At 32.9% G+C, this 143,032-nt stretch overlaps 17 protein-coding genes and 1 pseudogene across 36 annotated transcripts in view; 12 read left to right on the forward strand and 6 right to left on the reverse strand.

The window, feature by feature from the left end:
- The window catches only part of LOC109360355 (MADS-box protein AGL24-like), a 5,706-nt gene extending 1,439 nt beyond the window's left edge, over positions 1-4,267 (reverse strand). For 3 of the 6 annotated variants that reach the window (XM_019605178.1, XM_019605177.1, XM_019605173.1), the window contains exons 1-6: positions 4,160-4,267; positions 3,466-3,672; positions 1,408-1,486; positions 980-1,044; positions 776-875; positions 641-682 (exon numbers count right to left, since the gene is read on the reverse strand). In XM_019605178.1, coding sequence (XP_019460723.1) covers positions 641-682; positions 776-875; positions 980-1,044; positions 1,408-1,486; positions 3,466-3,647 — 468 coding nt within the window. In that variant the 5' untranslated portion in view covers positions 3,648-3,672; positions 4,160-4,267. The other 3 variants (XM_019605176.1, XM_019605175.1, XM_019605174.1) reach the window with 3 other exon arrangements.
- Positions 14,996-16,232, forward strand: LOC109360035 (transcription factor bHLH30-like). Its single transcript, XM_019604778.1, has 2 exons — positions 14,996-15,276; positions 15,429-16,232. Exons 1-2 carry the CDS (start codon positions 15,049-15,051, stop codon positions 15,927-15,929), a joined length of 729 nt encoding a protein of 242 aa, XP_019460323.1. The 5' UTR covers positions 14,996-15,048; the 3' UTR covers positions 15,930-16,232.
- On the forward strand, positions 18,041-18,783 carry LOC109360069 (beta carbonic anhydrase 5, chloroplastic-like). The gene is made up of 3 exons (XM_019604807.1): positions 18,041-18,120; positions 18,195-18,300; positions 18,499-18,783. The coding sequence occupies exons 1-3, from the start codon at positions 18,092-18,094 to the stop codon at positions 18,688-18,690; spliced, it is 327 nt and encodes a 108-aa protein (XP_019460352.1). The 5' UTR covers positions 18,041-18,091; the 3' UTR covers positions 18,691-18,783.
- Positions 27,255-28,452, forward strand: LOC109359241 (AT-hook motif nuclear-localized protein 28-like). Its single transcript, XM_019603828.1, has one exon. It carries the CDS (start codon positions 27,460-27,462, stop codon positions 28,315-28,317), a length of 858 nt encoding a protein of 285 aa, XP_019459373.1. The 5' UTR covers positions 27,255-27,459; the 3' UTR covers positions 28,318-28,452.
- LOC109360773 (ubiquitin carboxyl-terminal hydrolase 16-like) lies at positions 31,195-37,205 on the reverse strand. Its single transcript, XM_019605879.1, has 11 exons — positions 36,568-37,205; positions 35,183-36,335; positions 35,015-35,103; positions 34,682-34,767; positions 34,413-34,575; positions 34,201-34,321; positions 33,860-34,014; positions 33,421-33,505; positions 33,119-33,331; positions 31,960-32,021; positions 31,195-31,852 (listed from the first exon to the last, which is right to left on the reverse strand). Exons 1-11 carry the CDS (start codon positions 36,852-36,854, stop codon positions 31,516-31,518), a joined length of 2,751 nt encoding a protein of 916 aa, XP_019461424.1. The 5' UTR covers positions 36,855-37,205; the 3' UTR covers positions 31,195-31,515.
- Positions 39,799-41,459, reverse strand: LOC109359328. The gene is made up of 2 exons (XM_019603948.1): positions 40,483-41,459; positions 39,799-40,367 (listed from the first exon to the last, which is right to left on the reverse strand). The coding sequence occupies exons 1-2, from the start codon at positions 41,291-41,293 to the stop codon at positions 39,859-39,861; spliced, it is 1,320 nt and encodes a 439-aa protein (XP_019459493.1). The 5' UTR covers positions 41,294-41,459; the 3' UTR covers positions 39,799-39,858.
- LOC109361328 (rho GTPase-activating protein REN1-like) lies at positions 45,278-57,260 on the reverse strand. Of its 3 annotated transcripts, none has more exons than XM_019606777.1 (24): positions 57,178-57,260; positions 56,981-57,031; positions 56,676-56,774; positions 56,262-56,298; positions 55,762-55,838; positions 54,802-54,872; positions 54,605-54,683; positions 54,247-54,391; positions 53,686-53,817; positions 53,169-53,246; positions 52,681-52,739; positions 52,524-52,593; positions 51,357-51,441; positions 50,265-50,511; positions 49,555-49,761; positions 48,720-49,040; positions 48,499-48,548; positions 47,606-47,666; positions 47,435-47,518; positions 47,241-47,354; positions 46,992-47,161; positions 46,655-46,715; positions 46,237-46,350; positions 45,278-45,875 (listed from the first exon to the last, which is right to left on the reverse strand). In XM_019606777.1, the coding sequence occupies exons 1-24, from the start codon at positions 57,184-57,186 to the stop codon at positions 45,459-45,461; spliced, it is 2,838 nt and encodes a 945-aa protein (XP_019462322.1). In that variant the 5' UTR covers positions 57,187-57,260; the 3' UTR covers positions 45,278-45,458. The 3 variants fall into 3 exon arrangements, with proteins under 3 accessions (XP_019462322.1, XP_019462320.1, XP_019462323.1); XM_019606775.1 differs by having other exon boundaries at positions 46,237-46,353; XM_019606778.1 differs by having other exon boundaries at positions 46,237-46,353; positions 56,981-57,068; positions 57,178-57,257.
- Positions 59,265-64,036, forward strand: LOC109360348. The gene is made up of 6 exons (XM_019605161.1): positions 59,265-59,598; positions 60,706-60,796; positions 60,972-61,132; positions 63,098-63,125; positions 63,306-63,414; positions 63,742-64,036. The coding sequence occupies exons 1-6, from the start codon at positions 59,383-59,385 to the stop codon at positions 63,821-63,823; spliced, it is 687 nt and encodes a 228-aa protein (XP_019460706.1). The 5' UTR covers positions 59,265-59,382; the 3' UTR covers positions 63,824-64,036.
- On the forward strand, positions 64,802-67,946 carry LOC109360350 (chaperone protein DnaJ-like). The gene is made up of 5 exons (XM_019605166.1): positions 64,802-65,062; positions 65,186-65,263; positions 65,371-65,446; positions 67,457-67,530; positions 67,635-67,946. The coding sequence occupies exons 1-5, from the start codon at positions 64,955-64,957 to the stop codon at positions 67,704-67,706; spliced, it is 408 nt and encodes a 135-aa protein (XP_019460711.1). The 5' UTR covers positions 64,802-64,954; the 3' UTR covers positions 67,707-67,946.
- LOC109360347 lies at positions 69,184-70,924 on the forward strand (annotated as a pseudogene).
- LOC109360349 lies at positions 72,920-73,949 on the forward strand. 3 transcript variants are annotated; one of them, XM_019605164.1, is made up of 3 exons: positions 72,921-73,177; positions 73,358-73,690; positions 73,742-73,864. In XM_019605164.1, exons 1-3 carry the CDS (start codon positions 73,053-73,055, stop codon positions 73,785-73,787), a joined length of 504 nt encoding a protein of 167 aa, XP_019460709.1. In that variant the 5' UTR covers positions 72,921-73,052; the 3' UTR covers positions 73,788-73,864. The 3 variants fall into 3 exon arrangements, with proteins under 3 accessions (XP_019460708.1, XP_019460707.1, XP_019460709.1); XM_019605163.1 differs by having other exon boundaries at positions 72,920-73,177; positions 73,367-73,949; XM_019605162.1 differs by having other exon boundaries at positions 72,920-73,177; positions 73,358-73,864.
- Positions 82,475-85,950, forward strand: LOC109360346 (transport inhibitor response 1-like protein). Of its 2 annotated transcripts, XR_002109163.1 has the most exons (4): positions 82,475-83,274; positions 83,806-84,319; positions 84,394-85,442; positions 85,521-85,950. XR_002109163.1 is itself a non-coding variant. In XM_019605160.1 (3 exons), exons 1-3 carry the CDS (start codon positions 82,802-82,804, stop codon positions 85,147-85,149), a joined length of 1,743 nt encoding a protein of 580 aa, XP_019460705.1. In that variant the 5' UTR covers positions 82,475-82,801; the 3' UTR covers positions 85,150-85,950. The 2 variants fall into 2 exon arrangements, 1 of the variants encoding a protein (XP_019460705.1); XM_019605160.1 differs by having other exon boundaries at positions 84,394-85,950.
- LOC109359060 (bet1-like protein At4g14600) lies at positions 93,829-97,019 on the forward strand. Its single transcript, XM_019603572.1, has 4 exons — positions 93,829-94,083; positions 94,168-94,285; positions 96,226-96,282; positions 96,704-97,019. The coding sequence occupies exons 1-4, from the start codon at positions 94,028-94,030 to the stop codon at positions 96,863-96,865; spliced, it is 393 nt and encodes a 130-aa protein (XP_019459117.1). The 5' UTR covers positions 93,829-94,027; the 3' UTR covers positions 96,866-97,019.
- On the forward strand, positions 97,857-103,527 carry LOC109359021 (phosphoribosylaminoimidazole-succinocarboxamide synthase, chloroplastic-like). Of its 2 annotated transcripts, XM_019603520.1 has the most exons (14): positions 97,857-98,303; positions 98,419-98,520; positions 99,056-99,185; positions 99,281-99,373; positions 99,446-99,534; positions 100,124-100,204; positions 101,007-101,096; positions 101,182-101,271; positions 101,437-101,487; positions 101,566-101,612; positions 102,255-102,312; positions 103,005-103,166; positions 103,283-103,380; positions 103,422-103,527. In XM_019603520.1, the coding sequence occupies exons 1-12, from the start codon at positions 98,001-98,003 to the stop codon at positions 103,062-103,064; spliced, it is 1,194 nt and encodes a 397-aa protein (XP_019459065.1). In that variant the 5' UTR covers positions 97,857-98,000; the 3' UTR covers positions 103,065-103,166; positions 103,283-103,380; positions 103,422-103,527. The 2 variants fall into 2 exon arrangements, with proteins under 2 accessions (XP_019459065.1, XP_019459064.1); XM_019603519.1 differs by lacking the exon at positions 103,422-103,527 and having other exon boundaries at positions 103,283-103,393.
- On the forward strand, positions 104,518-115,331 carry LOC109358994 (chaperone protein dnaJ 1, mitochondrial). 6 transcript variants are annotated; one of them, XR_002109019.1, is made up of 20 exons: positions 104,518-104,675; positions 104,770-104,875; positions 104,972-105,058; positions 105,156-105,247; positions 106,373-106,456; positions 106,605-106,643; positions 106,839-106,949; positions 107,061-107,102; positions 107,189-107,276; positions 109,448-109,512; positions 109,630-109,692; positions 109,779-109,851; positions 110,322-110,413; positions 110,734-110,805; positions 111,397-111,453; positions 112,989-113,037; positions 113,145-113,214; positions 113,764-113,853; positions 114,456-114,642; positions 114,951-115,331. XR_002109019.1 is itself a non-coding variant. In XM_019603478.1 (19 exons), exons 1-19 carry the CDS (start codon positions 104,649-104,651, stop codon positions 114,445-114,447), a joined length of 1,335 nt encoding a protein of 444 aa, XP_019459023.1. In that variant the 5' UTR covers positions 104,518-104,648; the 3' UTR covers positions 114,448-114,643. The 6 variants fall into 6 exon arrangements, 2 of the variants coding, with proteins under 2 accessions (XP_019459023.1, XP_019459022.1); XR_002109018.1 differs by having other exon boundaries at positions 115,002-115,331; XR_002109020.1 differs by having other exon boundaries at positions 115,008-115,331.
- LOC109359148 (protein DMR6-LIKE OXYGENASE 2-like) lies at positions 122,593-126,839 on the reverse strand. The gene is made up of 4 exons (XM_019603703.1): positions 126,344-126,839; positions 125,734-125,969; positions 123,139-123,466; positions 122,593-122,870 (listed from the first exon to the last, which is right to left on the reverse strand). The coding sequence occupies exons 1-4, from the start codon at positions 126,554-126,556 to the stop codon at positions 122,628-122,630; spliced, it is 1,020 nt and encodes a 339-aa protein (XP_019459248.1). The 5' UTR covers positions 126,557-126,839; the 3' UTR covers positions 122,593-122,627.
- On the forward strand, positions 136,497-141,664 carry LOC109359584. Of its 4 annotated transcripts, XM_019604287.1 has the most exons (8): positions 136,497-136,678; positions 137,478-137,596; positions 137,684-137,790; positions 137,873-138,022; positions 138,204-138,289; positions 138,664-138,758; positions 140,299-140,386; positions 141,185-141,664. In XM_019604287.1, the coding sequence occupies exons 5-8, from the start codon at positions 138,269-138,271 to the stop codon at positions 141,578-141,580; spliced, it is 600 nt and encodes a 199-aa protein (XP_019459832.1). In that variant the 5' UTR covers positions 136,497-136,678; positions 137,478-137,596; positions 137,684-137,790; positions 137,873-138,022; positions 138,204-138,268; the 3' UTR covers positions 141,581-141,664. The 4 variants fall into 4 exon arrangements, 3 of the variants coding, with proteins under 3 accessions (XP_019459832.1, XP_019459829.1, XP_019459830.1); XR_002109080.1 differs by having other exon boundaries at positions 138,204-139,967; XM_019604284.1 differs by having other exon boundaries at positions 137,873-138,289.
- LOC109359641 (RING-H2 finger protein ATL38-like) overlaps positions 142,205-143,032 on the reverse strand; it is a 1,143-nt gene continuing 315 nt past the window's right edge. The window contains exon 1 of the mRNA XM_019604340.1: positions 142,205-143,032. This exon is cut by the window's right edge and continues 315 nt beyond it. Within this exon, the coding sequence (XP_019459885.1) occupies positions 142,205-143,032 (828 nt within the window).

Genomic DNA, 143,032 nt, shown 5'->3' on the forward strand with positions numbered 1-143,032 from the left:
AAAATCTTCGTTATTATCAAATAGCCTATAATTATAAGCTTGCTTAAAAACTTTTGGAAGAAAAAAATCCACAATTAATCAAAACATATAATTAGAAGCATGTAAGTACTACTAAATATTTAGCTGAATGCCATCGTTTCACTAAGCATAGGCTTTACTGACTACTGAGTGGAGCTATAACTGGGATTAAAATCAAATAATTTGACCACATGTGCATCTTCAATCATGATAATATTCATAAAAAGAATAATTAAAATCAGTTTATTTTATGAAACACTATCTTGATATATATATATGATGGTTGGGAATTTCAGGTTTAAGTAAGACATAGGTAAAAATAATCATATTGGATAAGAATTGATAGGTTAAAGGGTAGCATATAGGTGGAAAGAGTTCAAAACATAATGCTTCAACGTTTGTCAAGACATACTGTCAAAGTCACTTATATGTTACACTACCGTTTTAGATGTGTTGTTTAGAATTAAAGTGCGAGTGAGGTGTGGTTAAAAGAAACCTCATTTCCAATATAAAGACAAAGTTAATGTTTTAAGGTTTTGAATTAAGATGTTAGCCTATCCATCATGTGGTTCTTAGCCTTAAAAGGCAAAAAAACTCATCCTTTGTAGGTTCAAGAACAAACCCTTTTCTGAAGTGCAACAATCTCATCCGTAATCAGCTTTTCCTGAATAATGTAAAGGTTGCTTGAGTTAGTTAAAAATCAACATGCATAAACCAGGGATTTGTGTACAAATTAATCAAATGACCTTGTTTTTACCTTTGTCTTAATCACGCGCTTGAGTCCTGCTTCAAGTCTTTTCTCCAGTTGCTGCAACTCATCTAGGTTTAGCCCTTCAAAATCCTCACCTTTCATTCGCCTGATCAAAATATATAAACATTGGATTTTATATATGCACAAACTTAAAGGCATTTTACATTTTCCTTATATTGTAACTCTTTCACTTTAAGAAAATTGAGAAACCTTAGTAGCTGAGTTTTATCTGCCACTTCCTTACTCAACTCAGCGTGATTAATGCTATTCTCTAGCTGAAATGAACGACAGAACAACCAATTATAAGTGAAGTTGCACCAACAATTTATAAAACAGTAAGGGAGATTTGATTGATAGCATCACTTTCTGATAAAAACAAAAAAAATATAGAGATGTACTAGTGCATAGATAATAATAGAGATCACAAAGAAACCTGAAAAAAATAATCATGTTAATGCACCCCTTGTGCATTTATTAATAAATATTTTGCTTATAAAAAAAATGAACATGTAACCACATCAACTTTCACAAAAAGTCCATGTTAAACAAAAAACCCTACTGAAGGCACAATCATAATTAACCAATTAATATATATACAGAAAGAAAAATAATAATAATAGAAACCTGTTTTTTAATACTACCTGCAGTTCTAGAGGTCTTTCCCTTTGGTTGATGTCATGAAAATGCTGATTATACCTTGTAAGTACGTCCTTCATACTTCACCAAACCAAACAATATGTATGGGGAATTAAAAAAAATGATAAACTCAAAAGGAATAAAAATGATACTTTCTAGGAATAAAATTATCTCTTGTATTATAAGTTTGCACCTCAAACTTTCTAGAATTTTCATATCTTCTGTGTATTTTCATGAACATGTTTTCATTTAAGAAGGCTATTCTTCAAGATTTTAAAATCCAATAAATTATCTTTTAATTATAAAAATAATATTGCTAAAAATGAATCGAACTAATTCGATATTTATTTGAAATTTGACTTATTATTTAAGTCCATAGATTTGGTTCATGAAATAGACAAATTGAACTTCAACTAGATTGTTATATAAATACATCAAACTTAAAGACCAATACAACTTGACTTATTATATTTTTGACTTGGTTCAATTATAAATTATATATATATATGTGTGCAAAATTCATATCTCAAATATTTTTTAGCTACTATGTATACATGTATATACTTTTTTAAATCAGAATATCAAATATATTATATATTCTCAAATTATTTTTTATAAAATTTGATTTAAAAGTCCCTTGCTAAATAGTTCCATAAATTTAAGCTTGTTAACCCACTCATAAATTTTAAATAAATTGAAAAAATAATTTACATTAAACTTGACTCAATACTCTACTTGAACTAAGGAGTATAAATGATCTAAACTAAACTCCACCTACTAGTCTTTCACTACTAAAAAAAGGGTTTGTAGGTCAAATATCTATAATTTCCTTCTTAAAAAAGAAAGAAGGCCCATAAATGCATGGATTTAGGCATATGTAAGTACTATTACTCTTTTTAAAACTGGTTGTAATAACATCTTCCGAAGTAAATAGCAGGAAATGGTCATTTCCCCATAGAAATAGTCAATGTAGAAATCTAGGAGCTTCCCTGTTTTCCTTTCAACTTCGCACAAGTCATAACTCAGTCACAGCTGACAAATTATTTACCAATAGTTTAAAAGTGTTTATTCCACTTTTTTCTTGTATTTGGTGTCATTTTTATTTTTTATTAAATGAACTAATTTAAATTATTATATTTAATAAATTTAATTGAATAAAAGTGACCATTATAAAAAAATTGAAGATAAACAATTTTGAATTTTATCAAACAACTTCAGCTATACGACTTTACTAAATATATAGTATATACAAGAGTATTTTAAGATATACATTTTAAAGAATGTTTTTATATATCAACAAAAAATTACCTAGTAGTGTAAGATTTGGTTGATATATTATATAAAATTAAATGCTAATGTTCTATCATTAAACATTATTTATTGGAAAATGAATCTCACAACTCAAAAAACATTAATTTTTTATTCATAGATGAAAGACGTATGAATACAAATGAAAAACAATGTTTTTATATGTATATGTCAATTAGTAATGTGTTTTGTCTCGTTTTCAGAGAAGTTCCCCTTTTCTCCCCAATTTTAAAGTCTCCAATATATTCCCATGAAAAAGAAAAGGTAATCTATTTTTTTTCACATGTAGAAATGAACAGCTTAGGTAAACACCATATATCATATATGATATGACTATTTGAAATATTTAATTGATGTGAATAGAACAAATAATCAACAGCAGTGTGAGTATAGAATATAAGATGTTGATATAAATCTGGTTGTGCACAAATTAAAAGATAGCTCTAATCTATGTCAATGAAGAAAGAGGTGATACACTAAGTAATGCCTAACCAAGAATTTATCAGCTTAAATAAATAAACTATTAAAATTAATAGAAAGAATATTGTTTGTGTGGTGATATAGAAGGTGCTGTTCATTGATTACACATTACATCCAAGCTTCCCCTCGTTTTCTCTCTCTCACAGACAGATATAGAAGGAAACACATAAAATCATAAATATATAATCAGATAAACACACATAAGAATATATATGCTAGCTCAGTTCTTCTAATACTAAAAAGGAAAAATCAAAAGAGTTCAACAATTATACCTTGAACTGGCGTATTCATAGAGTTTCCCAGTAGCTGAGAAAACAAGGAGACCAACCTTAGCATCACACAACACAGAAAGTTCTTGAGCTTTCTTGAAGATCCCTCTTCTCCTCTTAGAGAAAGTCACTTGCCTAGCCGTTAGGTTGTCAATTTTCTTTATCTTGATCTTCTGCCTCACCATTTTTGGAAACTTCTAAACTCTACTTCTGTGGTACAAAAGGGTTTTTCACTATTTTGTTTTACTCTCAGATTTCTCATAATATATACAAACTATATATGCACATAAATTACGTACTAAGGAAATAGCATGTATAATATTATTATTTTTATTTTTAGCTTTTAAAAGCATGTCAACAACTATCATAAGTGGACAACAAAGACTGAATTTCTACCAGTCAACTGAAAGTCACAAAACAAAAGTGAAAATCCAGTTTCAGATCTAACCAACAAGAAATCCAGGATAAGAAAAACCTAAACTAAATAAGAGATAAGACTATAAAATCTTTAGGATGATGGGTTTTAATTTTGTAGATTTGACCATAAGTGAATAGTGGTTCTACATTCCAACAATACTCGTCCTAGAAAAGTGAAAGCCATTTTTTAAAGAAAAATATGTTACCAATAATAGCAAGAAAACATTAACTTAGCTTCATTTGGGTTAGGACACAAGAGGAAGAGAAAGGAAAGAGTGACCTTGATTTGAACGCTGCCCAGATCTCAAGAAAGGAAAAAAGAGTTTCTCCCTTATATTATAGCTAAAACGACCGAAACTTGATACTTTATTCCTAGAATATATTTTCAGTTTTTCGGACATTTTGTTAGCTAAAAATGATTAATTCTACCATTAATGTGCAACAGTCAAAACCCAGATTAGGCAAAGTGTACGGAAATCAAAACGTCAAAACCCAAGGAAGAAAAAACCTAAACTAAATAAGAGATAAGACTATAAAATCTTTAGAATGATGGGTTTTAATTTTGTTGATTTGACCATAAGTGAATGGTGGTCTTATTTAGTTTAAGTTTTATACATTCTAACCATATCATTTATCTCTTTCATCTTTAATTATTATTGATTCTTCAAAAAATTAATTAATGATAAATGATTAGTGATTATGTATAAATCTTTACACCTAAATATTATACTCATTTTTTAACAAAAGATGATTTTTGAATTATCACACTTGGTTAAATATTATCTTAGAACAATGGTTAAAAAACAAATCATTTGTGCAATGAACAATCATTTGCCATTACTTCTATTAATTATAAGGGCATCCTAAGTTCCTAACCCCTAGTCTTAAGTGAGTTTTAGAGAAAGACTTACCTTAATAGTTGAGTCTTGAATATAATTTGTGGCTGAGTTTAAATGGAGTATTAGGCTTGAATCATTCATTTTCAAGACTCTTAAGACTTTAGTAATTTTGTCATAATTGATTTCCACGCACATTTTGATACATCCCATAGTTATTTTAAAATACTTTATTAGAAAAGTTTATATGATATCATATTAATTATTCAACTAATTAAAGTCTTAGACGTATTAAGTTGAGTCTTAACAATCTAAACGTTGATGCTGTAAAATTCTACAAATCTTAAAATAATTGTTTTCTCACTCCCTTTTTGACATGTCATTAATTGATATTAATATTTCATATATATATTTTTAATGAAATTCTTATATACAATGTTATGTTAATTATATAAAATTTCTAACTATGCGAACTAAAGTCTTAAGGATCTTAAATGGTGTGTTAATGGTTTGAATGTTGAGGTAGAAAACTAGTAAGTCTTAAGATAAAGATTCTCTTCTAAAAAACATATCAAGAGGAGCAATACATGCATCCAAAGTTATCCTTAAAGACAATTATGTTGGAGTTCAAAAGATTGTTATAAACCATAAAAAAATCGACAAAAAACTTTTGTATATTCATTTTCATAAATTCTCCAGTAAAATTAGAATACCCTGCTGCTTTACCCACTTGAAGGTGAATAAATAAATAAAGTTTACAAATCGTTGAATTATAAATGTGGATGGATAGATTTGTATATATGTGTGGACTAAAACTTTCCGAAGATATTAGCCATATGTGTCCTTAGACTGCAGTGAAATGATCACATCGATCGTACATGTACGGCATGGACTTAATTTTGAACAATTATGTTTAGTAACTCCGTTTGTTTATATTATAGATGAAGTTTCTTCATATAAAAAATTGTCATATTTAATTATCACTTTAATACTCACTTTTTTTATCGATAATATTTTTATTATTATAGAGAGTAAAAAAAGAATAGAATAAAACTGAGAAGAGTATAATAGCTAGGATAATAGTAATAAAATTTTTATTAAAAACTAATTTTTTTATTGATAATGTTTTTTATTAAAAATTAATGTTTTTTATCTGTATGATAATATTTTATCAGTCCAATTTATATTTAAGACCAATTTGTTGATTATTGATGTTAAGTTTTATTGGATCATAATAAAATAAATAAACACACATTTTTATAATATTTATATCTAAATCATACATGTCACATATAATATAATATATATATATATATATATAATATAATAACCTATACATTTATTACGTGCAAAGCATAATGACCATTAAAAAGTGAACTGACATTTCATTACTTGTTTGATAAACTTAATTTATAAACTCAACAAGTTGTTAAGTTCATTAAACTTTAATGAAATATTATTTGAATTTATAAGTTAACTCAATTATATATATATATATATATATATATGAATTTGTGATAATACTTAATTGAAAATAATTTTTATATACAAGAACCTGATATAATTATGCATAAATGGTGGTCACATGATTATAAAAAAGTAATATGTAATTACTTTTAATATTAAAAATTCAAATAAGATTCAATAATATTTATTACTCATATTAACAATTGTTCTCAAGTAATTTTCTATAGTCTTTAATATGTTACTTAACATTTATGATTAAAATTTACAACATTTCTGTACATATATATTTATAATTCATTAACACCTTATAGTCTTTTAAATTATATGTTGATGAGTAGTTCATTTACCAATTAAAATGTACTTGAACCTTGAATGAATTGAAGTGGTACCTTGTAAATAATTTTTTTTTGCCAAAAAAAGAAGAACTTGCATCATTCATTAACGAGCCGAGTGGAGTTGACTCAAATCATTACCACCATTAATGAAAAGAATGTTAATGGTTTTGAAGTTTCTTCATCCACAAATATCTAATTCATGACTGTGATTATGTCTTTATGCCAATATGTAATCTATTTTCATATCATATCACATAAAAGAACCCCTTTAGTAACATAATCTAGACATGGGTAATGTATTGCCATGCTATTTCTAGAAGCAGGACAAGGGATAAACTCTCAGAGCATAGTATGAACTTGATCAAACAAATTCCATTAAAAATATTTTTTCCCCATTTTACACGATTGATATCTAATAGGTACCCTGAAGCTGAATTGTCTACTGAATGAGCCACACCTCAAATCATGCATGACTCATTCACTGACAGCAAATTATGTGTCTTGATCCCGGAACAATGGTCCTCATGGGTTTGACTTCGATCCGCGGAACAACAATGCTTCTGCCTCGGCCGTGAGGAATGAGATTGCGGCGGAGGAGAGTTCACGGCGAAATTCAGCACGTTCTGGGTTGCATGCCCGTACTTACCGGCTGTACGAGTATCCTAGGGTTTATGAGGGTTGTGTCTTAATGTGTCAGAATTGCGAAGGATTGATCCATGGAATTGAAATTAAGTCTCTGCCACCGCTTGTACCGGGGAAGGATGCGTATTACTGCTGCTGAAGATTTTGCCCAATGGGCTATGTTATCGGAAACATTGATTCCGGTGAGAAAGGGAAAAATACTGAACCTGTGCCTGAGTCTAGGTCTCTGCAATTGCAACAGCAGCTGTTGGCGACAGTGCTGCTGAATTGGATGCCTCCGCGAACGACTCAGCTGGCTGACGTGGAATGGTGGAAATAATGCTGTCTCGAAAGTATGCTTCTTGATCGAGTCTCAGATTCTGAGTTTCTGGTGGTAACTGCAAAGCTGGATTGAATTGTGGCTGAAAGTGAATTTTTGTTGGATATGTAGTTTGTAGTTACTGTTGTGTTGTTTATCTATTGTTTGTAGATAGTGTTAGCTTATTGTCTCTGTGATTGGTATATTTAACTCTCTAGTGTAGTATCTGCTATATAGTTGATTCAACTGATTATTGAGTAGGAGAACAATGTTAGCTATTAGCTAGTTGAGATTCATATCCCTTTTACTTATTCCTTTTCTCCCTCATCGACTCATTGTCACTCATGCCTCCACTCCTTCTGGTAGTCTTCACTGCCGCCGACTACCTTGGATGCTGCCTCCAAGCTTCTATCCACAATGCGCCCAACCGTAGCAGCTTCCAGCGACCTCCATGACAGATCAAGTCAATGTGGTCGTGAACCTAGGGCCTCTGATGATTATGGTCCAGCCACTGTCCAGACCCCTGGGGCTGCCAACGATTTGGTCTGCCTTTTCGTCGTTGTTCATGAACCTCTCCCTCCCATTTTTTGTCCTCACGAGTGAGAGTTCCGCTTGGTATTCTCTGTCAAAAAGGTTCATCATTGATCTTTTGGTTATTGATGGTTTTGACTCTCATGTAAGCTTTATTTTATTTTTTTGAATCAGGAGTTGCTAGATTCCTCACAAGCAACACTTTGTATTCTTTGATGATTGATGGTTTTGGTTCTGATTTGTGTGAAATGGAGCTGTTGTTAAATTTTCACAACTTCACAAGTGTATCAATCAGTTCAAACATGAAATAATCAGCAAAATATAAATTGGTACAGGGGCGCTCAGTAGATTATCTTTTACAAAATTGTTAAATATTTCTTTTATTAAGAAAAAAGATGATCTATTATGAGGCTTTATCAAAACCCAACTTATTGTAGTTTGATTGATTAGTGTTCTTGGTGAGATATATAGAATACCCTGTGTTTCTTTATTCTCTAATTCTCTTACTAGGCTATGAACAAATTAGACTATTACAAATATCTCATCTGGAGATAAGTACTTGACTGCATCAAGTTCAAATGCAAAGAAGCTGTGATCAAAATGAATAAAATCTCATGTTCTCTTATTGACTCAAGTCATATCACAATTGTAAGGTTGATTCTGTAGTTTCCACATTACTTGGGAGAGAAGAGAGTGTAGATGTTTCTTGTGGGATGTAGCATGCATGACAGGGTTCTTTATTCTAGGTTCTTGTATGATAGGCTTCTTTATTCTGGGTTCATGTGCCTACTGATTTTTCTTTGCACTCTAATCTTTTAGGCTTTCATTGTGGGGAATTCTTAGTGGCAGGCAATTGCTAAGAGCGATAGATTGCTGAATCAATAATAAGTAGTGAAGGAGAAATTGGCAATTGGCTATAACTTCGATTCTGAACTGCTACATTTTTATTGACTTTGCATTCTCTTTTTTAAATTCGCATTTTCCCTCAAACATCATATCTTGGAGATGTACACTTGAATGAATGAATCTAGAGATTGGCTAATAATTTTGCCCATGAAGAGAGCTATGAGTCCATCATTGATTACAATTTATGAATCCAAAATTTATTCAATGACAAATATTATGACTTATACCTTTGTGTAGTGAAAAACAGACGATTTAAGGCTGGGAACGCTGACTTGGTGGGACACTGATCTCATGATATGAATCTTAAGAGCATGGTGGTTGGTCCAAAGTGAAAGTAGGTCTCTTATATTGGCTATGATGTTTTTTCTTTCCGTCATTCGCCTCCAAAATTTAACTCGCAAATGAACTTTTAATGAAGTTCTGGATTCTTGAGGTGGGAGTATACTATCATAAAAAAGGACCATATGACTTGGCTAGTTAAATACTTTTTTGGGTTGCTAATAATTGAAACGGGCTTGCTATTTTGAATGGATCAGCACTCAATGGGCATAAGAAAATTAATATAAAGCCAGACAACAATAACATTTATCCTGCTACTTCTTGCATGAGTATAACTTTAAAAGTTTAATCTCTCTAGTGAATTGCAGCGTGCGGTGTATGTGCAGTTAAAATAACAAACTAATTAACACAGTTAAACCTCTGAACTACAATGTATTCCCTCGTTAGAACAGAAGAGGATACATGTACATAATAAGAAAAAGAAAGATATGCAGTGAAAACTGAATATATATATATATATATATATATATATATACACGTTTGGACGTCAACGATGGGTTTCAACTTTCAAGTGTATATGTGTGATATAATTAAATATATTATAAATAGATAAACCATGAAAATATAGATAAAATTGGCCAGATCCCTTTGTCTCTGCTGCTCTACCATGGTCACCATTCCATAACGCCTATTCAAAGACTTCTTCTATATCACTTGTTCTGACTGATTAAATAGTTAAATAAAAAAGTTAATAGCTAAGAATTTTTTTAATCAATTACAACAAACAAATAACATACTATTATCAGACAACAAGTGTCATTCCTACCAGCAAGGTGTTGGTCTAGTAGTATAAAATTCTATTAGATGTCAAATGTTCGATTCACATAAATAATACATGTTAAGAGGGATAATCACATACCTAAAAAAATAATTCTTTACCTAAAGAATGAGAATATATATTTGGTAGTACAAAAAATAAATGTCATTCCAATGCCAAACAGATGTAGGGATGGGCAAGAATATGTACCTTGATTTTGTTTTTTCAAATGAGAATGGGCTATTCAATTGTTGCACTTTAACCATCTTGGTCCAATTAAGACAAACATAAAGTGTCTACTTTATTTCATTCCTTTCCAACAACGTGCTCTGCTACAAAACATTAATTGTTTCCCCTATTCCATTCCTTTCCAACTTATACAAAAATTAATAATAATAATAATGTACACAGGGACATAGGTAACACATTATTAACATTTTACTTGCAACATTCACCTTTCCCTGCAGGGCATAAATATCGTGCTTTAAAATGTACTTTATATATTCCCTTTTCTCTTTAATTATATTCCCTGATGTTAACAAAAATCACCCAAAAACATTTTTCTTTTCCCTGTGCTAATTATTGATTCTCTTTATATTTTGCTCTTTCCCTAGTGAAGCATCACATACATGATAGGGGAACATAGGGTAGAATGAAGTGTTCACATAGAGACAATGGGGTTATATACCCATGCAGCTTTTTTGTGACAAGTACACAGACTATCTGTATGGTTTGTTACTGTGACAAATTCCTTTTTGCCCTTAACAGTCCAATCCAGTGTGCTGGATCAGTACCCTTTTCTCTTAACTTCTTACCCTTCTTCCTTCTTTTCTCCTTTTCTTTACCCCTTTTTCTTTATAAAATTTTGAAACCTAAACATTGGAATTTGGAAGCAAAAACTTTGGGGGTCAGTACAGTAAAAAGAAAAGGTACTTATGAAGCTCATTATCAAGAAGGCTTATGTGCTTCCCTATGACTGAATCCTTTCTACCTAACTCTACTCAAATTCAAAGGCACATCTTCTTTACAAAGAAGAAAGGAGGTCTCCTATATGAAGTTTTCCTTTGAGGTTCGTGGCTATCCCTCTCAAAAGTGTCGCTCCTAGGAATCGAACATTCAACTTTTGAAATCTAGTGAAGCCTTACATCACTAGACCAACACATTGTTGGTTCTCCTATATGAAGTTAATTAAACTTAACACTCCTATGAGAAAATCTTTAGGCATCATATATACATACCCTTTACTATAATTCTGGTTGAATTTGGTAAGAATTCTTAGAATAAGTCATTTCAAGATATTTGTATGGAAATCTATTATTTATATATGTATAGGATAGAAAATGCAAATGAATAGAAGAATCTTAACCTTTTGGAAAACAATGGTTGGATGCTATTTGTGGATATTTTTCCAAAGAGAATATACAACATTAACATTGAAATATAATGTCCTATATGACAATGCATCTACATTCCCCACAACATTTGGAGGCCTAGGTGGAAAAAATACCAATACCATTGGCTTAAATATATTTTGTTTATTGTAACTATGCGTAGGGTGTGGATCAATAATAGGTGGGGGGGCTCACCTGAAAGCACAGTGCATTAAGGTTTGATGTCTGATTAATTCGCATCAGACATTAGGATAGTGATGAGCCTTGGGAGACATGCTCATTATAAGTGGATACAAAATCATTTGCATTATAAGTGGAATATTAGGAGCAGAAAATAAGAGGGACATACAGTAATTGAAATATCATTTGCATTATAAGTGGATACAAAATCTAATTTTTGTATTCACTTGAAAGGATTGTTCTTGAACTTTTTCATTTCTTAATAACTTCCCTTTTGCTTTGGAAAAACAAGATTGAATAACATGGTATATATTATTTATAGTGTCACATCTTTATTTTATTTTTTAACACTATCTTCCTTTCACTTAATTCAACCACAAATCAATTGCTCCCTCCTATGGTGTCCATGCTACTGTGTTGGCTAGAATAGATGACAAGCACCAAATATTGTTCTACAAAAGAAAGAAAACGTTTTATGTGAAATATAATAAATATAGAAATTTTATATCATTTGTCATTTTCAAGACCTGTTTAAAAAAAGATAAAATGGAAACAAAGACATAAGTAAATATATAGTATCCATTGTTAAAAAATTGACATACAAAATAATAGAACTTAAGAAAATAAAAATTAAAACAAATTGTTTGTACTTCATCCAGTACTCCGCTTTCTTTTATAAACGAATTAAACTATTTTTACACATAATAAAGAAATTAGTTAAATAACAATTAATTGCTTTAATTTAATAAAAAACATAGAATGAATATTTATGTGAACTAATTAAAGAAATGTTTCAATTAAAAGTAATACTAGAAAGTGTAGATATGATTAAAATGTTTGTGCCTTGTGTCTTGTGGTGGGTGGGTGGTTGATACCATCTGAAGTTTCATCTGCTCTTGCTGCAGTGGATGTTGATCTTTCCTTATTCCTTCATTGCCCTTGTGGGGGTCCACCCGACATATATGACATGCATAATAATTCTCACTTTGATTTATTTCTTCTTTACAAGAGTAACCCACACTGGAACATTGAACCAATACGATGGGGAATAAATAATATGTCAGTAAATAACTGTGTGAGTGATCAATTAGAATAATGCTAATGAAAAAAAATGCATTATTCTATTTGAGTTTGATGCAATTCCTTCAAAATGCCTATGGGTTTGTGAGATGGATGAGATGTGAATAAATAACATTCAAATTAAAATTGGAAGAAAATGGGTTGTGTGAAAGTGATACATAGAGTGCAAAAAGAGATTGTTGGGTCAGCACTATATATATATATATATCAATCACTACTTGTCTTGTTTTGATTCCCTCTACTACAAAGTTGTCGGCGGTGGCCGCAGAAGTGAGTAATAGTGGTTTTGTCAAATTGAAAATGATTGCATCCCCATCTTTCCTTTTTGCACCAAACACAACCATTATCTGTTTCTCCATAAACCCATTAGCATTCACCATCTCTCACTATCTCTTTCCCACTCAGACTCACTAAATATTAATAATATTATCAACTACTACTACTACTTATCCATTTTGCCTTCTCATCAATAAGGATTTCTATTATTTTATATATCCATCAACTTTTCAACATTGTTTTTTATATTATAAATATTTGTTTCTATGTGTCTTACTTTAAATTTTCTATATATAAATATAGAGTAAATTACACTGACACCCTTGAGTTTTAGCGAAATTACATAAACCACCATTCATTTTTTTTACACTTACACGAACCCCTTATTTTTTATATTTTTATTACACTGACCACCCATACATGAGAAATAAGTATAATATCTTAAACAAAAAATGTGATAAATGTAATTAAGTTAAACAAAAAATGATATATTATGGAGACAAATCCAAATAATATACAAATCAATATATCTTTATTATTTTTTGTTACAGAATGCATCAAAAATTCTAAAGAGATATTGTTTAAATCGCTCTTGTAATATATATCATAACGAACCAAAAATAACAAAATACATTGATTTGTATATTATTTAGACTTGTGTCCATAATATATCATGTTTTATTTAATTTAATTGCATTTGTCATATTTTGTGTTTAAGATATTACACTTATTTCTCATATAGGAGTGATCAATGTAAGGAAAGTATAAAAAATAGGGGTTTATGTAGGTGTAAAAAAGTGAAAGACGATTCATGTAATTTCACTAAAACTCGGAAAATGTAAGTGTAATTTACTCATAAATATATCAGACAAATCAAAGGCAAATACCTCATGGCTATCACCCAAGTTTCATTTGTGTAGTGTGAGAAAATATAGACAAATATATATATAAATAAATGTGTTGTATAATTGATGTTGAAAATAGGTGTGTATATAAATAATGTTAGTGCTTGTACATGAAAAATCACCATGTGGAGTCTAAAACCATTTCATCTTGATTATTAATTTCATTTTGTTTAAATAATTAAATTTTGTAATTACAAGTCATTACTAATTTATGGAGCATATTTTTTTATATAATACCTTTTCTTTTGTTTGGATTTGAAAAAATAATTACAAGTCATTACTAATATTGACATCAAATAATACGTTTTGTTTGGATTAAAAAAAGAAGAAGGAAGGTACAAACATAAAATCTTATCAATTTATATTTTCTCTCTTTAAAAAATGTTAATATTTGTTACAACTGAATGTATAAATTGGTCATAAGATTAATCCCTGGCCTAGAAACGAAACTACATTAAAATTAATCCGAAATCCAAAAGGTTAAACATAGATTAAAAAAGCAATAACGTTAATTTGATGATGAATTGTCTGCAAATAAAAAGTAAAAAATAATAATGAGATGTGTATTTGTCATTGTTGGCTACATCACTGTCTCACTCGTAGACACATGTACAGGTACTACTAATTTATTCTCTGGCCTCTCAGAGGTCACACAAGTTTCACCTTCTTACTTACCTTCACTCACATAATTACTTCCTTCAATTCACCTCTGCCAATGCTAATTTTCATTACTATTACTTACATAATAGTAACATCTCAATCAAATTTATAGAGAAATGATATCACTTTTATTCAATGTTATATTATTTGTCATTCATATCTTATATAATTATTATTTAATTCTTCAAAATAAATAATCCAAATAAGTAATAAGAAATTAATTTTTTTCAAATACATGATTATCATTTACACTAAATAAAGTATTACTCCCGAAAATTGAATTCTTAATTTACACCATACAACTAAACTAATGATTTGATTATTCTCCTTTCTTTGTTGAGCAGTAAAATACTAAAATGAAACAAATAAAAGTGATGAGTCTTGCAAATATGCATCACGTTCACGTCCTTCCATTTAAGACTTGAAAGTTCAAAGTTTGGTTCTTCATATTCATATATTCTCTACAAACCTACCTCCCATGTAATACGTACTCTTCTTCTACCTAAACCACCACAACACACGCACACGCACACTTCAAACCATATATATAACTATTATCAAGAAAGATGCTTCCTTTTGGGAGATTCTATGGGTTGGAGAGCTGGGTAGATATCAATCCAGAACCATCTCGTTCGTTGATGAAGGGAATGGAAATGAACGATAGCAGATCAAAATCAGAGAGGAAATCAATGGAAGCATGCAAGAGTCACAGAGACGCTGAAAGGAGACGCAGACAGCGAATCAATGACCACCTCACTACCTTACGCTCTCTCCTTCCTAACAACACCCTCAAGGTCTATTCAATTCTCTCTTCTCTCTTTCCCCTTATTAAAAGAATACACTCGTCGTTCCATTCATGTAGCCGATAAAAGTAATGAGATTAATACATGTTGCAGAGGACAACATTGTAAATTCAACAGTTTGTTGTTTATGTTACTTGTTACAGTCTGATAAGGCGTCGTTACTGGCGGAAGTGGTTCAACACGTGAAGCAGTTGAGGAAACAGGCTGATGACGTGGCGCACGGAGACTCATACTGCAGCGGCAACAGCGAACCCTGTTCGGTTAGTTCTCCGGCGGAGGACGTTGAGCCGTGGCCGTTTCCCGGAGTGTTCGATGAGGCGACGGTGAGCTATTGCGACGGGGAACCAAATCGGATGAAGGTCACGTTGTGCTGTGAAGACCGGCCTGGGCTGAACCAGGATCTGATTCAGGCCATTCGGTCGGTTCGGGCAAAGGCGGTTCATGCGGAGATGACAACGATCGGGGGCAGGACCAAGAATGTTGTGGTGATTCAATGGGATACGAAGGAAGAGGTTGGGGCTTTAGAACGGGCTTTGAAAGCGGTGATAGAGAATCGGGCTTTTATGGACCCTTGGATGGGCCGGGTTGTGGTGGGCCAGAAACGGGCTCGGGATTGTTATGGTTCGTTTGTGGAGGTTGACTGAGCCTTCTTCTTAGGAATAGAACTGCTGCTAACAGTTAACACGATATTAAAGTTTTTTATTTTCCCTTTAATCAGAAAACGTGACCAAAGTTAGATTGGAGATCAGTAGTTGTGAACTTAGTTTATAGAGTATTGTCTGGCAAGTATACTTAATTAATAAAGGGTGTTTTAGTGCATTGTATTAAAATTACCTGATGATATTAATGGTATATGTTTTATAAGGTTTTTGTGCTTTGTAAACTTAGCTAACAATGCAGTGAATTAGGTCAAGCATTTTTATCTTTTTAACATTACTGTAACTTAATATACTCTTGTACTCGTGGGCCTAATCCATTTCAGGCCCACTGTTCTTGTAGAACTTCATGACCAATACATTCTTCATTTTGTTTTATGAAGTTACAAAGAAGGGTATAATGTAGTTGACCTACCAGCCTTTCAAGGTATCCTTGTGCTCAACTCCATGAATTAGCACCTTTTCATTTCATCAAAGCAACTGAAGGTAGAGGGCACAAGTCAAGTTATCCCAAGATATACACCTCCCATTTGAAGTTATCAAACTCTTGTTTATTAAAAATTGTATAAAAACAACAATATTCTTTATCATAATTGATTATAAAGGATAATTCATATATAATTGGTTATTGAAATGTTTTGTTTCCAAATCTACTAAAAAATGACAGTAACACCCATAACAAAGAAACAAACAACGTCACATGATAGATCTCTTTAATAATTAATAAGGAGATAGCATTGCCAACAGCGAAAGTGACTTAAAAGACAATAAAAGATATAGTTGATGTTTGGCTGCAGGTGAGTCCTACAAAATGGGATAACAAAACATGGCACGTATAAAAACCGGATCGATAACTCTACATAATTGAGTGTCTTCTTTGTCACCCTCCTCATACTTGTCGTCCAATGAATAACCACCACACTCTAGTGTTATCTCACTACATAAACAATAAAATATACACATGTACATTACTTTAGTTTAATGATTGATAAAGATAAGGATAAATATGGCATGCGTTGCAAATATGAAAGATTGTTCTGTACTTTGTAATTTTGAATTATATTATTAGTATATTATAGATCAATATTATTTCAGTGTTATAAAAAGCTACATGTGACTGACTAAGGTGTCCACCTGCTCATACTTAAAAAAACCATCACTAACATATCAAGGTGATACCCTAGCAGTGAATAATTCTAATATACTAAGAATGATAAAAAGATGTATTTTTATTTATGCCCTTTGAATGAGAGTTAGCAGTACTTGAAATTTAATCTATGAATTGATGAAATATAATCTTAATCTAGTTGTTTGGAAATTAAATCTAAAATTAACAAAATATAATCTTATCATAATCTTCTCCTCATTACATAAGATAATCTTTAAATTTATGAGGTAATTTTGTATATCTCTTAGGCCTTTTTGTGATACTGGACTCAGAGTGAGATCCAGGCAGTCTATCACTTTGTAATCAACAATTGTATTGGTGTGTAACACAATAATATTGCTACACCTTCTAGCATTATTCAATTCTCCTTGAAATGTTGTTGTTTTATTTTAATATAGTTAAATCAATGATAATGATGCAATGTTATTACTTGGTGATGCATTACAGGGTCCAGAATGCGTTCACTTCTCCAATCAAAGGCACAGTTTGTGAGTCTTTTACACTGTTGTTGTTAATCAAACGTTGCTTTCTTCATAATTGTCTGGTTCTGAATCCTGTATTGTTTTAGATGAATTGGACAAAAACCTATGGTGGCCGTGCAGCTACTCCTTTCAACTGAGTTGGACTTTGTCATAACAGAACTGAAGTTTATATGTAAATTTTGTTGAAATTTTTAGGTCAATTTTGCATAATTTAGTTTTTTGCTAGGTCTCACTTGTAATTGTAACTAATTTGTTATACAAAAGACTATATAAGATGAATTCTTTTCTTGATGGTGAATAAATATGTATATTTGGGCACTCCCTTGTGAATATGCTAGAGAAGTTTGATGAACTCATCCATCCTTTTACTACTACTTCACCACATAATAAGTGTCTTCATTAACTGTAGGGAGCAACAACCACCACAGGATTCAAACTGTGCTGGAATTGAAAATATATTAGTCATTGGTCATAGTAACTGTGCTGGAATTGAAACTCTGATGAATATGCAAGAAGATGTAAAATCAAGGTATCTCTTGCTATTTTAAAGGTGGTAATGTTATAGCTCTAGTTCTCATAAGAGTTCATACATTCTTTCACCAGAAACTTCATACACAAGTGGGTTTCCAATGGGGAAGTTGCCAAATTGAGGGCAAAAGCTGCCACAGCTCATCTTAGCTTTGATCAGCAATGCAGATTCTGTGAGAAGGTATCTTCATAATTCATTATACCCTGCCAAATAATGTGAAGTTGCCACTAGGAACTCTTAGAAGACTTGAATATACTCTTCATGCTGCTAAAACTTAATCAAATGTAGTTAAAAATAGTTCTGCTCTAGGTAAATTGTTGTTAAGGCATAGTTTGTGGAGCCAATTAATTAAAGTGATGTTCATGCAATTTGTAACAGGAATCTATTGACCAATCATTATTGAACATGCTCACCTATCCTTGGATAGAAGATAGAGTGAAAAGAGAGTTGCTTTATCTTCATGGAGGATACTATAATTTCTTGAATTGCTCCTTTGAGAATTGGACTCTTGATTTTAAAGCATGCAATGTTAAAGAAGGAAGAAGTTATGCAGCAGTTAAGGAACAATAATTCTGGGACTGACTCTGCTGAAGAATGGAACTTGGAAGCTATACTTCATCAATCATCATATAATACTTCACATTAAATGAAAGATTTATGCTGAACGTGTCAGCTTTGTTAGGATTGCAATATTTAAACACAATCATAATTTCTACATACTTACTTGATCAGAAGAACTTTTTTTAATACATTAGAGTGTAACTAAACCTATATCAAGATTATTTATTTTAATAAAAAAGACTATAAATCACTAAATATTTGAGTAGACATATTTTAGTATCTTATTTACTCAAGCTATTCAAGAGTAGGTTATTTTTTACCTCAAACAAAGTGTTTTGCAATGGGTTGTGGGAATACAAAAAGGTTGAGGGCTTATGTGAAAGAAGAAGAGGGAGGGAAAATAAAGGTTGGGGTATCATCTGTTTTTTCATGAGGTCCAAATTTAAAAATATTGGGGTTGTCCAAAAAATTTAAACACGTCTCCCTTTTAAAAATTTTGCATCATGTTTCTCTAAAATGAAAAAAACGGCTTTTGTAGCTAAAATAATAAAAGATTTATTTCAATGTGCTAAGTGCTTAATGCATTTCCTAAAGGAGAGGGAGTATAACCTGATAAGCCAATTTATGTCTTTGAATAGATAACCCAAAGGAACCTCCCACACCGTCATGGATAAGGTTTGAAAGGAGGTCGCTCCTTTTGTCTTATTTAGGATGAGTAGCGAAAATGATCACATGTGCCCAACCGTGTCTCAGTCCCCATCCCAAGCCTATCATATTTTGCTACATGAAAAAATGAAAAAAATTAAAAACAAAAAGCAACAAAAGTCACATTTTAATTGGCTTGGGACATGAAATGAGACACCGTTCAGGACAGGTGATCCTGGTTCGGGTGAGTAGGACCCGATCCTAGTCATTCACTCAGTATGGCCTGATCATGATTGGGTCCGAATAGGATTGAGTGTCATCAGGCCTAGGACTGGGTTTGGGTTCAAAAGTTATATCCATATAATATTTAGGCTAGGTAGGGGACAAACATGACCTGACCTGACTCGTTTTATGGTCACTCTTTGATTGAAAGTATCATTGATTATCTAGTTTGTTCATGATTAACAATATATATATACATACCATTTTATATATTAAATTATATATTAATTATTCAATCCAGGTTAAACTGGGTGGATACTCTCTCAAAATATCCCCTCCCTTGGCAAAGCTAGATCCGAGGAGCTACTTGGGGAAGAAACAACCCTACTGCAAGCACCATTAATGCAACCCTGGCATCTCATTAATGCACATCTTACTTGTCATTAATGCGCCCATGCCAATGCCGCTTGCAAATTCTATCTGCCCCTCTAACAGATTGACAAGAGCAAACCTACAAGGTGGCTAGAACGGGTTTAACTTACGCCTCATCTACTCTATCATACCTGCTACATCACAAACAACCAATATTCACGCACCATGTCACTCATCCCAAACATTATAAATCCCCATAGAGGAAGTATCATTAATATTTCATTCTCTCATTTATTACTCTTTACTCTCATATTTACTCCCAATCATTCAAAATAACTTTCATTCTGACTTGATCATCGGAGAATATTTTCAGGTACCTCTTCCTGCGGATCCAAGCTCCGTTCCTACCAATCTCTAGAAGCAAGCTACTCTACTGGTTCCTAATTCTAACCATACCCGATCAACACTAAAGAATATTAATATTTAAAATATTTTATCTAAAATAAGTCTACATTATATTTAATTAAAAATAGTTCTGCTCTAGGTAAATTGTTGTTAAGGCATAGTTTGTGGAGCCAATTAATTAAAGTGATGTTCATGCAATTTGTAACAGGAATCTATTGACCAATCATTATTGAACATGCTCACCTATCCTTGGATAGAAGATAGAGTGAAAAGAGAGTTGCTTTATCTTCATGGAGGATACTATAATTTCTTGAATTGCTCCTTTGAGAATTGGACTCTTGATTTTAAAGCATGCAATGTTAAAGAAGGAAGAAGTTATGCAGCAGTTAAGGAACAATAATTCTGGGACTGACTCTGCTGAAGAATGGAACTTGGAAGCTATACTTCATCAATCATCATATAATACTTCACATTAAATGAAAGATTTATGCTGAACGTGTCAGCTTTGTTAGGATTGCAATATTTAAACACAATCATAATTTCTACATACTTACTTGATCAGAAGAACTTTTTTTAATACATTAGAGTGTAACTAAACCTATATCAAGATTATTTATTTTAATAAAAAAGACTATAAATCACTAAATATTTGAGTAGACATATTTTAGTATCTTATTTACTCAAGCTATTCAAGAGTAGGTTATTTTTTACCTCAAACAAAGTGTTTTGCAATGGGTTGTGGGAATACAAAAAGGTTGAGGGCTTATGTGAAAGAAGAAGAGGGAGGGAAAATAAAGGTTGGGGTATCATCTGTTTTTTCATGAGGTCCAAATTTAAAAATATTGGGGTTGTCCAAAAAATTTAAACACGTCTCCCTTTTAAAAATTTTGCATCATGTTTCTCTAAAATGAAAAAAACGGCTTTTGTAGCTAAAATAATAAAAGATTTATTTCAATGTGCTAAGTGCTTAATGCATTTCCTAAAGGAGAGGGAGTATAACCTGATAAGCCAATTTATGTCTTTGAATAGATAACCCAAAGGAACCTCCCACACCGTCATGGATAAGGTTTGAAAGGAGGTCGCTCCTTTTGTCTTATTTAGGATGAGTAGCGAAAATGATCACATGTGCCCAACCGTGTCTCAGTCCCCATCCCAAGCCTATCATATTTTGCTACATGAAAAAATGAAAAAAATTAAAAACAAAAAGCAACAAAAGTCACATTTTAATTGGCTTGGGACATGAAATGAGACACCGTTCAGGACAGGTGATCCTGGTTCGGGTGAGTAGGACCCGATCCTAGTCATTCACTCAGTATGGCCTGATCATGATTGGGTCCGAATAGGATTGAGTGTCATCAGGCCTAGGACTGGGTTTGGGTTCAAAAGTTATATCCATATAATATTTAGGCTAGGTAGGGGACAAACATGACCTGACCTGACTCGTTTTATGGTCACTCTTTGATTGAAAGTATCATTGATTATCTAGTTTGTTCATGATTAACAATATATATATACATACCATTTTATATATTAAATTATATATTAATTATTCAATCCAGGTTAAACTGGGTGGATACTCTCTCAAAATATCCCCTCCCTTGGCAAAGCTAGATCCGAGGAGCTACTTGGGGAAGAAACAACCCTACTGCAAGCACCATTAATGCAACCCTGGCATCTCATTAATGCACATCTTACTTGTCATTAATGCGCCCATGCCAATGCCGCTTGCAAATTCTATCTGCCCCTCTAACAGATTGACAAGAGCAAACCTACAAGGTGGCTAGAACGGGTTTAACTTACGCCTCATCTACTCTATCATACCTGCTACATCACAAACAACCAATATTCACGCACCATGTCACTCATCCCAAACATTATAAATCCCCATAGAGGAAGTATCATTAATATTTCATTCTCTCATTTATTACTCTTTACTCTCATATTTACTCCCAATCATTCAAAATAACTTTCATTCTGACTTGATCATCGGAGAATATTTTCAGGTACCTCTTCCTGCGGATCCAAGCTCCGTTCCTACCAATCTCTAGAAGCAAGCTACTCTACTGGTTCCTAATTCTAACCATACCCGATCAACACTAAAGAATATTAATATTTAAAATATTTTATCTAAAATAAGTCTACATTATATTTAATTAAAAATAGTTCTGCTCTAGGTAAATTGTTGTTAAGGCATAGTTTGTGGAGCCAATTAATTAAAGTGATGTTCATGCAATTTGTAACAGGAATCTATTGACCAATCATTATTGAACATGCTCACCTATCCTTGGATAGAAGATAGAGTGAAAAGAGAGTTGCTTTATCTTCATGGAGGATACTATAATTTCTTGAATTGCTCCTTTGAGAATTGGACTCTTGATTTTAAAGCATGCAATGTTAAAGAAGGAAGAAGTTATGCAGCAGTTAAGGAACAATAATTCTGGGACTGACTCTGCTGAAGAATGGAACTTGGAAGCTATACTTCATCAATCATCATATAATACTTCACATTAAATGAAAGATTTATGCTGAACGTGTCAGCTTTGTTAGGATTGCAATATTTAAACACAATCATAATTTCTACATACTTACTTGATCAGAAGAACTTTTTTTAATACATTAGAGTGTAACTAAACCTATATCAAGATTATTTATTTTAATAAAAAAGACTATAAATCACTAAATATTTGAGTAGACATATTTTAGTATCTTATTTACTCAAGCTATTCAAGAGTAGGTTATTTTTTACCTCAAACAAAGTGTTTTGCAATGGGTTGTGGGAATACAAAAAGGTTGAGGGCTTATGTGAAAGAAGAAGAGGGAGGGAAAATAAAGGTTGGGGTATCATCTGTTTTTTCATGAGGTCCAAATTTAAAAATATTGGGGTTGTCCAAAAAATTTAAACACGTCTCCCTTTTAAAAATTTTGCATCATGTTTCTCTAAAATGAAAAAAACGGCTTTTGTAGCTAAAATAATAAAAGATTTATTTCAATGTGCTAAGTGCTTAATGCATTTCCTAAAGGAGAGGGAGTATAACCTGATAAGCCAATTTATGTCTTTGAATAGATAACCCAAAGGAACCTCCCACACCGTCATGGATAAGGTTTGAAAGGAGGTCGCTCCTTTTGTCTTATTTAGGATGAGTAGCGAAAATGATCACATGTGCCCAACCGTGTCTCAGTCCCCATCCCAAGCCTATCATATTTTGCTACATGAAAAAATGAAAAAAATTAAAAACAAAAAGCAACAAAAGTCACATTTTAATTGGCTTGGGACATGAAATGAGACACCGTTCAGGACAGGTGATCCTGGTTCGGGTGAGTAGGACCCGATCCTAGTCATTCACTCAGTATGGCCTGATCATGATTGGGTCCGAATAGGATTGAGTGTCATCAGGCCTAGGACTGGGTTTGGGTTCAAAAGTTATATCCATATAATATTTAGGCTAGGTAGGGGACAAACATGACCTGACCTGACTCGTTTTATGGTCACTCTTTGATTGAAAGTATCATTGATTATCTAGTTTGTTCATGATTAACAATATATATATACATACCATTTTATATATTAAATTATATATTAATTATTCAATCCAGGTTAAACTGGGTGGATACTCTCTCAAAATATCCCCTCCCTTGGCAAAGCTAGATCCGAGGAGCTACTTGGGGAAGAAACAACCCTACTGCAAGCACCATTAATGCAACCCTGGCATCTCATTAATGCACATCTTACTTGTCATTAATGCGCCCATGCCAATGCCGCTTGCAAATTCTATCTGCCCCTCTAACAGATTGACAAGAGCAAACCTACAAGGTGGCTAGAACGGGTTTAACTTACGCCTCATCTACTCTATCATACCTGCTACATCACAAACAACCAATATTCACGCACCATGTCACTCATCCCAAACATTATAAATCCCCATAGAGGAAGTATCATTAATATTTCATTCTCTCATTTATTACTCTTTACTCTCATATTTACTCCCAATCATTCAAAATAACTTTCATTCTGACTTGATCATCGGAGAATATTTTCAGGTACCTCTTCCTGCGGATCCAAGCTCCGTTCCTACCAATCTCTAGAAGCAAGCTACTCTACTGGTTCCTAATTCTAACCATACCCGATCAACACTAAAGAATATTAATATTTAAAATATTTTATCTAAAATAAGTCTACATTATATTTAATTAGATTTAGGGCTGAGTTTGTTTTTAAAGGATGGTCCGATCATCATTTAGGGTCGGACGCAAATTTAAAAAATAATCCAACCAACATTTAGAATCGATTAAGAGAAAACCTTTACCCGACCCAATCTAACCTATGCTCACCCTAGTCTCGTTGATGAATTAGCTTACTTTGCATTTAACATCCAACTTTTTAGGTTATAAAAAGCAATTGAAAAATGATAATAATGTTAATACGAATTCAAATTACAAATCCTTCTATATCACCATAAAAGTAACATGTCACGAAGTAACACAAAGTATTACTTACTTATGACATATTATCATTACTCAGAATCCAACAATGCATTTTAGATTATACATTGGTTTCTTTGATGCTGGTGTTATTGGTGTAGTATCTCAACCAGCAAGTAGTAACTAAAGCATTGGTGTAGCATATCATAAGGACACTTAATAATTCAGAAAGTGTAAGTTAATGATACAAATTAACTGAAGTTCATAGAGTTTATGAAGTTGTTTAAATAGTTCAATGCTACCTTTTTCTTAACTAATCAACCAGCGAAGAACACCACAATTTTTATTTTTGAAGATTTGAAGTACTTAATTAAATTCATGTGGTAACTAAAGCATGACAACGTGACCTAAATACAATAATTAAGGTCTGAATTTGCAGCATGTGTGTGAAAGAGAATGGCATGATTCCCAATAACCCAGATAAGTCTATAAATTAAAGGTGTCCTTATGATTTCATTCGAGTAGCACCCTATGCATAATAGGTTGGGACCAATGTCCAATTTTCATTGAAGATCTATCTCTTCATATGTCTCATCTGTCTTGCTGGGACCAACCCTGCTCTAACTAGCGGCGCCATTTAGTCTTTATTTGCTTCCCAACAAGCTCACCCACCTCTCTCCCCAATTACACGAACTGAATAATGGATATATTTGGGTCTTGGATAAGGCCTTTTTCTAAAGAAATTAAACAAAAAAGTTAAGGGAGAAAACAAAAGAAAAACGTTAATATATTATATTAACTTGTATAAATCATATTTAATTAACAATTTTTGATTAATTAAATCACATCACATAATAATTTATTTAAATTTTAAAACATTTTTGAACATCGAATACATAGACTGCTTTCAGTGCCCAACAATAAAAATGAATTATAGTGTAATGTTTATATATAATTTATAATTTTCATCATCCTATTAAAAATGAATTGTAGATATAATTCAGTAATTATGCAAAAAAAAATATCTTACAGAGTTAGCACACAATATTGTCAATCTATTAAAACTAGTTAGTTACTTAGTTAACATGCATATATATATATATATATATATATATATATTAACTCAAAATTTTAATTATTTTCCATGAAAAAAGTATTGTTATACTTTTAAAACAAACCTTAACCTGATAAAAGACCTAATAGATTAACAATCATAACCACGATGCATGATCAGTAGTAATTTAAGAGGGAAAAAGATTGGACATATGCTCCGATTGGAAAAAGTGATAATTCACTGCTTGTTTTGAAATCACCGTTTAATGCTGTCAAAATAAACAATGGAGTTAAAATGTAAAGAGGAAGCAATCATTGTTTAGGATCGTTAAGTAACACATTGGATACAATGCAACTAATGAATGAGTTTATAAAATGATATATTTAATTATTATCTCAAGTTTTTGTTTAAGATGACATGATGTTTTACCCGAGGTTCTTCATTCTTCTCATACTCCACTAAAAATGAAACTCTTTGGTGGTTGGAGACTCACAAGTTATGGCCGATTCCTAAAAGTAATACCAAAGCTGATAGTTTGATTGAGACATGATGAATTTGAAGAGGAGCAAACTGGTAGTTTGTGATACCCATATTTGAAAGATTATTGTGTTTAGTGAAGTATGAAGCTCATCAACATTTGATACTAAAGATGAATGAAAATTTTATAAGTAGACAACACATACGAAATCATTGCTTTAACCTTTGTTTTGTTGGTGTGATTTTAAGAGGAAATAAGATAAGAAGATAGAAAAATAACAAAATTTCCTTCCTTTTTCTCATTTGATTGAGAGAAGGAGATGGGAAGAGGGAGAAAATTTTGGTAGGTTTCACCATTTTTTGTTTCTCTCCTCATTAGATGAGAAAGTGAATGAGGGAATATTATATTTGTAAATACAAATTTACCAACAAACTCACTTCCATCAATTAATACACAAAGATACTATTGTATATTCATACAAAATTCATTCTATTTCTCTTTTTGCTCATACCAAACAACCCTTAAAATTCATCATTTTTCTTTCTTTATTCTTTCTCCTGATTTCTATCTTCTTATCTTCTCTTCTACCTTTTTCATCCCTAAACTAAAGAAAACATTAATGTATTGGTTTATTGTCTCAACTCTCTACTCTTTCCATACCATGATAACAATATAATTTTGTGGTGGTTAGAGCATGTACAATAGTTGTTCTTAATGGAATAAGAACATTCTTATTTTGTCTTCATTGTATTGTTCTTATTTCCTTACTCTTATTCTTAACCAAAGGAAAGTGAGGAAAGAAATAAATATTGTGAGAAAAAGGTAAATGCTCTAGGACCTAAACAAGAATAAAAATAATATTTGTTATTGTGAGAAAAAATAGATATTATTCTTATTTCACGAACCAAACAAAAATGAAAAAGTTGTTTGGATGGTCTTAGAAGCTCCCCGATGGGTTCAATAATTTTATTAAACAAATCCAAGTCAATATCCAAACCCCTCTCCTAGTCATTTCACAAATCCGTGCCCTTCCTCTTCTCATCATTTTCTATCCTTTTCTCTTCACCAAGCTTCTTCTTTCTCTGTTCCTTACTAGTTACTATATCTTATCCCGTTACTACAAAATCCAAATATTGCTCCAATAATAAACATTAGATTTTGACTTTGAACTCAGAAAGAAAAGATGGCAAAAAAGTTTGAAACACACGACCCCTTCTCGAAGTTTCTTCAACAACAACAATCCCAGTCTCACCCTAACCCTTTCCAACTCTCTAGAGAATGTGAAACCTCCGAAGATGATGACAGTCGCAGCAGCGGTGGCCCCACTCCAGTCACAACCCAAAAGCCCGCCTCCTTCTCTGCTAGCGGAGGAGATACTATTGAAGCCTCGCGTAAGCCCAGAGGCCGCCCACCAGGCTCTAAAAACAAGCCCAAGCCTCCTATCATAATAACTCAAGAGCCCGAGCCCACCATGAGCCCCTATATTTTAGAAGTCCCGGGTGGAAGCGACGTCGTTGAAGCCTTAACCCGATTCACTATTCGAAAGAACACGGGCTTATGCGTTCTTACGGGTAATGGAACCGTTGCTAACGTTACTCTACGTCAACCTTCTTCTGTTGCTCCTGGCACCACCGTTACTTTTCGCGGATGCTTTGATATTCTCTCGTTATCCGCCACCATACTCCCTCACTCTTCGCCGGTGATTCCTAAAGCTTTTTCTATTTCTCTCGCCGGATCTCAGGGCCAAGTCGTCGGTGGATTTGTCGCGGGACGGTTGCTTGCCGCTGGGACGGTGTTCGTGATTGCAACTTCTTTCAACAATCCATCTTATCACAGGCTGCAATCAGAAGAAGATTCGAGAAACCACAACTCGGTTTCTGGTGGCGGTGATGTGCAGTCGCCGCCGTTGTCTAGCGGTGAAGGAGGCAGAGATAGTGGGCATGAGCGGCACGTGGTGGGTGAGTCTATGTACAGCAGTCACTTGCCCTCTGATGTGATTTGGGCTCCAACAGCAAGACCACCACCTCCACCACCTTTCTGATATGAATATTCTGTTTATGGAGATATGGCTATTCTGAATTAATGTTATTTATTTTATTATTATCTTTTCTGCTTCTTCATTGGTTTAGTTGGAACGTTGGTGTTAGTTTATTAATTAGATATTAGTTTTACGTAGTATCACTGGTTTAGATTTAGTATTTGCTTATTTAGTAGTTTTGTGTTTGAACTTATTTGTTATCCTTAGAAATTAAACTTTTATTAGAGGAGCTACATATTCAATTCATGGTGCTTAGATATTGGAATTTGGATTATTGGTTTTTGCTTTCATGAAAAGTCTAGTCTCAGTTTTTATCTGGGCATGATTTGTACGTGTTCCACAAGCTGATATAAAAAGAACCTCACAAACTCACTTATTCACTTAATTTTTCAATGTCTTTTATTCTTGAAGCAAGGTTTAATTTTTCAATGTTGATAACTGAATATCCTTTTTTAAATATTTTAAAACTATATAAATATGGCTCATGTAACTGTTTTATGTAACTATATGTATTCCCCAATTATAACTCATACGACGAGGATTCTATGTTGTTTCATATGTACATGTTTGTCACATTGTTGGGAACATTTGCATACTTGTATGTTGAATCTACTCCATTATATTCGAAGATGAAACGTTAATTGGATGAAGTATGGTTAGAGGTTTAAAGGGTCTTTGGTTGGAATATAAAAGGGTGTGAGAAATAGGGAGTGGGGAATATCTGTGCACTGTGATGATGTGAAATGTAGCAGTGGGCAGAGGCTTGGTTATTGGATAAAGATAACGCTGACTATATTGTGACTTGTACTTGCTTCTTCAATTAGAAAAAGCGTGTACTTTAATACTACTCACTTGGCTATGCTTTCTTTTCAGTACCTAGACACTAGCTAATAGTATAGCATCATCACCAATCACCAATCACCTTTCTTCTCCTCATGTGTTGCTTTATCCAATACGTTCTACAAATTAAGCACTCACCAAAAAATGTTTCTCCATCTTCTTACTTTATTTATTATTAAGTAACTCACTACCTGTACTTTGTTTTTGTCTCTTTCTTGGGACTCTTCCTTCACTCCTGTTTTATTTCAGGAAAAGATGACAATGCTTTGAATGATAGGTGATGTCATGTAAAATGTAAGAGTAATTTACATTTTATGAGTAGGAAAATGCTACAACATCTCCAATGGTTTACCTAATATGACTTAATGGTATTTTTTATCGGATGCTAACATGGAGTGATATAGATTTGCTAAGGCATTAATGTATTTATTTCACCAATTAGCATATATGTTAGCTTATCTAACATTCTCTATTTTCTCAAATAATATATACTACTAACCATACATATATGCTAAGATCTTAAATAAATAGCTTAGTATAAGCAGCTTAGCGAATCTTTTTAAGGGAACTAAGATTGAATAATGCAATTTTTTAATTCTTAACAAATGTTGTAGAGGCTAAAGCTCTTTATAACTCTTATAATAATTGTATAAATAATTTATTTTATAATATTTTATTTCGAGACCCTTGATATAAGGTTACCCATACGGTAAATTTACAAGAGTATTTGAGAATCTTCCTTCAATTAGTTAAAGAGAAAGTAAAACTTAGAAAAGTAAAAGCCAAGGTGTTAACTTCCAATTGAGTACACTGTGCATGCTCTTTATTGCATCACGGTGGAATCTTATTCTCAGGGGAAATGGTACTGGAATTTCCTAAAATGATGAAATCAATAGTGACTTGAACATGCAATATGGAACCTCCTTTTATTCTTGTAACTAGTTTGTATTTAATTTTGCTTTCTTGTGTTGAATCGTTTTATAGTAAACTAGTCATGTGTAAATTATATTTGGTATTATCAATGTTATTTTCTCACATTTTTAGGTAAGAAATTATTCTCTTTTGGAGTTCGTACTTATCTCTTCGAACAAGTGCCATTTTTATGAATTAAATTATGTGTAAATCATACTGTAAACGCATCAATTAGCTGAATCTTTTATGTTGGTTATTTTGAATAAGTTGCAAGGGTTGAAGTACCCTTGTACTTCAATTCTAATATGTTTTTGTCTTACCTGTAGTGTGTTAATTTCACTTGTAGATTTATAAGTTTAAAAGAAGATATTAATAATTAGCTTTTCACTTATGCCCTTACTATTAATAAACTATTTTTTATAATAAAAGAGATAATCAATGAAGTGATAGTAATGATGAAATAAATGAGAAATATGGAAAACAAAAAGAATCTTATGAAAATTGACTATATTCATTAGATATATTGTTCTCTATATTTGAGTTGTAATAGATAATAAGGAATAATATAATATATATGGTTTGGATCTGTGTCTTCCAATTTTAAATTAGATCATGTCATTTCGAAGTTAATTGTAAACATTGAAATTCTAGAAATTATATATGCAATATTGAATCTCCTTTTCCATACTGTTTTTATAATGCATTAACATAATGGAAATACATGTTTTTTAACCTCATAGTGCTCTGAACTTGTTGTAATTATCATTTTCATCACCCTTGATCCATTGGGGTCTCTCCATTTTTGTTTGTCGGTAGTTCATATAGGTCAAATGACACCTTAATATTTTATTATCATAATCTATCGATAAAACATTAAGTTCTAACTCTTTTTTTATCATTTCCTCTATAGTTTAAATTTTAAAATAGAATATTTATTGATGTCAATTTTTATTTATATCTTCAAACTTGAACCAAAAGCAAGGGAGGAAAAACAAATAAAAAAAATTGGCTCCCTACTTCAAATAATCTTTATTTACTATGGCATTAAGTAATAGAAAGAAGTTACAACAATCTATATCTACATATACTTATATGATTTGATAAACAAGATGGTGAGTACATTATTGGTGAAAAAGAGCACCTAGAGCGCCTGTCTATTATTTACTGCTCTGGGGCTCCCAAACCATAATCACATGGTACCTAATAAAATTTTTAATCCGTTCTTTCCCTTGTTTTTTTACATGATACACCAGATTTTATAACATTAAAATGGTTAGATCCTACCCTCTGAAAAGAGTCAGTCTCTCTAAAACTATTGCTACCCCTACTTGTATCTAACATCCTATCATGTATAGTTGTACCTGGATGCAAATGAGAAACACCTCCCCTTGAGAACCTGTACGAGGTGGTGGCAACCCGGTTGCATGTGAGAAAATTGATAGTCCTGGATCACCAAAAAGTGTAATCGGCAAAGTCATCAGTACCGCTTGAATCACGAGTGATATCAGTACTGCAAGAACCTTCATCAGAATTGTTGCTGAAGAGGGATGCATTATCACTAGACGAGTCTTCCTCCAAAATCCTTTTCATGTGGTCAAACTTTGAATGGAGGGTCTCCATGGTGGGTGAACCATCTGGAGAAATTGAATTAATCATGAATTCAGAGGCACCAGAATCTGTAGAAGACAGTCTTGCTTTCATTGTAACAGTCTTTCCATTAACTTTGCTTTTAGAATCCGAGGATACTATCATGTTTCTGATTAATCTTGGGGCCCTCGGTGAGCACCTACAATGTGGTTCAGCTAGTCAGAGAAACAAAAGGGATAAAAGAAGACCTGATAGAGAAGAGAGAAATAAGATTATCTAAAAAAATGAGACAATCCAATGACTTACCTTGCATAAAGAAGAACATATGCTCCTTTTGTTAAGACTCTGTCTAACTCAACAGCTGTTACCTACAAGACAAATACGGTCAAATGAGTTCTAGACAACAGCCGCAGTAGAAATATCAGTAATAAGTGCTTTTGAGAGAATTCATATATATACATAACTATATCTTCATTCATAAACACATCCACAAACACAACGAAAGTCCAACATAAGTATCTTCAGTACAATATGACCAAATTCGGTAAATCTCAGGAAGGAGCAATATCTAAAAGAAATCTTTCATGCTATGCATATTATTGCATTTACTATGAACACACCAAAAGGTTTTCAGATTTTCTGTTCGGTAAAGGACAGACCTATGGACAGCTCAACATGTGAGGTAGATCCCTCATTGATCAATTAACTTCCGATTTACATGAATGGTTAGAATATCACACAAGTCCACATTTTTATACAACAACCAAGACTTGATCCCACCTAGGTGGAGTCAGCTACATGGATTGGAGATCAAGCTCGAGCTATCCATAGAACTTACCCTTCTGTAGAGACGTTCTTACATATATGTTGTCAGTTTAAAGTCCGAGAAGAGAAGATTTTTGGGAGCTTATGTTGATTAGGCTAGGCTATGTTCATGGACATGCACCTCTATCTTTTGTCTACCTTGTATAATGCTATTATTTCACAGTTTTATTGTAATACAGTAGAAAACTGATTTGATGAAATGTTCACTGCTAGGAATTGATAGTTTTAGCTCTGAAGAAAAGGTATTGGGTAGGAAATTACGGAGCTTTCATTCATGAACTTCTGCCTAGGGAGCCTTTTACTCTTCGTACACCAAGCACAATGCCATTCACAGTTCTACTCAGCTATGATTGAGTTAAGAGTTCTGTTTGTACCATAACACTAAAGAAAATTGCTTCTAAGTAATAATTAAGTCTTCTTTCAGTAGTCAATCATACAAAAATACACAACCACAAAAGTCTAGTATACTTGAATTTTAGTCAAATATTGCTTAATAATTATAGAGTACCATTTTAGATTATGAGCTTATAGAAAGAACCATGAACTACTAATTAAGGAAAGCATAAACCTGCAGTAACACATTTAAGAACCAAAATAATCAGCTCTCAAGATACACAAACAAATAGAAATTGAGACGTACCACACTGTCATCAACCTTGAACCACTTGTTTTGGAAATTCTTCACATAGCAAACATAATGACCCGAAAAGGCAGCATTCATAGTATCCAAGTGAACAACTACCCCATAAAGCCTGTATATAGGTGATCTATCACTAGTCCCACTCATGAAAGGTGCCAAGTCAAGTATTTCAGGAAATCGAATAGGCTTATTGAGCTTCCCAAATTTTCCAGACTGCAACTCATAGGGAACAAATATTAAAAATCTCCAAAATAGTGACATAGTAAAATGACAGATTTAATCCTTTAATTTAACAAAAATACCTTAAATCTCTTCAATGCAATTGTAAGAACATTAGGTGCCTCCGAAATTGTCAATTTTTTCTTGGCCTTCTCATAAGATTTACACCTGCTTAACACATAAACAGTAAATAAATAATAAGGAAAATCATTCAAGTACAAATACTTTTGACAAATAAAAAGAAAACTTACACATTATTAGTGAAAAAAGTCCAAATATAATGGCCAAAGATGACGACAGTTAACCCACCAAAAAGAAAAAAGGAATGATCAAAAGCAAATGCATGAATTATTTTTTGGCCAACAGAACCATGTGCCTTAGATTTGACAGATTTTACAACAAATAAGTGGCACACAGAAAGTGAAAAGAATGTAACCAGCCTTTGTGCCATTGATAAAAAGAGTGCAAGTGAGATATGATAATATTGAAAGGTTTCAAGAGGCTCCTAAAAAATCAACCAACCTAATACAATGGTACTTGTTTTCACCATCCAGAGTCTCAGTGCAAGTAAATCTTCGAAGAGCCTCCTCCAGAGTTGTTACCCCTTCTATCTCAACAGTAAGATCCATCATCCTTTCTTGGCACTCAGATTTCCCTCCACATTTACTGCATTGTATCTGCAAAATGGTATCAGGCTATCAGCTTTAGGTTCATTATTCATGTTACTTCCATCAATGGATGCTAGAACTTCAAGAATAATAACAGTGTCTATGTGCGAAAATAACCAACACTATTATTACACTTATGATTGTGGATGGTACTAAAAGATAACAATTACAAATAGCTGTGTATCATTAGATTACCTTTGATCGAAGATAGCCTCCAAATGTTAGACCAATTAAATTAGTTTCCTCCTTCAATGATTCTGATGCATAAGCCCCAGCTTCCATGAGGCAAACAGATTGCATTGTCTCAATAGTAAGCCTATAAGATGTTCATATGGCTCATTAAGTTGAATTGCAAAACAAGAACTATCAAATATCAGCTTACACAGATTAAAAGATGTAAGCCACACCTTAGAAATTCGTGTGCATCTTCTTCTCTACCATTACCAAGTTGACTCCCAATATTATGTAGTTGAGAGAGTATGCCCATAGGAGATAGGGGAGATTTTGTGTCTTTTGACTTCAAAATCAAATTTTGAAACTCACAGATGAAACACCATTTCCTGTTTGCACCTGGAATTGACGTGAAATATTTAACCACAGCCAACAGGTTAACAAACATTGTTCAAGAAATTGGGCATGTGATTATTACAAGATGAGATTATGACTGCATACATACATGATCTAGAATGAAGTCCTTGAAACAAATAAGCAGTCAGGGGTGGTGTAAATGCTAAACATTGGAGAACAGCATTAGCATAACAGCTGCAGAAAAGGTTAAAAATTAAGAAAATTGAATAGTGAATAATATTGACTGTAGGAAAAACTGACAAGCTAACCATTCACAGACAATTAATAATATGGGAAGAAATATATGATTGGGAAATCAGGAAGGAGGAAAAATGATGCAATCATACTATTAAATTACATAATTAACAAACTATAAAATAATAAAACCATACACATCATGTAGTAATTATCTATTTCTCAAAACCAAGTAATTTCAAACTACCTGTTTCCACAATTTATAAGACCAAATGGTAGCAACTCCACTCTGTTCCAGGTATAAAGCTTGACAAACAAATCATATGGAAAAAGACCCTGCAGCAACAATAAAAATACCATTTAGAACAATTTCTAAAGCCAGAAAAGAGCATAAGAAGATTTGTTCATGACTAACCTTGTCATTGAATCTTCTACCAATATCACTGCCAACAGTTTGTGGGAAGTGTTTCAACGAATTTGATTCTCTAAACTGAGCAGCAACTTTCAGTACAGATGTTTTTAGACCATTGTTAGAATTTAGAGAAGAGTTGGCAACCTGAGTTGAAGTAGAAGTGCCAGATTGATTGCCATTATCCCCACATTTTGCATCATAATGTGACAGCTCTTTAGTTCTAGAAACTAAATTGGTATTGCCAGATGCATGTGGCAGAGACTTAATTTCAGCTGACTTCAAGGTGCTGCCATGGTTGTTCATTGTGTGATTTGATGCCTTAGAGACAACCCGTTGCAAGTTATGGATGCTTGAAGCTTCTGCGCAACCTGAGTAATCCATGCCTTCATTCTCTGAAGATGCCAAACTTGTACATGGCATGTTATTCCGAACAGACTTTGGAAGAGAATAATTAGAGTGTGATTGAAGAGTAACACTACTGGAATCATCTTTTGTCCCTCTCGGAGCATGAGTCTTATCCCAAAATCCAGAAGACACCATAGAAGGCTCAACTGTAGCCCTCTTACGCATACTCAAACCAGAACTACCATTTGATGTGAGCTTACTCTCTTCTTTACCAGAACCAGGTCTAACCTGGTTTAATTTATCCTTTGTAGAAAAACAATCTACTGAATCAACTAAACTAGTAAACTTAGGTGACAATGGAATGGCTATACCCTTGCTATCATCATTTGAAGTGGTGTCAGAAATGACAAGGGTCGGATCAGCAAAAACACGCCCTTCTGATCTCTCGTGCTCATTCGAGGTCATACTCTCACAGACAGAGGAATCATCGGATGATTCAGTGGCACTATTGGAAGCGGAGAATCCAGAAAATGAGTTATTAGATAATTCTGAACTATTGTCTGTAACATTTACCCATGCATTCGACTCAATTCTTATGTTATCTGATGATGGGAGTTTCTTAGATGATGTTGTATACTCTGTGCTCTCCACCTGAAACTTCTCATCACGGATTCCACCGTAGTCTGGCTCCACTACCTTATTGCCAATATCACTTCTCAGAGTCAGACCATCAGTTTCACGATATGTACTGGGAGGATGGCATCGATCTTTGTGACCTAGACGCCAATGAATGATTTGACACTTACCAGAGCTGAAATAAAGATAAGAAACATGGACATTTTAATATACATGAAAGATACAAATAAAACGCAGAGCAAAAACAATAAAATTGCAACTCAGTATTATGGAGTGTTACTAACAGTTCAATCATTCATTACAACAACACAAAATCCAATTAACGCAAAACATCTTTTTTCATTCAACAAAATAAACAAAAAATCAGAAAGCTTAAAACCATAGAAGAAACTTGAAGCTGAGAGTACCAGTAATGAACCGCTTTACACCGCGCGCACCGCGTTGTGGTGGGGCAGAAGCACACAGCGCATTCATTGTTCTTAGCGACCAAAACGGCACCGTATTGATACGAAGCTTCATTCTCAACCCTAGTAGCCTCCTCCTTCGCGAAATCCAAGAGCCTCTTCACCTCCTCCGCCCTCGCCACCGATTGCTTCCATTTGCGGGGAACGACGAAGCCGATCAACAAAACAACGACGCAAACAAGAGAGGGAAAGACCAGGCCCGAAAACCCTAGATCCACGGTGACACGCATTTATTATTCCAGCTAGAGCGAAATAAAACCCTATAAGATCCGTGCTATCATCGCCGTGTAGCGGCGGCGGCGACGGTGGCGATCACGGTCGGGGTCAGGGTTCTTTGGGGATTGGACGGTGAGGAACACGCGCGTGAGGTTAGAGAAGTAAAGAGAATTGGGATGTGAGAATGAGAGATGCATGTAGCTATTAGTTGCTGGAGAAAAGTGAAGAGTGTTTTCAGAAAACGAAGATTAGTGACGAAATTAAACCGTTGCTATTTCTGGGGTTAGGATTTGGACGAGAGAAAGAGAAGAGGAATTTTGTATCAGTGGTGGAATTGTAAGAGTGGAATTTTGAGGACATGGAAAAGGAAACAAAAGCGAGGTAACGTAGTAAATGTTAATTAATTATTATGAGGGAGAAAATAAAGACGGAATTTAAGAAAATGATGGTGGAGGGTAAGGAATTTTGTGTACAATGTATGGGAATAAGTGAATTCACGTGTTCTTAGGTTTATCAAATATTCCCATACTTTTGGTAAATTCTTGGTTGCATGTATTATTCTTTTGGAAAATATCTCAATTTATCTATTAAAACAATTAGTTTTGCATTACCCTGTTAGTTAAACGATCAATTTGGTTTATGCTGATTTTGATGATTAGTTCGTAGTGGCTTGCAAGTTTGAAAAGGACATAAAATTGATCCAACTTCACATCAAGGAAATGCATCTACCAATTGCAATAGAGTCGGTCTTGTGTGAAACACATTTCCTGTATTGGAACTTAAATGTCAAAGTTTATCAATTGGTTCAAACCACGCATAAGACTAAAAATAATAGAAAGAAAGATAGAAACAACAACCACGACCGTGACTAATAAATTTATTATATGCATGGGTGTTTATTATAGCAACCATGTACCTAACAAAAATATAGTATATTTTTGGGGGTAGTATAGGATAATTACATGTATAATAATAATATTTTCAATGTATCAAATATCATCATATCAAAGAACTCCTTGTGTAGGCAATAAAAATGGAACCTACAACATTATAATTTGTGGCATTAAGCCTGATTATTAGGATGGCATATTTCATGAAAGAGAAGTGTTATGTATCTTCCAACAATATACTCCAACAAATTCTCTTCATTACCAAATCAATAAAGTATTGGATTTTTTTATTTATATTTCCAAGATATTGAATGTATTTATTTTTTCATTTAATATTTTCTTTATCTAGTATTAGGAGAATTGTTACGAGAATTTACAAGAGGCTTGTTATGACTTAGAGATTTATAGAAAGAAATTGCCAAGAACCAACAATCTCGAGTGAAGGCACTTGAATAGTTTTATATATCTAACAAAATAACAAAACTCATCACAAAATGACTTGATAAACAATCTATTTTTCCATATAGGGAAATGTTAAACAGTGTTGGAGGTATGCTTCTGAAGCCTTAATTTGTTTGTTTTAGATCCCATTATTTATCCATAACTATAGATATACTTCATTTGAAGGCAATTTTGGACATTGAACCAAATGCTCAATATCTTATATTAAGTAACTGCATGATGAAATCTTCACCATTCATGCAAGGACTTAACGCTCAAGAGTGATTAATCCCACGCCGCCTCTCATAAAATAATGTTCTCCACTATATATAAAAGCTGATTTTTGTTGGGTTTATTCAAGTGTGAAGTCCCATATTGGATATGCAGAGAGAAGTGAAAGAGTTTATAAGAAGGAAAAATCCATAGAACTAATGCCTTAATGTTTTGTTTCAAAATGTGGTGTCTCACTTGTTACTCTTCATGCCTTAATGTTTTGGAGGCTCCTCGGTCGCAGTCTGGTCCAACAATTTTGTTAGCGGAATTTTGTCATCACTTGTAGTTTACCAAGTAATGGAGTTTTGATACTATAATTTTGATTTCATCTTAGGGTTCTTTAGGTGGGTGTGACATTTCTGTCTTTTAGTTGTGCCAATGCAGGTTAGATCGTGCTACGATTTCAAGTTTTCATACTTTTTGTACAACGTTGCTGTCATATGTATGATATACATGTGTATTTCTTATGCTTTAATATGTATGATATACAACCTTTAGGTAAAGAAATGTAGTAATTGGAAGAAATTTGCAGGGCCTCATTTCTTTACAAAAATGATTAAATGTACAAATGTTCATAAAAAACAGTGATAGCGTTGTTTATAGTTGTTATAATATTGGATTGAAGCTAACACATATCACACTGAAAAAATAGATACATCTTAATATCATGTATGACATAGAATAAATATACATACTATGATCCGAATTGAGACAAAATTTGCGGATAAAAAAATGCCATGGAAGAAGGGGGGCAGAAACATTGTTTTTCATTTTTTTAACATTTTACACAAAAGTCATCCCTGTCCTTGAATATATACATCCTCTCAAATGTAGCATCCTCATGTTCATTAATTTCATGATCCATTAGAAAAACCCAGGTCCATAAAATAAGCATACAGATACAATGAATAAACTTAAAACTTCAGTTACATGATTCTCTCATATAATCTATGTATCAGATTTAATATATCACTTTCTTGTAAAAGAAATCTTATAGTAATAATATACAAAGTCACAAATCGAATAGAATATTTTACCATGTACCAAATCCAGTAAGGTGAACCATGTAACTATAATTAAAACATACCCAAATTAAGAAAAGAATAAAAAATGAAAACAGAAATCTCCACACGGCTTGTTTTGCTCAAACTCTGGATCTCTCTAACTCCCAGCTTGAAACTTCATCATATGGCATTCTCTTATCTACATTACTCTCCCTGTCAACAGAAATTAGTTTAACACACCACAAAAGTTGTAAATTGTGATATGCGGCCATAATTGTGATTGCTCTAATGTTGTTTCAATAATTTCCACACTTGCATATCATGACCCAATCATATTCATATTAGCCTCATTTTCTTGCACTTTTTTCATGCTATGGCCACAACTATAATTCAGAACTTGTGTGTTGTGTCTAACCCCACCATTGGTGCACTGCCACACCTTCATCTCTTAACTTTCCATACAATGCCAAACACTCCCAATAAGCCCTTCTACTCCTCCCATTGTTACCATCATTCACATTATCACCATTATTATGCTTTGCTGATGAACGTGGCTTGCACTCCAAGAAAAGCTCATCTACCAACATTATGGCCTTACTCTTCATCATTTCCTCTACCACTTCAACCTCGGATTTCATCACAACATACTCTTCTTCCTTCACGTTCCTCCTCAACCAATCCGACATTTCTATTTGTGGCACATCCTTCCCAGAAGAACTCTCAGTCACTGTTTCTATCTTATATATCTCAAAATTCTTGTTCCTTGTTGGGTAATTCTTTGGAAACCAATCAGTTCCACTACCTCCATCTTTCTCTGGCAACCCTACATCAATGAAGACTCTACGAGGGTAGCTCTCAAGAGAATCACCCATCAAATCAGGCAAGTACTTTGTGCGCTTCAAGTATTTTCTTGATTTACCTGAAAAGTTCGATTGCATGAATATTATAATTCGACAAAAAAAATACAATTTATCACTTACTCAACTCCACATTTGAATTTAAAAGGAAAATTATACAAGAATCATTATTGTTACCTGAAGCTGAACGTGGTGGTTCAAGAAGCACGTCTTCAAGGTTTTGCAGTGCAGCTTTCTTTGCTTCTGTTGCATACCCTAATAGCTTTCTTTGCGCAGAAATGTTTGTGATTTCATCAGCAACAATGCTAGTAACTTGGGGTCCGGTTTTCTTCATTGCTAAAGCTATCAAATCAAAGCGTCTCATGTATAAGACTTTGTAATTTGTGGGCTTGTAAAACGCTGCAGAAGGGTTGTCGTTTAGAATCACAGTGGCTACACCTCCTGTTTTCAAAGTCCTGTCTATGAACTTTGAAGCTGCTAGAAAGTTAGTCGTGAAGATAAAGTCAACCGTGTTGTCGAGTAACGAGTTTTGTTTCTCCAAATCGTTTAAGAGAATGTGAACCATGTTGTAGTCATTGACAACCTTAAACTCTTGCCCTTTTTTATTGTCGTTTTCATTGCTCAAGAAAACAACCTTTTGTTCTTGTGTTTTCTTCATGATGCCTTCGCTTGTTAGGTCACGGAAAAAGAGTGATAAAAGCTGATCAATATTGATGGAATCGAAAGAATTAGGCTCCACTTTTTGTGGGGAACTATTAAGAGGAGAGGTTCTTGAAATAAAAGATGAACTTATCAATGGGAAAGAAGCAAGGACCAATATAAGAATCAGCAAACGATAACAAATCTTCCACATTTCGGTGTTAGGAACCCTAATAACTAGATAATAAGATTCAGGGTACAAAGAATATGAGTACTTGTAATTTTTCTTATTGTAATGATGATAAGGTTTTGCTTCAACTGTAGAACCAGTGTTTTGATCGACTGCCATATATATTTTATGTATATGACGGTCAAAAGAATCAAATTAATAAAAACTATTAGTTTTTGTTGCAAGATGATATATATCTATAAATGATGTGAATGAAAAGAGAGAGATTTATATATGCAGAAGAAGAAAAGGATAGTGAAAGGTAGAATATAATATAATATAAGGGTTAGAGTTGAGAGAAAAAAAAATGGAGAATCTAGCGAGTGCAAAATCTAGCAGCAGTGTGATTTCCTCCTACTAATGAAACACGTTTACTTGAAAATGAAAACAAAAGTGATAACAACTCCCTCATCCGTAACACCTCCATTTCTTTGAATTAATACACAGGTGGATCATTAAAGGTAGCAAATGCTTCAGGTAAGTTTATTTTAGGAACACATTTTAGCATCACCCTTAATCCATCGATCACTATTGTATGGAGATGTTGGAGGAAGGGGAGAGATGTTTGAAGCTTCGTTGTACTTGCTATATAATTGAATCTGTTTATTGGTTTTGCAAAGTTTGAAGAAAGGGTTATGAATTATTAATAATTTGGTGTAGGGATTATATGGGAGAGAATGGGAGAGAGAAAAGAAAATGCTAACAAATGATTGGTGCTACGAGAATTGAGTTAGGCCATTCACTTTAATTAATTGTAAAGAATACTATATAATCATCATGCATAATTGTATTTGTAAATTGATTCTAAAATGCATGCCATTATGCAAGGTGTAGGGTGGAATTGGTCCTATTAAAGTGGTGGACAGATAGGTTTAGACATTAGATTTGGAATTTGTATTTCTTTACTTTTGCTACTCAAAGATAATGTGCTATTAATGGAGACTAATGAAAGAAATTAGTAGTTTTTACAGATTGCATATGTTTATCTATGAACGGAGATAATCTCTTGTTGTTTATGTCCAATTAGTATACTAATTAATTAAAATGTATCCTTCAATTAAATAGAAAAGTCATAAATGAAGAACTATATTATTTGGTGTAATTTAATTGGATAGAAATAAGGTTGAATAAGGTTTCTTGAGATATGTGATCTAGGTTAGTTTATCTATTACCTAAGCACTGTTAGTTTTTTAAACCTATAATTAGGGAGAATGAGTCTGTTTCCAGTGAAGTCATGTGACATTTCATTCCACCAAGAAAATACTTTTGATCTAATACCAAAGTTTGCAAGCTTGTCTGTACAAGTGTTGCCTTCTCTAAAGATATGCGATATATAAAAATTCATTGAGTTTAAAGTGTTCTTGCACAAGTTGCCTTATCTAAAGATATGCGATATATAAAAATTCATTGAGTTTAAAATGTTCTTGCATCTTATGAACCTGATAACTAGCTTCCAAAGAGCATTAATTCTAACCAAAAAGATATCGACAACCAAATAAAAGTCACATTCAAACCAAATAGAATCTCAACCCTTCTTGTAAGCAATCTCAATTGCCAACATAATCGAGTTTAGTTTTGCAAACAGAGCGTCTTGGATGCCAAGAAAAGAAGCAAAATAGCCCACGAAATCCCCCTATGGTCCCTGAAAATTGCACCACCTCTAGCAAAACCGATAACACCATGAGTAGCACCATCAGAGTTTACTTTTATGAAACCAATTCTAGGAGGATGCCACAAAACCTCAAAAATAATAGGGGCCTTCCTATAGTTGATTGGCACATTTAATTGATTAAGGATAGTGAAGTCATGAATGGAGTTGGTTGCACAAGTTGAAGAATTATTGCTTGACATAGAGATGTATAACTTTATTCTAGTAATTGCTTGCATTCTATTCAGGTTTTTGTCATGAAATCTACTTTGGTTTCTGTAGAACTATACTGTGTGAATAATTGCAGCCACCAAAGTGTGCTTTACCTGATCACTTCAGTTGCTATTACAAGTTGACAGAATTGTAAGCAATGAGGTAATGTCTAGCTGAATTGAGAAAGCAGCATCCAACCAATTCTAAAGAGAAATAGCAAAAGTACATCTCATGAAGTTTCAGAATTAGACCAACACATGTTTTATTTTTATTTTTATCAGCAATATATTATATTAAAAATAAAGAAAAAATTAAGAGAACAAGTGATACTCCTATCCACGACAACATTATACATTCCAATTCAAACAACTTGAGAGCTCCAACACGTGTTTCTTGACAACTCTTGCATGGGAAATGGCATATATGTAACATTGTATTAGAATAAGATGCGTGAGCTCTAATAACATAGTGATTTTATCCAAAAATAGTTAAGTTTTTGTATTTATTACACACATCGAATATGGAAGAGACATCTAGATAAATTTTGATAATGTGTTTATATCTAGATAAATTTTGATATAGATTAATAATTGAGTGTAACAATCTTAATCTATCATTCATTAATGCATTTAATGATCTAGATTACCACATACTATATTAGAAAAGCTATAAACATCCGTCAAACAAAGTTCAATTGAAGATTGCTTCATTGCATAGATATATTAGAAGTATATCCAACATAGCAATGAGGTTAATTAAGGTTATTTATTTGTAAGTTCAAACTATTCTTTTAGGTTGGTAGATCCCATTTGGTGGTAAGGATGAGAATAAACCATGCTAAAATATAGATCCCATTTGGTGGTATGATAGATCATAATAAAATTTTATTTTGTCCAACATTTAGTATGCACCAAAAAATGATGTCATTGATATGACTATGGTGGTGATGTTCATGTGTGAGGATATGAAGAAAAGAACTATATAATAAGACAAGTTATCATTTACATGAATAGGCATCTAAGATTTGTAATAACAACAACATATAATGGCCCGTATATAATTGTAAGTAAACCGTTAACTGGTCTAAGTTATATGAACAAGTAGGGATGATATATTCAAACATTTCTATTTGATACTGAGACTTTTGCCATCCATAGTAATTCTATCACACATATATATAGGTGTATATGTATATACGTATATATATGTTGGGGTTGAAGTCCACTTGAAACATTTGTCATGGCAAAAATGACCATTAGCCAATTGCATATTTCAATTATATGGAACTTATTATCAAACTGTTCGTAAGATCAGTTCTACTTTGTTTCTTTTACATCCTCTTATTTCTTCACCTATCTATATAAGTTTATCATCTTTTTGTACTATTAAAAATGATTCTAAGATCTAATGAAAATTGAAACGGTCTTATTAATAATTTTAACTTTATTTGTCACCTTTTTTATAATGTTTTGATAGTATATTTCTGCATGAGAGATTTATCAATCTTCTGGAATATAATTAGACATCTAAGCGAAAACCCTAACCATTAATATTATTTGTCATGGGATTTTAATAAAAAGTGAATAATCTTTTTAGTGTCAAGGTGAAGCTCTTTGGGTATTTAATGCACTGAAAGCTTTACAATGAACACCAACTTTCTTACACAAACCTTAAATTGAATATTACTCCTTAACTATAGTGGACATTTATTTTCACTTTTTTTTATATCCGGATATTGATATATATTGCCAGTTACATATGCAGGTAAGTTTAATGGGACTCTGAATTGCATCCAGATTTTTTTGGGTACATGAGGTCGTCTAATTTATATTACTAAAGGAACTTGGCCAAGGTTTATCTGCAAAATGTTTTGCCAGCTTAGGCCAAGCAACTTAACATTATTGCAGTTAACCAATAGGGTAAGGTAACAATAACAAGACCAACATACTCTCAGCCAGCACCAGCATGTTTTGGAAGCACATCTGATGTCCCACTTTTTGTATCACTTCATGTACCATCAATTTTGAGTGGTTAAAAAAAATATTTAAGTTAAAATTGAAATTATTAAATATTTTTCTGGCTAATCAAACTTTTTGACACATGGAGTAACACAAATTAGTGGGACAATTGATGTGGTCCAGCATAGTTTATGTTACATATAGCTTGGTTTATGTCATGGGCATGGTTGGACTATGCCTTTTAAATATTGCATTTTGGGGTAAATGGTGTGATGCTTCTTTTAAAAAATAGCCCTTTGTGCTAACCATATCAGAGAAGGATTCTTCTCTTACTGTCATTTCATAAACCACTTGTCTAAGACATAGCAATGCCACACTTGGACATGAATGGTGCTGAATGATTGCAATGGCTTCCTATCATGTGGATTTTGTTTTGTGTAACCTTCTAATCATCACATTGTAAGACTCATGAGTGATGGTGGCCTTCTGACTTTCCTCTTCTCAAGTATAATGGTGGATGTTGGTTCTGTCTATCTGGGTGATGGCCTGGTTGACTATCCGATTTTCTAAATTTCTCCGGATGTTGGAGTGATTCACCTTCTTTGCCTGGACCTCTTGGAGAATGAATTTCATATCCTCGAGACTTACTGGATTTCGGGGATAGAAGTGGTAGGTAAAATTCATATCCTCGAGACTTACTCGGGGATGGAGGTGGTAGGTGAAACTCATATCCTCTAGACTTCTTGGGGGATGGAAGTGGTAGGAGAAGTTCAGATACTTTTTCCAGCTTCGGGGACTCATGGCCTTCACTTGAACGGCGCTCCTTCAAAAAGTTTAGTTTGGATGACAGTTTCGTCAGTGCAGAAGTAGTGGAATTTGCTCCCTGTTGTACAACAATTTCATAAATAAGTCTATGCAGCCTGTTGAATTGCAATATAGTAAGGCTATTCACTCAAAAGGAAATGACTAGTCATAACAATTAGTTTAGCTACTTTCAATCAAACTTCAAATTTTATCTTGGATGGAGTAAGTTGACAATCTCATCCACTCCCTTAATTACTAAAATATCGATGATGTAAAAAGGTAGCAATATCATGGATAAAAAGAATCAAGAATTTTTATTATCAAGAAGCATCAACTAAGTACCATAAAATCTTAATAAAAAAAAACTAAGTACTGGCAGTGGCAATGCATGTCCCTTCAACAAAATTTAGTAGTGCTGATTACAAGTTTAGGAAACCTACCTCACCCCTAGTACCAGATTTCTTGGATGTAGGTGGATGTTTGTTTGATAAAGATTTTGTCTTTGACTCTGCCCTTCTCTCACTCAAATTTCCAGCTCCAGCAAAATAAGTGTCCTGCTGTACCATTGCAAATATCAGGTTCAACAAATGACAAAATTCCAAATTACTATCAAGCATCGTTCATCACATTTGCTCACTTTCCCATAAATCTGTTAGACCCCTTACAAAGAAAGGGGATAATAACTTTATTTTTTGCACTAGATTTACACAGAATTCATGGTAAAGGGTAAAGATATGCCATGGATGACTAAAATTTATCTGTTACATCCATCCAAAACTAACCAGATCCTCAAGCATTGATTTTGTACTTATGACAGAGATTACAGAACAAACTCTTAATCAACATGTGGGATTTTACCTTACTTGTTGACCTCTCATATTGCAAAGTGGCTGTGACTTCAGTATCTGGCTTATTCTTCCTGTCAAGTATGTTCCCATTGAAGAAGGTAAAATTTAATTATCAATGCAGTCACCCCAGAGACAGAAGCAGCCCAGAGCAGACAAATAACAAATAACAGAAATTCTTTCTATAGAATCTATTTTGAAGTGCCAAAAGGCCTTCAACAGAATCTAAGTAGATGCAGGCTGAAATGTTCATAGAACTTTTTTTAACGAAAACTGAAGCAATTAGGAATGTGGTCATGTAAAAGTAAGAGAAAAGTATGTAGTAACGAGCTCATATGTCATAAACATACAGGTTTCTTTCATGGTTTGATATCTGTTGGGGTTGAATGAAGCAATCCAATATAGGTCCATAATTCCGCTCGAGTTGTAAATTAAGCCGCACCCCAAGGTCATCAATTTTCTGCTCTAAGTTGGCAAGATCTACTTCTATCAACACTAATTCCTCAAGATCTGCCTTGGTCTGTGGATGTTTTGCAGATTAAGGATTTGATGCATTACCAAAACACATTATATACCACTTACAAGTGAGATAAACTAACCTTTTCATCAATACTGGATAAATCAGACAAGGGTTTTTGAGGAAATTTGAGTCCTGCTTCAAGAGTTGCCCGAGAACTCTTCTCCTTTTGCAACTGTTCCTGTAGTCTAGCCACCTGTAAAGAGATTTCAGGGAACGGAGTCTGGATAGCAGTAGGAGCATAGGGAGTAGGATGTTCTCTCATAATGAACTTACATCTCTCTCAAGCGCAAGATGACGCTCTTGCAAGGCTTTCTTCCGTTTTTCTACATCAGATTGAAGCTTTGTATTTTCCTTCACCTAGAAGCAGAAGTAAAGATGGATGATTGGCTTCAGAGTTTTATGACACTCATAAACAAGGTTAACATGAGAAAATCAAATATCAACCTCCTCTGTGATTTGGTTTTGCAGTTCTGTCTTCAAATCTTCAAGTCTCTCAATTTCAGCTCTAAGTATGGTAAGGAACATGAATTAGTGGATGGAGTAAAGTGAAGAAAATAGTAAGAGTCTGCTCATTTTTAAGTAAATGCTCCACATTAAATCACATCATTCACAGCAAGGTCTGATCACCATTTAGAATATCATTAAGAAGTATTTGCTTTGGACTTGTAATAAGTGACTATAAACTTCGGAAAAGAAAAATTAATAATTTAGGGAACACTGTTCTAATAAAAGATACTTAATATAGTTAAAAGGATATCCAACAATAAACAATGGACAGAGTCACTCTGGTGGAAATAATTTGGACTCAAATGATGGAAAAACAGTGGAGCCAGAGGAAGTCAATTTCTCCCCTGATCAAATTTCCATGGTTCTTGACAAAAAAGAGGTAACAGCTGGGTTTTTATCTTAGAATTTATGGAAATCCAGATGAATTTGTACATGATACTATTTCCCTAGCAACATAAAAATAAATCATGCACTTCTCTGAGACATATTAGAACACTGAAATGACTGAATACTTTAATTAGCCATTACACTCTCTCTTAGATATTACATGGTTTTGATATTTATTTCGTGTATACTCTCTATCCATGCATGATTCTCTATGTTCCTCAAAGACTCTACAGATATATATGATTTAAAAAGAACATTATAAGGCCTTGCAGTGTATCACTCAAATATATCATGCTCTGATCAATCACAGGAAGGAAAAAACTCCATATTCTCTTCGAATAGAAACTTCAAGAAAAACAGCTCAATTGGCAACAAATGAGAAACAGAGGAGCAACAAAGATACCATGACAATTTGACATGATTGATAGATATCAACTACTTACTCATCTTCATCAGGATAATTAACGCATTCCATGGAAAGGTTCTTCCTTGCCTGGACATATTACAAAGTATTACTTAAACTCAAAATTTGTAGAATAAAGTCAAGTTTACGAGTCTCGAAGTGAAGTAAGAAATTAAGTGGAATCATATAAAGCTTTAACCAATTTAGTGAAAGTGATAAAGATAAAAAATCACATCATTAATCACGAAAAGATTTACTCACAGCGGTTCGCCCGAATATAGTGCAGCGCCGAGTTGCTGGTTCATTGGGCATGGCTATAGATTTTTCCATGCATGAAGGACTAGAACAATTTGAATTATGCATTGTAGTTTGGTCAGTGGATAAATCTCCAACTATATCAATGTGCATACTGGACTCATTTGCATAAGCGGTCTTAATTGGGCTTGTGACATTTTCACAGCTTTTGACATCTTCACACTGAGGCGGTGAGACCTCAAGTGAAGTTGATGACAATATCTGATCAACTTCAAGATCTTCACTCACCTTTGAGGATGTTGAACTCGATCTAGAAAGACCATTGTCCTGTGCATCGCACAAAATTATATTCTAGTTATTATAGCATTTAGGGAGCTAAGGTAGGGGAATAGCATGTTTAGCAATACAAAGGATAAAATGAAAACTAAGGTCAGTTGAGGATGGAAAGTGAATAATTAAAGAAAATGATGTAAGGTTTGGTAATTTTCTGGAAGAACTTATAGAGAAAGCTTATTTTGGCTTATGAGAATAGCTTATGAAAATAAGCTTACGAAAATAGTATAAAAAATAGTTGAGGACCTTCCTATAAGTCTTTTTAGCTTATTAAAGTAAGCTTACGAAAAGCTTATATAGTAAGTTCATTTTAGCTTATTTCAAAAAACCTTATTGAATATGCACTTAATTAGGTTGTTTACCCAAAAGTGATTTTAGGTAAAACTCAAAATTCTTTCATATTCAATTGAAGAGTACTACTCCGTCTACATAATGAAATGGATATGCTTAATGGCAAACCTATTTACCATAATTTCATCACATTGTCATAAAAAAATAAGGCTCCAACCTTATCATCATACTCATCATTAGCCATAGAGTCTCCAGTCTCACTGTCTGTTTGACTAACAATATCTTCTTCATCGTCAGACTCCTGTATTGATTCATCTTCTTCATCATCGTCATAATAATCATCATCATCAGTAGCCTCCTCACTCTCAGATCCACTCTCTTCTGAGTCGGTGAACATTTCAGGGCCAGGATATTCAGAACCTTCCTGTTAGAATACTAATATCTTAGGAATCTGTATAGACAGTAGTATAGAGAACTAGAAAATAATATAATTAGAAGAGGCATATATTTTAGTGAAAGAGCGCCAGAGAGCCACTCTGCTTATAGAATCCGATGTCTAAACATGAAAAAGTCTACATTGATTTTAACCCGGTTATAAGGGGAGGAGAGATTTAGCATGACAAACCATACTGTGACATTCTTAGCTGATATAAAGATTCATCAAAAGATGCACCTTATCACTAGTTTCAAATTGAGAACAACTCATTCAAATACATGCAAAGATATTTCGTAGCAGCTGACAATGTAAAGAAGTGATAGTTTCCCTTAGAATATTTGGAAAAAAAATTGTAGAGCAAGACAAGTGTGATTCAACTTACCGACATCAAAACATAAATGACCCATTATTGATGTAGAGACGAATGCAATCTGGATGCATACATTATAAAATGAAGGCATGCAAAAAGAAATATCAATATAATTACCTACCCCGAATATGCTGCTATATTCTTCTAATAAGGTGATAACAATCGCTTGAGCATGGTTAGCTGCAGCAGCTGCTTGTAAAAGTTGAATAGAATCATCACCACCACCTACATCAAAATCATTTTCAATCTCACAATCTCCAGCTAGAAGAGGACGAAGAAGTAATGGTGCCATGCAAGCTGCCACAGCTGATGAGCTCATTTTGTTCACAGCTTTGTGGGAAGCTACAGCTTGCATCATCAGGAGTATTCTGTACATGAATAATTCTGTCAGAAAAAAGAGCTAAATAACAGAAAAGTAAATTTGGCAAAAAAAGGAAAAAAAGAAAATACAACAACAACCAAGCCTTTAACCCACTAGTGGGGTTGGCTAGGAAAAAAATACAAATCCATTTTGTTTGTTCACTCATCTGTTAACCATAAGTGTAAGAACTGAACTTACATCTCATGGAATATAATTAATATATTTCTGTGACTCATACATTATGTTGCAGAGACATTGCCAACAGGACTAGAATGTACACTCCATATATAGAAAGATTGAAAACAATGATCAACATCATGTCCAAGAGTATCATTCAGTAGTCTCCCATATCTAAATGTCAAGACAGATTCCAAGACCCAAGTATTGTGTTGACTGTTGAGTTTCTTAACATGGCTGAGCTCATTTATGGAAGAGGCATAATAACTGATGATTCAATGTGGTATCAAATATAGATGTTTAGACTCGCTTGTTAAGCCTTAATAATCCTCTTTTCCTTAGTTATTCAGTTACTGCATTAATTAAAATATTTCCGACCACTATAAGCTCAATGTGTGACTTTTTAGTAATTTTGTGGTTCAATTGCACAGTCTTGGAATATACAGGATTGATGTCTTCAGCGGGCTTGTCTTCTATGTGTTAAATTGGGAAGATTAGCATAAGCCCTCAATATTTATTCATACATGTGGATTATATTCTACAGAAATCATAACGCTGAAGTTCAGTATTAGATAGCAATGATAGCACCAATCTTGTAACTGCCTAAAAAGAACAAGCACTTAGTTCTCACAAGAGAAAAGGAATAGTAAACGGAAAAGGAATTTGATCAAATACCTTTGCAATAAATAGCGGTTTGGCTCAGGAAAAGTATCCCATATTGCAATGCGCATGGCAGAAACCCTATTGGCACGTCCAGTTCCTAATAGTTGTGACAGGTTCAAATGATAAAGGAAAATTAAACTTCACAAGATCCATATAAATCAAAAAGATTATGAAAGCATTAAATGCAATTTTCAGAACCAAAATGTCCCGTAGTCCGTTTCTTTATTGCCCTATATGGTAGTGAGTATGAAAATAATCTTTAGTTGTTGCACATTAATTTGTATATGTAAGTGAGATATCAAAATAATTTTCATTGGAAAGAAATGGTATGTTGGTTTGGAACCTGCAACCTCAGCCTCAAGTTCTATGAACTTTGTTTATGTTTTATCTTGTGTCATGTTTTGGGTATTTGGCAATATATATATATAAAAGAAAAGGAAAAGAATGGGGTCTTGGACTAAAGGAAGTTGGGATGTATTGAAATAATGAAGGAAATGGAAGGAAGGATCTGTAATTCGAACAGTTGGGAATTTGGTCAGTGCAGAGAACAGGGAGCATAACAGAAAAGATAGGTGGCAAATAATGAATGGAGCCGAAGATTCTGATGTGATTGAGGGAAAGGGGAAGAACATTTGTATAGAGTAGGTTGAGGGGATAACACAGATTGGACTTAGAGTGTGGGAGACCTTGACCTGGGAAGGATTGTTCACCGTCTCCCTTAATGTTCAATTGTTCATTGCTATATCTTTCTCTCTCACTAGTTTTCTCGTTGACCATTCTTGCTATTTTCTGGGTTTTTCTAGAGGATTACCTCTACTGTAAGGGGTTTAGCCCCTTCGGTTGGTCAATTTGTATCAAGTAAATGTTAGTTCCTATCAGTATTTGTCAGATGAGAATATGACTAAAGGTCAATACTTTTCCTTGCTGGGAGCAGTTTGCTCTTATATTTTTGTCTTCACTCTCCATTCTCTGTATTTCTCTTTCAATTCTAATTAAGCCATCCTCCTTTCGGTTAGGTGTTGTTTCTGTATTTCGAATAGGTATTGTTCCTATCATCTTCATATATGATGGTTGCTTAAACACAAAAACAGCAGAAAGAAGTAAAATGAATAGTGGGTGACTTGGTAATTACTATAAACTTCTATTAGATAAAGATGGAATAGGTAATACAATACTTACGACAAGCTTCTAACAGCGCCTTGCAACAAGATGCAGGGACAGGAGAAGATGGCAATTCCCGGATTACATACTGTAAATTTATAAAAAAATAAGAAATTATAATTTTAGCTTATGAGCTAGATAATGGAATAAGCCATGCAGTTTATCATGAAGATACCTTAACACAATCAGCAATAACATGGGCGTCCTCCTCCTCCTCCAAAAAATCAACTTTTCCTGCAACCATATGGGATATGCATGAACTTAAATTTGATGGTTAACTTTATAAAAAGAAAAGGGAAAAAAGAAAGGACGAGAAAAATGTATGCAACGGAACTCTAGTATACTTCATACTCAATGCTATTCTATTTTGCATAGGATGGAAGGGGCTTGCATATAATAAAATTCATGTAGATTTAGGGAAACTCCCCTCAGTCCAACAAAATTCGCTACTACCTGACAGGATACTGAATTTTGTTTGATATATAACAGCAAATATTTCAGTGTATTTGCATGGAAATGCCTGAATATGACAAGACCCCTTTTAATGGTAGAAATGTGGGAATAACCTTCAACACACAATGTAATCAAAATGAAGGAAAGACAGGGTAAAAGTGTCCAGGCAGAAACATAAAATTCAAATATTATCCAGGAAAAGAAACACACCTTCCTCATATTCTTGCACTCGATGTTTAACATGTTCAACATCAGCTGCTTGTCGCAAGATCCCTTCTACTTTGGCTCCTATTTTATACTATTGGTTAGATGGATATGAAACACATTAACCGATATAGAACATTAACCCACCCACATCATTAACACTATATCGTGTGTAAACAATACAAGAAGGGTACTCAATACTCAGCATGAATTAGAAGAAACTAATATGTCGGGTGAAGATTTTATACAAAATAAAGAACCAAAGTCTGGGTTTAAAATACATCAATAGTGCATTCATGATAAAATGCCTGTTATAATGCTTTAAGCTGAAGCATCTATTTAAATAATTTCCCTAAGCATGAAAAAACTAGTTCAAAAGAAAAGTGTAGAGCAGTGCAATCTGGACATGCAAAAGAGTCAAATTTTTGGTAGATCAAATAATGTATCCATGCTGTGAAACTCGATAATGGAAGCCACTTTTTCTCTGAGAACAATAACATTTCTTAAAGAAAAAAAAACCCACCATGATCTTCTATGAACCTCAAGGCTTTCTCCAAAAAAGTTGGAGTTCCATCAGCATCCTCCAAAGCAAGTAAAATTGGTCGGCCAGTGACTGTAGATTTCATTGGCTCTCGTCTATCCTTCACTTCCTTCACTAAAGAGGAAATGCAAACAAGTCATATTAAAGGAAAGCATCATACCTGAGGTACTAGGAAAATATCAAAATAGTGAATCAGAGAAAATTGGAACCAACAGGTTAGTGACAAAAACTAACATACTGCAGAGTTAACCCAAATGTACAGAGGAGACAATCAAACTTGCAAGTTTTAAAATTAACCTCAAAGACTTCAAAATTATTACCACTGCAACTTCCGTTCTATAAGGGTATGTAAAGTTCAGATCAACCGTCAAATCAAAAAACTACCGAATCAATCTTAGCTATTTGAAAAAATATTAGCATAATAACATTTAATGGTTTAACGAACTGCTATACACAGATCATGTGCAACATTCAGTGTACTCACAAGAGGAACTAATTGTGGTGGAAAATAATACATGTGAAGAAACTATAGCAAGAACTTACACTGGTCCATAGAAATATCAAATGAATCAATGTCATCGTTCCTTGAGAAACTGTTTTGCCCCTTCAAATTACCAGCACTTGGTGCTTGTGCCAAAGCATCCTCAAGTGCGTTCTTCCACTCATATAAATCCTCAGTAGTTTCAGCCTGCAGCATTAACAAATTAAGTGATACATTAGCAACAACAACAGCCAAGCCTTAGCAACAGAGAACAATTTTCATATTCTCATATATTCCTCTATCTTTATTTCAATAGTTAATATTTGTCAAACAACTGAGACAACAACAATCAAGTCTTAATCTCACTAAATGAATATTTCAACTGTAAAACCCTATCTTCTGTAGGGAAAAATGAAGCACCTTGAGTGTGAATGCTCGTCCATCACGAATGTCAGGAAATTGTACAGTCAAAAGTTTCTTATCTGCTTTGACAACAACACTACAAAATTTGACAACTTAAGTTGCAGGAAATCAAGAAACTTCACAAATATTAGTGCAGTGATATTATGAAAACAAACAGAATATTAATAATGAGTTATTGTGTAAAACAAGCCAACCTGCCTGAATTGTTGAGGTCAATGCCACCAAGGGTCAAATTCACTTCACTTCCCTTCTGAGAAACAGCATTCTAAAAAGTAGAAAATAGAATTACAAAGAAATAAACTTGAGCCAAATTTAATTTTTAACCAACCTATAAATACAAGGTCCAAAACCAATGAGTTCACAAGTGCAAATCCTAGAATCAGTTCTTTCGCTTTTGGGTTAAAACTGCATACATTTATCCTACATAAATCTCACACCAGAGGTAACCTTTTTTATAAAAACAAGGTCCACCTGTTAGAATAGCATGCAAGTTTCTTATTCTGTCATGTCCTATGTGTAACAAACTAATCATTTTCGAGTGTACGATTGATTCTCCCAACAAACGTCTCTATCAGAAATTGAATATTTTACCTAACATAAAATAGTCTGACAAGGGAATGAAATATGAATTAAAGTCCTATATCATTTATATATTCTATTCTGTTTCCAGTTCCAAAAGAATAACACAATAATTAAAGTTGGTGGGCGATTCTATTATGCCTAATATTACGTGTACAGTTATCCCTATCTCTATTGCTTGATAGAAAAAAATTGAAACATATATTTATTATAACAGTTTTTATTATGAAAATAGGATTGGAGACAAAAAATATATATATAAAAGGATGGTCCAGTACACCTGAATTTTTTTTTTTAATAAAAACAAGTTTATGTCCAACTCTATTATCCTTCATTAGCCTAAGGTACAAAAAACTTGAAAACTAAACCCAGCAATTCTTCCGCAGATATACTTTCAATCCTTAAGAACACTACATGGAAAAATACATGAAATTTAGAAAATATTTTTTGTTCTGCAGTATCAAAGTGAGTCAATCTCATGATCAGTTACCATGTGGTTTATTCAATTGATTATGAACTTCAAGCCTATCAAAAAAATTATGAACTTCATTTCTTTTTATGACAAAATTACTCACTGGGTCACTTCTGAAGAAAACAAGTGAACTTCGCGTCAAAATAAACCACCTTTTCTTCCAGGATGTCCATCCAATTCCTACACATCATGAAAAATAAATACTATGGGATAAATATAAATTCACAAGATCAAGCTAAGTCATTCTGCCAAAAGATAAATTTTAGCTTTGCATTTGAGTATTATATATAGTAAAATACAAACTGCAATTAAGTTGTTAAGGGTTGAAGCTATAAGAACTAAACATGATAAATGATTTCTATTCTGCCGATGTAGCATATCTATTTTCTAAAGTTTTACTCATCTAATATTGGTTTGGACATAGTTTTCTTCCCTACCTGTACTTTAAAGATCATTTCAAGTTATGTTCAATTCCCATATGGCTTAAAACATTTAGGACTAACAATATTGGTACCATTTCTATAGAAACACTATACCAAATTACATAAGTTTATACTTATTTAGAAGCAAATGCATAAACTAAAGGAGTAAAACGTAACACACCTTTAGAAGATATGAAAAGTGCCCCACTCTTGATAACCTGTAAGAGATGAAATCACAGGAATTCGAACTGTAATAAGTAAATGGCATTGAATAAACTAATGTTTAGATATGCATAAACTAATGTTTAGATATGCATAAACTAATGTTTAGATTTTCATGCCCTTCACATTGTGGTTAAGCTCAATTAGGAAAGGCTTAACCTAAATTTAAAAATGATTTCTAGAACAATTGCAAAACATTCTATGATCATGTTACTTGGAAGCAACTGAGACAAATGGCTGTGTCTATGTGACCACCAAATTAACACAAAACTTGATCATGGTGTTAAAACCATTCACATGCATGCTTCCTAATCAAAGGGATTCACACAAAATCATAAATTCTATGCCTTAGTTTGCAAAGAGAAACAGTTACCGAATTGTCATGGGCACTATGAGAACGCATATGTTCTGGTGGCCCAGGCTGAGGGTCAGAATTAGAAGAAGGAAGAGAAGCACCACCATTTCCATTCCCCTACAAAACAATCACATAACAACATGAGTTTCCCCATCACTTTACACAAATAACACCAACGTGCATTTATGCATCACAAATTCACAATCCTAATAAACTCAAAAGTCAATAGACAAAACAAAAATATGTACTACACGTAACAAAAAAATGAAATTAGCATGAAAATAATAAATACAACGTTCGAATATGGCAGAAATTTAATTTACCTGAGGTTCAACACTTTTGTTACTCATATCTGTGATCCTTAATTCACAGAACTATATATACAAAAAAATGTATATTTCAGACAAACCCCTGCACCCATATTGATAAAAACGAAAATGAAGGTCAAAGATTATAAAAAAACAGAAAATAATAAAAACAAAAGCGTTTTCTGGAATTGCATTGTATGATATAATAATACCTGAAGCATGGAAGGTGGTGAGAATGAAAAGGAGAAGAAAAGAGAGAGATTGAATTGTATCTCTCTCACACTCTCTCTCCTCCCATTCTCAATCTCTTTCTCTCTCTTCTCACAAATGCTATTTGTATTCAGAGGAACGGAATCTTCGGAGTTCGAACTCTGTGGCGGTTGTACACGTCATCATCCTCCAACGAACACACCGCAATGGAGGGAAAAATAACGTCCAGGGGCATCTCTGTCATTTTCACAACATTCTATTTTATTTATTTATTATTGGTATAAAAACACAGGCAATAATATTCTACTCTTTTTTTAAGAAAGAACATAAAACAGCATTCCAATTCCGTAATTAAAATGTAAAACTACACGTTTCAATCATCATGTCATGACGTGGTTGAATATATGTATTAATAAAATAACTTTTGTGTGGTTAATTATACTCTATTGTTGATTTTTTATTTGTGGTTAATTTTATTGTTAATGCTTTATTATGAATGATTTTATGTACATCTTCTGATTAATGATTGAGAAGGTTATAATAATTGTTCTCTTGTGTTCTAATATGATGCTTATCAAACTACACAAGATATGCAAAAACTATCTTAATTGGAGATAAAATTTTCATATTTAATAATAGAAATTTAAAATCTTTTTGTTCAAATTTATAAATATGTTTCAAGAATGAATAAAAAATAAGTCTCAACACAACAATGAGATGATTTATTTTGTGACATGTAGATTATAAGTTCAAATTCTTAAAATTTTGTAAATATTTACCATCCGTAAATATCATGAAATGAACCTTATGAATTGGGGAATAAAAATGTCAACATTAAAAATTGTTGGGTTATATTCAATTTTATGGGATAAATATTTCTAAATAATTTAAAAAATCAATGTGGGATAACTCTATTAATATTTCAAACATTTGCTTGATTGAAAGATAAATTAGTTGTTTATTTTTCTAGAAAATAAATGATGAGAAATTTTGTAATGAGAGAAAGCTTGGTACAAATACTAAAAAATGTTAATTTATTTGTCATTCTTCATACAAAGAAAAAAAATTCGATCATTGAAATAATAACTTAATACAATAAAACAAATTTATTTTTTTAGATTTTTAATTATCCAGATTTTTTATATATTTATCCTTTATGTAAAAGTATCTTTTTCCTCAACCACAATCTTAATGTTTTTTATAGTTCAATTCTAGACATGCTACTTGACATGTATAAGATAATAATTCAAACAAAAATGTCACCATTAATATGAATTAACGAGTAGAATCTAAAGCTTGTAAAATTATCTTAAGATGGTAAAATATGGCCATTAATTTTATTATTGAACTCTAATAATTCACACAAACTTTAAAACTCATTGTTAAAGAAGGCTATATTTTTCTTTGCCTAACACAATTTAAAACTTCAAAATTTGTTTTACAATTAAAAAAATCACAATTGTTTCATTTTGGTTCTCGCCCTTTATAATTCAATCAACTCATAAGGTTACACTTAAATTTTGGGTAAATAATAAGACTTGATTCATGCAACAGTTGATCAAGTTCTAAAAGCCAACCTAACAAAGTAAATAATGACATGACAAAATATGACATTGTCACGAATTACAAAACTATAAAACTTTATGATATGACTATTACGATGCTTGAATAGCACAAATCTCTACTATATGATGCCGCATAAACAATATATATCTTATCATAAAATTGAACACTTCATCTAAATATTTAAATTATCCTCTGTCATTTGACAAGAATATGCATAATATATGGTTATGAGAGTGTGAGCAGACTAGACTACTACCTCAGTAAATACTCAAATGTTTTTAAGTTCATTTTTTTTAATTATAAAAAATGATAATTAAAATAGTCAATTAAATAATGAAAACTTAAAATATATAAATAATACATTGCGTTGCATGTACTAAAAGGCAAAAAAGCTAATAAGCAATATAAACATGACACCACACGTGTCTTCGTGACCGCAAAGACCAATAATTCTGTTGTCCACCGTCAACGGTAAACAATAATAATAAAAACAAAAAACCCCATCGTTCTATCTTCTAGGTTCCCAATTCCTAATTCCTAATTCCAAATTCCCAATTACTAATTCCGAAATCAACTCATATATATGTACATCAATTTCACAACCACACTATTATTAATTAGGGTTTTCTTTTCAATCCCGAATGGAGGCCTCCGATTCTAACCCGTTCTCTGAAATCTGGACCCAGATTTCGGAGAAGGAGCGGGTTAGGGTAAAGAGGAAAACCCTTCAGACGGTGTTGGAACAGTGCCAGAGAGCCCTTGAATTGATTAATGCTTCCGATAATAAAGACGTTTCTGATTGTGAAACTATCGAGCCTGATCAGGTTCCACGTCCACTTGATATAGAAGCCGATCAGGTAATTATTTTATCAGTCAATTTAAATATTCAATTTTGAAATTTTATATTAGTTTTGTAATACTCATGTTGTTCTTAATGCTATCGGTTCACAGCTCGTTTTTGTATTTGATATTAACTACTAATATTAATATCTATGTTTATGTTATTTACTTGTATCATGACTTCGTTGTATTGAGAGTTTGAGACCCAAAATCAGGGAAGGAAAGTAATTGAAGCTTGCAAGTTACAAGTGTATTTGTCGTTTTATAGCTGATATTTATAATGAGATGCTCAAATGGTACTTGTGTGATGTAGAATGGGCCCTATTTGGCTTTATAACCAGTGATTTCTATTGTTGAGGTTAGGGTTTTTAATTTGTTAGTTAGGGGAAAAAATTATTGTCCAAGGGGATATCATCAGAGGCCTTAGTAAAGGAAGTGCAGAGGATAGAGGGGAGAATGAATTGGGAAAGGGGTAGGCACACGTCTAGGGTTTGAGCCCGGGCTTAACAAACTAAATGGGATGGGATTTCATTATGTTTTAAGTATCTTCAATTAACTTTTTATTATGTTTATCCTTAGGTCTGTCAATGAACCGAACCAGCTTGACATCGTTTTAAACTTGACATGTTATTTCGTACAATAAACTTGGTTCATAAACCAAACAAGTCTAATTTGAGCTTGGTATATAAACGGGCGGAAATTGCAGTTTGATCATTTATATGTATATAAACATATATATACATACACACACACACACACATATATATATATGTAGAGAATCTTCATTGGCAATTCAAACACACATGTTGTGAAGAATCTTCTGAGACCCCATATTGTGTTCTCAAATTGGTCTTTGACTCCATCACACATATCATTTATTGCTCGAATGTAGGCAATTCAAACACCTTTCTCTCTAGCGTTTTCCACAATATCTCTCTAGGCACCTTATCTTACGCCCTCTCCATATATTAGTGAAATATTATTGTAGATAGCATACAATTATTAATTAGTGTTATAACTGTATGACAAATAGTTAGTTGTGTATTCATTCTCATGTGTTGCAATGGAGATCTTCAATGTTTCATGCTCAATGGTAATAAATATTCATTTCTGCCCCAATGCAGTTGTGTGATCTGCTCAAATCTAGAGTTGAATGCCCGGACTTCCTTGAAAAGTTAGAGTATGCCCAGGCATCAGTTTCTCAGAATATAGCCGGTATGCATCCAAATGAATTTTGTTTTGAACTTGATGCTTATGGTATATTGGTATTGCATAGTGATTAATGTCATTCTGATTATTAGGGTGAAAAATCTTATCTGTGTGTTAGTCTTTCTCTTTATTATTTGAATTATAGAATGCTAATGACAGAAAAATGCATGTGTTATGGCAGAAGAAGTTAACTCTTGGGATTTGGTCAGCGAAAATGATCTTTGGGAAAGTGGCGATGTTGACTCAGACCAAGAAGATTATGTCCTTGTTAGACAAGAAGATATAGTGGAGGGAATTGCTTGCTTCATGGCTGCATATTTGTTGTCGCTTAAACAGACCAAGGTATGTCACCTGTGAATTTAATACCCAGAAATAAGCAAGGTTCATTATGATATAGTCCGAACAATATTCTTGTGCAATAATTCGGAAAAAAATGAAATTCTAAATATTGACTTAAAACTACCTTATACACTCAGCTGAGATGCAAATTCCACATAGCGAAAAATATCTTGTGTTTCCTAAGGGGTTGTGGCAAATTGTTCTTCCCCAACCAGTTGTGAAGTTGTCTTATATGTGTGTATGTTGCCATGATATTTAAGCAATGAGGACTTCTTGGTGCTATACAGTGTTTTTCTCTCATTGGTTCTTCATAATTTTGTTTGGGATCATTATAAGCTACTATTTTTTATTAAATAGAAGATGTATTATATTTCTGTAGTAAAATTGAGGTGAGTATTATATGCCTTATGTTCTTGAATCACCGTCCATGATTCTCACCCCCTTACTTTTGTACTTTGAAACAGTGTTTTATTTACCATAGCACTATAAATTTCCTGCATGTTCATAGCCAACAAAGCTCCATGTCTTTGCTGTGGTTGGTTTGCATATAAATGAACTCATTCATTTGTGTGGATGTGAGTCTCCTGAACAGAGCTGTATGCCACAATTTCATGTTGCCACTACTTCATTGAACATAACAATGAAGTTTGAGTTTGTAGTGCTTATTTTCGCTACAAGTCTTTTTCCACTTTGTGGCTGTTATAAACATTTTAATATCAGGAGAAACATTGCAAATGAATATTGTTAGTGTATTATATAGTGCTTTCTAAGGGTGAGCTTCAGCGCAATAGTAAAGATGTTTTCCTTGTGACCTGAAGGTCATGGGTTCAAATCTTGGAAAGAGACTCTTCATTTGTGAGGGTAAGGTTACGTGCATCTACTTTCCCTAGATCGCACTAGGTGGGAGCCTTGTACACTGGGCTACCCTTTATATATAATGCTTCATGTTCCTCTCTGGCTATCATGTTACCATTATTTTTTTTGGGATGTGGAGCTAGATTTGTCTTGTGCATCTTATGCCCAAGAAGTTATCTCATTCAACTTGCACAACCCTATGCTCTTTTCCACAATGTGGTTCCCTAGGGATGCTTTGCTTTCTGATTAATTCTTCAACTCACCTAACTTGAAATGGTGCGTCTATGTAGCGAGTAATTTAAACCATGAATTCAAATTCATTTAATAAAAAAATGAACGCATGGGATAAAAATCTAAATGACAGTTTTGTTCTTAATACCTTCACTCTGGCCAATTGTTCACCAGCCAGCCTCCACCTCACCACCACCACCACCGGAATCCTTGAAATTCTGGGAGGAGGGACGCCCTACCCTCCTCGCCTCCTCACCCAGCTACACGTTACTGATCGTCCTGCCTGTTCACATTTTCCAGCACCTCTGAAAACAGGATAAGGAACAGACAGAAGAATCAACTTAAAATAATTAGAAAGGAAATCATTTTTGTGGCTTTGTCTGTTGCAAATATTTTTTTGGTAAATGCAATGTATTTATAACATAAACGTGGAATTTGGGAACAAAAAAAATCAAATGTTGTTTGGGTGTGTTGTGGCCTGTGGGGTGGGGATAAAGATGTAATTTCTAAATATAAGGTGCATTGCTGCAGCATTTTTTGTTTCACGTATTGAAGAAGTGGTCTTGCTTTCTAGTATAGAGATTCTAAAAATAAATATATAAGCTGCATTGCTGCACCATTTTATGTTTGATGCATTGAAGAATTGGTCATGCTTTCTAGTATAAACATAGAATCTCTTCCATGCTTCTGTAGCCTAGCAATCGTTTTTATCAAATATTTAAGTTTTTCTTTCTTTTCTCTGCCACTGAACAATGTCAAATATTATTATTATGATCAATAGCAGTGAACATATTTTATTTGATGTTTCTGTTCTATATGTAGTTTGCACATGCTCTCTCTATCTCTCTCTATCTCTCTCATTGATTGCTTTGCTTTTGCCAGGATTTGACCCCTAATCAACTCCAGGATGGTGAGTTTCATTGCTTCCTTCCCATTATATCTTTTTTTACTTATCCATGCATCAAAACAAAAACTCTGGCTACTTTTTCCTCCCATATTATTTTTTTGGTACTATAGTTTAGACAAATTATTGTTCTTAGATCAAAGAGCGGGAAAGGAATTCTGACTTCCTCTGGTATATTTTTATTAGCACTCAGCAAGACATTTTCTATGAACAAGAAAAAAGGAAAGCTTCAAAAGGCGTGGGATGGGAGCAAAGTTATTTATAATGTTGCATCATGGGGGGCTACAGCCATTGGGTAAGTGGTTATACCAAACATTCCTTGAGGCCCTGACCCTCCATTTCTCTTAAAATATTTAGGAATTGATTAATGTATCAACTTGATGGCTGATGCAAGAAATTTCTAACCAGTGTTAATTATGTGTATGTGGTATGCTGGCCTATGGGATTGGCTACTAATGCTGTATGATGTAATACCCAACTACAAGTTTAATCCTGTTTGAATTACCTTTTACATTTAGTATGACGGCAGAGAAGTTAATTGTGCCCCCTTCCCACCAATCCCCTCTTTTCAGCTATAGTAGTATCATTTTTATTGATTACTTTCCCTTTTCATTCTTTACAGGATATACCAAAACCCAGTTATTGTAAGGGCTGCGACTAAAGCATTCACTACTTCATGTCAAGTTATATCGAAGCTACTCTGATTTGCCCCTGCAGCTTGGAGAGTAAAGTTGTGATGTAATATTTAACTGTTGTACTTTGGATTGTGATGCAGTTCAGCTTGGTTTTCTACTCCCTGTTTAATGTAAATTCAATTTCTTTGAACCACTGATCAATTGATCTTAATGTAGTTTGATCTTGTAAATATATCTATTAAATGTTACAGATTGCAATTCAAACTCTTATTTCACTCCCAACCCAACCTGCCATTTATATATGTATATCTGGGTTACTCATTTGGACATTTGTGGTATGTGCAGTAAACAATAATTGTTTTCTGGTCTCATGTTTCACGGGCCCTAAAGGTGATCTAGGGTCCGTTTGGTACAATGTGTTTTTATATCTGTGGGCATCTTAGGTTTTGGTGAAGGGTATTATTTTTCTTTTTGGAAAATAATTCGTTCTCGGGAATCTTCAATATCAAATATTAACAAAAATGATTATCAAACATTATATAGGAGTCTACCTATGCATGGAGTGTGTTCAGAATCATTTCAGATCCCAACCACCAGGAGAGATTTGGACTGGATAGAGTTGAGGAAAGAGAAATGGCTACATCAACTACATTTTTACATAGAACCAATAAAGCTTCAATGGGTACAAGAAACATTATCGGTGAATGAATGATCTGATAATAACTTAATCAAGTCTTTCTATACTAACATGTTAATCTAGTGACGTAAAGTCAAATGTTCAATTAATGTGAATATTCTTATCCTTGGAATGAAGGAATAAGAAGGATCCTTGAATATACTAAAAAAAATCAAGTCCTTGCATACAATTTTTTAAATAACTAACAAAACATAATTCTATACACACCTAAAAAACTTGGTTAAAACTATTAGGAACAATATAGACTTAAATAAATTTGATCTGACTGAAGATTAATTCCAAATTCTAAACGGGGAATTTCATTGATGTATTTATTCCAAGACCACATATTTTCCTATTGCCACCGTTGTTAATTTAATTTATAGATAGAACCAATATCTGATACTTATCTAGAATTTTCGCACAGATAGCGTCGCAATCGAAACGTGCACGAAGGTGTCCATTCCTCCTATTTACTACAACACAACAACAACAACAAAATCTTCTTCAACACCGACCTAACCATGATGTTGGAATTTGATGAATTTGACGATTCTGTCCCTCAACCTGACTCTGACCACGATTCCTCCTATCTCAATTTCGATCTCTTCTCTGCTCTCTCCAAACCCAAGGTGTGTTTCTTATTTAACTAAACTACTACTATCACAAGTCACAACATTACTTTTCTTTTCTTTTTTTCTTTAAATATATTATTCTGTTGTTGTTGTTATTGGTTTTGGTTGATTGGGTAGCAGGATTATTATAAAATACTGGAAGTGGATTATGATGCTACTGATGATACTATTCGCTCCAATTACATTCGTCTTGCTCTGGTCTCTTTCTATTTCTACATCTGTTACTGTTTTCTGATTCATTTTTTTGTGAATAATAATAATAATAATAACAATGGAATAATCTAACTCACTGGATTTTGTTGCAGAAATGGCACCCTGACAAACAAAAAGGCCATGATTCCGCAACCTCACGCTTTCAAGATATCAACGAGGCTTATCAAGGTCAGTCCTTTCAAATTATGCTCAATTGTTAGGGTTTTATGTTCAATTTAATTGTTCTTATACAATTTAGGTATATACTGATTCTCTCAGTGTTATTTTTGCCTGTTCTCATGGGAATTGTACAAATCTAGTGCAATGGGGGTTACTTGTACATGTACAACTCTAAATTATATAATGTATGAAACATGGATACTTCAATATAGTTGTCATGTGTGGTTAATGGACAAACATTTCATGACCTAATTGTAGATGAGAATGCTTCAATTAGATAAACATTAGCATTTTATTACATCCACATATGCTAACTTTTAGAACAGTATTCTTCTCGTTTAATTTAACACTTGTGCTTTTATGTTACTCATAGTAATTTTATATCTTGTATGACAACCATGCTATGCCTTATAATCTTTATAATTGGGTGTATTCTGTGTATATGTGGTCTTGTTCTTGTATTTGTGCTTCCTAGTAACAAAAAGTATGGCTTGTTTGGTGAAAATAAAGTCTTGCTTAATAATAAAATTACACTTTATACTTTCATTACACTGATCATTGTTTGTTAAGAACGATTTAAACAATATTTCTTTAGAATTGTTGATGCATTTTGTAACAAAAAATAATAAAGATACATTGATTTGTATATAATTAAGAAATATTGTTTAAATCGCTCTTAACAAACCAAAAATAATAAAAAAATATTGACTCATATATTATTTGGACTTGTCTCCACAATATATCATGTTTGTTTAACTTAATTGCGTTTATCACATTTTTTGTTTAAAAGATTAGACTTATTTCTTATGCAGGGGTGGTCAGTGTAATGAAAGGATAAAAACTATGGGAGGTTTGTGTAGCTGTAGAAAAGTGAGGGGTGGTTTGTGTAATTTCACTAAAACTCAGGGGGTGTCAGTGTAATTTACTCTAATATAAACATATAGTAGAGATTAGGGAAAGGGATGGGCACCTGACCAGTTTCATATGGATAATAATTAGTCACTGATTTATTATCTTCTCCATCTATGAACTTGCCAAGTTGCCATAATACCATGCAACAGACAGGAGTAATCAAAGGATTACAGATGCTAATAGCGATGGGATAAAAGTGAGGAGATTTGAGTTAATTTAGGTTCTAGACCTCAACTAAACAATGAAAAAAAACAATTCCGAAACTGTGAAGGCTGAAGATTTTTGGAAACTTATATAGTCACATATGTTGCTGTTTCTGTGCAGAGATAGGAAATTTTGAGGAGAACCAATATATAGGTAGGAAAAGTTTGGATTCAATTGCAGTCAATAAGTTTCGATTTAGGAGTTAAGGTGGTTGGAATTTTGGGATCAAAGGGTAAAGAGTGGGGAGGAAAGGAAGGGAAGGAAGGCAAATCAAGGTAAACCTCTTCCTGTTTAGGAGTTTGAAATTCATATAGGAGGAGATTAAAGTAATGATAATACAATAATATTGTTTTACTCTTCTTGTAAAAATCTAATTAACAATGGAAAATTGACAAGAATGTAATTTTAAAATTTTACTAAAGGCATTTAGATACTTTGATACATTGTCTTAAGAAAAAACCTCAAATTGGGGGAACCATGAAAATGAGCACATGAAGGGTTTTGGAGGGCTCCTTAAAACCTTCAAAGTATCTCCCTCTATTTCCCCCAACTCTAAACAAGGGAGACCATGTTCAAAGTCATCCCTTCCCCTCCAAAACAAGACTCCCAAACATAGCCTTAAAGGTTTTTAGAAGATAGATTGTGGCTGGGACTGGAGACAGCGCTATTGAAGAGGAGGGGATAGAGTATTGGTTAAATAACTCTGATGTTGCAGTTGTAGTCTAGTTTCCCCCTACCATGTACTGTTAAAAATCTTGAGGTCTTAACACACTGCAGAGGATCTATTTTTCTTCTCTCTTACCTAATTATTTTCTCTCAACAAAATAGTCATTACTATAAGGTGGACATTTGAACTTCTGACAAGTTATGGTAATCTAACATATCTTTGGCCTTATTGGACAGTTTTGATTGATCCTGTCAAAAGGAGAGAATATGATAAAAATGGGATGCTTTATGTCTATGATTACAATATCATTGTAAGCAGTATTTTTTCTTCTTACTTGAATAATGTTTCAAAGCATGTTTTATTTACAAGATTCATTTTTGTTTTCTTTGACATGTCCAATTTTATTTGCTTCAGGATTATCTTAACCGTTACAAGGGCCTTATCTTGACATGCAATGGCCTCGGCATGAAACATTCAATATGGTAAATACAAACCAACATCACAGATTTCATTCCAGTGCATGTAGGACAGTTTTTTATAGTACCTGGCACTGCATGCCATGTTCAGTGATGATGAATATACCTTATGATGTTCTAGAGGGCTAGCTTCGTTTCATGTTTTTTGTATAAAAGAAGTTAAAATAATTGGATATCTACGTCTTGTAACAGCAAATTTTCGTCTTCTACTTGCTTTCATATGCATGTCGTTATATCTTCTCACCTTTCACTTTTGTTGGTTAATGGAAATTTTGATTCACTTTTTTTATATATTCAACAAAATTAAACTCTGTATTGCACAATGAAAGTACAACTGAGGAAACCAATTAGGAAATCTTCAGAAAGATGAACTCTAAAGATATCCTAAAATAAAATATTTATTTAAATTGAAGGTTATAAATGTTATTGTCTCTTAGTTTTTTAGTATATTTTTCATTAATGAAGAGGAGTCTAATTCTATAAGAGTATATTAAGTTATTTAATTAATATTATTTGACATTTTAACTGCACTGGTCACGATAAGAAGGTTAAAACATAAGATAACATCTTTTGCAACAAGTTTTTCTGTGCAAAATAAGATGGTTAATTAGGAGAGAAGAAAATTATAAGTAATAAATCAAATACATGCAAAACCTTCAATGGCCAACCGCATATTGATGAGTGTTTTGATGGTTTAGGACTTTAGGCACATCACCCGTCTCAACTTGGTATCCTCTTTCATGTCTTGTTCTACTTATATTTTGACATGTGAACTTAATATATTATTTTAATAAAATAAAAATAAAATGTGGTATTATTTTTGACTTGTTGGCAAATACTGATTGGTCGGGGGACATGAGATATGAAATTTTATGCAACATAATATCCCGTTCAGAAAAGTATAATGGCACTATGTGGCGGGACCAATGCCTATTGAGCTTTTCTACACTGAAGCCTCAAACCTTAAAGTCAGGCCATCGTTGGTTAATCAGAAGAGTTACCCTCTGATGGGGTAAGTATAAGATATGAATTATGATACACAATTTGATGAAGGGTAGGTCCCTAATTTAAATCTACATGATTTCTAGTTTGAACTTTGAACGGTCAAGCTACAAATTATTGATATTTATGTGAAACATTAGATACCATCTCTTTCCAGTATCTTCTAACCCGTACCATCACCTCATTTCACTTCCTTCTCTTTGCATGTTCATGCAATTTTTCTTTCTATTCTTCTACTTCTCCCAAATTTATGAGCCATTGTATGTTTCTGCGCTTGCATTTGAGCTTAAATTTATATAGAAAGTAAACTACAATCTTAAAGGATACTAAGTCCAACGTTTGTAAAAAAAATAACCTTTGTCCAAGGTATATTTACACCACCTACCATAAAACTACAAATTGCTATTATTCGAACAAGATCATTGAATATTGAATACGGGGATGCTTTATTGAACACCATAATGCAAACTGTGACACGAGTGAAATCTTCAAGTGCTTGTTCTGGACTTCTGGTTGAATGGGAGAAGATTGTAGTACTTGGATGCCTCAAGTGCAATTTGATCAGCAATCACCCAATTCGTGTCCCTTTAATGCTCCCCTTGATATGGGGAAGCAAAATGGTGTTTCTAATGCCATAAACTCTGTTGTCAATATTGGCACAAGAAATGTGACCGTGCCACCTTATCCATCCTCTGCATTCCTCACTTGCAGTTTGGACATTCTACTGAGCCTCATGGATGGTTCTATTGTCCTAGTCGCTTCCGACAGGCATTCACATCAGCTCCAAACTTCACTACTGAGTAAAAACTCCCCGGTGGTCATGTGAAAGGTTTTGGAGAGGAAATAAGACCCAATGGGGAATCAGGTTTCCCACAGAAGCAATTCTTGGTAATTGACCAAATGGTTGATCAAACAACTTTCATTTATAGTTCAAGGCTTGGGAATCATGTTGAGTGCCATGCTTCTTGGGATTCAAAACTGATGGTTCAAACAATTTGAGTGAGTATGAACATTCTTTAAGAAGAGATTTGAATCATGTATTGGACCAAATTTTAGTGATAAAGTTGATGAGAATCAGGGAACTGACTTTGGAAGTGAGATGCACGAAGACACGGAAGAAATCAATGCAATGCTTTACTCGGACAACGATGATTATGGTTATTCTACTGAAGATGATGAGGTTACTAGTACAGGACAATTGCCGAGTACCATGACCACTCATGATAACCAAGAACCCTGTAGCAGAATCTCCAAAGAAGAAGTCGCTAGCTCGGACAGAAGATCAAAGAAGCGGAAACTAAGCAATGGTGCTTATGATGATCATGACATTCAGTTCATGGACATTGCCGGTTCTCAGAATTGGAACAGAACATTTGACATAGGAGATGATGATGATGTGGAATCAAGATGTTCTAGTGGCAACAATATTCAAGGATTGGATGAAATGAGTTCCTTGTCAATCAATAAGAAGATGAAAAAGGATAAGATACAAGATGTTCTAAGCATTCTACAGAGCATGATTCCTGGTGGGAAGGACAAGGACCTAATTGAGCTTATTGATTAAGCCATACATTGCTTGAAATCCTTGAAACTTAAGGCTAAAGCTCTTGGAATTGATGCTTTCTAAGCCAGCTGTGTTATTACTTGATAACTATCAGGCCATCACTTATGAAGTCCCTTATATTTTAGTACTGGTTTGAGAAAATAAAGAAGGTGAAGTAGTGTGCAAGGAATTCACTTTTATTAGGGTGCTTTCACATTTTATGAGAAGGTTCAAAATCCAAAGAATTCAGCAAAGTAAATGTGAAGTGTGAATCTCAATATAATAATATTGAAGTGTTGAACTCAACACTTTAAGGCCTTGCATGTGTGATTTTTGTGTTGTGTATAAAGAAAGAGGAAGAGATCATTCAGCATATTATGGAGCAATAAAGGAAATGTGAAATATCATTGATCCATGTCTTAGGGGTTAGAGAAAGTAACACTCAGAAGTGGAATGGTATATGAGCTGTTAGTTTTGAATGAGAAGACTAGTTGCTGTTTCAAAAATGATAGTGCACGCCTCTTTGCTGGTATGGGCCCCACCCTCAGTTCATCTTTTTGTATCTTTGTCATGTTCAATCCTTTATGGGTTTGCCTTTTTCCACATGATGGTAAAGCAATGTAAACTTGGTATGTGAGAAACACTTATATTTGTGTTCAATGTTAGTATGTTTACCGCTATTATTGTTGGATGAAGATCCTCTGCACCAAAAAATTATGTCTCCCTATTTTGAGTCAATCAAATTTCAGCAAGTAATAGGACTTAAAAGAGTGCGATAATGATAATGAGAAAATATGATCTATTGTACAGCTTCTTCTGTGTGAAAAGTATGATCTATATCTTTTCTACATTTTTCTGATTGAGTTTCCTTCTACTCAACAACTATTTTTTTAGTTCACATGTACATTATAAAATGGAACTGTCTCAGTAGTATTTTTTCTTTTTACTAATAGGTCACTATGAGAAATAAATTGCGCCTTACATAGCAGTATAAAAAATGTCTTTCCTGGACAGAACAAGAAGTGTTAGTCTGAAGCTCTGAACAGCCATTTATGTCATTTCTAAGATAGTGATCTGATAATGAATAAGGGTTAATTTTGGAGGGAAAAGAAAGGAAAGAAAAGGTTTGAGAATCATCTCATAAGTGTATTTCATTATATTTACTAGAGGTAATGTAATTTCGAGAGAGAACAAAAAATATTGACTGTAGAACACAACAAAATATCAGTCCCATTAGCTACCAGATCAGAGGCAATGCAGATCTTCTGACTTTGACTTCAAAAAAATAAGCATTTGTGTGCTTCCTGATCCTGACAACTTAATTTACTAAGTATAGTTTTAATGGCACACTTTTGTAAGTTATAGCACACTACTCACGCAACCATTAAACAAAGTACAACGTGGGGTTGAGTAAACAACCGTATGACTCAGACTTGTGGCGGTCCAAAGTATTAAAAAGATGTGCTAGCTAATATTTTTCCTAAGGAAATGTGTTGAAGATTGTACAATATAAGAGTGTCTTAATTAATAGCATTATTCTTCTTTAATATATCCACCCCAGGTGAAATTGTCGGCTAAAAGCACCTTACTATATTCCATGCCACTAATTTTTAATGCTATGGGAGCGTTCTAATTTGTAATAGCAAATTAGCAATGACCATTTTTAGAATCATAGGTCTTTACCTACTGCAATAATAAAGCCTTAAAAAGTGGAGTGATACGATTTGTGCTCAATGTTAATAAGCCCCTTTTGAGTTATGCTTAATTGTAATGATATAGTTATGTACTTGTAGCTGCGCAAAGCTGGGTGTTATGATTTCATGTTCTAATAATATAAACCAAAACCTCCCAATTAAAGTCTTAAAAAGGTAACAAGAACAAAATGGAAGACAAAAGTGGAGAAATGAATGAGACTTGTATGAATAACTGTAATCTAAATGCAGATGTATCTGAGATTGGATATGTTTCTTTTACAAATGATGGGGCTAACTTTTCTCCTCATTGCTACAAGCATTTACCATTTTACTAGTTGTTACTGTGCCAAATGGACCGTAGTGATCTCACCACCATAATTATCAATCCTCATAAACTAGATTACTCCACTTATGGTAGTTGTAACCAAATCATTCAATAGAAGCCACGTTTCCATGTCACAGATAAAGGATCTTCTTAATTAACCTTAGCTTTTTTTGGGTCTAACCAAGGTTCCATTTTGGCATTAGAATTTAGAAGTCTGAACTATTCTCTTAAAAGCCTATGTAGTAGGCCATGACCATGACAAGATATAATACCTACTCTTACACATTTTTGTCGTCTATCATTTTTTCTGGATCATTAAATTCTGGGATGGGTCTAATGCATATATATTCTAAGACTACTATTTAAAATTCAAGTTAAAATACTGCAGTACAAAATAACATATATTAAGAGTTGAAAATATTGTTTTTTAATATTGGTGTCACACTTATATGTATATACAAAATATAATAAGTAGGATACTCAATTAAAAATATCATGAACTGAAATTTGTTGTCCATATTATAGTTCGTATATTGATATATTATCCATAAATCAATATAGTAAAACAAAACAACAATAATAATAAAAATTTAATTCTTTAATTAAAATAATATATTTTCATTTACACAATATTGCACGACATATCTAATTCTTATAAATCTTACGTTTTGGTACTTGGTTTTTGTCATTTGTCTGTCTCTTTTTTCTCATCTCGTGTGACCATTGGCCTATATTTATTCATCAATTATCAAATATAATCCTCTTCTCTATGAGAAACACATACATAAAAATATGACAAGCAAAGAAACCAACGCTCCAAGACAATCCAGCACTGAGTGTTGTTGCATGTGTGGAGATCCTGGCTTTTCTGATCACCTTTTTCAATGCAAACTCTGTCAATTCAGATCTCAACACAGGTATCAAAAACTACACCTTCCCTTTTCTCATTTTTTACACTACATGAGTAATTGCTTTTATCATTTTCAGCTTAGTATTTTAACATACAAGACAAAATTAAGAATATGCCGTGTTCATATGTTGTTGGGTTGGCTTCTTAATTTGTATATTTTTAACCTTTGATTGTCTAATATTGGCAGATACTGCAGTAATATCTACCCTAAATTGGATTCATTAGAAACCTGCAATTGGTGTTTGAGTCAGAAGGAATCAGAGAAGTCACCAAACTCTTCAAATTCTTCATCACCATATAGGAACAACAACAATAATAGCCCTTATGATGAGAACAAGAAGATGAGGAAGGGATTAAGAGGGAGTACTAGTGCTCTTCAGCTCCAACTTCAAAAGAAACCAATCAAGAAATTACATAAGTCACCAGAGGCAAAATCACCATCATCTCAACCAGTTTTGATTTCAACACGCAAGAGGGTTATCACCAATGGTGCTTTGGAAGAAAGGCTGAGAAGAACTAAGTCAGAAGATATCACAAACACAAGTGTTGGTACCCCAAAACAGGTTTTTAGGAATAAGGTGAGAAGGTACAAGCTTTTGGATGAGGTTTCAAGTTAAGCTTTGTTTAGAAAGATGCGAGATTTTGTAAGTAAGTGATGGATGAAGATATAACAAAGACAAAGGGTTTGGTTTTAGTTCTATTATAGAACACATGTGAATGAAGGAGCTAAAAATATTTAGAATCACAATTTACTTGCCATGCTTCATTTTTTGTTAGAAGAGATAGAAAATATAGGCTGAAATAATGTGTTTTCTAATCAGACAAAATTTTATTATAGTAGAATTAATAACTCCTACAAGAAGAGTTCATTATTAACAAATTATAATAATTATTACACGAGTAGTAATTATAGGCATGTCCACTATTTCCAATAGATGTATTGATAATATGGCTAGAAGCCTAGAATTGAGTATCTTAGTTGTTGAAAACAATGAGAAAACTTTATACAAAGACACTAATTTTTTTCTCTCAAGCTAATCACTCACAAACTTCTCTATACTTCATTCTTCTTGCTTTTAATTTCTCAATTCTGCAAACACATTTCCGGCTATATTATTATCCTATGCATATAATATTTAAAATCAATTATAATAAAGCGCTTGCAGCTTCTAATCTATATATATAGTGTGTTGTCAATGCATAGTAATTTTCAAGGATAATTCCACGTCCTTATGAATGTTTCTCATTTATTTGCAAGGTCGGAAATAATGCTATATATGCAAATTAAAGAAGAAAAACAATGCTATTGTGGCTAGATTAACGGTTGGCCATTCTTATCTCATGTATATGAGCTTTCCAAACAAAAGTAAATGGATTTAAATCAAATTGATGGGTAAGATGTAGACTAAAATTAAAAATTTTACTCTTGGAGGAAGTGAATCTCATCTCCAAAAGTATTGTCGTTAAAATATTTAGGCCAGACAAAATAAGGCTAAAAGGAAATAAACACCTTAATGTTTTTTGAGAAATACTCGATTTTACTACGGGCACAAATTTTGAGTTTGCAACATGCATCTACCTGCATAATTCTTTTTCAGCCAGCTTTGAATAAATATGTTACTGTAAGCCGCTCAGAGGAATGAATGAATAGTGAATGGTTGTATAACATAAAAGGGAAAAGATTATATTATCCGTTTAGTAAATTGAATAAAATCATTTCCTAATAGTCATTGCTGAGATTTGATTTAATTTACGGGTTAGCATTCCATCAATCCATTGTGCTTCATAAAACATGTAGTTTATCAACAACAAAAAGAACGAACAAAAAAGGTTAGCAATGCATGTAAAGAGTGTTGGGCCCTGGGTCCAATAATATAACCATTGCTGTAGACAAGCCCAAAAAAACATTAATCCCTCAATCAAAATCCGAAGATTATATTTTGAAATGAAGGGAAACAACAACTTTTATTAGTTTTATTATTCCAGTTTTTAACCAATTGGTTTTAGTAGTAGGCAAAAAGCCTTGTAATGCAAGTACTATTTAGGTGGTGTTTGGCTTTGTTTCTGGATTATTAAAAATTATGAAGTTAATTCTTCCTTGGGTTTTCTACCCGAACACTTTCTCATTAATATTGTGGATTAAAATGTTTTATGAAATTGATATTGTAGATAGTTTCTCGTATGATATTTTGTATGAAATGTAAAAAAGTTTGAGTAGGAAACATCATAAGTAGGGGTGAGAAGGAATCGCCCTACCCGCTTACTCGATAGGGTCCAATTATGATCGAGCCCGAATATGATCCGGTCTCATCGAGGCTAGGGTCAGGTTCAAGTTCAAAAATTAGACATCGTCAATATGTAGTGTGAGGTTCGGTTCAAAAATTAGACTTCGTTAATATGTAGGGTCAGGTAATGACTAAACATGACTTAACCCGATCTATCTTATGGTCACTCACTTATTATGCTTGTATGTGTCTTTAGTCAAATGTATATAGAGTAGTAACACATTTTTGGTCGAAAGTATCGTTGATTCTCTAATTTTTCATCACATGTACATGATTAATAATATATATGCATATATCATTTTATATGTCAAATTGTATGTCTATAATAATAAATGATATTGAGAATCCTTTATTTAAAATGAATATGCATTATATTAAATCGACCCTAAATTCTTATTTAAAGGCTGACTCAATCAATATTTATGAACGAATTAGCTTTAAGTCTAGGATCGATTTAACCTAACACATACTCACCCTTATATTAAGATAATTTTTCTATAAAATTATAATTATGTGTGCTTGATGGAGAAGTAGGCAGATACAGTCCCTCAAACCCTTTCCCAAACATTAGTTTTTTATCCTAATATCTATGAACTATCATTTAAATATTTATATATAGTAAATATATTATTTATTTGTATCATTTTTATTGAACATATAATAATAATTAAAATTGAATGATAAATAATATATTGATAATGTATAAAAAATTATACAATAAACAATTACATTTGTTTCTCTTTTTTTTATTGTAGGAGAGAATATGTGAATTGAATATAACCTCCAACACCAATCTTGTCTGAAATTGATTGCTGTACTAACATGACAAACGAATTAGGCCCTCACAAGTCACAACAACCAAATTATGAATTGAGTTATTTTATATCATTCTCCTATGTTTAATTTATTATCACTAATAGAATTTTAATAAATATTTATTTTTTAAATTAATATCATTGCATGTCGTAATATTTGATTGGTTGAGAATAAAAAGATAAAATAATTTTGACATAAATGATGTCTGTTATAAAAATACAGGCCTACATGTGCCAAACTCTAGTGGATGCTTTTAATGTTTTTCCATTGTTAGGACTTTGCAACTGCTTCGTCAAAGATCTACTTTAAATGACCTTTATTATATTTTACTCTCCAGTTGTTCAAAGTGAGAGTAAGTTCTTCAATGATGGAGATCACATGTTCTTATTGGTATATTTAATAATGTTTCAAATCAATCAAAATACATTATTTAATTAGAAAAAAAATTATAAAAAAATAAATCAATATTTTATATTATTTTATGGAATACAATTTGATAGAGATATGAGAATATTAACTTTTTGGGACGGATCATCTCGGTCATCGTTGAAACTCCTTCAGTCCTCGCCAACTTATTAGTTATTACAAGATATTGTATCATCCTTTATAAGAAATTTTACAACTTTTATATGAAACATTTATTATTAATAATAGTAAATTTTACAACTTTTATATGAAAATATTATAATAAATTTTAAGTAACAAAAAGAGTATACACGTTGTAAAATAACGATGTTCTCATGATCTAAACTCACAATAAGAGGCTTACTTAAATTGTCTTTTCTTTTGCCTTTCCAAAGCTCACATACGAGCTTCACCCTCTGCACTACATGACCCTAATCCATTGATGGGGATGGAACCATAAATTAAAAATAAATCTCTATGCCACATTATTACTAGGTATGCCTAATTCAATGGCTAGTGAGTTTACAAGGTCAGTTTGCGAATTGAGTTTTATACGAGAATAAAGAGAAAAAAAAGACTTCAAAGTCTTTAAATGTATTTCATTACTCTTAATCATCTCATTTTCTCTTCATTCTCCTCCAAAATTCAATTCCTAAATAAATGTTTAAAAACTAACTCGAGTATTCAATTTTTTTCTTTATAAATTTAAATTTGGTTAAGGTCTACTATCTATCGGCGTTCACCTTGTCTTGTCCTTATAAACAAATCAAATGAGAAGGACCCAATGCAGAAACGGATGATGAACAGTCACATATATGACATACGATAGTACATAATTTTTTTAATGTTGCAATGGCCCAACCTACATCGTTTTCACCATACTTTAAAAGCTTCAGCCCCACAACCAAAGGACAAGTCCCTTTATCGACTTCTTGATTCTGTTAGGTTCCTTTAATTAAGAGAATGTCAAGTAGTGTTCTCACCACACTCTTTCAACGAAAAAAACCAAGAATTTAAATGCTAGGTTTGGATAATGTTGTATTATTTTGGTACATCAAATTTTAAAAACATGGGAATCTTAACTTCTCATGGGTATCGTTTAAGGAAGAAAGAATGAAATCTTATTTTGAGAAATTATGTTTTTATAAATGTTGAACTTAATTTCCAATATTAATTTTCTTATTTTTTTTATTTGATGTACACCCTTGCATTTATCATAAAAAACATGAATTGCAACGATTAGGACTTCACTTGGGCTTTGTTCATGAAGAAACTATATATTATAACAAACTAAAAAGGACACATATTACATAGCAAACAGTACATTATAGTGTCAGGCCGAGACCTAGGAGCAAGAGGTTTTGCTCTAAGACAGCAATGCTTTAATTTGTAGGTCTGTCTTAGGTCGGTGGCCCATTTGAGTCCAAAATTTGTAAGGTAATAAATTGAAAATAATACATTTTTCAATAAAATCAACATACAAATACAATGGTCATGTGTGTCACAAGGTTGTACTGGTTTTTGAGTGTCACATGTTATCTTCATAATTTCTAAAAAAAATACTTATATGTTAATTTTCTAAAATAATATACCATTACAGAAAGAGAAATAATTCAAGTTTTGTGCCTTTTTATCTGAAAATATTATTATGTTAGTATTTGTTGTGTGTGATACTTGAATTCTTAATCTCCTCTACACTACTAAGAACATCTTCAATAACAAACATCATTCTTATTCTTATTTGAGTATCATAATATCTACTTTTTGTCAAACATCTACATATCTCATCACTTTCCTTTTTGTTAAGAATAACAAAAAAATGTTTTTATTTAAGAACAAAAGTCATGAAATAAGAATGACACAGTAGAGAACAAAGTAAAAATGTTCTTATTCTGTTAAGAACAACTACTGTGATTGCTCTAACCATGAAACCACCTTATAACCATTTTTTTTTATTTTTTAAATTTGCTATAAATGAGGCTCAAACTCATAATTTCATTCACTTTATTCCTTACATCCTTTCACCTTAATCATTAGACCATCTTATTCCATACACAAGAAATTGCTTGATTGAAAAAAGGAAATGACATTTTGATACAATAAATATTATTTGAAGCCATAAACGTCATGAGAGAATCTCAATTTCCTTTGTCTTTGGACCCAGAGTCCTTCGGCCTCTTCTCTCTTCAGTTTGTTCCTTTCCCCGTAATGTTAATATGTTTGACAAATTATGAAGCGTTTGTGAATAACCTTATCTCAATTACATGTGCTAATATAAATACATGTAATTAAGGATAAAGGAAGGCACCTAAATTAATGTGATGTTCGAAAACATGCTTGAATTGTTCAAAATGCAGGTTTGGAGTCTCTTAAACAATATTCATATTTGACCACTATTTTTAAAATTTAATCAAAACATATTCAAACATAAGCTCAATTGATTAAACTTATTTGCATATAAACCAAATGTGCAAAATTCAGATAATAAAGACTCAACAAACAGTTCTCAATCACATTCTATAAACTGGCATATGCAATTGTTAGATGTCAAGTTATATAATTGTCAAAAAAAAGATGGGATAATTGTCGATTAACTTCTTATATATGCATGCAAAACCCTTTTGTAAAACAACTCCTTTCTTAAATTCCCTTCAAGAAGTTATGCTAATTACATGTATATTTGTTTTATTTATATAATGTCCTTGTCTAGATGCATATGATTATGGAATTGCTAAATGAAAAACCACTTTTCAAAATATTATCTTTTAAATGGCAGGTGCATAAAGACACAAAAATGGACCCATTAGAAAAATGTGTATGCTAAGCAATTCAATAGACATGATAATGAAATTTTTGCTTTAAGAAGAGTTGATCTTTTGTTTTTTTTGTGTGGTTGAGTTACCAGTAATAGACCAGTAGTAATTGGTGGGTTGAAACTAGACCTGGCTAGCTATCTTTTCCTGCAGAACATGGTCTTATTTAACAGTTTTCACTCCAAATGGGTTGTATAAAGATTTATTGTCCTAAATTATGTCATATATTATGTTTCAGATTAATTATATTGAAGTAAAAATAAAAAATAATAATAAATTTTTAATTAACCTGACATGTTTTTATTAATTTAAGATATGATTCGAGGCTTCTCCCATACACTACATTTACGTCTTAGCATCTTACTTCCTTGCATGTCATATCCAGGAGTTCTGTCATTCTTTTTTTTTTATAATTGATATGCATGTAGACACATACACACTTCATTAAATGGATTCAACTCTAATCTTAACTCAACATAAATAATTTAATGATAAATATTTACTTTTATAATAAGACAATTCTCAAACCTTTCTCTCGTCCTTGTTTATGTACCTCAGAAGTATGACGAAAAAAAATGTTTGTCTACCAAAATTTAGGATTTTGTTATCTTAGAACCCATCATAAACACTTAAAAGGGTATAATTGAAACTATAAATATTGAATGTAAATGTATATACTGACAGCGTAAATATTTATACATATGTATTTTATTATTTACTATTCATTTGTATTACTTTTTCTGAAAAGTCAATAATAATTAAAAATCAATGATGATAATAAAATAAAAGTGTATAAAACTCATACATGCATATATATTTTTCTCTTAAATCATTTGATTATTTACGGATATAATTTCTTAATATGAGATAATGCAGTGAGCCAACAAGGACAGCTTAGATTGTCGCTGAATAAATATATGTATAATAGAAAGGATACATTATTGGTTATGAAAGGGCGTGCGCGTGTATGAAGGTAGATCCAATCATCTGAATGGTGAGGTCCATTGAGATGTACAACAGGCAAAGAGGAGCGTGAAGATCCGAGAATAAGGGGTGCAAATTGTATTCAATGTCGTATTAAAATATGATCAATGAGTAGTATAAGTGTAATTTTATATGAGAAAAAAAATGTATATATTCATATTTAATTATTATTGATTCTTAAATAAAAGTTATTTGAGAGATAATGTGTGTGTTTGAGTAGTTCTGCCACTTGTGTAGATACAAGGTTAGAAGAAAATAGTTATACAAAATATTTTTAAAAGGAAATGACTTTTTTGTGAAATCAATCTCGTATGAGTAGAAAGCAGAAACTATGCCTTGACTTCACATTTTTGAACTTGACCAACACAAATTGATGATAAACTTTGAAAGTTGTGGTCCAGTTATATCAAAAGGGTTACATGGTCTATATTATTATGCGTTTTTGTTGTTGTTTTTTATGTTCAAATCCTAAGCTGGTGTGAAATAGTATGAAAAACTCTATTATCTTTTAACTGATGATAAATTGATAATGATGGGTTCAAGAAAAAATAATCTCCCATCAAAAAATTAAAACTTTATTCAATACACGCTATCAAATTAAAATGATTTTTTACCCTTTAACACAAAAACTAAATCAATCTTCATAAACAGTATGACACGGAGGATTATAATATAATAATGATGGGGGAAGTTAACGATATACTGTGACATTGATAGTTTGGGTAAGAAAACTAATCTATGTATAAAAAGCTCAAAATGTTGGCACTATTCCACAATCTTCTATCTGATCATGATGGAAACGGTAAATTACAATTTGCCACCTGTGCTTTCAACTTTGACAATCTACTTCCTTATGCTTTGCAACATTACCAAACTAATCTCCTTGCATTTTTTCCACTTATGAACTACTAATCATTTTTTTTATAAACTGGATTTAGGTTCATTTTGTTTATAAATGATTATTTATCTTGAGTGTTTATATTCATTTGAGAGAAGTTATTACGTTTGTGTTACTTTTTAACAATATATCTGTTGATACTTATAATTTATAATTATTTTTGGGCGATATTCTTGATTAATTTTTTTCCTAATAAGTTAATGATATGTTGTTGCATGACAAGTTAAGGTTGTCCTTGTCTGTTACTAGGGTATGTATAATAACTTATTATAAGCGTTTTGAGACACAATGTGACCTACTCTACCAGGTGACTAACAATTAATGGATTAGATTCATTGGTTTAGGAGGAAAGCATGAGCTGTAATCTCTCTGGAAAGAGTATAAGATTCTATGTAAGATTCCCATAATTTCAGCAATATTATTAGGATGTAGTAGAAATCTAGGTTTTTCAAAAGTCTGAGAGCCATTATGTCCCTTTTATTGCTCAGTGCTATTTTTAAGTGTTCAGGTTAATAAGGATTTTTGTAAACCCTATTTTAAGAGAATATGGGAAAATTGTATTACTGTTATGATATAGTTGTATAAGATATTTATCTTTAATACTTGTTCTCAATAAAAGGGAAGCTGCAAAAATACAAATTGATGATCAGTGTACATATACAAAAAGCATATCTGTATCTATAGAAGAGTTTAGCCAATTTATAAAAATAAAGTGAGTTACCCATGATGAAAACATCTAGTTTCATAACCGTTCAAAGTATAACAGGTGAATTCTTGAACCTAAAAACCAATGGACAAACTGTTTTTTGGTATTATTAAAGATATCATCTTATTCTTTTAGCTCTTTTTACGATAAATGTCGATTATAGGAATCTAAGATTAGATCTGGCAGATCCTTTTGGTTTTGGCAAAGTGTTTTTGGACTAAACCTAAGGTGTAAAATATAATTTACCCTGATGGAAAAACTGCTATAACATGAAAATCAACTAATAAGTGAAAGATCTAATCTAAGATGAGTAACATAAAGTACAGAAGCTTGTAAAAGGGGGAAAAGGATAAAATGCTCAAATAATGGAGAAAGGAAAGGGAAGAGAGAGAGAGAGAGATGTGATGAAAGAGAGAGGAGGATGGAGAATCCCAATGCTAAAGATGAGAGACAGAGACATGAGAGGGTTACTGTTGTCACTCCTGCCCCTCATGTGCTGTGACTGTGTCACCAATTAAACTAATCAAATACTCACTCCTCTCACCACTCTCATTCATCTTCTTCTCCCTCTCTCTCTCTCTCTTTCTCTCTCTATCTCTCTCTCCTATTCTTCAACCCTTCTAATCAAAGATCCAACCTTTTTTTATCACGACTCAAACCCCAGATAATCAAAATCCAATTTTTCATTCCTCGATCTGAACCGGGTTCACGGGGTCCGGTTCAAATGGAATTTCACCAACCGTTCCCGGACCAGGTCCTCGAGAACGTTCTAGAAAACGTGCTCCACTTCCTCTCCTCCCGCCACGACCGCAACGCCGCCTCATTGGTATGCCGCTCCTGGTACCGTGCGGAGGCAATCACCCGATCAGAACTCTTCATCGGAAACTGCTACGCCGTCTCGCCCAACCGCGCCACCACCCGGTTCACCCGTGTCAGGTCCATCACGGTGAAGGGAAAACCACGTTTCTCGGACTTCGATCTGATGCCAATGAACTGGGGGGCCCACTTTTCTCCATGGGCTATTGCTTTGTCAAAGGCTTATCCATGGCTCGAGAAGATTCACCTGAAACGCATGTCCGTCACCGACGACGACCTCGCCGTCGTTGCTGAATCTATTGCCGGATTTCGAGAACTTGTTCTCGTTTGCTGTGAAGGGTTCGGCACACGTGGACTCGCCACGGTAGCCGGAAAGTGCAGGTATATATATATATATATATCTATATTGGTGATTCGTATTGGATCTTGTAATTTAGGTTTTAACTGCAATTAGTTTAGGCTTCCGTGTAATAATTGAGATTTTTTGTGTTTACCATTTGTAGTGTTTAGTAAACCATGTTGGAGCAAAACTGAGCATCATTTAAGAACTTTTTAGTTTTTAAATAGAATGGAATAGTGATATAAAGATTAAAAAGTATAATTTTTTGATTCCGGTGTAAAGGTGGAATCAATGTTTTAAATTGCAGCAGTGGTCACGGAGACTCTCAACAGCATAATGTTGTCGATTATTTTGGGGGGAAATGTAGCTGATATGGTTTCAACTGAGGTCTGCGGAGACTCCGAAAACCATTATGTTGCAATCAGAATTTTGATCACTGACCTAGATTTAAAAGCTTATATAGAATCACTCTGTTTCATCCTATTTTGTTATATGCTTCAAAATTTACCATAATGGATTGTATATGGTTTAGTTGGGGTTTAATTTTTTGTGTTTTCTATTTTCTGGTACAGACTGCTGAGAGTGCTTGAACTTGTGGATTCTGTGGTTGAGGTGGCTGAGGATGAAGAAGAGGTGGATTGGATATCATGTTTTCCGGAGAGTCAAACTCATATGGAGTCTCTTGTTTTTGATTGTGTCGAGTGCCCAGTAAATTTCGGGGCATTGGAGAGGCTAGTGGCTAGGTCTCCTTCTTTAAAGAAACTTAGATTGAATAGTTATGTTTCAATTTCTCAGCTGCACCGCCTAATGCTTCGTGCTCCACAGCTCACTCATCTTGGAACAGGTTCCTTTAGTGCATCAGAGGCTGTGGCAATTGGTGATCAGGAACCAGATTATGCCTCTGTCTTTGCAGCTTGCAGATCATTAGTTTGTTTATCTGGATTCAGAGATATTTTGGCAGATTACCTTCCTGCCATATATCCAGTCTGCACTAATCTCACATCATTGAATTTAAGCTATGCTGATATTAATGCAGAACAGCTCAAATCGGTCATATGCCACTGCCATAAATTACAGACATTCTGGGTATGTGTTTTTGTGCTATTCTAATTACTGGTTGCATTGTTGAGGAATTGAGATCTAAAGCTTATGTTGTGCAGGCGCTTGATTCCATATGTGATGAAGGCCTTCAAGCAGTGGCGGCAACTTGCAAAGATTTACGTGAGCTTCGGGTTTTCCCGGTGAATGCGAGGGAGGAATCTGAAGGTCCAGTTTCTGAGGTAGGTTTGGAAGCAATTTCTCAGGGTTGTAGGAAATTGGAATCCATCTTGTTTTTCTGCCAAAGAATGACAAATGCCGCTGTAGTAGCCATGTCAAAAAATTGCCCAGATCTTGTGGTGTTTCGTCTCTGTATAATTGGGAGATATCGGACTGATCCTGTGACTCATCAACCCATGGACGAGGGTTTTGGTGCTATTGTTATGAACTGCAAGAAGCTCACTCGACTTGCTGTGTCTGGTTTGCTGACGGATCGAGCTTTTGAATACATTGGGAGGTATGGGAAATTGGTTAGGACACTGTCAGTTGCCTTTAATGGTGACTCTGACATGGCCCTTAAATATGTGCTTGAAGGGTGCTCTAATCTGCAAAAGCTTGAAATCAGGGATAGTCCATTTGGGGATGAAGCTTTGCGTTCTGGCTTGCATCATTACTATAACATGAGATTCCTCTGGATGTCGTCCTGTAAATTGACACGCCAAGGTTGCCAAGAGGTTGCACGAGCATTGCCCCGCCTGGTTTTGGAAGTTATCAACAGTGACGAGAATGAAGCTGACGACATTGAGATTTTGTACATGTATCGGTCTCTTGATGGACCACGAGATGATACTCCAAAAGTTGTTACTATCCTGCATTAGATTTTTTTAATTGAAGAAGTTTTTAACTTTTCATATGGCGGTTGTGCAGTGAATGATGATAGTGCAGGGAATTTTAAATAGACCTGCCAGAAGATTATTGCTATCCATCGCAAGCATAAGCTAATTACTTGTGTTGGGTTGCCGTGATGACCGATGATGCTATTCTGGGGGGAAGCACTGCTCTTTTTAGCGTTGTTTATTTCAGAGGACTCAGTTTCAGGAGGGGGATAGAAAAATAGGGAGGGATAGAAAAATAGGATGATGATGATGATACAGAAAATGAAGTCCTTCAGGTATTGGACCATTGGATGTTGTTGTAATGTTACAGTTTAAAATTTGTCTTTTTACTTTTATATTCAATTTATCATAAGGGAAAACTTCCAGAGGGGAAGGTAGAGATAGCTGAAGCTGGGGAGAATTGGGGTTAGTAAGCAGTATTTCATTTCCATGGTCAAATAGATGATGCATAGAATAGAGTCAGAACAAAGAAGGATCAAAACAGAAGGTTTGGAGAGGTGACATTTCTCAGATTTTCCCACCATATCAAGTAGAGAAGCAAAAAAGCATTCACTTTGTAAGGAATTCAGCCTGTTATTTTGATTAAAAACTTACAATGTTAGTTAGTTTAAGCTTCTAGGTGGTGGGAATTTCTTTCTCAAACTGCTATAAAAGTATCTCTGTTCCCCCTAATATCAATGTTGTTGTTTTTTTCCTTTTCATGTGTTGCTGTAGCACCTGACTGTTGTTATTGTTAGCAATTGTGATATGATTATTAATAAATGCCAGAATGTTCGTGGACCATACAGTATCTATATCTTTCTTTTTCTAGATATTGAATGATCAACTTCGAGACCTATTAATTATGTGTGGAAAGTGTTATTCTTGTACACTTTGCAGGACCCCCCTTTCCCTTTCTTTCCGTGGGGTTCCATTTTAAAATCCTCTTAAAGAGCTTGTGGGTTATTTTGATTACTCAATAACTTCATACAAACCTTCTTAATTAACATGCCTATTTGGTTATGCATAGGGACTGAAGATATATAATATATTATTAGGCATTTAGGCTGATATTTATGCATAAAAGATATATACAATACAACTTCCATAAGGTGTGAGGGGACCAATTATTTGATGACTTGTCTTATCCCCTGCATTTGCCTTATAAAGTGCCTAAGTCCACTAACGGACTAGACCATCTCTCTCTTTCATTATTAAGGGAGAAATCAATATCCTTGCCTTGTTGGTATTCAATCTGACATAAGGCAGAATGGTAAAAAGCAAACATAACATTTAAAGTGGGATCTGACTATGCAAATAAGTGATGTGAACCAAAGCTTTGGCTTTCTTTCTTATCTATCCATTTGCTGCTGCACCAAGTGGACCAAAGCCAATGCCCTCTCATTGCTCATTGGCCCCTTTGCAATTGCCCATTTTCTCTTCTCTTTCTGTCTCTGACCCTCACTTTGTATCATGATTCATTATTTTTTGGTTAAGGATAAGAGCCTTGTGAAGGGAACACTCACTCCTTATTTCTCATTACTTGTTTTGGCTTATCCATATTGCTCATGGTGGTGGGAATACTCTCCCTGATGGCCATTACTATACAATAGCATAGTAGTCTTTTGCCTTTTAACCATATCCTTTTTCTGTTTGCCTTCAAATTTTCTTTAGAACACATCACTGTCCCCATAGAAAAAAAGGAAAATAAGAAAACAAATTGATGATGACCTTGCACACACACTTGATTCAATTATAATCGTTAGATACGTTTGAATGACCCTATTGATGGTCCTGTCTTACCTACTGACCAGACACTGCAGACAAGGTCCATCACTTTTTCATTAAATTTATCATCAAATTGCATGGTCCTGAATGCATAAGATAAGGTATCTTCACACAACCCAATCAGGTTCTCACATGCATTATACAGTTTACTAAGCATACCCTTATATACCCTCTTGATAATTAACAATAGTAGTTACTATTATAATGAGTTGTGGTTCTTAAAAAATGCTGATTCTTTAGGCTGGTTGGTGAAAACCCATCTGTGGTGTGACCCACCACATGATAATTTGAGTATGTGGGCCACGTGTACGGTTTTGGGTTGGGATACATTAATGGTTTTGTGCACATTAAGATGATATTATATAATCATACATTTATCAATAATGATATCATGGTTGGTAAAATAATGGTGCAATAGCCACAATGCAGAATCTTACGTACAAAATAACAAACAATGAAGCCAACAAGTATAGTTGGCAGTAGCAGTGGGTGGTGTTGGTGACTTGGTGGGGAAGGAAGAAAAATAATATAAAAGGGAGGTGAATCCTAAAAGGGTTTTTGGATTTTCACAACTTTTGTCTGTTAAGCACATTTCATGGCTGATCTAAGCACGAGGTCAACCACTAAAGTATGATGTTCTGTTCTAATTGCTATACCACTGGATTAAGCTCCTACACTGTACAAATTATGTTATGTGAAATTAATTAGTTTATCACCTATTCTTTCCAAGCACTATTTCCATGATTGATATTTGCCTTTTCCCAAGTTATATATGGACCAAATCAGTGACAACTTTAGAGGAAAGTTAGATGCATTTTCTAGTGCAATGAAAAGGAATCTTGTTATGTAGTTTTATTAGGAGTGGTATCTTGTAATAACATTGCATGCCTATGTTTGTACAAAGCACACACAGTTTTATGTTCCAAATTTGATAATAAAGCATAATAACTCTTCTCAGTTTTAGTCATGAATTAATATGCTTATATCTGGCTTTAAAAGTATACAAAAGATTTATTTTTAGCCATTAGTTTTCCCTTTGGAGCTTACCCACCATATGAAAAGATCATTCCCCCTCAGATATGCAAATTATCTGTTGTGCATATCATGCTAGCACCATTGCACCAACACCAATGCCCTAGTAAACAAATTCAGATTTGAAGTGTAATAATTGACAATCCAACCATTTTGAAAGAAAAAAAACAGGAATTAACAAGTCTAATTCATGAGATTTTATTTTTAAAATAGAGTGAGATTACTTGTATAAGTAAAAAATTGGTTTGTCATTAACTGAGCTAAGTGCACTGCATTTAATGTACTTCATAAGGACCTGACTTGCCAAAATCAAACCCCAAATTTCAAATGATTTTTTTTAATATAAAGTAGGTATCCTAATTTTTACACATCAAACTTATAAAATATTAGAACAGATTCTTAATCATGTATATGAAAGAGACTATACTCATATAGGCAAGTACAATTGAAGTCTAAAAAAATTAGTCTTCCACCAATCAATTGAGAACACTATGAGTTGAGAGAAAAAATATCCCCCAACACCATTAGTTTATATGTCTTTATATGTCTTCCATCAAAGGGATAAGACATGCACTAATATTAAATGGCTCTAGTCCATAAGACACTAGTCAAGTCATATTGTCAGAATCTGTTGTTCATTTTAGAGCCTCAAAAGTTCAATCATAATACAGATAGCCATTTCAGAAAAAAGTTTTCAAAAGAGAGAAAGTAACTATCCTCTGCCTTGTTATCTTTGTCCATTCCTAAACATGATTTGAACACTTTGGAGAATGAGTGTTTCTGCCTTTGTGCAATGTGCAATAGTTAGTAGTTGTAACATACATGGTCTCCTTTTCCATTCCTGTTATTAACCCTTATCTCTTCTTATACACACATTGCATATTTAGTACATACCAACAAAAATGTAAAGGCGTGCTTAGCCTTAAGAATGCCATTAGGGGCTCCCTCAATTTGATGGTACAAAATTGACAAATGGGTAATCCTTAATGGATGATATAGCTCGTAATCTTTAACATAGATCTGTTTCGCATCAATAAGAATATGTTAATTGAGAATTCTTAATCTTTTATTATTATTATTATTGTTTTTGTTGTACACGTAATAACCTATGAGACATGAGATCTTTGTTCCTTAATCTTAGGCTCCGATATTGACATCATTGTTTGTCAAATGGAACAAAAAACTCTTATTATTACCCATTGTTTATAATCAATGAACTCATCAATTTGATCAAACAGTTTCCCCAACTTGTGGAATATATGAGGCTTCAAAGCCTTAGAACTTCAAATCCCATCAAAGCATAAAAAGGGCCACAAGCTTTTGTTTTATGGGTACATGATTTGAAAAGAGATGTAAAAAGCAGTCCAATAATTTGTCCTATAGAATATTCCATTAGAACTCTTATTTTAACTCCGGCCAATCTTAATTTCTTTGTATATTTCAAGCGTGATATCTAATGACGGTACTGTGCATAAAAGATTCTTACAACTGACACTGAAATTAATATTTAATATTTATAAAGTTGTGTAACCATACTAACTACAAATATTTTAGAAACACAACACTAATGTCAAATGTTAATTTCAATGCTTAAAATAACATGTTAAGATAGCACTAACTTTCATGAGAAGCAAAGCCCAAACTTAACTCTCTTTTTGAAGTTGTCATCAGGTTAGGGGTCTCACTTTGTTTTGTAGCAAATTGGCCTCTCAGATGAGGCATCTTCAACTTGAAATCTGGAGAAAAAATGTTGGTGTTGTTTTATAGATATTTATGATGCTATAAAATTAGGGGTGTCAAAACGGGTCGCCCGGCCCGTTTAGCCCGCTCCCACAAATGCCCGCAATAATTTAAGCGGGCCGGGCATGCCCGCAATTCGTTAACGGATAAAAAGTCATGCTCTGCCCGTTTTAAAACGGGCTAACGGGCTAACAGACAGCCCACATTTTCATGTTTACATTAAAAAAGCAATAATGGTGAATGCTAAGTTATCAAATGTCAATTCAAATTTCCTATGTAGTACATTAGGCAGTAAATCAATAGATTTTATATAACCATATTACATAATAATTAAAAGTCTCTATAATAATAATTCAAAACATGTCTCTAACCATATTAGATAACAATTCTCTCTAACAAGTCTGCAATAATAATTATAAAATAACCTAGCAGTAAAAAAGTCTTGGATTAGCTAATATTAAAATCTTCGATCATCATTTGATCGTCTTCAATCAACCATACTTGAAGTTGTTCCATTCCCAATATCATTAGATTCATCATCATCTTCATCTACATATAGTAACAAAATTAGAGGAATGAAATAGTTAAACTCACATTGAAGTGTAGAATGTAATGTCCGCGAGTAGCTGTTTAAAATGTCCGCTAATAAAGCGGGCAAATGGGCCGAGCAATATGGGCTAACAAGCAAAAATATTATGCCCTGCCCGCATTTTTTTGCGGGCAATGCGGGCTGGTCCGCAGGCAATGCCCATATTGACACCCCTATATAAAATGACCATAAGATATGTGTAATTATTGTTATACATGGTTCTTGTTAGTTGCTAGAGAAGAATATCACATAAGTATCTATAAAATCGAAACACATAACCTGTTACTAAAGGTGTTTCATTTTCTGCTCCTACCCCAGACCAATCAAATATTGTCATATGAATAAAAAAATGTTAATATTCTTATTGGTTCGAGACAGTGAATAAATCACCCTTAGAGAGTCGGGTAAAACAACCAAGTTTTGTACAAAATAAAATTACAGGTTTTAATAATTTCACGGTGGAGCCCAATTTGGTGATGATGGATCTCAACCAAACTAATACTACAAAATATAATACTTATCAAGAAAAGTCCATGGAATAACTATCCAAACTTTTGGAGAATCATAGACCTCTCAATATGAAAATGAAAAGAAATGGGTCTCATTTTGATTAAGAAATGCTCAACATCAATTCTATTTCACCATCATCATATTTCAACATGAACCACTTTTGATGTGCACCGAAGAATATCACATATTATTTGGTTGATAGATAGGATATAGACATATGCGGACAAAAAATTATACTTCATACTCACCCTCCATTTTCTGATTCGTTCAACAAGAACAACCTTAATTGGCAAAAAGCTCATCAAATTAGGACATTAGAATGAAATTTCTAAACTGTAAAAAGAAAAGTACCTTTTAACAGTTAGTCAAAAGTGTGGAATTCAAAGCTTCTCCTTTAAAAGGATCATAGCTGGTTTTGCACTAAATGGATAGTCACAAAATCATGGACAAGATCTCATACTTTAGATCGATGCATTTCCAAGGAATTGTGAGAAGATTCCCAAATTAACATGAGCTCACCAACTTGTCCACATGGAACAAATAATTATGAATTATCGGTGTAAAGATTAAATACATCATCCATCAAATACATCTAAAATTAGTCAATGATGAAATATGATGTAATAATAATGTAAAAAAACTCTTACAATGTCATACATACTCTATGTGTTTGTGATTGGTCAGAAAAATATTTAATAATTAAATTTTAACTTAAATATTTTTTGACCAGTCAGAAGCTCTTGCCACATTGAGTAACATAAACTGTGAAACAACAAATCTGTTCCCACATATGGTGTAAAAAGGTCAATTGAGTGTTTTAAAATGAGTTCCCAAGGTCCCAATATTGCAATTTTAGAGTTTGTTTTAGATTTTTTTTCTTCAAAAAAATAATTACTTATGCGAAGAGAAGAATAAGCGGAAAGGTGTGTCTACTTGCATATTACGAATATTGCTTCCCATCTTTCATTGCAACCACTTATTTGTATCAAAACTAGTTATTGAGTAGCCGCCAGAACTATATTACGAATTTAAGCATGAATTCATGATCTTCTTCTTGCACCGAGATAACACATTTGAATCATGTTAATAAGATATGGGATCATTATTTATCAATCGCTGTCATAAACTATCACCACTCTAGCGGAGAGCGTGAAAATGATACATATCAACCAGTAACTAACACAAGGTGAGGTGATTGAAACTATCATGATTGGTGATAACAACTGAATTATTGATTTCTGACATTTGCATGCGTACAATATGCTTCTACACCACTGCATTATTGTATGATTACCCGTGGATCTTAATTTTCGATTCTCCATAGAGCAAATCCAATAAGTTTAAGGAGTATAATAGAGATGATATCATAAACATAGATATGATTGTTGGTAAAATAGTCATGAACTTAGGGGATACGATGAAGGAACAATGGAACTTGATTGATTTGTTTAAGTAATTATAATCGTAAAGTAAATGCTACAAACTATAAGAGCTAAAGATGATAAAATTCTTCAATATTTGAGCAATTTTGATGGGACCACTCGTTCATTATAAAGTAGTGTTGTGAAACCGAGCCGGTTAAGGTCCCGTATTAGGTTTAACCGGTTTAAACGGTTAAACCGTCCGGTCTGACCTGGTGATTTCGTACATAATTACTAATTTTTATTTATAAATATATAGTTATATATAAATATAAAACTTTATATAATTAATAATTATGTATAATTATATTGAAATAATACTTCTTTATCTTTTTTTTGTACCGTAGTAAAACAAAATATTAGAACATTGTCTCATTTTTTTATTTTTAAGTGAGCCGTCCGGTTTACTTCCTGGGTTAATCCGGGTTTAACATGGTCGGACCAGATTTTTACCAGTTCAAAACGGTCCAACTCTTATTCGGTTAACACAACAAACTAGAGCCGTTTTCAAGTCCGGTCAGCGGTCAGACCGGTCGGACCATCCAGTCCGGTCCAGTCCGGTCCAGTCCGGTTCTAACAACATTGTTATAAAGCCATTAATTAACAATTCAAACTCATTTTAGTAAAAAAAGAAAAGAAAAAAAGAAATGTACTAAGATTTTGTGCAGTATCTTTCCACTAATTTTTCTTGTTTTGTTGGAAGAGCCGAAACTAGTCATAGGAGAGCAAATAGCCCAGAAGAACAAAAACAAGAGGGATAAAAGGCAGCCCAATTGGATTAGATTGAAACCCTAAATGGGTCTGGACCACAAGTTCAGTTGTGGTCTTGCAATTCCAATCTTAATAGAGATTTTTTTACTTGTATATTTCCTTTCTTATTTAAAGAATGAATACAATGAGTAATGTTGTAAATGAATGAAGAATGAGGGATAGAATGCTAGATTGTGCTTACACAAAAAAAAAAAATTATATAATAAATAAAAGGAGGCAACGGAGTTACCTACAAAGTGTAGGGAGGGTAGGTAATGGGGGAGTTTATGCTTTCTCAGCCACAGAATGACATAACTTGGCCCTTCCTATTATTATCAGGAATTTCACTTTGGGAATTTCATGCATAGCTTAATTGATATGCAAATGGTACCTACCCCACACAAATAGGGTTGTCTCTAGTTGATATATGTTACAGTAAAGTAGTTTGCTATCATATACATATGCAAAATATTGGATAAATATAGTCTATTATATAAAAGAAACTTTCTGAGGATTAGTTTGAGAATTAGATTTTAGAGAAATATAGAAAGTTTATCGGCTATAAAATATACTCGTGAAATGACTTTTAAACAAACTCTTAGTTGTGAGCACTTTGTCTAACAAACACCTTACCTACTAAGGTGTCATTATACTTATTATCACTTAAATCTTAGAGAAAATGTATGTTATTGAAAAATTAATTATGATTGACCATGAATAATATATGATTAGTATATATATATATATATATATATAATATTTAATTATTATTTTCATTTAAATGGGGTGAAAATTCTTGACTAAAATAATAAAATTCATATTTTCTTCCTCTTTCTTTCCCCTTTCCTTTATTTATTTGACCCGTCTCTTCCCTTCTTCCTTCATTTTCTTGTATAAGAAGATTTTCTCTCTTCATTGATTACCCCAACAACCAAAATCCTTCATACACGAAGCGGTGAATTTCAGTTTCAGAAAAAAACCAAAACTTGCGACCAATAATTAATCGAAATTAGTTTCAAAGAGAGGATTAGGTTTCTCTTTTCCTTCTCCAATGGCGGCCAATTCTCAAAGACCAGGCACTTCATATGCTGGTGCCTACCGATCAAGGTTTGTCTATCTTTCTCTCTGCTTTTGATTCGTGTCACGTCCTCTTCACAATTCCTTTGAATTCATTCCTAATTCAATTTGTAGAGAAGGGCTTAGCACCAGATCCGTTGCTGCTTCCGACGAAATTCAATTGCGTATTGATCCTATGGACTTGGATGATGAGATCACTGGTCTTCATCGCCAAGTTAGAAGGTTAAGAAATGTATGTATATTATGTTATCTTCATATTTTTTGTAATTTTTCTTTTAAAACTATTTACTTTTTAGTTGTTTCTTATACTATATATGCAATTTAGGGATAAGTTGACACACTAGACAAGATTAGGTTAAGAATGAATGTGTTAGAGATAACGTTGAAGTAGCACATGTCGTGAAATGGTTTTAGGCGTGTGTGAAGAAGACCTAAGGAAGTACCCACTTAGGAGAGTAGATCAAATGGAGACAAAGAAAAGTTATATGTGGAATTATTAGGAAGAGTTTAGATGTCAATGGTTTGTCAACTAAGTGATTTATGAGAAAACATTATGGTGTCGTTTGATTCATGTCGCCGACCCCAGCCCCACCTAGTGGGAAAATGCTTTGTGGTTGTTTTTTTATATTGCAATTCAAAGGAAATGTCTCAATTTTGAGTCTTGTGAATGGAAAAGAGTAGTTCTTGAGGAGCTTTGCCTCCTTACGTGATGGGGTGAAAATTCTTGACTAAAATAATAGATATTGTTAGTTGTTCCATTTTAGTATGCACGGAAACAGATTTGAGAGAACCTGGACTATTCTTGCTTAAAAGCTCTATTCACAAAGGTCCCAAAGATTCATGGGTAAATAGAACTTGAAGGATTTGTGCAGGGAGTGACACATTTCTCAGCATAAATTAACCCAACTATGAACTGTAGCTAGTAGCTATTGCTCTCATTTGAGGCTTTTTTATTTTCTTTGAACCTTTGTAGTGGGTATGATCCTCAATTAGGACAACTTACCCAATTGTTCTACTTGTGATACTTTCGTTTCAATGCCTTTTGATCATCGCCTGGTTGATCTAGACTGGAATATTACCTTGGTTGGAATGGTGTTTGAACTAGTGGACAATGGTTCTTGTGACACAGTGGAGGTAGGTGTACTTGCAAGAGAGACACTTCGACGCTCGAGTCATGTCATGAGGAAGAAGAGTTATATGTATGAGAAAGATAGTTTACCTAGGATGTGGAGCATGGTATTTATAGTAGGACACCCTGCAGTAGTCAATTTGAGTTGAGCTAATGTTCTTATCAAGTTGAGCTATAATATACTGTTCAACAGTTTCTACAAATGCAATGTGATTTTGGCCATGAAAGTGAGAATAGCTATCAGGATTTGGTTTCGAGTGAGCTAGACTAATCTTATGGGTTGGGGCAGTCTCTGTTAGGCCCTGGACCGCTTTCCCAGTCCAGAATAAAATTATTTCATAGTGGGAGATTGAGCTTTCAATTAGTCTCTATTTTCTCAATTCCATGTTAATAAATGGTTGCAAAAACATCTGATGACTGTAGATGAAATCTTAAAACTAGAAATACGGAAGGAGGAATTACTACATTTTAGAGGTTGTTTTTATCTTGGAGAAGAAATATGTATGTTCTTTGCCCAAATCAATGTGAATGAAGATTACTGTGATTGTACTTACAAGATTCTCTCATTAACAGTGCATACTGCATAGGGGATTCACTGTATTCAGTACTGCATACTGGTTTATTTTTAAAGAAAGTCTCATAAAAAATATTGAAAAAAATTACAAACTGCGTACTTGTGGCGTGCATTCTGTAACCATGTCTGTGAATATATGCTTGTTGTACTTGTATGCATGCCCCCCTTGCTTTTTTTAATTACGACCCTGTTCCATAACATGTTTCTTAATCAAACATTACAAGCTTTGATAATCAATGCTTGTAAATCGTGTCTATTCTGCTGTAGACAATGCTCCATAGTTAAGTTGAATTTCCAACTATAAGTTATAAAGTCTTGGCAGTTTGACTTGCTGAATTCTGTCCTATTAATTATTCCCTTAACTGGAACATAGTTTTGGTGAAACTATATCATGTTTCAAAACTTGTTGTCTTTCTCTTTTCCTTTTGATTCCTTTGTTCTCTTACAACTTCAAATATTTCTGGCACAGGTTGCTGAGGAGATAGGTACAGAAGTGAAGTATCAGAAAGATTTTATAGAACAGCTGGTACATGATTGCTAACATATTTTTGTTATTTGTTGCTTGAACTCAAGTGTTCTTAGAGATATCTTAACTTCTATTGGGAGAAATGACTAGTTTTTGCTTAATGTTGTCAAAGCATTATGAATCAGGCACAATGGATTCACTTAGAAGTTTTATGTCATTTAATTTTGAAAGTTGAATGCTTACTGTAGTATAAAATGTTCCAGTAAGAAATTTAAGCTCAACTTGTTATAATGTTAAGGATTTTTACAAGTTCTAGGGAAGGAAGACTATGTTATACTTGCTGCTACACATATTTTGAATCTTTAACCTTCTTAGAAAAAAACACAGGAACAATCATTCAGCTGGTTTTAAATGCTTGTTAATTCCTATCAATGAGTTTTATCTCCTTTTTTAACATTTTAGTTTATCTGTTCCAATACAGCAAATGACTATGATGAAGGCTCAAGCTGGGGTGAAGAATAATTTAAGAAGATTGAACAAGAGTATCATCCAAAGTGGTTCGAACCATATTGTTCATGTTGTTCTTTTTGCCTTAATATGTTTCTTCATAGTGTACCTTTGGTCCAAGATGTCTAGAAAATGAGAACTTGGGAGTTTGCTGTCCAGCTCTGTGGTTGAAAGGCTTCACTTAAGGGCTTCTTTTTACACTCGCATGATGCCTGATTTTGTTGTGAAGGAATGCTCAAGAAACCTTTGGGACTTCAAAAAATTATATCTCACTTTTTAGTTCTGTTTATTGGTTGTAAACGGGGATTTTATGTGAAAAATAGATGGTTGATTTGATTCCTTTATTGTTTGCACAGTGCTCTTTTTCTCTTTACATGTGTGATAAATTAGGTAAGTACTTGGCTAACAGCAACCTCGAACTGCCCTCCCAGTTCATGAGTCGGCCGTGTATGAAAGTGTTCAGCTAGAAAGCACCAAAATATAAGAATTTGGCTGGCTTTGTTGTGAATTGTGTAAAGGAAAGAGGAATCTTAGTTAAACCAGTTGAGGCCTTGAGGGTGAGTTTTGGGGTAGGAGTAAGATTGTTGCTGGGTGTAGGAGTAAAATTATTGCCCCATAAACCGGTGGTATCACTGTTTCAAATCCTAAGAATGATCATGGTATTTCAGTTATTATTAAGAGTTAATGTAGATTATTAAAACATGTAAATAATATGTTGATATATAAAATTACATACAGAATCGATAAATATACCATTTTCCAACCTTCCATTTCTTCATCTCTAAGCTGTTTATCCTATGTCATAATCTATGACGTTGACCAATAAGAGATTGATCTAATTGTATAATGTCTCACTAAATTTTCAAGGTTGAGGGTTCAATTCGTGAGAAGCGACATTTATGGGAGGGGTAAAAATCCCTAAATTTTTAAGGTTGAGGGTTCAATTCGTGAGAAGCGACATTTATGGAGGGGTAAAAATCCCGAAAGAAATTAATTATTTACTAAAAAAAATGGTAAGGAAACACAGGTACCAAAAACATAAGGCGTTTTTTGTGTTGAGCCAACACGGCAGAAGGGTGCGAAGTCACTGAATTGGGCTCGGGTAAACCGCATCAATCCCTTTCTCCCTCTACCCATTCATTCCTCTCCATTTCAAATACAGCACAGAGCATCCAATACGAGCATCAATCCTCTAACTAATAAATACCCCTTTCCACTACTTTCAACTTCTCTGGCAAAACGCAACGCAACACAGAGAAACAATTTAGTGAATGACGATCGATTGCATGCTTTCGTTAAACCCTTCCAAAACCCTTCCCATTAACCCCACTTACCCGCTTCTCTCTACGCCCAGAACCCGAATCACATTCAAATCCAATAACTTCCAAACCGTCATGCGAAGCGGCGGAGAAGCTCAGCCACCACAACCGTCTCTGACGGACGCTTTATTCAACAGCCCTCGCAAAAACCAAATTCTCGAAGCCATAAACACTAAGTCTCTTTCTAATCGTTGCCTCTCTGAAACCAACCTTCATTTAACCGTTCCTGGTATCGGTTCCAAAATCCCCGGCAAAGTATAATCACGATAATAGTATTACCGTATTTGAGTGTTTTTTTTGTTATTTTTTATATTATTCAATTTGGTTACTTGTTCTTATTGTTTCTCATTTGTGAATGTGTGTTTTGCAGGTTCGTGATATTTATGATAGTGGAGACTACCTTGTTTTAGTGACTACGGATCGCCAGAGTGCTTTTGATAGGATTCTTGCTTCTATTCCTTTCAAAGGACAGGTTTGTTATTAATCTTTTATCTATATACTTATTATGTGTTTGCATTATAATTCAAGGTAGCAATTGATAGGGGTGTTAGAACATGACGGAGCATAATGTATGAGTTCTGTTCTATGTTTAATGCATTTTATAAACAGAACAAATAAACATATTTTTTTTTTTAGTTTTTTTGGTTCTACTGAACTGAGGTGGAACTAAAGAGAACAAACCATAACATCTTTGTTATGTTCTGTAAGCATGCCAAGCGCTACGGTGCTACCTAAGGCACGATGTTAAGATATAGAAACACTTTCACATCATTATCTGTGCAGGCTGTATCAGCCGACCTCATCAGGTGGGACTAAGACTTGGTTGATGTTGTTGTATTTCTGTGTGATACTGTCCTGTTTCAAGGAAACAATGATCGTTAAATTCTTTGCCTGGTTGGAAAATTATTTCGACCTGGTAGGCAGATGGTTACTAAAACGCTGCTGATGCTTGATAGTGGATGAGTGATGACATTCAATAATCTGGTTCGTTGGTCTTATGCTTGCAGGTTCTTAATGAGACAAGTTTGTGGTGGTTTGAAAGAACTAAGCACATAACTTCTAACGCAGTTGTATCAGCTCCAGATAAGAATGTCACAATTGCAAAGAAATGTACTGTTTTCCCAGTTGAGTTTGTTGGTGAGTTATTTGCTAATATTCAAGAGTTGTTATTTGCCCTATTTTGTAGTGACGTACTTGATGCCGATTCATTTTGTATTGTTATTGTTTTGTAGCTAGAGGGTTTGTGACTGGAAGTACCGATACATCATTGTGGACAGTCTACAATAATGGGATTCGTAACTATTGTGCAAATGTCCTTGCAGATGGTGAGATTTATATTCTTGTGTCTCATTCTAAAATTTTACTCTCATGTTTAATATGATAGTAATATATTACAGGATTGTTAAAGAATCAAAAGTTGCCTGAAAATATACTCACTCCAACAACGAAGGCTGCAGATCATGATGTTCCTATAACCCCAGATGAGGTATGATGCCTAGTATTTTCATTTGCAAATGACATTTCTCATTACCATTGAAGTTACAGTAAAGGATGAGCTTCGTAGGCAGCGGAAATGAACAGAGAGACCGAATACTAGATTTGGCAGGAAATAAAGAACAATAGAACAATGAAGCTATTTTACATTTGGCTTGTCAGTTTGTCTCAACTTAAAATGAATGGATAAATATATAAGGGTCGGAAACTATTTATCTTATACCAATTAGCTATAATGTCTCTGAAATCACATAATGAATGCAGTTCCAGCCACTTTTTCCTGCAATTGGGTGAATGGCATGCAAATGCAGAAACAAAGAAACCACAATTTAAATTTTATAACCACAATTATTGATTTTAAATCTTATACTTGTTAAAGGCAGACTAACCTGATATTTTGGTTAAAGGAAACATGACCAAAATCCTTAAATGTTCCCTCGGTTATTAATCTAATATTCCCGCGATACAGTTTGTTGGAGGAGTTAGTGACATGTCTTAATGGACTTCCATCCAATTGATAATCTTTCACAACTTTTTTTATCCCAAATTCTTACTTTTTCTATGATGCATTTTCTTTGCAGATTATAGAGAGGGGACTAATGACTCGAGCCGATTATGAAGAAGCAAGTGCAAAAGCATTAAGGTTGTTCGAATATGGACAGGTAATAAGATTCGTTGGCTAGGTTATTGTCATTTCTGGGAATAATGTAATGAAATGCCTTCTCACTCTAGCTAGTAATATCACACTTTCAACACATGATTTTTGTTGTTGCTTGCACTGAAAAGGATTTAGTTGTGTAAATAATGTAATATTATATTATAGCATATCTTTTATGTAATTTGCACAGATAATGTATTAGGCACTCAGTTACATACTGAATAAGACAAAAGGGACAACAGCATTTTGGTTTAATTTGTCAATTCCATCTGTTTTATAGCTATGGGGTTATGCTCTTAGGAATCAACACATGTAGGCCACCACCAGTGGACAATGTAAAGATTTTTTTTGCTCCAGAACAGAGCTTTGTGATACTTAATAATGTAGGGATTCACATATTCTTTCAAGTTAAGTTGCATCTTTAATTGAGCTCTTGGGTTGTTCTCTCTATTCAAGGAGAAATCCTAAACTCCTCAAGGCTTCACATTTTACATTTGAAATTATTTATATTTTAAATATTTAGTAAAAACTATCCTTTGATTAAGCTCTTGGTAGTTCTGTCTATCCATGGAAAAACATAAAGGCTTCACTTATACCATAGGGAACTATTTCTGTATTTTTCAGACATCCAACTTAAAGCATAGCAGAATATTTTAATTTTATCCGTTCATCCATGTCACTTAGTATTCCCTGGTCATTTATTTGTCGATCCCTTAATTGGTTCCTCAGTTTTGTTTGCACAATAGAAGTTGTTTTTCCCTTACTTTTGTTGCATGCTTGATTTCTCCATTTGATTGACTTTGCAGCAAGTGGCTTCGGAACATGGCCTCATATTGGTGGACACTAAGTATGAATTTGGGAAGGCAAATGATGGTTCAATTCTGTTGATTGATGAGGTTCACTGCTGTCCCTAATGCATTTTGGATTCTCACGCACTATGTATATCAATGTGTAATGAAGTTGCTCCATTTATAAATCCAGGTCCATACCCCTGATTCAAGTAGATACTGGATTGCCAATTCTTACTTGGAGCGCTTTCAAAATGGTCTCGATCCTGAAAATGTTGATAAGGTGTTTTATATGCATATAATTTTTTTTGTTCCTTTTCTTAGTAGAGTGAGCTTTGTTTTTATTGTTACAGATTTAATTGATGTATAAGCTTCCATCTATTAATATTTCTGTTAATGAGTTATAGATTGATAGCAATTTTCTAATATATAATAATTCTATTTTTAGGAGTTCTTAAGGCTGTGGTTCAAAAGTCATTGCGACCCCTACAAAGATGAGGTATTTTTCATTTTTTACCACTGATGGATTAGCCCATAGGCCTTAAAGATGCACCAAATGACACTTAATTTTGTTTAGGTCCTTCCTGATGCTCCTGAAGATCTTGTCCGTGAATTGGCTTGGCGGTATGTCTACTAGAACTTACTCCTTTACACCTGATATATTTTGCTCTGAGCCATTTTTAAAAACCGATTTAGAACAGTACATAGTTTTTTTCTCTTTGGGGTCAATGACTGCTTCTAGTAGTTATTCTCTGAAATTTCACTTTAAGAACCTTCCTGAGATTCAAGTGTTGATTTGTCATATTTATCACTGGTATGTTTAGTTCATATGTGCAATTTGTAGAAGAATGCTCCATATTTTATCCTCCTTTTGAGAAATTCATTTTGGAGGATAAGGGATGTCTCATGATGATGAAAACCTTAAAAAAAACTACAAAGATAAAACATCAATGTTCATATTTTGCATTTGTTATTTTTGTGCTTAGCATTTTTAAGCTGCCTTTGCTCTTCCATGACAAAGTGTATTTGTGATTACTACCAGTTAATAGACTGGAACTGGATTCTAGCTTTTAACTGTAGGTTTCTGTTATTTAATTTCAGTGACATGGAAGGTTCTTTTCAGAAAATTTAACTTCTAGCTTATTTTATTGGAAATGAAATGGAAGTGATTGAAAGTTGTTTTATTTAAATGTTTCATCAGAACACAAGCATGTCATGGTTTTATGCCTTATTATTGAAATAAGCTTATACAATTTTGCTGGACAGATACATTTTCTTGTATGAGACTATAACAAAGTCAAAGTTTGAGGTGCTATCAACCGAGGTAATCCATGTATCAGTTTTTGTTTTTAAATTATATTCTGAGCTTGATGCTATATATAACCGCTTCTAAGCCCGAATAAAGGGTGAAAGCTGTGTTAGGCAATACAGTCAACAGCCAATTTTAAATTTTGTTGAATATCTATGATCTGAATCATCAATGTGATAATTTTAATTGTAGGTTGTTGTCCAATGTAACTCATTGTTATATGTGGTACAAAGATGTTACTCAGATTTATGAGGAAATTGTACGGTACAACTATAAGTCTTGTCAATGTTATGAGACAATGTTGGGCAGAAAATGTAAACAAGATAATAAACTCAATGCAACAGAGATGAGAATATTACATAGATGAATGGACACACTAAAGAATATAAAATTAAGAATGAGTGCATTATGGAGAAAATTTGGTTAATTCCTATTGTGGAAAAAATTATAGAGTGGTCCCTTAGATGATTTGGACATGAGTGAAGAAGACTAATAGAAGTGTCAATAAGGAGAATAGATCAAATGTATGTTAGTCCAATTTCAAAAGGCATAAAAGATTGGAGGTCAAGAAAAACCATAGACGAAACGTTTAGGAAAGATTTAAAGTAAAACATTACATAGTCGTCTGATCTATGTAGTGGAGTCCTTTGTTTTTTTAATTATATTGTGTCGTGAGACAATACTCATGACTTAACTTCTTCATGCAGGAGCCAATACATGACCGAATTTCAAGAAATGTTGCATCAGCACTCTCATCTTTAAAGTAACCATGGACCTGAGGGCACGGGCACTATTCTAGTTCTGTATTTTAAGGATCACTTACTGAAAGTTCTAAAACCTCAAATCAACTGAGAACTTCTGCAAACATGGTTACCAGAATATAGAATCACAAAACATTTCTCCCTCCTCGAAATCAAGCTATATTTCTAAATCGTCATGAAAACAATTTAGAAATCTGACACCTTGTGGTTTCTTATTTTTCAAGAATAAAGAGCTGTTTTGAAGGAGAACCTAATGTGCCTTTTGCCTTGTATTTTTCGTTTGTAAGAAGTAAATATTATTTATTCTAAATGAGTAGTGTGTGTTCTATTTATTATTACACGCTCCAAACTTTTTCTTCTTAGTTTCTTGTTGCTCCTCTTTTATATCTGCTTGCTAGTAGTTTCAGTTATTCTATGTTATAACTCTGATATTATGGTGATAATGTATTTAAGCTTTGATTGTAACTTAGCATGATATTATGTCATTGAAAGAGGTTATTTCAAATTATGGCACACCAAATAGAGGGAAAAAAGGGAAATATCATAAGCCAAACGATCTTTCACTCTTTCCCAGAGTCTTAACTCCATAATATTTAAGTGATTAAAGCATTTAATTCATCGTTACCAATGGACAACGAATTGCCAACTTTTCCTAGTTAATACGTCAAATGAGGCGGTGCTGCATAAACACACAGACTCAAGTTTCTCCCACTTTGTCGGCAAATGTTAGTATATTGTATTTGTTGCAGATGAAATTTGAATTTTTAACCTCATTTGTTTTATTCTTTAAACACTTTATCCTGGTGATTAGATTGCCGACTCCAATTTGTTATCTTTAATAACAACTTTGTGTACATGTTAGACTTCGAATGCATTTTTAAGTTCATGTATTGGGGGAAACGTTTTCATTATAGGGTTCAAAGGTGGGAGAAAGTGATCATGAGATGCAAGGAAATAGTCAAATCGTTATAGTGAGTTTTTTAACAAATAAAAAAATCTAATGGTGAACTAAGCATCTAAAGAAAAGTACATGCGTTCTTAATCATAATTTGGTGGTTTGATCTTTTTCGCGTTTATGGGAAAAAGAAGTTATTAATGGGCTGACGTAAGTATTGGTGTATAAAAATAATTATATCATTTTCCAACTTTGTCATCCACCTTAAACAAATTTAATGACAACAACTAAAAGTTTTTTTTGCATAAAAAAAATGGTGTTAAGAATCTATAATGTTCTTCTTCTTTATATCATTTTACACTGTTGGAGATGAGTTTTCTTGTGGGTAACAAAACAATGTTCTTCTTCTTCAAATTTCTGATTCTGAATCAAAATAGATAATTTTAGTGTAAGGACTAAGAATCTATAAATTTTATTTAATCAAACCATTAAAAATATTTTTTATACTGCAAAAATATTAAAAAAATAACTTGTAAAATGAAAAAGAAAAAAGAAAAGACTAAGACAATATTATAAACCCTGAACGCTAAAGTAAAACCCCATATGTGAGTGCAGCTCCGCCATATACAGCCACTTCACCGGCGTTCCAATAAGCAGAGTCGCCGTTTCAATTCATCCACAAGCATCTTACTCCGATGAGAAGGTTCGCATGGTTAACGCCGGTGAGTCCATAAGTCTACAACGAATTAAAACCCCAAAATCATTGTCTTTTATTCTTATTCATCATTGTTCATATTCTCAATTCTTTCAATACAGTATCGGTGTCATTTGCTTTCGTCTCTGACCTCCAAAAAGTTTGTCGATAAAGGAGAATCATTCACCAAATTCTTGCCTTCTCGCCAACCCTCGATTTTCTCACGAGGTACGCTATAATTTGTTTTTATTATAATAATTAATCATTTCCATTTTTATTATTATATTTTCTGCTTAAATTAAATCTTTTTTGTTGTTGTACCAGCTTTGGCCAGTTACAATTTTGTCACGAGGATTGACGAGTTTCTGATTCCGAGAGTACCATTGAGATATAGTTATATTAATGCTAGAGGTTCTTATTTGAATCAAACAAAAACCAGTGGCATGTTCTTTACATTATGTTTCTGTTTTTTTCAGGTTTTCATTTGTTTTTGCTTGTGTTGTTTCAGTATTTTCTTCTTCTGTGGAACGTGACTATTATAAATCTCTTGGTGTTCCTGAAAATGCAAGTCAGGATGAGATAAAGAAGGCATTTCATGCGGTGAGTGATTGTTAGCTTGTTACGAGTTACGACTCCCTTGTTTTTAGGGAACGTATTGTTTGATCACACATATATATTTTTTGGAGTCGGATAATAATCAAGTCAATTGGGAATGTGTAGTATTTCAGTTTTGGTCTCGATTGTTTCTAGTAGGAAAGGCAAAACTTCATTCCATTAGTTGGTACTGGGTTGTTGTAGATATGTTGTTAAAATTGTCTCAGTAATACAGTAGTTGGTTCTACATTAAGTTAAACCGTAAGGCTAGGGACATTGTCTAGTTATGTTGTTTAATCAAGCACTATACTTCCACTTTAGCCTTTACTTCAATGACATCTTGGAAAATCTTAGTGTGAATGGAACGTCAACCTGTAGCAATTTCATTTTCATTTCTTCATCTTTACTCTTCTATTATGTAAACATATGATATCCTTATATCTCATGTTTCTACCTTTATTATGCTCATCCCAGTTCTTGTTGATTTACATTTTTGCGCATGATCATTATATATCTAGCCACTGGCTGATTGACTCATTGTCACACTTTGAATTTCAGACTTTTAAGTTTCATGCACGTAGTCACGTAGAGATAAGCTGGGAATGACTTTTGAATGCTGGGAAGTGTAAACACATTGAGTGGAGAGATTTTTTATGTAGATGATAGGATGACTTTTGAGGGTGTTTCCCTAACATGCGCTGAGGGATTAGGCAGCTTTGCTCCAGTGCTGTCTAGTTTTTTCTTTGTATTTTGTTGCCCCCCTTTTTGTGTTAAGGACGACGCTTTATCCTCCAAATTCGTAGGCAATTATCTTCTCTTCATCTAAATGAATAATACCAATATCCCAAAAAAGGATACCCCCAAACTCACAAAATCTAATGTGTTAAGGATAAGCAGTTCTGATAATACTTTCGAATGGTGATAACTCTAGAAGTCTTTTTGTTCGGCAATTTATTCTAAACAACTGTTTTCAGAGCTTAAAGCATACCTGCTGGGAATAACAGTTTGTGTATGCCTTTTTTGTTGTAAATCTTGATATATTCTGTCATCATGTCCTTTAACAACAATATTTAAAAATCAAAGTTTTCTTTTAGCTAGTGATGGATTATGACACTTTTCTGCCTTGTGCAGCTTGCTAAAAAGTACCATCCAGATGCAAATAAGAATAACCCATCGGCAAAGAGGAAATTTCAAGATATAAGAGAAGCTTATGAGGTATTTGCTATCAATTTATCGACTTATTTTTTTCCTCACATTTTCATACATCTTTAACCCTCCTTTTTTCTGCCTAGGTTGATTATTTCTAAACTAGATTAATCAACAGAATCATATTTTCACTTGCCTTCTTGCTATGTAATTTCAGACATTGAGAGATTCTACAAAGAGGGCAGAGTATGACAAGGTATATTTTTTATGTGCTCCTAAATGCCATTAAATTTCATATTTGGTTTAGCAGTTACTCTATGTTGGAAATGTCTGGAGCTTCTGTTGATCAAAGCTGTTTAAAATTTCTATAACCCTTAGCCTTCTCTTTTATTTGGGACGTGACTGACATTTTTCCGTTATTTTCTTCAATGGACCTCTTTTTCAACAAAAGATGCGTGCTTATGGTTCAGAGAACATAGAATTTGGTGACGATGACACAGAAAGGTTTAGAAATGCCTATCGTTCTCATTTTTCAGATTCATTTCATAAAGTATTCTCTGAGGTATTCTTTTGCTCTCATACTCAGTGCTGCCGTGTATTATTGTTCTCATTTTTTCATTCATTTTGTTAAGTATTCTCTGAAAAAATTTCATGACATTCTTGATCTTGACAGATATTTGAAGAAGCAACAACTCAATTCTCGTCGAATATAGAGGTCGGCTTAACTGTTGTTTCTCTATTGCTGTTTGAAATAAGTTCCTATTTTTCCAAGCTAACATTTCCTTGTTGTGTTGATAATAGGTGGAATGTTCTCTTAATTTCCCAGAAGCTGTGAGAGGGTGCACCAAACATTTGTCATTTGATGCATTAGTTCCCTGTGATAATTGTGGTGAGTAAAGTTAATATTTTTCTGGAAAATTCAAAATCCCTGAGAAGAAATATGTCTATTAGAGAATAGAGTTAGTTAAGTATTGCTGCAGCAAATAACATGTGCCAATTAACAATTAGCATGTGCTAATTGTTATTTACACATGCTGGAAGTAGTTAGTGTTAGTAACTGCTTTATGCAGTTACTAATCTGTTTTTATTTCTGTTGCTTTCCCTTTATTTAAAGGGATAAGCTCTTCTTTTGTAAAGGGTAATTTTTCAATAATATTTTACTTCATTCCTTTTATCCTTTATCTTTTTACATGGTATCACTCGCCCTAATGGCCACTGCCTCAGATCCCTCCCCTCCTCCACCTTCCCATTCCTCTGCCCCTCCCATTCGAGCACATTCTCCATCTTTCTCTCTTCCCATACCCTCTACAAAACTCAGTGAGAAAAACTATCTCACTTGGAGCCAATTCATGCTCTCTTTCCTAAGATCCAACAGAGCAATAAGATTCATTCACCCCACTGATGTACCACCCAAATTTCTTTCTGACTTTGATAGCACTCATCACCACATTAATCCTACATTCCTCAGCTGGGAAGAGCAGGATCAAACTATCTTTGCCTGGATCCTCAACTCCATCTCTGACTCCTTACACACAAGAGTCCTTGGGTGCACATTATCTTGTCAATTGTGGGCTGAACTTCATACATTTTGCAATGCCCACACCAAGGCCAGAAGCAGGCAACTCAGAGCTCAACTGCGCACAATTTCTCAAAGCAACAACAGTATTTCAGAATATTTCTCCAAAATCAAAGCCATAACTGATTCTCTTGCATCCATAGGCACCCCTATATCAACTGTAGAACACACTGACTACATCCTTGATGGATTAAGTGAAGAATTTCAACCTGTCATCACAGCTATTGAGAGCCAAATTGATCCACCCTCTATCAATGAGCTAGAACAATTCTTGCTGACCTTTGAATCAAGAATCATCAAGAATAAGCACAAAGCAGTCTCTGATGCTTTGTCAGCCAATATAGCCTCTATTCCAGCACCACACCCACCTACTGACTCTAGCCCCAATCCTAGTCATTTCAACCCTACTTATCCTCCAACAACATCCCCTCCCACACACAGGTATAAAGGGAAAGCAACAGAAATAAAAACATATTAGTAACTACATAAAGCAGTTACTAACACTAACTACTTCCAGCATGTGCAAATAACAATTAGCACATGCTAATTGTTAATTGGCACATGTTAATTGCTTCAGCAATACTTAACTAACTCTATTCTCTAATAATGTCTACACTGGAATTTTATGTTAGTTATTTCCACATGCTATTGTTGTTTTAGTAAATGGCAAAGTATTGTCTGCATCTGAATAAATTTCGATTGCAAATAAAGTTTAATGCAAAATCTTGTGCATGTTCTTTTGTTATAAAAACATAAGGTTGGGTGAGAGCCCATGCTTTTGGGGTAAAGAGAACCCTTGTTTTATTGTATTGAAAGTCTTGCAGTTCACCATATGTCTAAGAAAGAATGGTAGTTTATTTTATTGAAAGTCTTGCAGCTTACCATCTCTAAAGAGAACCCATGTTTAGCACCCAAGGGTTATATAATCATCTTTGACTGGAATCATAGGGCGGTGCAGTGCAGTAGGCTCCAACTTAGTGGGGTATAGGGAGGGTAGATTAGTAGATGTATGCAGCCTTACCCCCACATGTGGAGAGACTGTTTCCATGATTTGAACTTGTAACCTCACGGTCACTAAGTAACAGAAATTTTGACCGGAATCATATTTGGAGAAATTCTTTGACCAGTCCTATTATTGAATGATAGAATCTAGGCCTTAAATATTGCTGCATTAACATGATGACAGCTCTTCCTCTACTCCATAATTGGAGAGATTAGTCTAGGATGCATAGGTGATTACTAATTAAAATATACCTTTAGATCAGGTTTACTAAAATTGATTGTCTGCGAATCTTGGCTATAACAGAATTTCTATAGGCTGCAGAACTGTTTTGAGGAAATAATCAAAACTATGGACCACTGGATATGTAATATGCTGTCCCACTTGACATTTATTTGTAGCGAAGTGAGCCAGAATGCTGTTCCCCTTGACATTGTTTTGATAATTCCACTTGATGCCTGTCATTTTATTTATGTTAATTCAGATGGACTAGGCTATCCAGTAGATGCCAAGGCAAAAGTTTGTCCAACATGCAGGGGCTTAGGTCGGGTAAGTGATATAAATATTTCTAAGTAGAGTTTGAATCATGCATGAGAATTTCTCTGTCACATTATAGTTATCAGTTACTTACCTATTTAATTCTTTGTCGTAATGATTTTCTTCCAGGTTACAATCCCTCCATTTACATCAACATGTATTACTTGTAAAGGATTAGGCCGTGTCATTAAGGTCTTTCATTAATTTCACATCAAGTAATAATTCGTGGTTGGTTACATTATATTTTTTATTTTATTTTTTGTATCTATTTTGTGCAGGATTTTTGCATGTCATGTAGAGGATCTGGGGTGGTTGAAGGAATTAAAGAAGTTCAAGTTACAATACCAGCAGGTTGGTTTTTAATACTTGTGATGAAGTTACCTAGAACTAGAGCTTGGCTAGAGCACATCAATGTACCTGAACCTAGTGCTCGGTTGCTGTTGTTTTTTATTCATCTCCTCTGCTTAATTTGGAGAGGGTGAGCCTTATCACAGCGGAAAGGTTGCTGCTTACTGACCAAGAGGTCACATGTTCAAATACTGGAAACAACCTCCGCTTACGAGGGGTAAGGTTGTGCACATCTACCCTCTCCAGACCTCACTAGGTGAGAGCCTTGTGCACTGAGCCACCTTCTGCTCATTTTGGGTTCATACATTATGAACTATATCCACCATTTCTTTCTGGGATAGCTTTTGGTCCCTAAGAAGGTTAAATGGATGTTTTTTATCCATGTTGCAGACATACCTTCTGCCATATTTATATTTTATTCAAAGAAGAGTTTTATTTCCATTAGTCTTATCATAGTCTTCCATGAATTGAAGGTGTGGATTCGGGAGATACAATCCACGTGCCAGAAGCTGGGAATGCTGCTGGAAGAGGAGGTCGACCTGGAAGTTTGTACATTAAAATAAAGGTAAAGTTTTTTGGTCTTTTTTACCTCGAATTATGTTAGAAAAGATGGAGAGAGAATGTAAGAGAAACTGAATCTGATATTGTTGATAACTAACTGGATCTGTTGAAGGTTACATCTCTTCATAGGAGCCGTGGTGTTACAGATGTACACACCTACTGTGGACTAAGAGTACATTAGATTAACTTCCATTAACATAACTGAATAGCTATTACAATTTTCAATGTTACAATCATAAAACTACTACATTTATTTGTCATGGTTAATTATGTTATATGCTTATATTCTTATTGGAACGTACATCTTTCTTTCTCGTGATATAGGTGGCTGAGGATTCAGTCTTTGTCAGAGATGGTGCCGATATCTATGTGGAATCTAATATTAGCTTTACACAGGTTAGAGCAAAATATTTTTTACTGTCAAATGTCCTTCCATTACTTTTGAGATCTACACAGATTAGAGCTGAAAAATGATTTATAGTCCCTGTAAAGATGAGCCTGAAGTTGAAGTAGACTGTATTTTCTTTGAAATCTTTTATTTTAATTTTAGCTTATGTTTGTATTTCTTTAATTTGGTTGGAAATATGGTGTTTCATCCCTCCTGTTACCCTAGAATTTAGTAAGGCCACAACAAAATTCATTTAACCCAAAAGAAACTTATGTAATAATTAATAGAGTTGTGCACTTAAGAAGTAGATGTGCATGTAGACATCAAAGAATGTGTTGAAATAAGTTTCCCACTGCCTTCCTTCAGCCTGAGGGAACTGGTTTGCACTGATAACATGTAAGGGGCATAACTTAGGTTCTTCTTAAGTTAGATTTTTTCTTATGCCCCTGCTTGTCTTTTGTCAGGACGACAGTGCATGGGTTTTGAGTGGGTGCATTCCATGACCACACATACCATCTTTTGTACCTTGATTATTTGAGTGTTTGTGCACCCAATGATGTATCAGTTTTACAAATATCATAAAAGCTGTACTTTTTCAGGCTATTCTTGGCGGCAAAGTTGAGGTGCCCACATTATCAGGGAAGATGCAATTAAATGTAAGACATAATTTACTTCGTCAGTGTATTATTATTATTTTTGTGCAAAGGAAAGTTTGGGGGAGGGATTTCCCCATTCTATGTCCACCAGTGAGACTAGAGTCTAAAACCTTTTTATTGATTGTATTTGATCCTGCCAGTGAGCCAACTATGTCAGTATAGCCTTTTTGTTTCACTGAGTTGGAATGACTTGGAAGATTTTTTTTGGCACTACTAAGGGTATCCCCTCACCTTTTTGGGTAAGGAACTAATCCCTTTCGGGGTTCGTGACTGCGCCTCCCAACAAGTGTCGTTCTCAGGATTCGAACCCTCGACCTTTGGGATCCAGTGGGGCCTTACACCACTAGACCAATGCCTTGTTGGTATTAATAGATCCTTATTCTTTCTTTTAATACATGAATAAATTTATCAAATTGCAAGAAACAAAGAAGGCGTGCTGCTGTTATTACTTGCAAACCTTTTTTGGATTTTTTTTGTGTTGTAACTGGTTCCCAAATATAATTTTTGAGGCCCTCATACACATCTCCTTAGATACGGTTAAGTTTCTGTTAGGGTTCCATCAAATGGGTCCCTGTATTTTTTGGTATAATTCAATGTTTTTCATATACTTTTTAGGAACCTTAACGAAACCCTAATAGAGATGTGTTGGTCTGTTGGAGGACCCAATTACAATTTTATAAGTCGTGGAATCCAATTTCAAACTTTTAAAGTTCACGGTCCTATAGTTAATTAAACCTTGCTATTTAACTAGTAGATTAATAGAATCACTTTATTCAGACTTGCTTACGAACAGAGTTAATATAAGGTGAATAAAACTCTCAGGTAATGTTTGGTAGATGTGTTAGAATATGATGGAGCACAATATATGTTTTGTGTTCTATTTTTTGGTGCGGTTTGTAAATAGAATAGAAAGAACATGAGGTTAAAAGGGGAACATTTTAGTTCCACTAAAGAATTGAACAAAACATCCATAAAAGTAAGGAGAACTGAACAAAACGACCCTAATAGCTTGTTGATTTCAACTCCATTCTGTTTCATTCTATGTTTGTTTGCCAAACATTAGAAGTTGTCCGCTTAATAGTGAGTTCGTACAGGAGTTTGCAGATATTATGTAAATTGCTCCATTGTCTAAGAGCTTTATTGAGGATGAATAAAAAATTATAGGTAAGACATTTTAGGTGAATAACTTCAGATTCCAAAATACCCACCAAGAAAACAAAAGAGAAAAGATAACAATTCTGGTTTTGCAATGTTTTTGTAAAATCAGAACTTTTTTGCTGATCGCTGAGTTTCGCTGTACTGTATTGGTTTATTGTATTCTAAGATTCTGTTAACTATCATTGTGCTCAAAATGGATTTCTTTTGGTGGGGAATATAATCATGACTTGTTTTTTGCTATCATTACTCCCTCATCAAGTTATGACTTTAAACTTCCCATGCAAATTTTTTTCTCATAACTACTTGTTTAAGTAGTTTTGAACTTTTGACTTTTGACCCTATTTTATCTAATATTGTGCAATTATGTTCCCCCTCAGATACCTAAGGGTGTTCAACCAGGACAGCTTCTGGTGTTAAGAGGCAAAGGTTAGACGATGAGTTCCCCCTCTCTAAGTGACAATTTTGGATACATTAAGGGCCCCTTTCTCAACTGGCACCAGAAAAGTATGTTTAGTATATGGTTGTTGATGCAGGACTACCGAAGCATGGGTTTCTTGTACACCATGGGGATCAGTATGTGCGTTTCCGAGTTAACTTTCCCACGTAGGTTCTCGCATTGCACTTTTTTTTAGTTTAAATTCATATCCCTTAGGACCTTGAGGAATTTGTTACTTATTATCTAAAGAAGCAATTGAATGCTCCTCCTTATCAATTTATCATGTTGCTTTGATATCAATCCATGTGGGTGCTGGTTGATATTATGGCATTATGGAAAATGAATTACTTTCTTTTTGGCTCTCCTTTTTCCAGTTAATTACCTGCTATTGAAATAGCCAAAAAGGAATAAATGGAAATTTAACAATTGATGCTGTACTTTTTGGATGTCTTTTAATGTTGTACAATTTCTTTATGTTACGGTTTATGGTTTTTTAGTCAATGCTTGTGTGAAAGTTTCTGTATGAAATTATATTTGATAGTCAGGAAAAAAAGTTTATGCATATCAAATTTGTCTTCTAGGGATGTTTTTTAGTATACCATAATAAATTGATATTTTTATTAAGTGGTTACAATTTTCCATTTGGTCCTCCGTACTGCACACATAAGATAATGCCTGCACATTAATTCACTTCTGGTACCCCATCTTCGTTTTAGTGCAATTAATGAACGGCAACGTGCTATACTTGAAGAACTAGCAAAGGAGGAAATAGAGGAGGAAAACAAATCATCATTTGAAGGAAATTGGTACGCCTGTATCTAACTTAGTTCCTGCTACATTGTGCTAGTTTTAGCTGCCTGATGTAGGAAGATTTGATGGTTGCATTGCATTGCCATCAGGATGAGGCAAAATCATTAATACTGACATACTTGTAGACTGCAGTACAAAAAATATTCTAATGACAGCATTTGCCTAAACTCTATGGTCCTTTGGTGGTATAGGGTTTGGGGTAGGGTTTGGGAGGGGAGCATATCTTCTGTCCCAAAAAGTGTCACTCATGTGCCACCACCTTTGGTTAGTCAGAAAATACTTAATTATTAAAATTTTAACTTCAATACATTTTTTCAATCAATCACAGCAAGTGGCACATGCAGCGACACACTTTCGTTAGGTATGCTTATTTCAATTGCTTATTACAAATTATCTTTGGTATGGATTGCATGATCACATATACCGAACCTGTATGTGCACAAGTGTGGCCTTTATCAGTTCAGTTGATATCTTTGTTCGCATGCATCTGCCTGGTTTTTTTAGTATTCATCTATGCTCTTTAGTGTTATCTGATTGTAATTGAGATACAAATGGATAACAGGCTTTACCAGCAGCTATCTACTGGTTGAACTTACAGGTGGCATCAAATTCTTGAACGCATTCCCAGTCAAAACTTTATGGTGGAGATATCTGTGCTGATATTAATCCTTGTCCTCATCAACAAGATAAGTACCTGACCGCATTTTCGAAGTTTGCAGTGGACTTGCCAAAGTAAAATCCATCCGGTTGCTGCATTCTTCATTGCAGACTCTGTAAAGTAGAAGGTACTGAATTTATCACGTATTGAAAACCTATCTGGTAGCTTCTTGCTACTCTTTCTTAGGGATGAATACATGAGCCAAGGCCGAGAAGAAACAGTTGGTCTAAATATTCCTTTTCCTTGCTAGCAACTGTAAGGTTCCTTGGCTCACCCCAGTAAGTGGGAGAAGGCCTTGTTGCTGTATGCATGTGCATGGTATTACATGATTTTTAAACCCCTCTTGCCTTTTGGTTAACATTGGTACTTAATAACATGTCTGGATTATCAAACTTATAGAAGTCAACACAATAAGGGACATATTTTTTGCAACAGGACAAATAAATATGAAGGAGAGATAGTACTCACTTTGTCCCATTGTGACAGTTATAGGTAGATTGGAGCATGTAGATCAATTGAGGAATGAGTCAGGGAACGGACAACAGAAATGAGGCTATCCCTGAATCATGTTATTTCTTAGCGGCTAGTCATTTTCATGTTATCAATGGATAATTATACCAAAAAATGTATCAATGGATAAGATTGCTTCTGATTTATGCTAAGGTTATCATGGGATTCAAATCAAAGATAGAAACTTTACGTATATCTTTTTTCATTACTTTCTTATGAGCATTAATCTTGTAACATCTCCTCAGGTGTTGGATTCTTTGATGTATTCTTAAGCTTCCAATAATACTATGCAACAAATTAAACTCTCAATTTCAACGAATAAAGATTGTCAGCTGCTACCATAGAATTTGTATGGTAGAAAATAAATTTATTTCTCTACACAGTGTGTTATAGAATTACCATTTTCTTCCAGTGTTGGAATTGTAAATTTTATGTTGTATGGAACAGGTTTAAAATTTTAATTTTAGTTACTATTTTTTCTAAATCTAAACTAATTTCAAAATTGCTTTGAAGTTTGAACTCGTCTTAAATCCCAGTCGTCTTCTAATTAACTTCTAGATTCCTACTTTAAAAGAGAATAGAATAAAATATCTCTCATAGATAAGTTATCTCTTTAACTGTATTCTCATTTTAAAATCAAAGTGATAAGTATGTTCGTATGTTTAAAAAAAGAGAAAAAGATGTATGCACTAATAGTATGAGTTTTATACACTGTCATTGTATTATCACAATTGATTTTTTATTATTGTTGACTTTTCAAAAAAGACAATCCAAATGAATGGTAGATGATAAAGTGCATGTGTATAAATCTTTACACTATATACATAGATGAATAACAAGTTGTTGGTATACCCTACATTACTGTGAGACACGTTTTTTAATGAAACGCCACGTGCCAATAAGAAAATGATTTAATATGTACATGCTACCTTGTAAGTGTTTTTCACACTGTCAGCAAATCCCCACCATTTATATATTAAATAGTAGATGATACTGCCAATGTAAAATTTTTTAAGTAATTTAATTATTATTTTAACTTTCTCTCACCTATTATTCATTAATCGGAAAATTTACATTTCTAGTATAGCCTTATTACCACTCTGATATAACTTTTTAAAATATTATGGAACTAGTATACTTTTTATTAAAATCGTGTATAGGGTACACGATTCCTGGGAAACAGTTTTTGCCCTACCAAACTCGTGTATGGGGTACATGAGATTAATTTTCTCTCTCCTAATCTCGTGCACACCATGCACGAGACCCCTTCCAATTTTTTTTCTTGACCGGTGTTTTCGGTCCAGGTTTTTTAGAATTTTGTTCTCGTTTTTGAGTTGTATGAGTTATATCAAAATTATAGATTATTATTTGTATTATATTTTTTATTTTGTATGATGTAAACTAAGATTATTCATTCAGTTACATGTATCACTTTGAAACCTAAAATGGTGAAGGTTTTTTGGAATTTGATGAGTTTTTTGTTGCATGAGTTTTGTATAATTAGGGTTTTGATTTATACTATATTTTTATTTTGTATGATATAAAATAAGGTTATTTATTGAGATTCATAGACATTGATTTCAAACAGATTCATACGTATTAATTTAAAACACATCATACACAATGACTTAAATCATATTAATGAGTAGTTAATATAATAATATGAATATAAGTAAACAAACATATTCATATTATTATATTAAGTAGTTAATATAAGTAAACAAAACAGATTCAATAAGTAAAGTCTTATTAATGAGTAGTTAATATAACAATGACTTAAAACACTTCATGACTTTACTTATTGTTTTGTTTGTTTTCGTGGGAAGAATTTTAATATATTTTCACAAAAATAACATTTCATTTATAAATCAATCACAAATAAATATAATATGCTTTTATAACATGTGTTATTTTCTTTTGAGCTGACACATATATCAGATTTAAATCATAAATAAGTTTTCCCTCTTACTATCATAGAGAAATCATACCAAAACTCTTAAAAGCATACCAATGGTAAATCAAAGAACAATAATTTAAATGTATGTTTGCAATCTTGAACATACCAAATGAATATACCAAAACTCTTAGTATTGATTTTTCACCATCATAATTCTGACATCCACTTCTAAAATTTATTTGATAAATCATGTTGGATGGTGAATACTTCTAAATAATCCAGTTTAAACTGGTTTTTTAAGCACGATTGAAAAGCAATATTGAGAAGTGATGATTTTTAATAACCCAATTTTTTTAATTTCAAAATACATTTGAGAATCCAAGTTGGACAATCTGATTCATGCTAAGGCAGTTAAGTCGTCGCTCCAAGTGCCAATGGTGTATATATGACAAAGACAGTTACACAAAACTACAAAATAAACAATACGCCAGCGCCAACATGGAAAGTAGGTGAATGCTTTAAGACATATGAACAATACATTATAGTAATTAAATCAAGACAATACAATACAGAAAAAAATACTGTCCCACACACAAAAGAAAAAGACAGACGATAACTTTTGTTTCTTACATCACACTCGTAACTCCCCGGTTCAGTCTTGATATGACAATTTGAGCTGAAGTGTTTCACAACTCGAACTCATTACTGTGTAATTTTTTACTATAAATCTATGAAATAATGAGTTTGAGTGGCAAGAAACTTAGTAACTTACTATAAGTAAATAAATTATCGTAGGGTATTTTATTTATGCTTACACACGTTCATTAAATTCATCGGCAAGTATGTCACAACCCATAAGACTCTTCAACGAATAAATGCACACGGAAATTAAGCAATTTGAGTTCAGTAATGGGGTGGTGATGACCCAGAATGTTGACCATATTGATGAGAGGGTTCTTCTATTGGAGGAGGGACAATAACTCTCTTCTTTCTCTTCTTGGCCAAGCATACAAGACCAACTAGGAGGAAAGCAATGAAGAAAGCACCTCCAAGGGAGGCACATACAGCAATCACGGTGGTGTGGTTGCTTCCCCCAGATGGTGGTGACAACTTATAATCATTAGAAGATGGTGGTGGTGATAACTTAAAATCATTAGAAGATGGTGATGGTGATAACTTATAATTATTAGAAGATGGTGATGGTGATAACTTATAATCATTAGAAGATGGTGGTGGTGATAACTTATTATCATTAGAAGATGGTGATGGTGATAACTTATAATCATTGGAAGATGGTGATGGTGATAACTTATAATCATTAGAAGATGGTGGTGGTGTACCTGACCCGTTATTACTTGGAGGGAAATAGTTTGGGGAATGAGCAGAAGGAGTCTTTGTTGGTGGCAGTGGTGACCCGTTTGGAGAGGTAGTTGGGGCTCTCTTTGGGGTAGGTGCTAGGGATGGAGGGTAATTATCCTTGGGTGGAGGTGAAGTTGGTGGCTTAGTTGGACCTTTTGTTGGTTCAAGTGATGGTGGTGATGAGTTCTGTTTTGTTGGTGGCGCGTTGGAGGGCAATGGTGTTAAGTTTTGTTTTGGTGGTGGCGCGTTGGAGGAAGATGGTGGTGATAAGTTGTCTTTTGGTGGTGGTGCATTGGAGGGTGATAAGTTGTTTTTGGATGGTGGTGGTGGAGTTGAGTGTGGGGGGTAAAAGCTAGGTGGATATTGTGGTGGTGGTGGTGGATTTGATGATGGTGTTGGAGGTGGAGCAAGTGGTAGTGGTGGTGGATTTGATGAAGGTGTTGGGGGTGGAGCAAGTGGTGGTGGTGGTGGTGGAGTTGAGGGTGGGGGGTGAAAGCTAGGTGGATATTGTGGTGGTGGTGGATTTGATGGTGGGGGATGAAAGCTATGTGGATATTGTGGTGGTGATGGTGGTGGTGTTGGAGGTGGAGCAAGTGGCAGTGGTGGTGGATTTGATGAAGGTGTTGGGGGTGGAGCAAGTGATGGTGGTGGTGGTGGAGTTGAGGGTGGGGGGTGAAAGCTAGGTGGATATTGTGGTGGTGGAGGATTTGATGGTGGGGGGTGAAAGCTAGGTGGATATTGTGGTGGTGGTGGTGGTGGTGTTGGAGGTGGAGCAAGTGGTGGTGATGGGGGAGGGCTGGAACAGACTTGTTGATGAGGTGGTGGTGGTGGAGGAGAGTAGTAATGGTAACTCATTATGTAAAAAAAGAGAGGAAGTCTAGAATTAATTAGTGCAAACTGGTATTAGGAATCACACACTATACAAGGATAAGGGCAGAGTTCAACTTAAATATTAGCTTGATTAGGGAAGCATTACATATAATTTATTAACTAGTGGACATGCACTTGTTTTTTTTATTAAGAATCATAGACTAATGTTATGGTTATCGCATGCACTTGTTGGGACAGGTTAAGGCTTGTCCTTATCTGACCTTAAATATTGGTCGGGTCACTTTTTTGAACCCGGACTCGGCCCTAAACCCGAAGTTAACCCGACCCTAAATAGCAAATGGGTCAGCTTTTAAACCCGACTCGACCCTAGACCCGATTAAATATAATGCATACTCATTTTAGATAAAGATTTCTCAATATTATTTATTATTATGACTATGTATTATTAATCATGTATATATTATGGAAAAATTAAAGAATAAATGATACTTTCGACCAAAAGGGTACATTACTCTATAGATGAGCGAGTGACCCTAGGACGGGACGGGTCGGGTCATGTTTGGTCTCTACCCGACCCTTAATATTGTCTGGATCTATTTTTAGAACCCGAACCCGGCCCTAGACCCGTCCCTATTCGGATCCAATCATGATCGGGCCCTGCTTGGTGAGCGTGTAGGGTCGGTCCTGCTCACCCCTAATTGAGACAAAAGGCATCACTAGAATTATCATCTATATGAAAAGAAATCATTAGTACAATTACTATTAAAATAATCAGCAATTAGAAAATAAGTCATTACTAACAAAACTCGGACAACAGGAGAAAAACCACCACCGGAATGAACATCAATGGGGAGTAGAGCATGTGGTATAATGACCATCCAAATGACTGTCTATGAGAAAAGAAATTACTATTAACACAAATCATCAATAGAAAAATTACACTATAGAATGATCTTTACTTTGAAGATAATCATATATATATATATAAATAAAGTAAATTGATGCATTAGAGTATATTGATGTTTGTTTATTTGGATAATTATTATATATAATATAGAATTGTGAGGTTGAGAAAAAAATAAATGATTATTGACGAGAATGTGACACAAAAAAGATGAATAATTGAAATTCAAAATTTTCAACACATCCATAGCAAATATCACTAAAAAGTTCAAGGTGATGATAATAAATGGTCAAACTGAAATACGAATTAATTTAAACAATTTATTATATAGGCATATTATAAATGATAAGATAATGACGACCCAATAATCAATATTCAACATGGTAAATGTAATCAAAAGATATATTTAAATAAAATAAAACTAACAAAATCCTAAATAAAATAATATTCTATTTCAGATATTATATTACACGTTTTTATCAATGTGGAATATATAACATTACATGTTTACTTTAAAATAACTTCCTTATTTTAAATGTATGTATAAATATACTTGTATACTAATGTTCAATGGCGTATCAGATTAATTATAAAATGGTGATTAAATTGAGTATAAAAGTCAATTATTGGTTTTGCAAGCTCAGAACTAATCATTGTTTTATCAGTTTAATTAAGTATTTAACGCAAAAACCCAAAATAAACAAATCCATTTGTTAACTAATTGACCATAAAAAGTAAAATGGTATGTGCTTGATTCCCCTTAAGTAAGGTCTCGGGTTCGATCTTGTAGATGAAAAATACCCGCTGGAAGAGTTAGCCCCATGTACCTGTAGATGTTCCCGGCTCGGACAGGATTGCCTCCAGTGCGAGGATACTTGTGGGAAACCAAAAATATTAATTATAAAATGGTGATTCAATTGAATATAAAAGTCAATTATTGGTTTTGCAAGCTCAGAACTAATCGTTGTTTTATCAGTTTAATTAAGTATTTAACACAAAAACCCAAAATAAACAATCCATTTGTTAACTAATTGACCATAAAAAATAAAATGTGAACGGAAGAAAATACTCTAAATTCATGAGTCCACATCAAATTATGGTGATCAATAATTTTACAAACGGTATATTTCAATACACTCATGCAATATGAATGTTACATAATCTTCCATCCCGTTCTTTTAAATTACAATGCATTGAATTTTTTTTAACTGAAAAGTTAGGAGCTGAAATCTTAATGCTAATAAGTTAATGTTTGGATTGAAAATACTTAATAAAACTAAGTAATCAATTAACTAATAAGTATAAATGACTTTAAAAAAATTAGCTTAATTATAAGATATTGTTATTGACTTATAAGTTCAAGACTAAAATGTTTTAAAAAATTATATCCTAATTTAAAAAAATCCAAAAACAAGTAAGATACTGGTTTATGTCGATTTTGTAAGATTTACAATAGTCTTGTCAAATATACTAAACCTTACAATCTTTGTATAACGTAAGTATTGCTTATGGAAAAAATATATACACTTGAACCAATTATTAGTTAACATACAAGAGTTATGTATTGGAAGATCAAGTTTTATCCATTGCATTTATCATCTTATATTTTATCCTATTTATGTTGGAAAATCTTAAACTTCCATGGTAGAATAGTTTAAAAATAAGTATTAGTAAAGATGATGAATCATATCATTATATAACAAAATTATTCATGTTAAATAATCAATAATAATAAGAATATGTATATAATGAAAGTGTCCTTAATATAATAATAAAGAATATTGTGAATAAATTATTATGTATCCAAATGTATGCCCATGAAATATATAGGTTATTCAATATTCCAATTGTAAATTACTTATATGCTTAGTTCTCCTCTAATGGATGAAAAAAATTACATTGTTTGTATAATCTTTTTGTGTGTTTACAATTGGGAATTACAATACTTTATTTATAAGAAATTGTGACATCCTACTGTCATCCTCTAGTATGGAGAATCATGATTATAAATAGTTTTCTTCCTTATAATTTTGCCCATCATAAAATTATAAATAAGACATTTGATATCTACACAATAATTATTATAATAATTATGTTTATAGTTATAAACTTTATTTGAATCATATCACTTTAATTTGGCTAATAAAAATAATATATTTAACACAATTAAACGTTACATGTATGTATGAACCAAATACTTTAAACAAAGTAATTCACACACAAAAATAAATAAATTACAAAAAATAAAGGACCGTATATATTTATTAGTGAAAAACTATATACATATATATGGACTGTAAGAGCTATTTATTATGATTGCATTATCCAATATTCATATTTTATTATTATTGACTCTTCAAAAAAATAATACAAATAAATAGTAGATAATTAGTTCTTCATTTATATTACTTTTTGGAAGAATCAATAATAATAAACATGAATGATAATAATAAAATAAAAATGTATAAAAATCTGATACGTTTTTTCTATTAATCTTAACAAAGATTGTAGCTTTATTGAACAAAGAAGTTAAATTCGAAAAAGAAAATATAAAGATGACAATGCAACAATACTAATTAAAGGAGGATTGCAATATAATATACATTTATATTCAAATACGAATGCGATCCAAGCATGACTTCCCATCTAGTTCATTGCTTTTTTGAATCGTCAAGTAATCTCTATATGTAATGGCACGATATGCAGCCGGATTATCATCGCCGACCAACTCCGGTGCAGGGCTCACCACCGCCTCCAGCGGTGGTCCTTGTGCTGTAGCAACTGAAATTCTAGCTCCTTTATTGTTTACTAACACACGGTGAATAACACTCTTGATTTTCCCGTTCGTCAATATCTGATAATAAAAACCAACACATGCAAAAATACTCATTTGCTATTCAATAGCTCATAAAAGTGATACAACATTCAAGAGTAATGTTATCTTAGTCAATGGCAGAAAACATGTCTATAAAGAAAGTAAACAATACCTAGGAAATAAAGGTAGATACAAATAAATAATGGATGCTAAATTGAATATATAAATCTGTATAGTATATAGATGTTATACTTAATACAAACTAATGATGTTTTTGTCTGATTCACATATAGTGGTGTATAGTTACCTCCAAGTGATCCCCAGTGTTAATGAGGAAGGAGTTGGGTAAAGGGTTCACAGGAATCCACTGGCCATTATATTGAATTTGAAGCCCACCAAGTTCATTTTGAGTGAGGAGAGTTAAAAGCCCATGATCTGTATGGGCTGGTAGGCCCATTACAAGTTCAGGATTAGGACAAGCTGGGTAAAAGTTGATAACTAGCAATTGGGAGCCCGATTCTACATTCATCCTTTCATGTATGAAGTTTTCTTCTTGGCCCAAGCTTTTAGATATCCCTTTTAGCAACTGCTGTATTATTTCCCTGCACTTTGTCACGTATTCCTCTGAAGTTTCACTGCAATCATTCAAAGATGGACGATTAATAATTCACTCAATATTTCGGTGGTTTGAAGGCTTATTATGATTAATAAGCACTAGGGACAAATTGTACCATAAAAAATGATATATACTCAGAAGCCTCAAATTATGTTGTATTAATGAAAATATGTTATGTTAATTAAAAAAAATTGTTTTTTATTTTATTATCATTGAGTGAAACGTGATTTGATACAATATATCTCTGTTATTATACTTATACCTTATGGAAAATAGGAGTTCTTTTAATTTAGCAAAATTTCAATAAATTATTACCAGAAGATAATGTACAATCACTCGGGAAAAACATTTTATTCAATTTTAGTGTAAATATTGACTATTCATAACTGAATACTGTCCATACAAAAATCACTGTATTTATATATCCTCTTGCAATTATAACATAATGATTTTGTTGGAAGAGAAATAGACATAAGCTTTTGATTAACTATCACCATAGGTCACGAGGATAACTTTATTTATATTGATTAATCATAGGAGAGAGTTCAAATCCATGATGAGATAACTTCCACATATTTGTTGGACCCAACCCCATTCCTGCTCTACCTACTAGTACTGTGAATTTCCTCCACAAATAGTGCCGAGTTAGGTAACCAGTGCCAGGACGATATATGAAAGTGATAGATAACTTTATTTTTTGTGCATAAAATTTGTGAAAAGTAATCATCGTACTTCCTCAAAAATATATACTTAAAAATTTATGGTAAAATGATGTTTTGAAAAAAGATTTTGGTTGTAGAACTTTTACATGTTATTTTAGATAATTGATTAATTATAAAAAGCGCTTTTTAATTTCTCTAAAAAAACTTAAGAGCATTTTAGACGCATAAGAATATAGTTTTCCGTAAAAGTTGAACTGAGATTTTGTTTATACTTATGTTTTCAATAAGATCCAATGAAATATTCTATTAAACGAGTTATATTTGAAGAAAAAACCTAAACAATGAGGATATTCCATCAGAAAAAGTGGAGAAATCCTTGTTAGAAATAAGAGTCACTATTATAGAATTTGTTATTTATCTTATTATAAAATATCATTTGGTAATATACAAAAATTATAGAATGAGCACTTTTTAACTTACAATAATGTTTTGAAAAATCAAATATTCTATAGTAAGATCATAACCGTACAATTAATTTTAGTATTACTTTAGTTTTTATAGTAAGATATCATTAGTTTCCTACTTAAATAACCGTACACATTATTTTTTCCATATTCACATTATTTTTTCTATGACTTAAACAATTATTCATTTAAATAACCGTACAATTATTAAAATTATAGTCTCTGTTTCATTCCATATATAACTTCTTATAAAATATTCTATAACATGAAAAACCGGGATATAGAAACTTTGGAGGATTGATTTCGGTCCCTTTTTTTAAATTTATAAGCATGTTAATTAAATTTGTTACTAAAATATTTCCATTTAATTGTATATTTTTCTTGTGCTCAATACTATTATAATAAAAAGATAATGAGTGATGCATAATTAATCATGAATGATGCTTTTTATAAAAATATGCTTAATTTCGAATATATTAATTTAAAATACAATATCTTCACTCCTTAATTCTCGTGAATCTCAAGAGATAATTGAGAGTGTGTTCTAAGTTAATTTAGAACTGTGTGCAATCGAAAAATTTCTAAAATAAAATATACTATTTTAAGAAATAAAAAAAAAAGATTTAATATGTATACACTGTGATTAGTGTTTTTTTACATTATCATCACATCGGACGAAATCACTTGTCTCAAACGGTGTCTCATTCCATGTCCTAAGCTAATCAGATTGCTCAATTTTATTACATTTTGCTTTTAAAATTTTTATTTTATCATCTATCATTCATATATTAACAGTCATGAATTCTTCAAATAAAAATAATACAAATCAATAATAGATAATATGATAACAGTATAAAAAAGTGTAAAAAAACTTTATTATAATGGATACATAGATATTAAACTCATAACAAAAATACACCTAGCAGCGTATCAAACAATTATGAAAGTGGTATATCTAAACAATGGGTTTACTTTACAAAAATGAAGACAACAATAATAACAAAACGAGTAAGTGAGTAGATGCAATTTTTCTTTTAGTAGAAGAAAACTGATTTTACATGAACTGAAAGACAATATTTGAAGAACTCCATCTCTAAGAAACATATCTTGTAACATTAATATTAGACCATATATATAATAATTTTGGATGAAGACCATACCTAAAACCAAGGGGCTTAGAAGGAGCCTGAAATTGAGGATGAACAAGGCATTTGAGATAATCTCTCCAGAAAAGTTTCTTGTCCACCGTCACATTGAAGCTTGTCCCACAATTTATTGGATCACATATATTCCCTCCTGCATATTCTTTTTTTTCTTCCTCGCTCATATCAAAGAAGTTTTGGCTTGATCTAAGAAACTCACGCCTCAGTGTTTCCGGCATCCCGTGATTAATTAGCTAAACAATTCATGTCCCAAATTTAGAAGCCAACAAAAGTTTTATATAATACAAGCACTTGGAATAACTCAAAGATCATGTAAAAAGGGTAGTATAACTATATATGTATATTTTAACTTGATATGAACAAAAAGGTATAACTATATATGTATGTAAATAGGGTACTACTATAACTATATATGTATATTTCAAATTATGCCTAGTTGGACCTTAATAATTATTGTTGGACAAAGTTAACTTCAATCAAGTACACTTTAAGAACATATAATAATATCATTATTTTTAATCTCCACAAACATACCCAAAATGTTGGTCTTTATACTCTTATTGAAAATCTTATAACTATATGAAGAAATAAGTGAAAGCAAATATACCATGAAGAAACCCCAGTCGCGGCATGCATCTCCAAGTTTTTGGACTGCCATGGATTGCTCACAGGGATTAGAAGAGATGAGTTGAGAAAAGTCAATTGTTGGAACATTCTCAGTTTCATGCAATATAGGATCCTCTGGATTTGTGGACCATATGTAGTTTGAGGGAACAGACCTAAGGTCATTTGATTCAACTAACCCTTTAACGCTAAACATTTTTTTATTTGTCTGGTGAGGATCAAATATTACTGGGTTTGGCCAATGGAGGAGAAGTTCAGTATTAAACTTGACTTGGTGTGTACTATATGTGAGTATGTTAGGGCTTTATATAAACCAACAAATTATTGGGGCCTAAAACTTTTTAGTATTATTGAGATATTGGGGAACAATTATTTCAGAGGGTGAGAGCATTTTCACGTATAAAAGTGGGATAAGGGCATATGGTCTTACGTTAGATCAAGCACAATCATTTGTTGTTTCCTTTGAAAAAGTTGACAGTGAAAAGAAAGTGACATCCTCTGAATTCTGATGTGAAACAACGTGAAAAGAAAGGAGAAAAATCTGTCTTCTGAACAAGAAATGGACAAATATCAAAGCTCAGCCAGGAGCATTTAAAAAGCAGATAATAAGCATTTAATTTTGAATTTTCATACCCACAATGTTGAGGTGGGAAAGGACGGTCGAAGCATATGCTAAAATTGTTTTGATTTATAGTTTTAATTGAATAAGGATTAAACCGTTTTTAATTGAAATTTTTTTGATCTAACCATATTAAAATGGAATAATATATGAAGTAAGCGAAATAATTCACTTAAAAAATAATGAAACATTACTATAATATTATTTTTTATTGTTGTGAAAAGATATAGATATATTAGTTTAATATAATTACTAATTATATACATTTTAAATTTATATATAAATACAAATTTATACTAATTATTAATTATATATATGACATTATTCGTTGGACTATATAGTTAAACTTAAGAGAGAGAAAATTATATACGACAGAGTATGATTTTTATAACTGTTACTATATCGGTCATTTACCTTTTATATTTAATTATTATTGACTATTTAACAAATAGTACAAATGAATGATATAATAATTATGTATAAATTTTTGTATAAATAATATATAAGTATTACCCTCTAAACTTAATATGAAACCCGTATGAATTTGATGTATGGCTAAAATTTCATTTTTTGATATCACATGCAATTAATAAGCATTTGATGGTATTCAAAATGATTTTTTTTAAAACAAAAGTGTGGAACTTTACAACATTCATTTCACACACGAAAAGAAGTTTTAAATGTATATTTCTTTGTTTGGTAATTTTGGTATCCTGATTTATTTTGAGCTATTTTGGTTCCGAAGTTTCTCCATTAACAATTTTAATTCATTTACTCAAAAAGTTAGTGACGACGCTGTCTTGACATAGGATATGTGCACATATGCAAATTTACTCCTATAGTTTAACTTTAAAATTATTGTAGTAATGTAACTTTATTTTTATTTATCAAAGTAGTATACTTTTGTTGAAATCACCTATCCCATTTCTGATTTGTATTTTTACTAGTCCCACCAAAATCGGCACTGGAAGTGTGGTTTATTTTTTTATTAAATTTCTTTGGTAATCAGTAGCCATAGTGGAGTTTTCCACTTTTATTTTACATTGGCAAAATTGGTATCCATAAATGAGTTTTCAGTTTATTTAATTTATTCTGACAAAGAACTTGGTAATCTTGTAGGAGTTTTAAATTTGTTTTTTATGCCTACCAAATAACTCAGCAACAATTTTGGAGTTTTATCTTCATTTTTAGTGTTTTTATTATTTTTAATAGTTTTATCTGAACACTCTAATCAACAACAATAATATTATTGAAAAACAAAATATTACAACATTAAAATTCAAATAATTCATTAAATTTTTTAGAACCACGATTGCCTTACACTCGTCTGCGAACACTGTGGGAAAAGTTGATTCCTGACGAGTTCTTTTGCCACAGTTTGACGCCACTATCTCCGCATAGTATAGTATAGGGTGAAAATCATCTCCAACACGTGAGAGATATATGAATATTAAAAGTAAAATAAAACGAGTGAGATCTTACTTCAAAAGTAAATTTAGAACACTTATTTCTCTTCTTAGTTATTAATTTTATAGACATTTAATAGTTTAGAAAACTTATTTCCCTTGAATTAATAGCTAGGACGAATAGAAAGTTTAAAAAACAAAAACTTACTCTTATCATAATTCAATTCCTAAATATACAGTGTGACACATTTAACCATAAAACTAATCATTTCTATAAGAGTCTTGCTCGTGGAGATTTTATGTCCCGTTTATATCCTATCTGATATATTAAACTAATTTAAATATATCATTCAATTAAATAAAAAAAAATTATAAATAAATAGACACAGGGAAAAGTGACAGAATTTTGGGGGTCATCTAGTATCCTTTGTCATAGTATTGGTAACGAGAAGACAGCTCAATTTGGAGGGGCAGATCTATGTATTATATAGTGGAGACATTTGGCAGTTGCCCCCACAAAGTTCCAATTACTTTTAATAATGTATTTATATGTTTGGTATTTGTCTGAAATGTATAACAAGGTTAATGCAAAACCACACAAAAACATTAAGGCTTACAGGTCCACACAAGTGAGCAACAATAATGCAACATTAATTGTTTTACATATACGCCCGTGGAAATCAACAAATGAAATATTTAATATATTACTATAATTTTTAAAGTTGAAGGCTATATGTAGAGCTACTAATTAATTTTTTATTGTTTAACACATTAACTTTTTTTCTTCTAATTCCTTTTCATGTCAAGTGCTGAATAGAGAAGTAGATAAGAATAAAAGTAAAAAAATAATATGATATGTCATTTTTATTATTTAAATATAATATGATGATATTTTTACCTTTTTATACAAAAGATAAAAACAATAACTTATCTCTTCCATATTTTAGGGGATTCTTTTCCCTAATATACATGTCCAATCTGGTCTTTTGTTCTTTGTAAAATTGAGGTTATTTTTTATTGATAGGTTCAATTATTTTGATTTTGCTAGTTTAATTTTATCTTACCTATTATTACAAATTCTTACCAATCTATCTTTCTATTTTACTTCCCTAAATGTCCAGTTAACTGTGGTTAATCTTATATTAATTTTAGTTGTGCTAACTAAATTCTTTTTAAAAAGAATATAAACATTAGAGGAATCATAGTTTGATAGGAATACATAAATCTAATTCCCATAACATATTCTACTTTTTTTCACATTTCTTTTCTTCTTTCTCCTTCACCCTCATTTTAGGCCCCTATGGTCTCCTTTTGTAAAGAAAGAAAATATTAAAACTTAATACAATATGAATTGAAGTAGCTAAAAATAATAGAGAAAAAATTGTATACACTAACACTACCACTATACCATATATATTTAATTATTATTAATTTAAAAAAAATAATTTAAATAAATGATATATGATACAATAATAATGTATAAATCACTATACTAATAATGCAAAAATATTAAATTCAAAATTGTACGGTACTTTGACCCAAAATCACAGTTAAATCATAGTATAATATGAGACAAGCACCAACCTGTGGGACAAACAAGGATAGTGAGTAGTGACAAATGATAACACTCAAGCTTATCAATAGATATCCATCTTTACAGCATTAATTAATTATGGAAAACATTTTTTGCCTTGGCCTTCAAATTCCACAACCCCATGTGATTGATTTTGCCATCACACGCAACTTATCCCAATTTGTAATTTAAATAATTCTTTCAGGGCGATGTAATGATGGAGATGGATAAGGAAGGTAGAAAGAAAGAAAAAGAGTTTCCCTATCAAATTTAGGTTGGGTAGCGCTATATAAATAAGTTCATTGGAATGCACCTTAGAATCATAAGGGTAGGCTGGGAATGAGATAAACATTTCTCCACGGAACATGGGTCTCATGCTCCATGTGACATGTCTTTCATTGCAACTTAATAGCATGATATAATGTCAATCTTCATCTTAACTCGTGGTTGTAATCACTCTATTGGTTTTTTTTTTTTAAATCACCCCCTTAAATTAGTTTAAAATTTAATTTGTTAACGATTACAAAAGTATTGTGTTACTTTGACTAACACATGTCAAAGTCATGAGAATTAAAAGTGATACATTTTAACTAAAACGTGTGAATAGGTTAGAAGTATAATGTTATTTTTTATGATTAAAAATATCTTTTAAGTATTTATTAGGAAGATTTAACTTTAATGTTTTGCTATATATTTATCCTCGATAATTTTGAAATTACAAAATATGTGTTTCACTTTAGTATTCTTTTTTGTTGGATCCGTGACTGAGAAGCCTCTGATCATTCGGTATGATATCAAATATGTGTTTCACTTTAGTTTCACTTTATCCAGGCATGAGAAGATTGAAGGGATATAGCCAAGACATCAAATGTTAAATCAAAATTAATTCTATAAAAAAATTTCGTTTATAAACTCTTTCATCTAAAAAGCTTAACACAGTCTACTCACGAAACAAATATGCACGAATTCAATGCCTCCACGATATCAACAACAAAAATTAAAAGAACGAGTTTCTTTTATCTCCAACCGTCTTTTCCTCGTACTTGGGGAAATATGAATTTCACAAAAAAACTGAATCTTTTTATGTACTAAATAAAAATTGAAAAGGAGACTTCAATAAACTATACGGTATTTTTCAGGTGTGAAGTTCATCTCTATTTCTTGTTCATTTTTTAATCTAAAGATTAATAAAAAAATTATCTAAAATTATACTCAATATTTTATCGTATTGAAAAATTATTTAATGGCTAGGATACTCTTCATTTAATAAGTAAAACGATATATATGAACATAGTAAAATTAAAGACCTTACTTTATATAAACAAAACAAAATACTTCTGTCTGCATTAAGGGTATCTCTTAGTTGACTATAAAAAACAATCATACAAATAATGATTTAAAGTAAATTATATTGATATTTTATGAGTTTTTGTGAAATTACACAAATTATTATTCCTTTTATTAAATGTACATAAATCATGCCTAATTATACACATATATTATATTGACTACCTTGATAGGAGAGATAAATGTAATTTATTAAATAAAAAAATAGTGATGAGTGTAATTAAGTCAAACGAAATATGATATATTATGAGGACAATTTCAAATAGTATAAGATTTGATGTTTATGCATTCTTTTTTTGGTTCGTTACAAACTTTATGAGTAATTCTAAATATGTGTTTAAATTAATTTTGTACTATATTATAACTAACCAAAATAATGAATAAATATTAACTCTTATATTATTTGGACTTGTTTATAATATATATATTTTGTTTAACTTAATTATAATCATTACCATTTTTGTTTAAGAAATTATATATATTTATCCATCTTATAAAAGTAGTCAGTATAATACATGTATATAATTAGATATAATGTATATAAATTAAAAAATGGAGTGATAATTTATATAATTTGAGTAAAACCGAGAGTGTATGATATAACTTACTCATGATTTAATTAGGTAAAAATTTAAGACCACAATTTGAAACAAAATATTCTCCATTGAGAATCTGAAAAAACGGAACACGATATAACATTTAGCCTACGTTTGGTTGTTGAAAAGAAACTAAGAAGAAAGAAAAAGGTGAAAAAGATGTTGAGGAGAAAGAAAGAAGTGAGAAAAAGAGTGAAATTTTAGGGTGTTAGGTAGAAGAGAAAATGAAAAGAAAAGATAGAGAGAGTATGACTTTACATCTTCACCTATAAAATAGACAATATACCCTTATTCACATTAATAATATTCTTCATTGTAAATTAAAAGTAAATATTAATTAAAATTTTAAGAAATATAATGTTCATACTAAATATATAATTTTAAATGAATGATTAAATATATAGATTTAATAAAAATGTCTAAAAATAATATTGAACTACAATTAAAATATTTAATTAAATAAATTGATTAATATTTAAACGTGAACTTTATGCGTGATGACAATGTACAAACAATAATATTTTTAGGTAAATAGATGACTCACAACTTTGTGTACGAAACTGTATTTGGATATAAATAATAAATAAATATAATAATAGTTAGATGATACTGAAAGAGAACAACCATGTTTTTTTTGTTTCTCACATGTATCCTTGCACTGAAGACAATCCTATTCGAGCCGGGAACATCTACAGCTACGTGGGGCTAACTCTCCCAACAAGCATTTTTTTCATTCACAAGACTCAAACCCGAGACCTTGCTTAAGGAAAATCAAACATGTACCACTTGAAGCAACACTTAACAAACATGTTTAAACAAAAAAGAAAGAGAACAACCATGTCAAAATAAAAAAAGAATGAGGGTAAATTTGTCAGTATAGAATAAAATACATTTGTTGTTCATTTTGTCCTCACACGGGAGAAGAGAAACTTTTGTGTGGGACTCATGCACTTTTTCCTCTATCCTCCTTATTCACCCCCTCTCAAAGGAGAGAAAGTGTTCAACTCTCCTCTTTTTCTCTCTTCTCTCTCTTTCTATCTAAAATCATCTCTACCAAACAAAGCCTTTGAGAAAAAGATGTATATTTTGAGAGCTTAGTTTTTTACACTATTACGATATTATTTACCATTTATCTTTAATTTTTATTAACTTTTATATAAAAATAATGTAAATAGGTGTAAATAATACATTGATTATGTATTTTATACTATTAATATTATATATTACACTCTAACCTTTATTTCTTTATTAATATTTTGCACCGTAATCAGATGTTCTAGATCTAGAGTACTGAATGGTCATGATAACGTGTGTCCTTATAATGCGTCAAAAAAAACGTGTGTCCTTATAAATGATTTAGATTTCAAAAAATTTAAATTTTAAATAGTAAAACTCGCATTTACACCCCATATTTTAATACATGAGAGTATCACAAGTTCACAACCCGCATACCAACCATTGGCTTGATGAATTCATTTTTGATGACATTGAAATTATTTTATTTGCTTAGTAGCTCTTTGCAAATATCTATATAGATGTGTGGGAATTCTAAATTTTTTTTATTTAAATTCCCCCTAAATCAGTTCAGTTAATTAATTTGTGAAGGTGAAGTTTGAGTATACGAGTTAAACAGGAAAGTCTGATATCTCCCCCCTTAAAATCTGAACAAGATACTGTATGTCTTTTCCATGGTGAGAGTTAGAGATATTTGATGCATATCTAATAATACAAATTATTTATTTACGTACAGTGTTAAGAATGTATAATTTATGTTAAAAACTTCTAATTCATAAATTACTTCTTTTTATCAACAAGAGGTTGATGTAATTGTGAAAGGCTTCACAAGGTGGACAAAAAGATAAAAAAAATGATCTTTTGGAAGCGATAGTTATTGAAAGAGATCCTAAAAAAAATTAGTTCTTTATATATAGATCAAAGCATACATTTGTTTACCCCAAACAAAATTACTTCCTTTCAATGCATAAAGTATAATTAGTCAAAAGTTAAATCTCAAAAAACCTTTAAAATGGTTTGGTACATAAAAGAGTAATACTTTATATTTTTCAAGTTTTTTACATGAAATACAAATATTTTATGCTATAATTCTAAAATGCGTTGTTAAAAGTACTATAGCTCTTGGCACACACATATAGTTAATGAACCTATTTGGACCTTTTAAGTGACCCTAAACTGTCGGAGTTTAAGAAAGAAATACACTAAAATTGTGTTCTTATGTGTTTTCATTTCCATTCTCTTTTGTGTTTAGTTAGAACAAGAAATTAGGAGCCAGGGAATCATGTAATCATGTAGACATGTAGCCCATCTCGCTTTTCGGAAATGCTAAAGAAAGGTGCACAAAATCTAATAATATTACAAGTAAAATATATATATGTAGTGTTTGTATACTATTTTTAGGAGTGTTTTAATAGAAGTTATTACCTATTCTACTATCAATAGTCCAAATTAAATTTATACTATTGACTTTTATAATAAATTAATTTAATTTTAAATTATTAAATAAAGTATACAACAATATAATTTAATTGTTAGTGTGAGAAGAACTTATTTAAAAGCAATATTATTATACTATTTAAATGTAAACTTCTTGACCCATTTAAAGGTCTTGTAGCATAACACACCTTTAAATTAGCTAATAAGTCAGGTTTTTAAATAGACCTACATTTTTTTGAAGTTTTTGTTCAAAAAGTAAATAAGTTATCCTAAGTTTCATATCCTATAAAGGCTTGGTTTGTTTAAGGTAAAGAATAACATATTTCCATCCTTATTTATGTTGATGAGCACAAATATTCAAGCCATGTATGAGAGAAAGGGAATGTTGAAAAAGATGGTGTTGATGTATATGGTGTTGAGGTGGTGAAGGACTACCATATAAATCTTGTTAATAGACATTGCAAGTGTACCATAATTTGTGTTGGGATTAGTTCATAAGTGAGACTAACACTATATTTTGTCCCAAAATATTAAGATATTCAGGTTTATGAGTCGTTTTATTTATATGTTCTTTATTTCATCCATTTATGTGTAATGTATAACTTCTGTAACAAATCAACTCACACTTGAAATACCTAATAATTCGTTAGAGCCATTTATTTGCTTCATATCATATGGCTTCTGAATTAACCACTATATCAGAGTAAGAATTTGTGTTAACCTTTTGAGAGTTTGTACCTTAAGTAATAATTGTCAAAATGGGATACATGATGGATTTGGCCTAGTAGATATAAGGCTCGGTTTTAAAAACTATATTACAATGTATGTATATTAAACTGTAGGTTGGAATCCGTCATAAATAGATTGCGGGTTATGACGAAACAATCCAAACAATATTAAAGTTTTTATTTAAATTTCAGCCATTGTTAACTCTTCTGAAATTATATATCCACTATACATTGATGTATAACTCATTTTAACACAATTATTAGGTTAGACCATGTTTTATAAAGAATATATTAAAATAGATTATTACTAATATTGTATGTATACTTTAAAGTCATAGATCCAATTTTATAACTTTGAAAAATTATTAATAAAATTTATATGTTAATAATGTAGAATTCAACATTAGCACAATCTGCAACATATGGGCAACAATGGTTTATTTCTAAGGCAAATTCAACTACTAAAGTCTCATGAAAAAATTAAAACTGTGTGTGCTACTGATAAGTTGATTGGAGTTCAATCCAACCATGAGGTACTTATTATGCCTCAAATAATGTCAAGACACATGTTAACTATGATTTGAATAATTATTAGTAATTATGAAGTTAAAGGTTACAAAATAAAATAGTTTTCCTCAACCTGACTATGATATGAGCTCACTTTTAAAATAACTCTAGTATGGGCTTAAAAGCCAAATTTTAATAAAATATCTAAGTCTTGTGGTTTTTTGTGTTTTAGTCTTGTGACAAAGTCCAATATACTCAAATGATAACCACATTTTCTCAATTATTTGAAAACTTCACCTCAATCATGAGACCACACTGTAACTGGTTTTTTATTTTTTAAATTTGTTGTGCATGATAGTCATTTCTTAAATCTTCCACCTTAATAATGAGACATTTATCACTCCACTTAATTTTATTATTTAATCTACTTATTATTGCAAACTATCCTAAATCTCCTTATTATGTAAATGTAAACATAATAATGTTATTTTTTTAAACTTATTTGTGGGATAAAACTTGACAATTTCCATTTTTGGCAAAGAAAGTGAGAAGAAAACAAGAGAAAGGTAGAAACTCTCCCTTCTTCTCTTTATAAAATGTCTGGGATCATATCTTCTATCCCAAAAAATATGTCACTCTATATACTATTTTTTTGATTAGTTTAAAAAATACTTTATTATTAAATTTGTAATTTAAATATTTTTTTTAATGAATCAAAACAAATGAGATATGAAGTAACATGGTTTTATGAAATGTCACTACAAAACAAAAGAGATTTGGGAACACACTTTTTGCCATAGTTATAGATACCATGGCAAATTAAAAAATGAGGCCCAAAATGATATTGTGTGGCCCATGGTAAATAATATCCATTCATCACTTTCACACTTCCATTTTTGTTCACTCTCACGTTCTGGTTCACTCTCTTCTCTTTCAACCCCATTTCCAAAAATCACTTCCATTGCTTTCACTTTCACACCATGGCTCCAATTAAAAGCTTAAAAGTTAACTATCCAGAAATCATTTCTTCACTTCATCACTATACAGAAATCACTTCATCTCTGATTAATTCCAAGCTTCTTCATACATAGGTAAGAAATGACTTCATCTCCTTTTTTAATTCTATAATTTTCTTTCAAATCACTAATGTGGAGAAAATAAGCTCTACTCCCTAATTTTGAGCTTTTCAAATCCCTAATTTTAAGCTTCTCTAATCCCTAATATTGTTAGTTCTAGAAATCTAAGAAATTATAATCCCTAATTTTGAGTTGCTACACAAATTATATACAATTTTATATGATGAAGGGAGAGCTAGGATGATTATGGAGCCATTGTTAGTTAATAAGTTGAGGAATGCTAAAGCTAATCATTCAGATATGGATGATTATGCAAGGTTTAAATTGTATGTCTATAGTTTTGGTATGCTACTACTGGAAGTGGTTGGGAAAACTAAGAACTTAAATCCTAGAAGCAAGAGTGCCAAGTCAATTATGCTTATGCTAATATACTATTACAGTAGTTTCCCTTCTTCACTGGCTATTTTGGTCAACTAATTTTGTTCAATTGATTTTTATCCCCTCAATTATCATTTATAATGCAAGAAAATGTGAAATAGAGAGAAGAAAAGAGACCTGGAAAATTTATATAATTTTGTGAATGTCTTATCTTATGTTCAAGAATTTACTCATTTGTAATCTTAGTACTGTACAGTGGTGTAGACATGTAGATCTAGTACATGAAGTACAAAATATTATGAAAATGCTAGTTCTGAAAGTTTTACGGATTTCAGAGCAACTGACATTTTGGATCTTAAATACATGATGGATGGCATACTGTATTGGTTAGTTTGTGTATATTGTCGGTTGTTGTTTATATATTGCATTGATGCAGGTAGCGTTCTTCTATTACGAAACAACTTAAATTTGAGTCCAGATATTGGTGAAGTTTCTCAGGAGAAATTGCTTTCATTGGTTGCTGAAAGACTACTTGATTCCAATGCTAATTTGAATGTAAGAGTTGCATGTCTTTTATTGTTTGTGACAATCACTCTTACATAATGCAAGCATACCTGACAATTTATTCTTATGGTCTTGCAGAACAAAGATGTTGGCTATGTTGAAAATCAACAACAGAACATCGTTGATGCAATTGGTTTGCCCCCCAGGCTTGCTACTGGCATTGATGTAAATTTAAAATTTAGGAGGTTAGTTTTACTATTTGTCTAGTAGTTATGTGCATGTATCACCGATGTTGAAGTTCTGATAAAAAATGCATATTGATTGCAGAATAGATGATTTTGAGTTCACTCGAGAGTGTGCCATATTTGATCTGCTGGACATCCCTTTATATCATGGATGGATAGTTGATCTGCTGGACATCCCTTTATATCACTACAATAACTGTTTCAACTATTTCTGGATTTTACCAAGCATGTGGTAAAGATGTGCCTTTTCATTTTACAATTGATTGTGTTCATGAAATTGTAGTATTGTAGTAGTACTGTGTCTATTGCATGGATTTTATGGAAGGTGATGATTAAGCACAAATGTGTAACAACCTCTGCTTATATACACGATCTTTTGAGATTCTACATGCCTTCTATTTTTTTGGTGCTAGGTTTGACATGGGAGTTTAGAATTGATCCATATTCACTTTACAGACAATGGTTATTTTCGGGGCTGATGTATTGTGTGACTCCAATGGTGAGAAAATATGTTAATTTCCTGTGACCTTTGACCTTCCTCTATGGACTGAACTTAGTTAATTGTTTTTTTTTTTTCGTTTGCCTTTGATGATAACCTCTTCGTGACTGGCATTTCTTCTCCAAGGTTCTCCTGGTTCGGTTTTTATATCTTCATACCATGGTGGTCTGTAATTTTCATTCTTTGTCCTAGTTGTAACTGGCTTCTAATATTTTTTGCCCTTAATTTTCTCTATTCCATTTAGCTATCTAATCATTTGCATTGAGCGTGACCTTGTTGAGTTCTTAATGGGAACGTGGCGCTTAAAGTGTCTCAAACTTCTTGTTTTGATGTGCCTCATAGTTTTGGAATAAAATTTGGGTGCTCCCCCCCAGGTGATGCTGCTGCTTCTATCGATGTTCTTCTTATTGCTTTCAGGAAGTTCCATCTCATATTTAGATGATCAAGCATTGGAGTATAAAAAGATCAGGTCAGACCTGCATTTGAATTTATTTATGTAATTAGTTGAATATATTTCTTTGTTACTAACCTGCAATTATTTGCATTTCTTATTGCCCAAATAAAAATGAACTCGGCTGAAATATGCCTAGATATGGTACAATGCTATTATCCCATAGAAGTACAGTGTAGAAAGGTAATATGTGGTTTATAACTAAGATGTTCATTATTTACAAACTGATGTTATTAAATCCCGAAAGAATGGTTTGTAATAGTCCCCTTCTATCGTGAGTGGTAGCTAAACCTATTATTTTAAGAAAAAAGAAAAAAGAACACCTATTACTTTGACTAATACAGGAGTAAATATCTAAAATATGCTTAAAAATGGCTAAAATCCATCATAAACTCCTAAGCAGCTTTAATCTGAAATGAATGACTAGGTAGATCATTAGATGGTTTTGATGTTGCTTCAGGATTCATAGCCAGAGTAGGAGAAACAATGGGGAGAGTGAGACTGATTAATATCATAATAACCTGAGAATAACATATCTCTCATTGTTTAACAATAATTAATGGAGAAGTAAAGAAAATGGTGTTATGTTCTGATGCAATAAAAGTGTAACTCAGTTAGACTCGTTCCAACCCAGATTTTAGTTCTCTCGGTCAAAGACTACAGGTCATGAAGTTTTCTGCATGAAAATAAATACAATTAATGTTTGAAGTATATCTGTATTTATATATCAATTCTTTGCAAACATAAGCGAAGGGAAATCAAGAACTCATGTGACATGCAACTCTAGGTACAATCTTAAACACATTGTGTAACGTGTATAAGAAAGGTTATTTAGGTATGTAAATGAGGTACTAGTGTCAAAATTGGATGGAACTCAATATCAGCAACATCTCCTTTCACAATAAGTTGGGTAATGGCGATGCTGTGTATGTTGGACTGCAAACAGGTACCCATTTTAAAAATAGCACAGATAGTCATATAAGCTAAATCTGTAAATGTGTGCTTAATGTTATATGTAGTTGGTACTAAGTCTGAATGAAAGGTGAATGTTTTGTTAAACAGTCGAAAACCAAGATGAAGCTTTGTCGAATTTCTATAGCATGGAATAACGATGTGATAATGTTAATGCTAGTTTGCCAAGTCATAATGGGATATGGCTACAAGATTGTCACTAGGTTGCTAATTTAGATATACAGAGAGCCCATCAAAATTGTCATGTGAGAAAAGGTACTTATGAATTTACTGTGATGAAATAGATGTCATAACTTAAGCATATTTCTTTAGATGTTAATACAGCCCAACATGAGAATTTTGGTTACTGAAGGAGTTGGATTCATTGGGTCTCACCTAGTTGATAAATTGATGGAAAATGAAGAAAATAAGGTCAACATGTTATTTGTTACATACTTTTATACTTCTCATTTCCATTCATATTTTAAATGATTTTATACAGATGTCATAACTTATTATCATCCTATATGTGATAAAATAAGATACAAGATGTAGAATTAAGTGTGATTTCAGAAAGTTTTGTCACAATAACCCTATCTTTATTCAGGTTATTGTTGCTGATAACTACTTTACTGGATCCAAGGACAACATCAAAAAATGGATTGGTCATCCAAGATTTGAGCTTATCCGTCATGGTATAGTCTCATCTTTTTACTATCAACTATCCGTGAGATTAAAATTGTTGCATACAACATGTGCATTAGTGTATGTTTTCTTCAATTTTCGCTCGTCGCGTTGTATATATTTAAAGCTACTTTGTGAAATGATTTATGTTAACTTAAGGATTCAAAACATCATGCAATCAGCACAAGCTTCATCATAGCTAAACCACAATTTATAGCAATTTGCTATTTCAACTTTTCTTAATCAAGCATAAACTAATGATTCACTTTAAATGTTGATGCCTTAATATAAATTTGACTAAATGGGATATGAAAAGTTCAACCTTTTTGAAGTCCAAGATATGATAAACATGGGATATGTTTGGATGAATGAAATGGAAAGAGATAAATCAAGGATTTATTACTTGGAATTATTTAATAAATAAAATGAATGGAATCATTTGTCCCGAAATGCCAAAATTATTTCCTCCCCAAATTGGGGTGGAATCAATGAAATGGAAACTCACGTTCTCTTCCATTTCCAAACAATGAGGTGACTCTCCTTGTGTTTCTTTTGTTTGAAGAAGGAAATTTTATTGTATTATTCTCTACATTAGGAGTTTAACAATTATGTATGATATGCATGCTACGTTTCTTTGATAAAAGCGCATGTGTTATGTTATATTTATGAGAAAATTGCATGGAACTTTGTAAGAATATTTATAGGGTTAAATTTTTATTATGAAGTATTCATATGATGATAAAGTTTAATCATGCGTTACTTGTTATGTTTCGATCGGATTAGTGCATTAATTTTTTGTTACTTCATAGGATAAAATATTAGAGCATTTACCTCAAGATCAAGAAAATGTTACTACTTCAAGTGTTTCATCGAATGTATTTTCTCATCCTAATGATGTAATTGGAAAAGCATATGGAGCTAAACATTCAAGTCGAGTGCATGGTTTGGACATTGGTATTTGTTCCTCAAGTATTTTTGGAACGTCTAGACATTCTATTGGTTTTGTGAATTCTAGTCGCTCTAGTCAACATGTTGAAAACTTAAAGAAGTATGTTCAAAGTTTGGAGATAAAACTATCAGGCTATAAAGAGACCAAGGAGCAACTTGCACATACTCGGAATCGATTAGCTACTCTTGAGAAGTTTATAGTCGAAAAATTTGATAGTGAATTAACCACTTTCGCTCATGATGTTCCACCATCTTAGTTATGATTTATTAGATACTCATGAAATTATTAGTTATGATCTTCATAGTTTGCATTTTGTTTTGTAAGGATTGTTGAATGTTAAACATTTGGTAATTATATCAGATTCACTTTTCTAATGGTATAACACTTTTATTTTTGTTATTAGCTAGCAAATATTTAATTTTATTAAAAATTTACTATTATATTATTGAAAATAAAGATTGCTAGATTGTGAAAAAATAAACAACTTAGCCACGGTTGTAGTGTGGCAAAGTAGCAACTTTGCCACGGTTGTTACTGTAGCTGAATTATGCAGACTGTGGCTAACTAAATGTTACCACATTTTGTACAAGCGTGGCAAAATGACATAACGACCGTGGCTAATTTTTAGCAACGCCATTCCTTGCCACGACAGCAGTAAGTGTGGCCACTCGATCTAGCTACGGTTGTTTAGCACATTAGCCACGGTTGCAACCGTGGCTAAAAGGCTGTTTTACTGTAGTGTGTTTGTTGGCTTCTTTCTTTTATGTAGCAAGCTATTAACATCAGTTCATGTTTCTCTAAACAAAACATTATGATAATCATAACGTAAATATTTTGGAATGATGATCCACTTCTACAACATTCAAGTTTGATAAGTTATCTACTTGGGACACATAAGATCAGAGGATCTTTCCCCAACATGATCGTCCAACATCACCACTGAAGAACGTTCAGATGATTTTTTTGACAATCTATTCCAATGGTTCCTAGTGAAAAACGGCATCGTAGTTGAGAACCGCGATTGCTCTTCACTCCTCAAGTAGCTCCTCCCACTTCCACTACCCAAGCTTCTTGTTCTAAAACCCTTCCTCCCACTACCCATTCTCCGAAAATTCACACAACTATTAGTACGCTTCAGTGTCGAGTTCAAAACCTCATCTGGTAACCTGAGAGTGTACCTTTCGAATCTCTCCCCAAAGTCACGATCTGTTGAATATGACCGTGGAAACAATACATTAAATAAGAACCTCGTTGACCTAGATCGTGTTGGACGGCTTTGATTCATTGTTTGACTCCTATGAAGCAAATTCACCTTTGGTGATTCAACGTCGTTGTTTTCTTCGTTCGTAATGGTTTCTCCTTCCTCGTTTGGTATCTGAACGGACACCGTTGGGGGAGTGGCTTCTGATCTTGGAACTAAATTCGCACGACAAACTGGGCAGGTAGAGTGAGAGGATAACCAAACATCGATGCAACTTGGGTGGAAAACATGGTTGCAATTAGGTATCAAACGCAGAGTTTCATCGTCTTGGAACTCATTCAAGCACACAGCACATGCTAAATTTTCTTTACCAATCTTGAGGCTCTTCACATTGGAGTAGAGGAAAGTGGGGAACGTGTCAATGATCTCTTGTTTGAGACCACGTGACTCGCTGCGTGACCGTGTACCGTTGTTTCCGGTGTGCAACGCGAGGTTGATCCTGCTTAA

This window comes from Lupinus angustifolius, chromosome LG11 (genome assembly GCF_001865875.1).
Source record: "Lupinus angustifolius cultivar Tanjil chromosome LG11, LupAngTanjil_v1.0, whole genome shotgun sequence".
Taxonomy (NCBI): Eukaryota; Viridiplantae; Streptophyta; class Magnoliopsida; order Fabales; family Fabaceae; genus Lupinus; species Lupinus angustifolius.

Coding starts and splice junctions, on each gene's coding strand:
- LOC109360035 (XM_019604778.1), top strand. CDS start 15,049: ATGCTTCCTTTTGGGAGATTCTATGGGTTGGAGAGCTGGGTAGATATC. Junction 15,277..15,428: donor TTCCTAACAACACCCTCAAG/GTCTATTCAATT, acceptor TACTTGTTACAG/TCTGATAAGGCGTCGTTACT.
- LOC109360069 (XM_019604807.1), top strand. CDS start 18,092: ATGAATATGCAAGAAGATGTAAAATCAAG. Junction 18,121..18,194: donor CAAGAAGATGTAAAATCAAG/GTATCTCTTGCT, acceptor TTCTTTCACCAG/AAACTTCATACACAAGTGGG. Junction 18,301..18,498: donor AATGCAGATTCTGTGAGAAG/GTATCTTCATAA, acceptor AATTTGTAACAG/GAATCTATTGACCAATCATT.
- LOC109359241 (XM_019603828.1), top strand. CDS start 27,460: ATGGCAAAAAAGTTTGAAACACACGACCCCTTCTCGAAGTTTCTTCAA.
- LOC109360773 (XM_019605879.1), bottom strand. CDS start 36,854: ATGCGTGTCACCGTGGATCTAGGGTTTTCGGGCCTGGTCTTTCCCTCT. Junction 34,768..35,014: donor CTTATAAATTGTGGAAACAG/GTAGTTTGAAAT, acceptor CCTTTTCTGCAG/CTGTTATGCTAATGCTGTTC. Junction 31,853..31,959: donor TATGTTCTTCTTTATGCAAG/GTAAGTCATTGG, acceptor ACCACATTGTAG/GTGCTCACCGAGGGCCCCAA.
- LOC109359328 (XM_019603948.1), bottom strand. CDS start 41,293: ATGGCAGTCGATCAAAACACTGGTTCTACAGTTGAAGCAAAACCTTAT. Junction 40,368..40,482: donor ACCACCACGTTCAGCTTCAG/GTAACAATAATG, acceptor CGAACTTTTCAG/GTAAATCAAGAAAATACTTG.
- LOC109361328 (XM_019606775.1), bottom strand. Junction 49,762..50,264: donor AATATAGCAGCATATTCGGG/GTAGGTAATTAT, acceptor GTATTCTAACAG/GAAGGTTCTGAATATCCTGG. Junction 47,667..48,498: donor AATTATCCTGATGAAGATGA/GTAAGTAGTTGA, acceptor TACCATACTTAG/AGCTGAAATTGAGAGACTTG.
- LOC109360348 (XM_019605161.1), top strand. CDS start 59,383: ATGGAGGCCTCCGATTCTAACCCGTTCTCTGAAATCTGGACCCAGATT. Junction 59,599..60,705: donor TTGATATAGAAGCCGATCAG/GTAATTATTTTA, acceptor GCCCCAATGCAG/TTGTGTGATCTGCTCAAATC. Junction 60,797..60,971: donor AGTTTCTCAGAATATAGCCG/GTATGCATCCAA, acceptor GTGTTATGGCAG/AAGAAGTTAACTCTTGGGAT.
- LOC109360350 (XM_019605166.1), top strand. CDS start 64,955: ATGATGTTGGAATTTGATGAATTTGACGATTCTGTCCCTCAACCTGAC. Junction 65,264..65,370: donor ATTACATTCGTCTTGCTCTG/GTCTCTTTCTAT, acceptor ATTTTGTTGCAG/AAATGGCACCCTGACAAACA. Junction 65,447..67,456: donor TATCAACGAGGCTTATCAAG/GTCAGTCCTTTC, acceptor CTTATTGGACAG/TTTTGATTGATCCTGTCAAA.
- LOC109360349 (XM_019605162.1), top strand. CDS start 73,053: ATGACAAGCAAAGAAACCAACGCTCCAAGACAATCCAGCACTGAGTGT. Junction 73,178..73,357: donor CAATTCAGATCTCAACACAG/GTATCAAAAACT, acceptor TAATATTGGCAG/ATACTGCAGTAATATCTACC.
- LOC109360346 (XM_019605160.1), top strand. CDS start 82,802: ATGGAATTTCACCAACCGTTCCCGGACCAGGTCCTCGAGAACGTTCTA. Junction 83,275..83,805: donor ACGGTAGCCGGAAAGTGCAG/GTATATATATAT, acceptor TTTCTGGTACAG/ACTGCTGAGAGTGCTTGAAC. Junction 84,320..84,393: donor ATAAATTACAGACATTCTGG/GTATGTGTTTTT, acceptor TATGTTGTGCAG/GCGCTTGATTCCATATGTGA.
- LOC109359060 (XM_019603572.1), top strand. CDS start 94,028: ATGGCGGCCAATTCTCAAAGACCAGGCACTTCATATGCTGGTGCCTAC. Junction 94,084..94,167: donor GCTGGTGCCTACCGATCAAG/GTTTGTCTATCT, acceptor TTCAATTTGTAG/AGAAGGGCTTAGCACCAGAT. Junction 96,283..96,703: donor AAGATTTTATAGAACAGCTG/GTACATGATTGC, acceptor GTTCCAATACAG/CAAATGACTATGATGAAGGC.
- LOC109359021 (XM_019603520.1), top strand. CDS start 98,001: ATGACGATCGATTGCATGCTTTCGTTAAACCCTTCCAAAACCCTTCCC. Junction 99,374..99,445: donor TGCAAATGTCCTTGCAGATG/GTGAGATTTATA, acceptor AATATATTACAG/GATTGTTAAAGAATCAAAAG. Junction 99,535..100,123: donor TTCCTATAACCCCAGATGAG/GTATGATGCCTA, acceptor TTTTCTTTGCAG/ATTATAGAGAGGGGACTAAT.
- LOC109358994 (XM_019603477.1), top strand. CDS start 104,649: ATGAGAAGGTTCGCATGGTTAACGCCG. Junction 105,248..106,372: donor TAAAGAAGGCATTTCATGCG/GTGAGTGATTGT, acceptor TGCCTTGTGCAG/CTTGCTAAAAAGTACCATCC. Junction 113,215..113,763: donor TTCCGAGTTAACTTTCCCAC/GTAGGTTCTCGC, acceptor TCTTCGTTTTAG/TGCAATTAATGAACGGCAAC.
- LOC109359148 (XM_019603703.1), bottom strand. CDS start 126,556: ATGTTTAGCGTTAAAGGGTTAGTTGAATCAAATGACCTTAGGTCTGTT. Junction 125,970..126,343: donor GCGACTGGGGTTTCTTCATG/GTATATTTGCTT, acceptor TGAATTGTTTAG/CTAATTAATCACGGGATGCC. Junction 123,467..125,733: donor TCTAAGCCCCTTGGTTTTAG/GTATGGTCTTCA, acceptor GAATGATTGCAG/TGAAACTTCAGAGGAATACG.
- LOC109359584 (XM_019604284.1), top strand. CDS start 138,119: ATGATTAAGCACAAATGTGTAACAACCTCTGCTTATATACACGATCTT. Junction 138,290..138,663: donor TGTATTGTGTGACTCCAATG/GTGAGAAAATAT, acceptor GCTCCCCCCCAG/GTGATGCTGCTGCTTCTATC. Junction 138,759..140,298: donor TTGGAGTATAAAAAGATCAG/GTCAGACCTGCA, acceptor ATCTTTATTCAG/GTTATTGTTGCTGATAACTA.